This window comes from Hemiscyllium ocellatum, chromosome 19 (assembly GCF_020745735.1).
Source record: "Hemiscyllium ocellatum isolate sHemOce1 chromosome 19, sHemOce1.pat.X.cur, whole genome shotgun sequence".
NCBI classification, from domain to species: Eukaryota; Metazoa; Chordata; class Chondrichthyes; order Orectolobiformes; family Hemiscylliidae; genus Hemiscyllium; species Hemiscyllium ocellatum.
The window spans coordinates 8,499,526-8,643,704 of NC_083419.1; the positions used below are offsets into that span (position 1 = coordinate 8,499,526).

Sequence of the window (144,179 nt, forward strand, 5' to 3'; positions counted from 1 at the left end):
AGACAGCCCCAGCCTGTTCAGCCTCTCCCTGTAGCTCAAATCCTCCAACCCTGGCAACATCCTTGTAAATCTTTTCTGAACCCTTTCGAGTTTCACAACATCTTTCCGATAGGAAGGAGACCAGAATTGCACGCAATATTCCAACAGCGGCCTAACCAATGTCTTTTACAGCCGCAACATGACCTCCCAGCTCTTGTATGGAACAGAAAAATCGACGTTTCGGGCATAAGCCCTTCTTCATTCTTGAAGAAGGGCTTATGCCCGAAACGTCGATTTTCCTGTTCCTTGGATGCTGCCTGTCCTGCTGTGCTTTTCCAGCAACACATTTTCAGCTGATCTCCAGCATCTGCAGTCCTCACTTTCTCCTCCCAGCTCTTGTACTCAATACTCTGACCAATAAAGGAAAGCATACCAAACGCCTTCTTCACTATCCTATCCACCTGCGACTCCACTCTCAAAGAGCTATGAACCTGCACTCCAAGGTCTCTTTGTTCAGCAACACTCTCTAGGACCTTACCATTAGGTGTATAAGTCCTGCTAAGATTTGCTTTCCCAAAATGCAGCACCTCACATTTATCTGAAATCTTGTCCATTGGTTATTTTCTTTTGTTGCTTGAAAGATTCATTTCTTGGAAGTTGTAGCTCGCAAAGGAAACAACGTGGAGGAGAATTAAAAGAGAGAAGCTCTATTTGAAAATGAAATAGTACAGGGCAGATTGTCAAGTCTTTTCATACTGCTACATGTATTTCTCATCACATCAGTTTTCTTTTGTAAATAATGCAATCATATGAAGATTTTACCATCTAACATTAATTTACTAATTTAAAATGTACGTGCACAAACATTCTCGATGAAAATAATTTATTAGCAAGTGCAAAACATGTTCACGATGTATATGTCCATACAGAGTTAGTAATTCAAAAATGTTGTACCAATAGGAGAAAGTAACATGTTAATCAGAACTTTTCTTATGCTTTCCCCAAATATTGTTACTATGAAATTGGTTGTTATTCACTTAAGTCGAAAAGTGTGGTGCTGGAAAAGCACAGCAGGTCAGGCAGCATCCAAGGAGCAGGAGAATCGACGTTTCAGGTATAAGCCCTTCATCAGGAATGTGACAGTCCTCATTTTCTCCTGTTATTCACTTGACTCATAGGAGTCATGGGCCCTAATTTTATTACAACAGCTCAGAAGTTTATGTGGGTATTTTTAATGCTGACAACAAATTACTCCTAAAACAATTTCATAACTTGCCTCAGTGAGGTGGATATTAGTCAAGTAATAAAACTACCTTACCCCTCTACCTGTTGGCTCTCTATCAAGCTTTCTTGCTTTGGAAAACCACTTCTCACCTCCACCTCCATGAAGTGCCAAAGGATCTGGAAGTGCATCCAATATTTAGAGAACAGCTTCCGACCCCTGAGAAAATGTCAATAAAATACTGGGTTGCAGGACTCCACTGATGGGTTAGGAAATATAGATGTTACATTGAGGGATGATACAGTGGCTCAGTGGTTAGCACTGCTGCCTTACAGTACCAGGGACCCAGGTTCAATTCCAGCCTCTGGTGACCGCCTGTGTGGAGTTTGCATGTTCTCCCTGTGTCTGTGTGGCCTTCCTCTGGATGCTCCAGCTTCCTCCCACAGTCCAAAGATATGCAGGCCAGGTGAACTGGTTATGCTAAGCTGCCCATAGTGTCCATGAAATTGTAGGTTAGGTGGATTAGTCATGGTAAACATGATGTGGTGGTGCTGGCATTGGATGGGGGTGGATAAACTTTAAAAATCACACAACACCAGGTTATAGTCAAATAAACTTGTTGGACCATAACCTGGTGTTGGGGGATTTCTAACTAAATTCATGGAAAATGTGGGGTTATGGGACGGGGTGGGTCTGGGTGGGATGTCCTTCAGAGGGTCGGCGTGAACTTGATGGGCTGAATGGCCTGCTTCCACACAGTAGGGATTCAATGCTTAGCTGTACAGATTGAGAAGGTTGGAAGTCCAATACATGGGTTTTTGCTGAGCTATCTGGTTCAGTGGTTGTAGAAGCATATATTAGCCAAAGCACTCTTGACAAGGACAGAGAATAACCACTTTAGAAGGCTCCATTCCATTAACATTGGTTGGGCAAGTGAGCTTCAGTTAAAAAAGAGAAGCTTGTTCAGTCGATTGGATAACCAACACTTCAAAAAATAACCCTTTATGTAAAGAGGGTTGCCAAGAACTGCAGATCTGTATCCAACATGAGTCACCAAATTCAGCAGTAGAGAGAAAACTGGGAGTGGAATGACTGGGATGCAAATTGTGGTTTCATCGTTAAGAGTCCAGTGTTCTGGCTTTGGAAAGCTCAGAATATTTGCTTTAAGAGAACATTTATTTAGGCACCAACCCACTTCCCATATAGACTAATAAGGAAGTCTGCCAGTTGATGGGAATACTTTAGGTTCAAAGTTTTTGAGAAAAACTTTAGGTGTCAATTGCTACTTATTACACATCATTTCCACACAGTGCCATAATCCATTTGTTATTGGATTGCTAGATGCAAGTAATTTTCTTACAGGTAATGTTTCTTGCCATATAGTAAATAAAATGAGGTGCTACAGAACCACGTACTTTAATCTCACCACTTCAAGCTGGCAAAACATCTGCAAGTAGTTCTTAATTAAGAACACAGCTAATTGTAGTTTAAAGGGTAATAGACTGTGAGACAAAACGGGTGCAGGCTACAGTTGAAACGAAGAGAGCTGGGAAATGTAGGGTAAAGGAAAACATGGAGGCAAGAATAATGATTTTGAGTCAAAGCTCTGATTCATTGAAGACTACAAGGATGGGTAAGTAGCATTTTGTTATAGAGTGAATGTGGGAGGAGATTTGATTTGATTTATTGTAGTCACATATACCAAAGTACAATGAAAAGCTTTGTTTTGCGAGCAGTACAGGCAGATTATAGCGGACATGTAGATTATAGAGTGCTTAGACTGAAGTGCATAAAGCAAGATCAACATTAGCAAGATCAATTTTGTTTGAAATTAGAGGGTCCATTCATCAGTCTAATAATAACCAACAGGTTCAAGCTGTTCTTGAACCTGTTGGTGAGTGAGAAATTCTAGTTGAGCACAGATATTATATAAACAGCTGGTATAAGTAGATTTTGAAAGTTTTAATATTATAACTATAATTATAATGTTATGAAAAATAATAAAAGGGCTATGGTATGCATCTTGTGTGGAAGTTGTTTGGTAGCAGATGTAAACCTTGTGCATTATTTACAGTTCCAGCCATTTGGATTATGATATGCTAGGAACACCAGGTTCTAAAGCAAATGCCAGAAGCCATTAGACTGGTCATTAACAGGCTCTGACCTAACACCAGTGCTTTCACTCTTGCCCTGTTCCATCACTCACAACAGCGTGATTGGGTGCCCCTTCTCCCCGGAGAAAATGAGGACTGCAGTTGCTGGAGATCAGAGCTGAAAAATGTGTTGCTGGAAAAGCGCAGCAGGTCAGGCAGCATCAAAGGAACAGGAGAATCGACGTTTCGGCGTAAGCCCTTCTCCTCACCAGCCTCCATATTCAAAGGATCATTCTCCACCATTTCTGACAACTTCAGCAGAATGCCACCACCCAACCCATCTTCTCTCCCCCTCCCCCCCACCTGTCTGCACCTATGACCTATGCTTTAATGCAAGGAATATGCTGAGTAAGGCAGACAAACTTAGGGCATGGATTGGTGCCTGGGAGTATGATGTTATTACAATCACAGCAACTTGGTTGAAGTAAGGACATGATTGGCAACTAAATGTTCCAGGATATATCTATAGATGCTTCAGACAGGACAGGGAAGGAAGTAAAAGTAGGGGAGGAGTTGCATTGCTGGTCAGGGATGATATCACGGCTGTCCTAAAGGAGGACATTATGGAAGTCTTAAGCAGTGTGGCATTATGGGTAGAGCTAAGAAATAAGAAGGGTGCAGTTACACTGTTGGGGCTGTATTGCAGGCCTCCCAGCAGTGAGTGAAGAACAAATAGGTAAACAGATTATGGAATGATACAGAGGCAACAGGGTGGTGATGGCGGGAGATTTTAATTTTCCCAACATTGACTGGGAAATACAGTGTCAGAGGGCTGGATGGAGAGGAAAGTTTTCTAGAGCAGTATATCAGTAGTCCAACCAAGGAAGGGGCCATATTGGACCTGGTGTTAAGGAATGAGCCAGGCCAGGTGGTAGAAGTTGCAGTGGGGGACTTCTTTGGGAATAGTGACCGTTATTCTCTACGTTTTAGTATACACGTAGACAAAGATGAGAGTGGTCCTAAGGGATGAGTATTAAATTGAGCTAAGGTCAATTATATCAAAATTCAGCAGAGCTGGGAAATGTGGATTGGATACAGCTACTTGAAGGGAAGTCCACATTTGAAATGAGAGAGACTTTCAAAGATAGGTTAAAGATAGTGCAGGATAGGCATGTCCCATTGAAGGCAAAGGATAGGACGGGCAATATTCGTGAACCATGGATGACAGGAGAAATTGTACGACTAGCTAAGAGGAAAAGGGAAGCGTACTTAAGGTGCTGGCAGCTAATGGGTCCTGGAGGAATATCGGGAAAGTAGGACCAATCATAAACAAGGAATCAAGCGGGCTAAAAGAGGTAATGAAATAACTTTAGTGAGCAGAATTAAGGACAATTCCCAGGCCTTTTATTCATTTATAAGAGGCAAGAGGGAAACTGAAGAAAGGGTTGATCCACTAAACATCAAGGAAGGTTGGTTGTGTGTTGAATCGGAGAAAATGGGTGAGGTTCTCAATGATTACTTTGCATCAGTGTTCACTGAAGGACATGATGAATGTTGAGATGAGAGATAGGAGTTTGTTTACTCTGGATCACGTTGACAGGAGGGAGGATGTGTTGGGTAGGCTAAAGGATATTAAGATGGACAAATTCCCAGGACTGGATGGGATCTATCCCAGGTTACTGAGGTAGGCAAGAGAGGAAATAGCTGGGGCCCTGAGATATTTTTGTGGCATCCTTAAATCCAGATGAGGTACCAGAGGACTAGAGAGTTGCTAATGTTGTCCCCCTGTACAAGGGTAGTAGGGATATTCTAGGTAACTACAGACCAGTGAGCCTGACATCAGTTGTTAAAGTTGCTGGAGAAGGTACTGATGGATAGAATCTATTTGTATTTGAAAGAGAATGAACTTATCAGTGATAAGCAATATGGTTTTGTGTGAGGGAGATTGTGCTTTACCAACTTAATAGAGTTCTTTGAGGAAGTGACCAAGTTGATCAATGAAGAAAGGGCTGCAGATGTCATGTACATGGACTTTAGGAAGGCATTTAATAAGGTTCCCCATAGTAAACTAATGGAGAAAGTGAAGTCACATGGTGTGCAGGGTGTTCTAGCTATGTGGATAAAGAACTAGTTGACCAACAGAAGACAGAGTAGTAGTTAAAGGGAGTTTCTCAAAATGGAGAAAAGTGACCGGTGGTGTTCCACAGGGATCAGTGCTGGGGCCACTGTTGTTTGTGATATACATAAATAATCTGGAAGAGGACATTTTGTGGCCTGATTAGTAAGTTTGCAGATGACACGAAGATTGGTGGAGTAGCAGAAAGCATTAGGGACCGTCAAATAACACAGGAAAATATAGATAGACTAGAGAGTTGGGTGGAGAAGTGGCAGATGGAGTTCAATCCAGGCAAATGTGAGGTGATGCATTTTGGAAGGTCTAATTCTGGAGCGAACAATACTGTAAATGGAAGAACCTTGGGGAACGTTGATGGGCAGAGAGATCTAGGAGTTCAGGTCCATTGTACCCTGAAGGTGGCTGCACAGGTGGATAAGAGTGGTCAAAGCGGCATATGGTATGCTTGCCTTCATTGGACGGGGTATTGAGTATAAGAGCAGGCAGGTCATATTAAAATTATACAAGACATTGGTTCGGCTGCATTTAGAGTACTGAGTACAGTTCTGGTTGCCACATTACCAAAAGGATGTCAACACTTTGGAGAGGGTGCAAAGAAGGTTTGCCTGGTATGGAAGATGTTAACTATGAAGAGAGGTTGAGTAGGTTAAGATGTTTCCATTAGAAAAAAAAGGAAATTAAGGGGGGACCTGATTGAGCTCTACAAAATCATGAAGGATATAGACAGGATGGATAGAGATAAGCTTTTTCCCAGGGTAAGGGATTCAATAAAGAGAGGTCACACATTCAAGGTGAGAGGAGAAAAGTTTAAGGGGGATACACGCGGAAAGTACTTCACACAGAGTGGTAGGTGCCTGAAACACATTGCCAGCAGAGGTAGTAGAGGCAGGCATGGTAGATTCATTTAAGGTGCATCTGGGCAGATGCATGAGTAGGTGGGGAGCAGAGGAATACAGATGCTTAAGAATTGGGCGTTAGGTTTAGACATTACATTTGGATTGGTACAGGCTTGGAGGGCCGAAGGGCCTGTTCCTGGGCTGTAAATTTTCTTTGCTGTTTGAAGGGATCATTCCCTTCAGGACACCCTAACCTGTTCCACAACCACCAACACCGTTTCCATTCCCCCCCACCCCCCTTTCCCATGATACCTTCTCAGGTAACCACAGAAGGTGTTACACCTGTCCCTTCCCCTCCTCCCTGCTCACTATCCAAGGGCATAAACAGACTTTCCAGGTGAAACTGCATTTCCCCCAATCTTCTAGGAGAAAGTGAGGACTGCAGATGCTGGAGATCAGAGCTGAAAATGTGCTGCTGGAAAAGCGCAGCAGGTCAGGCAGCATCCAAGGAACAGGAGAGCCGGGCTCATGCCCAAAACGTGGACTCTCCTGCTCCTTGGATGCTGCCTGACCTGCTGCGCTTTTCCAGCAACACATTTTCAGTTTTCCCCCAATCTTGTCTATTTTATTCAGTGCACCTAATATGGCCTCCTCTACACTGGTGAAAACATATGCAGACTGGGTTGACTGCTTTATGAAACACCTCTGGTCTGTGCACAAATATGACCCTGACCTTCCCATAGCCCAGTCATTTTAACACAGCGTCCTGTTCACATACACTGCAGCGTGTCGATGACAGACACGAGGGCATCAGTGAATCACAGCGCAAACTGGAGGAACGCCATCTCATCTTCAGGCAGGTCACTTTTAACCTTCTAGGTTTAATATGGAGTTCAATACCTTCAGATTGTGAACCCATTCTCATTTCTTCCCTTTCTTTTAGTTTTTGTTGTTACATTCTCTGTCACCATGTCTGTTCTCTCTCCCCTCCCCCCAAACCAGTGGCACTATTCTTTCCAGTCTGGCAGTCAGACATCGTTCTGCCATTCTCACATTCCGATTAACTATCAACCCTTTCTCCCTCAGCAGTCTACACCCCTCCCCAACTATTGAATAAATGCTGGCCCCACCATGCTTCACTTTAGTTCTGATGAAGCGTCATACAGACTCGAAACATTGACTCTCCATGGATGCTTCCTGATCTGCTGTGCTTTTCCAGCATCACACTCTCGACTCGGACGCTCCAGCATCTGCAGTCCTCACTTTCTCTTCCATAGATGATGCCTGACCCACTGTGATCTCAGCATTTATTATCTTCAGTACAGATTCCAGCATCTGCAGTAATTTTCTCCTTCTCATTATGTGCCAGCAATTTTCCAGTAGGCAAATCAAGGGTAACATGCAAGATTGACAGGAGTAATGGTAAGAGATTTTCCAACTTCTTTCGGTCACTGATATTACACAGGCTGTCCCTGGGGTATGACGGGTTTCTCCCTGGTGTGGTTGCAAATTGATTTGTATCGAATTGAAACACAATGCAAGACAACATAAAGCAACCATTCACAAGAGTAGAATCCCACTGACCCATTCCCTTACTACTCTACATTTATCCTTAACTAATGCACCTAACTTACACATCCCTGAACACTGTGGGCTATCTTAACATGGCCAATTCACCTAACTTGCACATCTTTGTGACTGTGGAAGGAAACCGGAGCACCCGGAGGAAACCCACGCAGACACGGGGAATGGAATCAAACCTGGGTCCCTGACGCTGTGGGGCAGCAGTGCTAACCACAGCCACCATGCTGCCTAGTGAGTACAGAAAATGTTTGTAGGTCTTTAAAAATACACACCGCTACAGGCTCGCATTTGTAAGAATAAGCGTTAAGTCAATGTTTGTAAATTGGGAACCGTCTGTATTGAGAACAGGTGTTTCTTACATGTCCCGATAATAAAATCTATTGAAACTTTCTAATATTGTGGCTTTAACACATAATGGAAACAACTGGATGAAGCAAAAATCCCATTAACAATAAATGTAGACATTCCAATTAAGAGCCTTGCATTTTGTTGGTTTGGCACATTGCATTTCATATGAAAATTTAATTTTGAGACACTTTCGAATACATTTCAGAGCACTATTTTGGTGGTGTTTCAGTATGCATGAGTGGATTTCCTTTGTAACATCTTCTTGATGAAGACGTTAATTTAGAAACTTACCAGTAATCAACTAATGCTTTTGCAAGAACAATTAATCAAACCTTAACTTTCTGTAAATTTGAGCAGATTGTTAATACATCATTGCATATGAATTCAGACTAACATACTTGGTCATTGGAAAATATATCGCAACATTTTTGTCTCAAAAATAATGTTTAAAATCACAATGAAACCTCATATGCAGCCTGATTAATATTTATTTCATACAAGGTAGCCTCTTTGATGTTCAATAATTAATTCCATTCAAGGTAGTCGGCACCACTTTTGCTTTATGTGGTCTGCATTTGCTTTCCATGTTTTGTCCTTGGCTATTGTACTCAGAAAAACCTTGACATTTTTACAGAGCTCTTTTGTTTCATGCAAAGAACAGAGAAAATCAATCAATGGTTCACCCAATACACTCTTTCTTCTCCGTCAATCATTTAACTCCCTTGTAAGGACAGCTGTTAAACAAGACAGTCAACGGATCCGGTATAAGGTCAATAACTAAGTAAGGAACTAAATAACTAAGTAAGGAAGGAAGTATGGACACTGCTTGTCACTGGCCACTTAGGTGTTTCCTTTCTTCCTGATGATGGAAATTGAATAAACATTTGTACACCTGCTGTCTTGCACTGTCTCTTACAGCTGCACACACACATGGGTGCTGGGGAAAATATAAGCACTACCGCAGTTTGGTGGCACTGTGGGGGGTTTCAGAAAAAAAAACTAAGTAAGGAAAGAAGCAAAAAGAAAAATAGATGCCTGCACCTTCCCTGTGTGCCAATCATTTAAGTTTGCTCCATATGCTGGAGAAAGTGAGGACTGCAGATACTGGAGATCAGAGTCAAACAGTGTGGTGCTGGAAAAGCACAGCCAATCAGGCAGCATCAGAGGAGCAGGAGAATTGACATTTCAAGCATTCCTAATCAAGTTATGCTTGAAACGTTGACTCTCCTGCTCCTCAGATGCTGTCTGACCGGCTGTGCTTTTCCAGCACCACACTCTTCATCAATGATATGTCGGTACAGGATTTTACTTTCAATCATCTGTAACATATTCCAAACTTAAAAAGGAAGCAGTCTCCAATCCCTACATGAGATACCACATCTTGCAAGCAGTCGTAAGGTCATAAGACAAGGAAGCGGCAGTAGACTATTCAGCCCATCAAGCTTGTTTCAACACTCAACAAGAGCACAGCTTATCCAATTATGGCCTTAGCTCCACTTACTGCCTGTCTCCTAGAATCATAAAAATTACTGTCAATCAAACATCTGTCCATCAGAGCCTTGAAATATTAATAACCCTCCCTCTACTGCTGAGGAAGAGAATTTCAGAGACTGAACACTCTCAGAAAAGAAATTCCTCCTCATCTCTCTCGAACAGGTGACATCTTATTTTAAAATGGCATCCTTTAATTCTAGACTCTCCAACAAAAGAAGCACCCAGCAGCATTTTATCATGTCCCTTCAGAATCTGAGGTCAGAGAAATCCAACCTCCTGTTTCCCAAAAATAAGCGTCAACAAAAAGAAAAATACTCTCCAGATGATCTTTGTCCTCAATCAACTCAAGGGAGACTCTCATCACCCACGGCATCTCAACAGACTCAAGGGCAGCACCCAATCCCAGTTCAGGGGCTTGGACACGGTCAGTTGGCTGCTTAGGTTGGTTGGGGTTAAGTTGTCTGTATCATTATAGTCAGGAATAGGGCTACAGTTCCAGTGTAACAAGTCTGGGCGCGTGGGCGGGCATGCCGGGGTTGGGGCATGTTAGTGCTAAGTCAGTCAGGGCCCGGTCACTTGATCAGCTGCGGCTGCCCATCCAGATTGGTCAATGGACTAGTCCTGGGGATCTGCTCATAGACAGCCTAGCAAGGTTTATCAGGGACCACTGCTGCAAGGAAGAAGCTGGGCAAGTCAATTGTAGGGATTGGAGGCATCATGCTAGGATGCAGAAGGGACAATTATTGCGAAGGGAGGGGAGTAGGGAAGGTCAGCAATGGTCATTCAATGGTAATAGACTAGAGAAATGTAATAGTAATTGCGATTAGCAGTTAGGGAGAACAGACGCAATTCAAAGTAGCAAAGAGAGTTCAGAACATTCCGTTCCCTGCACAGTACCATTTCCATCCCTCAGCTAATTCTGCATTCACACAACATTCCATGAACTATAACTTTTGAAATTTATTATCTTTTGGAAGTTAGTTCATGTACACTGCATCAGCAGCACACCTTCATCAACCTACTTTGTTACCTCTTCAAAAAGAAATCTCCAAATTTATTAATCTTCTATGAAGAAATCAACACTGGTCATTTCAAATTAACTCTTATCCATGCAACTATTAATACTGCACCAAATTATTTCTAGAAGCTTTCATACCATCAAAACCAAACTAAGCACCTTTAAAATGGCGCGTGCAAGGAATGAGCTGTTAGTGGAACTGATGGAGGTTGGTACAATTACAGCAATTAAAAAGTATCTGAATGGGGACATGAATAGGAATGGTTTAGAGGGATATGGGCCAAGTGCTGGCAAATGAGACTAGATTAGGTTAGATTAGGATATGTTTGGCATGAATGAGTTGGACCAAAGAGTCTGTATCCATGCTGTACATCTTTAAATACTGGAGTTTATCGAACACCTCATTCATTTCAAATTTTCCAGCAACTTTAGTTTCCTCCTCTATCCCTATGGTCACCTGCCTACAGACAGAAGCAAATTATTCATTTAATGCCTCTGCCATGCTTCCATGCATCAACACCATTTCCCACCCTTCCATGATGTGCCTATCAAACACTTTGGGATTTCCCATTGTATTAGCTCAGTCATTTTCCCCCACAATTGCTTTCTCGTTACTCCTGTTTTCTGTAGTCAGCTTGGCTCTCAACTTTATTTTCCAAATGCCTGTCATTTGTTTTTCATTACTTAATTATTGTCTCCTTTGTTTTCCTGAGTTGGTTAGTTCTACCTTTTCCTTCTGAGGCAACATATTTGACTTGTCCCCATTCCACTGGCTCTCTGAACTTGGTCCAATGCAGAGCTAGTCTCTTTCTACCAATGTTTTGTTCCAGCTTGTCTAGTCCTATTGCATTGAAGTGAGCGCTACACCCGTTCATTCTTATTCTAGATTGCTCATTGTTACTTTTCAGCAAAATCCTAAACCTTACAATAAAAAGATCAATGTTCCTCAAATGACTCATAACATCGAGCAGCACCTGTTGCTTGATTCGACTGTAATTCCTAGTTTCTGGATGGATGAGGGAGGGATCGGGGGAGGAGTGAAATGAAGAAAATGGGTCATTGCTTCATTCACTTGTAATGCATGCACAAAGTGCAACTTGGTGATCTGTCTGAGTTCTTTAGCAGCACAATTCAATAGATTTCACATTAGACTAGGTTAAACCTTTCTAGGTCAATATTGGAGATCAAACAATTAAACAATTGTATCTCTAACAACTGAAATTGCTGGAAAAGCTCAGATCTGGCAGCATCTGTTAAGAGAAATCAAAGTTATCGTTTCAGGTCCAGTGACCCTTCTTCACAATGGATGTACCTGCATTTGTCTAGCTATTTAATTCTAGGGGAAGATGGCGACGTAGCGATAATGTCATTTGTCTAGTCATCCAGAAGGACATGTTAATGCTGTAGAGACATGAGTTCAAATCCAGTCAAGGAATTTAAAATTAATTGATAAATTTAGAATTGAAAGCTTGTAATAGTGACGACAGTAACTATCCTCCGTTGTCACTAGCATCCCTTAGGGAATGAAATTTACTCTCCATGTCCGATTTAGCCAACATGTGCCTCCAAACCCACACAAAACATTTCAGAGAAAGGAAATTCAAGTTGAGCAACAAATAATGACATCCCCAGAAATACCTAGATTCCAAGAAAGAACAAAGAAATATAGATTTTGCACACTAACCTCATGTCTGTTTTGAATGCATACAGACCCTTTACAGAAAAAGCTTGAAGTCCCAATAGCTAGACCTGCTATTATACATGTAGTAAATGCAAGATAAGGACCTACATCTACAAATAGCCAAAAATAATGCTACTGATACAATTTAGGCTGTAAAAATGTTATGGTGAAGAGACGCATTTACATTGTAAAATGAAGGAGAATTTTTTTTTTAAAAAAGCAATTGTAATTTACTCCAGACAGTTTTTTACAAAACCTATTGATATGTAGCCTGTCACCAGAGGTGTGAAAGTGTCGGGATTGGGTGGTGGTGGAAGTGGTGGGGAGATAATTATTTTCTTGAAAAAAAATTCAGTGACACAAAACAACAAATTAACTACAGCAGTATTTTCTTCTGTCCATAACTCAAACAATTAAGTAACACAAAAACAGGTCCTTTAAAAATTACAACCTATACTGCTCAGTAGAAGGATCATATTGGAAAATATCTATAAATTAAATTTCAATAAAGTTGATCTGAGCAATTACAACTTCCTGATGTACAACAGGCTTGATCTTCACTGTTCATATTGATCATTACGGTACGCATATTTTTGATAGTTACGATGTGAATCAGAAATATGGGTGCCTAATGTTCTGATGACAAAATGTTTGAGTAGATAAAATAAAATTCATTGAATAAGGAAATATCTATACTGCCATATCTCCCTCACAAGACACAATGCAGTCCAACAATCGTATTTATCTTCATAGGTTCAACTTTTGCCAGTGCAAATCTCCCATGTTATTAAGGTCATTCCATCACTTCTGGCAGCTGCGATTTAGTTTAAAAGCATGATACGGGGTACAAAGATACATAGCAAGTAAATTTAAGTCTGAATATAAATATGTGCTCCTTCAAAAAGTATGGTTCAAAGCAAATGCCATTTTATTGTCAACTTAGATGTGCAAACAAGGCACTACAATTCTGACCCATAGTCAGAATTAGCACCACATAACTAACATGCTGTACCGCCAATAATAAATTCTAGCATACTAATGAAGTTCAATAAAAAAAGTATCCCTATTATACAAACATAGGTAAAATACTGGTTATTTACATAATTTACAGGTGAAAATTCATATCTCAGTAAAAAAGTATAAAATAATAAAAAATATAGCAAATTCGTCATACTTCAGAAGGGTAGTGTTCTCAAAATAAAAGCATACATCACTAACATTTCCTCTTGGTCCATCCATCATCAGTTTATGCCGATTTACAACCTGTTCATGATACAACTATTTCCTAAATGAAAGAATTGTTTTTTTCCCGCAGAACTGCAGCAACACAGCTTTATGAGGTAGTTTGTTCAAGTCTTTCTTTGGTACAATAAATTTCAGTGTAGTAGCTCATGTGTCTACGTATTAACTCTGTAAGGCTGAAATACTGGAGTCCTGCATTTATCAACATTGCGTTCATAAGTACTATTGTGTTGCCCAGTGACAGAAACTGGAGGATTGTCTGATTGTTCTTCAGCCTCAGAATCACTGTGGAGTAAGGCTCGAGGATTGTGATGAAGTGTTAATGATGGAGATACAGCTGGCTGGGTACAATCAGAATAGGGATCTTTGAGTGTTCTCCACAGAGGTTTCCCAAATGTCCCTGGAAACAGATGTAATAGAAGCATTTTAATCTTCCAAGGTAATTTCGCGAATTTTTAATCTGCTTGTCTACACAATAAGAATTTTGAAAGCATCATTTTGAAAAAAGAATCTGCTGTTACTGACGTTGCGATTAAAAACTCAAGCAACAAACATAGGCCACTGCAAAATTATCAGAAGGATAGCACAAAATATCAAGTATGGAGCATGCAAGGTGGAGAATAAAGAGACATGGTAAGTAGGTGGGAAAGTGGTGTTGCAGCCACCACTGTGTTGAAGTGCAGGTTCTAGAGACCAAATAGTCTACTTCTGTTTCTACGTCTTTTGTTCTTTGTACAAACAGAAATACGATGGACAGCAAATTTAAAAACAAATCTATTAACTACGCCATTTGAAAATTTTAGCAAAAGCTTTTGCTGGTCCTGTATTACTCTATTTTTGCTGCAGAGGGTTATATACTTGTAACCTGAAAAATATTGAAGTCATTTGTGTTGTGACATATCTTATTGAAATGTCAAGGGCCACAGTAGATCCAAGTATGCTTGTTTTCCCAAACTAACATGTCAAACATGCAGTTTCTTTTAAATCTACTAAAGGATTTTAAGTTGGTGACATTTTTAGCGTCTGGTGAAAGATAGAGCCACAACAGAAATGTCTTTCCATTCATATCCAGTGGAACAGAAGGTATTTGTAAATGTTCAATCTTGAACATAAGCTGAATTAGGAAAACCCAGAGCCACAAAGGTCATGCACACCTATTTTCACTTTTAAAAACTGGATATAAACTAAGGAAACATGGAAAATAGGTGCAGGTGCAGGCCATTCGACCCTGCACCAGTATTCAATATACTCATGGCTGGTCATGCAATTTCAATATCCCATTCTCGCTTTCTCTCCATACCCCTTGATCCCTTTAGGCCCAAGGGCCATGTCCAGCTCCTGCCTGAACATATCTAATGAAAAGGCCATAAATAGCTTTCTGTGGTAGGGAATTCCATAGTGAAGAAATTCTTCCTTATCTCGGTCCCGAATGGCTTACTCCTTATTCTTAGACTATGACTGTTAGTTCTGGACTTCCTTAACATCGGGAACAGTCTTCCCACATCTAACCTATCCAGTCCCATCAGGATTAGATTAGATTCCCTACAGTGTGGAAACAGGACCTTCGGCCCAACAAGTCCACACTAGCCCTCCGAAGAGTAACCCAGCCAAGACCTATTTCCCTCTGACGAATGCACCTTACACTATGGGCAATTTAGAATGACCAATTCACCCGATCTGAACATTTCTGGACTGTGGGAGGAAATTCACGCAGACATGGGGAGAATGTACAAACTCCACACAGACAGTCACCCAAGGCTGTAATTAAAACCTGGGTTCCTGGCGCTGTGAGGCAGCAGTGCTAACTACTGAGCCACAATGCTGCTCCTATATGTTATATACTTCTATGAAAGATTCCCCTAATTCTTCTAAATTCCAGGAAGCACAAACCCAGTTGATCCAGCCTTTCATCATATGTCAGTCTTGCCATCCTGGGAATCAGTTTGGGACAAAATAACAATGTTGTTATAAAAATGCAAGTGCTTGTGCTTTAATTGCCATAGCAAATAAATACTACTTTAAATGTCACATCACTATTTTAATATCATTTACTCGCAGCTAAATTGACATTTAAAAAGAAATACTGCAACATTAGGATTTGATAACAAGACAGACATACAATCTGGTCTTAATCCTTCCATTACATCACTGAGCGAACAAAATACATACCACCATACATGGTTGCTGGTAATTTTTCTGAATTTCTGCTTGAACCTGGAATGCCAATAGGAGTTCCTTTGTGCAGGGTTTGCACAGAATTGAACAAGTTTGAACTTGGGATCTGTACCATTATCTTTGCGATGGCTTGATCAAAGGGATCTTCTGGAGGCACTTGGGAATATTGACAATATTCCTTTTTCTTTGAATTTATGCTGGAGTCATCATATGCATTGGCACAAGCCACTACCTGGTCAGAGTTTCCATCTGGTTGAAATAACAAATAGTTACAGTGAGATGTTTTAGCATGGCAAATGCCTCTGCATCTGCAGTGTTCTCGTTTTGCATTAAAGCACCTAGTTTGCATTTACCGTGTTGATGGATTCCTTCCAGCCGTTCTGATTCATACACAGTTCCTCCCATGTACACTGAGCCTGCTTGATCTGGGTCATGAAAAACTAGCGGGTCAGCCATGCCTTCTAGATCAGTGTCGCTTCCATTGTCAATATGACAAAGATCTTGAAAGAAATCACATTTTTAAATTAGCTGATCTATACAAAATTGTTCTTAGGTTTTTTTCTAAAAATCTTCAACAAAACCAAAGGAAGTTACTCAAGTGATTTTCAGAGAAACTCTCAAATTCTTTCCTGCTGCTTGTTAGTAAGCCATTTGGGAGGGGCAATAGAAATGTTTTCTCAGCTTCCCTCCATTAGACAGTCAACATAAAAAGGAGACTTAATTCTGCTTTAACTGTTTGTTATTCTCCCTCTCTAGGCTCCATCACTGCCTATCTACTCATTCCCCCTCCCCCCAACAGCTGTTTAAAAAAATCATCACTGGACTTGAAATGTTAACTTTGCTCTATCTCCAGAGATGCTATCAGACCTGCCCAGTGTATCTAGAAATTTCTGTTTCTTAATTGTTTTTTTAGCAGTTTTGCTTGCAAGCTGGACTGGTGAGTATAAGATTTTCAACACATGCCTGAAATGACTTAATGCAAACGAAGGCAGACAGACTATTGTGGAACATTGAGAATTTCTCCATGCCAATTAGCTTGAACGCTTACCATCACTCCCTCTATGCTGAAGTAAATATCCATTCATAGAGGAAGTCATAAGTTGATGGTGACTTCCAGCTTCTGAACGCCCATAGCCTTCCTGATGATCTGATAGGGTTCCCTGGGATGACAAGTAACTTGGGATGTCTGCAGGCAAGTTTGTCTCATCTGTAAAACAAGTATCATCGTTTTAAATGACATGATTTCCCGGTTTAATAATTAAAATAATTTATTTTAAAAAGCTGCAAAGTAAGATTCCTTAAAATCACTTCAGTTCCTTTCAGGATAAAAAATATTTTGGTTCTATGTATACATGTCAAATGTTACTGTCAGTTCTTGAGCACAGCAACAATAGTGCTTAGTATTTTTAGAAGTTATTTCTAACTAACACTACTGATGTTTCATGTACTATGGTCTTATACCCTTGTACATATTTATTGCCATGTAATGTTTTGAATTTGAGATTCACAAGACAGACAGACTACAGTAGCATGCAACTCATCCATTAAGGAAACTGAAGTAGCAGCTAGTGAAGTTCTAGGAATCAGTCCATGAATGCTCAATATGATGCAGCACTCAGCTCTGCAGACCAATATGTCATATTTGCAGCTGTGTTTAGTTAAGCCAATCGCAGACAGCCACGATGGATCCCAAACAACTGGCCTCAAGTTCTCCGCTGGTCAAGCAAGAGTTCTTCTTTCTGCATTCTAGTCCGAGAATCCTGCGAGAGGATGTTAGGGACAGTGGAAGGCAGGATCAGGAACTGTAATTCTCCTTTCGATCGAACAATTTATAAAAGCCTGATCTCAGAACAGAAATAAAGGAGTCCAAGTACTGGCTTTATATCAATCAATCAGGATGGCATCCAGTAATGGTGCAATATTATTTAGATATATATCTTTGCTGATTAAAGGTTATTTAGTTATTTCAGATTGTCAAGATAGTCAAATACAGGCAGTCACTAGGCCACAAACAGGTCCCACTCTGGAGTCTGTTCCCAAGTCAATTTGTTCGCAGGCCAGAACACAATACAGGACAATGTAAACGAGCCATTCAGAAGCATAGGAGTTACTCGTATAACATGTTTTTTAAAAGTTACACCCAACTATGGGATTGCTTTCCTGACTACAAGCATTTGTAAAATTTAGATGTCAATATTGTGAAGTACTCTTTTAACCCAAGTTTTTTCCCACATTGGATTGCTATTAAATACAGAAGCAGATAAATAAAGAGTTTTGTTTTGACCACAGAGCTGTTAGAAGGGAATAAATGCTGAAAATTTGTACCTCCAATGCTTTCAAAATGTTGCAGTATGTCATAACACAAAAATATGAATACAGGTGCAAGTGTTGAGTTAATTACCTTGGGAGCATTCATTACTTTTAAAGAGTGGGTGGGTTGCAGGAACAGGTTAACTAAGAAAAACAACAGAAGGTCTGAGAGGGGGAAAAATCCAACTCCCATGATGGCATTATATATTAACCTATAAATAGCTGAGCTGCACATGTTAGGAACATTTCAGACCCAATTCCCAACACATACTGATATACATGATCTCACTGGCAGCATGAATCAGAATGCTACAACTGTTTCTCCAATGCTTGCATGAGAGGGTAGAAGAAAGAATGAGAACCATCATCAAGGATTCTCTCAGATGGTTAGCCAGAGGCCTGACAAGTATACAGTTCAGTGAAATAAGGACAGGATTGATCGTTACTGTAGTTGAATAGCCTGCCAATATCCACAGATTAAGGTTCAGTCACAAACTACAGCCCCATTCCTTGAGCAATAGGTACTCGGAATTATACCCAGCAAATTGTTAATGCAAATCAATCAATCAATCAGGAAAGTTGAGGAAGAGAGGAGAGAAAGTGAGAAACTTCCATTTACAAATGCACATTTTCTTATTACTAATTCTGTAAAACAACAGGGAAAGAAAAACAGAAGGTAAAACCTCTGTGCTGTTGCTGTTAAATAATCGTGAGCTTACATAGCATGTTCTCACCTGTGTTTGTTACACTGCAGTCCTCACTCTTCCGTCTTGTATGGTAAATAATAATCACCCAGACTAAAGAAGTGCCAACCACACAGCAGACCACTGCAATGATTACAATTCCAATTGTAGACCATCCATCCTCTTCGAACGGTGCAGCACTCTGTGTTGAATCACAGTTTGGTATAGGAATTACATTCAGACGTATGTGGCCTCGCTCAGTGCCAAGAGTATTTGACATTTCACAAGTGTACTTTCCAGCATCTTCCAGGTTGGAGTCAACAATAATCAGAAGCTGATTTCCAGCAGCAAAGAAGTGTCGTTCAGTTACTGTTAACGGGCTGTCATCTTTGGTCCAGTTTAACCTTGGAGGAGGACTTCCAGCAGCTATGCACTGTAGAACTGCAGTCTCACCTTTTGCTACTGTTTTATCAACAAGAGGGCGCACGAAAGAAGGCGTTTCTGGTTTAAAAGAACATACCAGATTTTTATTTCTTATACAGTTGTCATTTAAAAAAGCAAGAATAATGCTGAATATCACAGAAGCTGCAAATGATGAAATATTGACTCAAATGATGCAGATAGCTCTTCTATAACACAATGGTTGCGTTCTTGTGCAACCCCATGTTAAAGAAAAATTACGTTTTAGAAACAGCGCTTGAAGTGTTGGTGATGTAATCGCATCATAGCCAAACATTTTAAAAGTTCTCACTTTAGATACAGTGCTGCCAATTTGGCAATTGCATTATAGTGAATTCACATTAACGTTATAACAGAACGACTTGTATTAAGAAAATTTTCCCTGCTCTATATTCCATTATGAAGGCTACATTTCTGAAGAAGTTTCATATCTGTTGAATGATAAGATTGACTCACCAAGTACAGTAAGTGTTGCATTGGTTGAAATGGCTCCAGCACTATTTTGAGCTGTGCAACTATAGATTCCAATGTCTTCTATCTTCACATCTACAATAAAAAATACATCGTCCTCTGGCATAACATGCATCCTTCTCTCTCGTGCAGCAGGGAAATCAGTGCCACCATCCTTCTGCCAGGCTATCTGTGGTGTTGGGTGACCAATCGCAGCACATTCTAAACGGGCCATTGCTCCTGCCCGAATAGTAAGATCTGTTGGTGATTTTGTAAACGATGGTAGCACTGCAAACCAAAATAAAATAAAAATTATGGAAGATATCGTACATGTATCAAACGGACATCTCAATTCTGAGGACAACTGTGACTTTACTTGCATCTCAACCAGTGAACTAACAGAAAATGTCAGAAATATACCACCTCAGTAGGAGCAAAGCCAAGTGATGCTTCAGGTGTATATGCATTGATGGAACAGATGAAATGTCACTATCAAATCATTCCTCCTTACACATGACCTGTCAGAAATGCACTGCAGGCCAGTCACATTCGAGAAGACGGGTAGTCAAGTTTCATCTGTTGAAAGGTATACAATGTAATGTAACTTACCTCCTAGTTGTTCCCTTTCATTGCTGTGTATTTTCTGAGTTTCAAATTTCACTAGTTCACTTGTAATTAAGATGGGAGCATTACTGATTTTCAGCTGTCACTTTTATATTGTCTGCTTTTATCTCAGAATTCAGCATTTATTTTTGTAAGGGAAAGAATAAAAAGCTCTCACATTTTCTCCATCCTTTCATTCTACTATGTTATGTTAATTGCTGATATTTTTTTCATGAACATGGATTGTAGTTTTTGACATTTAGGTGGTGAGATAATAAGAAATAAACTGAGTAATGCCAGTTTCTCTCTCAGGTTAACAACTGTGTAGAACCCAGCACATGTTGCTATCGTAGATTTAATAAACAAGAAGTTTCATCCATACCATTTTAATGACAGCAAGAGAATATGGAATGGGTAAAACAAATAAAAATCAAAATTAACAGCAGGAAATCACATCAATATAAATTAGGACACAGGATTACATTATGGCTGCAAAGCGATTAGAAGTTGTGAAGTTATGGTATTGCTAGAAGACATGCAAACACAGTAAATACTATTGTTTCCTTACTTTCCATTGTGTTTATGCTTGGGTGTATAATCATAGCTGAACAATGCTTAAAAGACTTAATTAAATAAAGAGCAAAGAAAGGAGAAAAACTGATCGGTGAATGCTGCTCCAACAGCACAACTTTTCAAATCACATACTTTTAAAAAGCACAAGTACAAATGATAGTTACCTCACAGGACGATTGGAAGGGACTGGGAGGAGAATAGATACAAGACAAATATTGCAATATACAAGAATACAAATGAGTGTTTTTAAAACCTCATTGCAGAAAGAGAAGTGGTTCAGCAATGTAATTAATGGCGAGGGCTTTACTTATCTGAGATGACATTTGTAGTATTCTTGTAAACAGACTCTCATTAGAGTCAGATGGCTGTGGATTTGAAGGCCCAGTCCAAGCCTTCAGCACACAATCCCATTCACACCCTAGTTCCACAAACACTATAAGGTCGTAAGTCTTACCAGACCACAGAGCTGTGCTCTCATTAGAAAGACAACTTTTGATGGTTTAACATGAGGGTCACCACACCTCAGGAAAGTGAGAAGTCGAGCAGGAATAGCTTTCATGGTGACTTCAGCCAGTATGGTAATACTCAGTAATTAATGATTAAACGGTAAAGAAAGAAAATGTCTGGTACTTGATCTGTTTGAGAATTCCAAACAAATATAACTGCTTTATCTGTATAAGACAATTCACATACAATTAATTACTCTGAAGCATGAGAAATGCTTCAAGAGCTTAAGAGGTGTCATAAAGAACACTTCCATACTAGCTTTTGGGTGCAATTAAATTCCTGGATGGAAAGCTTTGAATTCAATACATTTAAAATAGTGAATATACCAAATTTAACTTTCAATATTTGGTCAGTGAAAATTGTTGATACATACTGTTCACAGTTAGCTTTGCTTTGTTGGAATATGATGAACCAAAATGGTTGGAAATGACACACTGGTATTTTCCTTCACTACTGAAATTCACATGTCGAAGGCGTAAGATGGTAGTATATTCCATGACTTCGCCTCCTTGTGACCGGAGATGTGCGTAGTTCTCGATCTCGCCGTTATGAAGCACTTCATTATCTTTCTTCCAGGCAAAAGTCATTGGTGAATCACTGCTGCTCGCTGCTGAGCAGATGAAACTGACATTGGAATCTTTTACAGCTGCTTGAGTTTCAGGCTGTTCAATAATCTCAGGTTTGGGGAAGTCATCTGCGAGGAATCATATTTCAATTAAATTTAAACGATACAAAACAGGATATCCACTGTAACTGTCAAAATATCTACATGTGCTAATTCCGATATGGACAGATGCTTTGTGTAAAAATCTGAATTAATAAGATATTTGAGAATTATTCACATTGAACATATGCTTATCAATTTTACTCAAGAGATTTAAAAAACTTAAATTTGCATTTTTAAAATGTGTATCACATACCACATACAAAGTCTTCTGGTTTGGTGGCAAATATACTTTTTCCTTTCAGCCACTGGGGATGAGCACAACTTGCATTAATGAATGGTTGAAATCCATTATCTGTCACCCATTGGTGCAGCCATTTTAGCTGGCAATCACAAAGAAGGCTTGTAGTGTTCAAGTACCTAAGAGAAACAGATGTTAAATGTAACGTAAGTACAGGAAGTTCACAGAAGAAAACAAAATCAGAAGCTATGGCTTGGAACTAAACAACTTGAATAAGACTTTAGATATTACACTGCAATTATATAATTGCTTTGTACTTCATATACCAAAGATTGGTTTAAATTTAGTTGCAGCCCTTCAGATCATGTAACATTTATGTCATGTCACACTTACAATTCGTGAAGCTTCTTCATTTGAGAAAAGGTATTGCTTTGGACAGACATAATTGCATTATTGCTCAGATCACTGCAAAAGAAAGAATAAAGGTAAAATGAAAGATGCATGAATGAAATAATACACTGACTATTAACATTTCTTTTACACAGCCTTCAATATTGCATTCCATTGTACTGATCCAACTTTGTCAAATTTAAAATGTTGAATTAAGGGTGACTGCTCAAAGGACTAGCAAACTTTGATTTGGAGGTGCCCATGTTGGACTGGGGTGTACAACATTAAAAATCACCCAACACCAGGTTATAGTCCAATAGGTTTATTTGGAAGCACCAGCTCACCAGCACTCCAAAAGCTAGTACTTCCAAATAAACCTGCTGGACTATAACCTGGTGTTGTGTGATTTTTAACGTTAAAGATTACAAACTGCCACTTAATAATCAACTTGTGATAATAAAAATCAAATTAAAACCCACAGGTTTGCTTTAGATAATCTTCTCTACATCTATACACTACAATCAATACACACTTAGTATAAAAAGTGATTATTTACCACTTTACCAACAAGTGCACGTTAATGATTTAACTGGTTGCAGCACTGAGTACTATTTGTGCTAGAATTCCAGGATACTTACAGGTATTCAAGTGCATCCAGGCCAGAAAATGCTTTTCTTGTGATTGATCGAATTCGGTTTCCTTGTAGCCCCCTAGAAAACAAGCATTTAATTTTAATTGTAGGAAAACTGAAACATATGAATTTGAACAAAGTCAGCAGTATTAGTAGAGAAGGGAGGTGTTTCGTACAAAGACATGGATCAAGCTTCATTACGCAAAAATTGTATTTCTATTTTTAAATATCTGCAAACAGATCATTTGCAAAATACTCATTGCAACACCATTCTGCTAACTTAATTGAAAATGTTCAATTTTTGAACTAAGATCTCCAGCTACATTGAAATTCACAAACAAGAAAACTCAATTTTAGCTTTGTTTGCTCGGTATCCTGTAATATGCATAAAACAAGTCAAACAGACCTGGCTCAAAATTTATTATCAAACACTAGCTTTTCAAAATGAAGCCTATGGTGCTACAGTTCCAAATACATCCCCAATTGCTTCTCTATCTCTACCTCTAAATTCAGGTCACATGCAAAAACCATTAAACTGACACCATTTCAGTTGCTTAGCAATCACAAACAAGCATAACAAACAAAATAAACACTTACAATTTCTTAAGTTTGCTCAATTCAGAGAAAGCACCATTCATATCCTCAATAGTCCATGAGATTTCATTGTTTCTCAGGTCTCTGGTTGGGTGGATTAAGAAAAGGAATTAAAAAATAGAAAAAACAAACATTTTCTAAAACACAGAACAGATGGGACATCTGATTTGTGAAAGCTAGCTATGCAAAAATTATTTGAGCAAAGATATGTTTCTGTCACTAAGGACTGAACTTCAAAAACAATTACAACTGTACAAAGGGTCTGTTGGCGGAAATTTCTTTGAACCATTTCTATTACCGAATGGACTTTACAAATAAATAAAAACTCTCAATGTTTGCCTTTGAGTAGTAATTTTGTTGACCTGTGCAGTTTCCTAATCGAGGTGAAATCTATTCACAAGCACTCAATAGTTGGAAACAACCAGCTTTCTAAAATGCTGCACGATCTGTTGAATATTTAGAGCATTTTTTGCTTCAATTTACTTCCTAAGAAATGTTTTGCTATGTCTACAAGACAACGGGTCGTGCCTTTTGAGGAACAAATACATTGGAGATGACAAAGTCAATTGGGTTTTACTCCTTGAGCTTCTCGCAGCACTTGCTGCAGATCCAGCATGGTAAATATGCCTTTTGACACAGTAGTGTTACAACTGACCAAACTGATACCCTTGATAGTATATGTTTATAGTTCCCAACTGGATTTCATTCTATGGCCTTACTGCCTGCAATACTTCTTCCAATGGTAGTCAGTAGGTTCCCTTACTGGTCTTTCACCGGATGCCATGAAATGTCATGGGGTCCACAGTCCATGTCAAGGACTCCCACTGCATCGTGCAAAGTCATTTCCTTCGGTGGGTGTATCCAGGATATATCCAGATATGATGACAGAGGAATATGGGACATTAACTACAATGTATGATTTAGTAAATATAACCAGATCAATGCTTAATCCATGCTGAACAGCAGTCTGACAATTTCAATACCAGGGACAGATCCAGAAATAGAACCATGTGTCAGATATGCAAAAGAAAGATGACTGAGGATAAATGTATTGGGACTCCATGCATTATGTTACGTGTGAGAGAAGTGAAGCCATCAAAGTGAACTTTCTGTCGTATCTGGCAAGTTCAGAATTGAACCAGGTGAATGCAGGCCAACTCAGCAGGATGACAGGGGATAATATGGAAGTCAAATGCCTAAAGGGACAGACAGTTTAGGTAGGATGGACAAAGATAGTTTGTCACTGCCATAGTCCACAGGATGTCCTGTGGCATTAACAGCTGTTTCAGCATCATGACAGCATAGAAGCTAGGCCAGAGAACAAACATGAAGAAAACAGACAGGCAAACATAGACTGAAACAAATATTTGTGTTTCAACAAATAAATCACTAGTTTTTCAAAAAATCAGAATCATAAAACTTACAGGTTATGCAAGCTGGAAAGTCCTCCAAAGGCACCATCAGCAATGTAGCTCACTTGATTGTTTCCGATATACAGCTGTCCAAGAAGGCTCAGGCCAACAAAGCTGGAATCTTCTAAACGTGTCAACTCATTGAATGAAACATCTCTGTTAATGGGGGAAAAAATATATTTTACATTGCAAACAATAAAAATACAAGATTCATCCAGGCTACATTTAAATGGCTTCAAATTCAATTTTCCAGTGATTCAACAAATTTACGTAGTGACTGGATGGGCCACACAAACCAGGAACATACCAATTTTAGTTGCCAGCCAGATCCAAATTATGCAAGCTCATACATTGTGGCAGCAATATCAAGACTATGATTAAGATTAGATTACTTAGTGTGGAAACAGGCCCTTCGGCCCAACAAGTCCACACCGACCCTCCGAAGAGCAACCCACCCAGACCCATTCCCTATACCTAACACTACAGCCAATTCACCTAACCTGCACATCTTTCGACTGTGGGAGGAAACTGGAGCACCCGGAAGAAACCCACACAAATACGGGAGAATGTGCAAACTCCACACAGGCAGTTGCCCGAGGTGGGATTTGAACCCGGGTCTCTGGCGCTGTGAGGCAACAGTGCTAACCACTGTGCCACCGTGCCGCCCAATTAAGATTTGGAACCAGAATCTTGCAAAGTCCAAATTGGCTACTGTAGTTTACACATGAACATTTTCTGTCCTGAATAACCTGCTTTAGCCCTGCAACCACCTCTTTAATTTTACCTGAGCTACATGTGTTAAAATTAGAGATTAGCTTTTTCTCACTCAAGCACATATACTTCTGGCCTTTTCTTCAGAATGCATCCAAACCAAAACTGTACAGTTACCAACGTTGGACAGACAATCTCCAACTGTAACACACCCTTTTTTGACTTATTTGACTTCTCAGAACCAGCAAGTCAACAGAATTCCTTCTTTCTTCACACTGAAGGCATAATGATCCAAAAGGGTTTCATCTAAACAGAAATTCTTCTCCTCCCCACCTATTAGCAATACATTTTTCTCAGTCAACATAAAAGGTCATTAAAGTCTCCTAACATTACTGCTCTATTTTTGCTACATGTCTTTGAAACTTGTTGATAAAAGTTTCCTCTCTTACACTATGAAAATAAAACTCCCAAAAATGTAATAACACCCCCTCAGTTCCTCAACTAAGGCTAAACAATGACAAACTGTGGAATGTTCTCAGGAGACGGCTTGGAAAAAACACCAGAGAGAAAAATGGACAAAAATTATTTTAAAAGTTTACGTATACCAGGAGATATCTGGCAGAACCTGATTTAAAGAAATAAGTGTGCTCAATCTTGTTAATATCAGTGCAACCACAATATCCAAGCTGTTTTGCATTGTAATGGTTCATGAGTGAGCCAGAAAGTGAATAGGAGGTTTCAAGGACCAGTATTCTATATTGCTCTAATTCATTCCTGCTTATGAGAAGATGGTGTCTATATCAATCATCTAATTAAGATTCAGCTTCTGATATTATACTGCGAAATCAATATTCCGCAGCACAGCAGCTCTTGGAAATGCTCCTGGAAATGTGCATGGATTTAAAATAACAAATGATGTCTCAGCAGAGGTGACAAGAAATGAACTAAGTATTAACACGGATTAAGATTATTGGAAATGTAGCAAGGGGCTTGATGAGCAAAAGACATATTCTTGAGTGGAACTGCTGCAATGATTTTCACTCAAGAGACACAGTCTCCATTTAAACCAAAGCAACTTATTAGATTATGTACATGGGGCTGGATTTTACATTTCCCAGCACCATGAGGAAGGTAGAACAGAAATTGAGTTGTCATCATGCTACCACTTTTCCTGATCATTGAATCAGTTATTAGTTCGTCAATTCGGGGCCGTCCAGCCAAATAAAGATGAAAAGGAAACTCTGCCCATTTGGGAGTCTTGCCTACTGTGTCAGGCAGCAGAAGGTTTATAGGAAGAAGTTGGTCATGGTTTCAAATTTTACCCCAGCCCCAATCTCAGAATCCATCTTTATTCTGTAATCAAGACTCAAATTTATTTTTAAAAATAATAAACAAACATACAGATGCTGCCAGCCTGAGCAGAATCTATCATTCAGTCATGCTCCCAGTGGCAGAGCTCTTTTACTGCTTGGGTACCCCCTGGTTTAAGCTGCCATAAAACACATGCTTGCTTTCAAGGATAAAAGCCTGGAATATGCAGGGGGAAACAAAAACAAAATTTCAGATGATGGGTCATTAGCAAGCTCAATAGTTTAAGTATTAGCAGTTTCAAAGTGGAAGATAGGGCTCCGATTTCTTTGCTCACATTCTGTAATTTGGGAAACCGTCCTGAGGAAGTTTTATTGCTCACTTTTGAAATCCAGCCCAAACGCACAAGTATGTTGCAACTTAGTAAATTCTCCTCAAACTAAGCTACTATTGGACAAGCAACCCAATATTTGATAGTTAACGGTTCTTGTTGAAATGACTGTTTGAAAGTGACAACTCCAATACAGAGGAACCTCAATTATCGGAATATCTGGCAAGATCACAACGTTCCGATGCTCGACTAAACTATGCTACCTTGCATTCCATAATCCGAATGAAGTAATCCGCGCCAGTGTCCCTCAGATAACTGAGTTTCCTCTGTATTGTAGAAGTGAGCACCATGTCCAATTAGCGCTCAGCACTCTCATTTCTGCAGGTCAGGATGTGGTCAGGATGGCAAAAGGGTTATTTGGGCTGCTGAATCTCATAGGACACTGCCAGTAAGATAGTGAGGATAGCCCCCAGGAATTTAAAGGAATCTCTCTTAAGAGGTTCAAATTACTTGCCAATCAATCATCTTTCATAGTAGCACTTGTTCCCCAAACCTCAATCCCTTTGAACACATCATCCACACTGGAATACAGAGATTACTGTCATGACACGAAACCAAAAAGTATCCATTGTTAAATAATTAATTTTTAAACACTGCAAGTTAACTTAATTTCAAAATAGTTTTCTACATTTCATTATCACACCACTGGGAGACCTCAAAATCAATTCCAAAAGATTCTTCATTTCCCATTTATATGGGTGGCCACTTTTGCTATTTAGATGACTACATTAACCAACTGAACACCAAATTTTGTTTTAAGCAGCACCTTATGAATTGTCAGTCTCAATAAACCAGCAAGAATTATATACCTCAAATTCTGGAAGTTTACTGTATTTTTGCGACATCCACACTGTCAGTCGAGGGTACAAACGAGAAGGCTCTCTGCTGTTAATTTTTATTTAAAGCAAAGTGGCATTCTTGTTTAAGTGATTTATGTTATAAATAAAGTATAACAATGATGTGTATATCCCCTGCATTATGTTTATGTTGCTTAGTGTGCGTTTTTACATCGAGTATGTGAACCTCTTGATCAAATGGTACACTCTTGGTCCCGCAGGTGCCGGTTAATAAAACTTTTGCTGTATGAAAGCGACAATTGATTAATTAATTTGATTTTAATGGTGTTGATCGAGAGCGGAGTGTTGGCCATGAACTCAAAACTCCTGTTTTTTTTATTCTAATAATGCTGCTTGGATCTTTCGTGAGGAGGCAGGACCTCACTAAGTGCAAGACACAATCTATTCCACAATTGGTTTATGTTCTTCAGCAGGATACCTGCTGCTTATTGCGTTTTACAAATTAAAGAACACTAAGTTAGTACAAATCCAATTTGTGTTCATAGCTGTAAAATTAAAAATAGACAAAAAGAGCATTATAAACAAGTCACTTGTGTTTTGAAAATAAATCTTGCATCTTACTTCTCATAAGAAACACTACTTCGGTCATCTTAATTAAAAGAAACTTTATAAAAAATACACTCAAAACATAAAGCTAACATTTTGGCTTGATTTCGGACTGGAACTGGAATGGAATAAAAGCTACTCACAGTTCACTGAGTTTTTGGCAGAACTCCCAGGCATCTGGGTTGATCCTGTTGATGGCATTCTGGCTAAGGTTAAGTTGTTGCAACATGAGTAAGCCATACAACCATCCTTTCGTTACTTCTGTCAGATTGTTAAAATCTAATTGTCTGGGAAAAGAATTAACAAAAAAGCAATCTTGAATTATCCTGAAAAATAGGTTTTATTATTTACGTTATCTGTTTATTACACGGTTAAAAAGCTCGGCAAAGGCAATTTAAAAAGAAAGAGGCCATGTGGCTGGATTCTCTGGAATGAGAGTCAACTGCCAGAGCTGCGAGGCCAGAAAGGTAGAAAGCAGCTCATTTTACAAACAAGTTTTTACATAGTTTGCTGAACCAAGTACTTTGTGTTAAAAAAATTCTAGGTGAAGATCCAAATGAAGTAATTTCATAACATGCAAACATATGAATAAAAAGTCTTTTACAGCATCTAAGAATCGAAATTAATTCTATTTTGGCCTATGAATCATTCATATAAAAACCATACTAAGTAATTAAAAGCAGTTCTCACAAAGTCTCGATGTTACTCAGTCCCCAGAAAGCTCCATCCATGAGTTTACTGATGCCATTTCGTTGTAACTTCAGAGATTTCAAAGCACTAAGTCCTTGAAATGTAAGACCATCCACTTTTTTAATTTTATTGCGGCTAAGTTCCCTGCAACAACATAAAAACACGAGTCTGGAATGGCAAGGCAACAGATTTTTCCACTTTACATATAAATGAATAAGTAGTAAAGTGAACATTTAAACCCGAAATTCAGATAAAACACAACTTAAACTGGCAAGTGCTTTTTCAAATTTTGAAATGAAAAAAATGAACTTACAACTGCTGAAGATGGGACAGCTTAAACTTCTTTGAAGGAATAGCTGAAATTTTGTTCCGGTTTAGCTTTAGGATTTGTAGTGTGTTGGAAAGATTGTCAAAGCAACCAGGATCCAAAGAAGTTATTTTGTTATTGTTGATGTACCTAAACAATAATGCTCACAATTAGGAAATCTTACATAATGCTACACCATTTGCAGAAGTGTCCAGCGAACAAATAAAGTTTAATTTCTCAGCAAGTCAGTAATGTTGCCTCCACCCATGCCCAGAATCTTTAGCAGTACACAAAAGACATAACATTCATGAGATGCTCATCAGGAAAATCTTTGTTTCAATCCCTAGACTATTTTAGATTAAGCAATTACTTCTCTGGTGACAGCCAGGCTACAAGAGCTGACCTCGATGCGTGACCAGCCAGTGGCTTCACCTCAGATTACCTCACATCAAGTGAGCCCTAGGAGAATGAGTAGCTTGAGTTCAGGTGCACCTACCCCAAATCAAATTGCTTGCCAACACTTGACTAACCTTGGACATGAAAAATTAACATTCAGACAAGGAAGCAAGCACTGTGAACTAGCACCTGAAACAAAGCCAGCATAAACTGCCCTCAAAAAAGAAGAGAAAAATTTCAGTCATTTGGTTGTACAGAATTATAGCATTGCTGAGACATTTTGTCCAAGCTTTTCTGTCCATACAAAAAGCTCCTAATTTCTCCTTCATTGGTTTGAAGTCCATTTGTTCTAATTATACTTCTGAAGAAACTGGGGATTTTAATCCATATCAAATGTATAAAATAGATCCAAGAGACCACTGAGCTACTTATAATTGTTATCTCTAGCGCAATACAGAAAGAAACCTTGAGAGAACTCTTCCTAGGAAGATTTACTGCCTTCAGTAGAATTTGCATGGTGAAAGGCAGCCCTGTAAAATAAGATCCTATGTTTTGAACAAGGTTAGATTGAAAAGGCCTGCTTAATATCCAGTTTCCTCTGCTCATTCTGAAGCTCTACCCATCTACTAAAACAATTCTTTTACCACAACTAGCACAAAATGTAAGAAGTTAGGCAACACACTTACAGACAACGAAGTTGCAGAGGTGGAAATGTTTTCAATTTCGAAATGTGATTGTTACTGAGATCCAGTGTTTCCAAAGACCGGAATGGTGTCAGTTGCTCAGGTCTTACCTCAACAATTTTGTTATTAGACCTGTGGCAAAAATGAGATTTGATGAAAAACAACTAAAAGGTGCAAGTTCTTGGATTCAAGTACATAGTTATAAATTTAGCCTTAGTATTAAAAAAAAAGCCAAGTAGAACTTTAGCATCAGTACTCTTACCACCTTTCTGACAAAAGAGTGGTGCAACAAAATAGCACATTATGCTTTTAGACAAGAAATGAAGAAATAATCCAACTGTGTGTTCCAAGAAAACCAATTTCTTCTCAGACATAATATAGCAGCACAAATTCAGAACATCAAAGAGATTGCAGCAGTGAAAATGTTAATAAATTATTTGTGAAATTTTCTTCTTTTCTACCAATTTGCAGTTCTGTATGTTGGAGTAGAGCTAACTTCGGACTCTAAATGGATCATAATTGTTGACTGTACAATTTGATTATTTATGATCCAGTTTCAATAGGTGCTGCAATCAACTAACTTTTATTGCTGCCTTGTTTTAGTAAATGCCCAAATGATAGCGTCATGGATGATCATGAAAGGGGATCATTAGAAAACTCTACAGCTTTCCACAACTTATAATTTACAGTAACACTTTTGAAACATGCATAAACAATTTATGGATGCTTACTTGTAAACTGTGTATTTAAGGGTGTGTTTATTTAATATAAGCAAAGTGCAACAAACTTAACATGTTGCTCACACTCCATACACCCTCGATTACAGCTGAAACTTAACAACCACTTTTAATTCCGTTCCACTGGCATGAATGTTATTTCTATGAAGCAATAGTTCACACAAAGTACATACATAATTTCAGTTAATGATATATTAATCAAAATTCTGACATGCTAATGTGCTAAAACTGTGACTTTAAAGCATTTGTTTTAATTTAACACAAGCAGTCAAGGTCAAGAATATTGACTTCCCATGTTCTAAACAGAATCCATCTACCTACCTCCTCTAATCCACTGATTGCAATTGGGATTGGTTAATTACTTAGTATTTGCACTGAAGGATGAGATACTGATCTTTATACTAAAATAATGCAGGTTACACTAACAGACCAACACACAAGAAAGTTTGGTGGAGGTTTGAGAAGTGACACTGGAGGAGTTAAGTGCAGGAAACAACAATACAATCCAAGAAACAGAGATCCTTCCACTTGATGGCTTCAGGAATTAGAATCATAGAGAGGTTCAGCACAGAAACAGATCCTTCGATCCAACCCGTCCATGCCGACCAGATATCCTAACCTAGTCTAATCCCAATTGCCAGCACTTTCCCATTTCCCACTAAACCCTTCCTATGTACATACCCATCCAAATGCCTTTTACAATGTTGAAATTGTACCAGCCTCCACCACTTCCTCTGGCAACTCATTCCACACATGCACCACCCTCTCTGTGAAAAAGTTGCCCCTCAGGTTTCTTTTATATCTTTCCTCTCCCACCCTAAATGTCTGCCCTCTAGTTCTGGACTCCCCAACCCCAGGAAAAGACTTTGTCTCTTTATCCTATCCATGCACCTCATGATTTTATTAGCCTCTAAGGTCACCTCTCAGCCTCCGATGCTCCAGGGAAAACAGCCACAGCCAATTCAATCTCGCCCTATAGGTCAAACCCTCCAACCCTGGCAACATCCTTGTAAATCTTTTCCGAACCCTTTCGAATTCTCTGATAGGAAGGAGACCAGAATTGCACACAATATTCCAAAAGTGGCTTAACCAATGTCCCGTACAGCCGCAACATGACCTCCCAACTCCAATGCTCTGACCAATAAAGGAGAGCATACCAAATGCCTTCTTTATTATCCTACCTACCTGTGACTCTACTGTCAAGGAGCTATGAACCTGCACTCCAAGGTCTCATTGTTCAGCAACACTCCCTAGGACCTTACCATTAAGTGTATAAGTCCTTCTCTGATATGCTTTTCCAAAACGCAGCACCTCACATTTATCTAAATTAAACTCCATCTGATACTCCTCAGTCCATTGGCCCATCTGATCAAGATCCCCCTGTAATCTGAGGTAACCTTCGTCACCGTCAATGACACCTCCAATTTTGGTGTTATCTACAAGTTTACTAACTACGCCTCTTATGCTCACATCTAAATCATTTATGGACCCAGCACCGATCCTTGTGGCACTCCGCTGGTCACAGGCCTACAATTTGAAAAGCAACTCTCCACCACCACCCTGTCTTCTACCTTTGAGCCAGTTTTGTATCCAAATGGCCGGTTCTCCGTGTATTCCATGAGATCGAACCTTGCTAACCAGTCTCCCATGGGGGAACCTTGTCGAATGCTTACTGAAGTCCATATAGATCACATCCATTGTTCTGCTCTCATCAATCCTCTTTGTTACTTCTTCAGAAAACTCAGTCAAGTTTGAGAGACATGATTTCCCACGCACAAAGCCATGCTGACTATCCCTAATCAGTCCTTGCCTTTCCAAATATGTGTACACCCTTTCCCTCAGGATTCTCTCCGACAACATGCCCACCACTGATGTCAGGTTCACTGGCCTATAGTTCCCTGGCTTGTCCTTACCACCTTTCTTAAATAGTGGCACCACATTAATCAACCTCCAATCTTCTGGCACCTCACCTGTGACTATCAATGACACAAATATCTCAGCAAGAGGCCCAGCAATCACTTCCCTAGCTTCCCACAGAGTTCTAGGGTACCCCTGATCAGGTCCTGAAGATTCATTCAGTCTTATGTGTTTCAAGACATCCAGCACCACCTCCTCTGTAATATGAACATTATGTTCAAGATGCCACCATCTATTTCAGCACATTCTACATCGGAATGTCCTTTCATCACAGTAAACTCTGATGCAAAATACTCATTTAGTATCTTCCCCATCTCCTGTAGCTCCACACATAGACAACCTTGCTGATCTTTGAGGGACCCTATTCTCTCCCTAGTTACGCTTTTGTCCTGAATGGATTTACAAAATCCCTTTGGATTCTCATTAACCCTATTCACCAAAGCTATCTCATGCCTCCTTTTCGCCCTCTTGATTTTCCTCTTAAGTACACTCCAATTGTCTTTCTGATCTTCTAAGGATTCTCTCGATCTCTCCTGACTATATCTGACATATGCTTTCTTCTTTTTCTTAATCAAAACCAAAATTTCTCTCGCCGTCCAGCATTCCCCACATCTACCAACCTTTCCTTTCACCCAAACAGGAATATCCTGTCTCTGGACGCTCGTTATCTAATTGTTGAAGGTTTCCCATTTTCCAGCTGTCCCTTTACTTGTCAACATCTGCCCCAATCAACTTTTGAAAGTTCTTGCCTAATACCTCAAAATTAGCCTCCCTCCAATTTAGAACTTCAACTTTAGATCCTTTTATCCTTTTCCATCACTATATTAAAACTAATAAAATGATGGTCACTGGCCCCCAAAGTGCTCCCCCACTGACACCTCAGTCACCTGCCCTGCCTTATTTCCCAAGAGTAGGTGAAGGTTTGCACCTTCTCTAGTAGGAACACCCACATATGAATCAGAATATTTTCTTGTACACTCTGAACAAATTCCTCTCCGTCTAAACCCTTAACACTATGGCAGTCCCAGTCTATGTTTGGAAAGTTAAAATCCTCAACTAGAACCACCCTAATATTCTTACAGATAATTGAAATCTACTTACAAATTTGTTTATCAATTTTCCACTGACTATTAGGGGGTCCATAATACAATCACAATATGATCATCCCTTTCTTATTTCTCAGTTCCACCAAATAACCTCCCCGAATGTATTCCCAGGAATATCCTCCTGGGATATCCCTTCTCAAAACATGCCACTTTCCCCTTCTCTCTTGTCTCCCTTTCTATCCTTCCGATAGCATATACATCCTGGAACATTAAGCTGCAAGTCCTGTCCATCCCTGAGCCATGTTTTTGTAATTGCTATGATATTACAGTCCCATGTTCCCAACCATGCCCTGAGTTCATCTGCCTTCCCTGTTAGACCTCTTGCACTGAAGTAAATACAGTTCTATTTGCCAGTCCTACCTTGTTCTCTGCTTTGTTCCTTCCTGCCCTGACTGTTTGACTCACTCCCTTTACCAACTGTACCAGTTTCAAATTGATCTCTTTCCTCACTTTTTGCCTGGGTCCTACCTCCCCCCGACCATACAAGTTTAAACCCTCCCAAGCACCCCTAGCAAATCTTCCTGCCAGTATATTAGTTCCCTTCTAATTCATCTGCAATCCATCCTTCTTGTACAGATCACTTTTACCCCAAATGTTAACCTTTCTCCCATACCTCAGCTCCTCAGCTACACATTCATCTGCTCTATCCTCCTATTCCTACCCTCACTAGCTCAAAGCACCAGGAGTAATCCAGATATTACTTACTGCGAGGACTTCCTTTTTAAATTCCTGCACAACTTTCTACATTCTCCCTTCAGAATCTCATCCTTTTCCCTTCCAATGTGTACAATGACCTCCTAGTGGTCCCTCTCTCCTTTGAGAACATTCTGCACCCTCAGAGACATCCTTGATCCTGGTGCCAGGGAGGCAACACACCATTCTGATTTTTCACTGCTGGCTGCAGAAACATCTGTCTGTGCCTTTGACTAGAAAGTCTCCATCACAACCGATCACTTGAAACCAGACATTCCTCTCATTACATTAGAGTCTGTTTCGATACCAGAAACTTAGCTGTTCGTGCTACATTCCCCTGAAAGTTCATCACCACCTACATTTTCCAAAACAGCATAGCTGTTTGAAATGGGGATAGCCACAGAAGAGTCCTGTACTATCTGCCTACCTCTCCGACCTTTCCTGGAGTTAACCCATCTTCCTGACTGTATCTGCAGCTTTTCTCCCTTCCTATAATTGCTATTATCACACCCTATCTCTTGTAAATTCCTCATTGCCTCTATTTGCTGCTCCAACTGATTCATTTGATCTGATAGGATTTGAAACCAAACACACTTCCTGCAAACATAATCCTCAGTAACAACAGAAACTTGCCCTAAACGCCCACATCCAACAAGAGCAAATCACTCTATTAAAGGCCATCTTTGCTACTCGAGTAAAAAGTGAGGTCTGCAGATGCTGGAGATCAGAGCTGAAAATGTGTTGCTGGTTAAAGCGCAGCAGGTCAGGCAGCATCCAAGGAACAGTTCCTTGGATGCTGCCTGACCTGCTGCGCTTTAACCAGCAACACATTTTCAGCATCTTTGCTACTTCACAATCGACTGACCCAGAAAATAGCATCACATGGTGGTGTATGAATGAATATGAACTTGAAAACTTCCAGCCTCAGCAACTGGCCTAATTTGGGTGTGTGAAGTATTGTTCTTGGGCGGGGATGACAGGGGACAAAACATTAGCATTCTTTTCTTGATCACTGGTTCCACTACAAACAGCTATGTGACTAGGTCAGCCTAGCTCTTAATGATCTTCCGAGCTGAACAGATGTAAAACTTGCCCCCCACTCCCCCTTCGCTGTCCAAGGCCCCAGAAGATCTTTTCACCTTTGACAGATTTTGCTGCACATCCATCCATTTCATCTTCTGTGTCTGTTGCTCTCGATTTAGACTCTTCCACACTGGGGAGACAGGATGCCAACTCGCGTTTCAAGGAATATCTCTGGAACACATGCACCAAACAACCCCACAATCCTGTGGCCAACCACTTCAACTCTCCCTCCCACTCCACCAAGGACATGCAAGTCCTGGGCCTCCTCCACCGCCAAGTCCATGCCTGGCAGAAGAATGTTCCATCTTCCACCTCGGGACCCTTCAACAATACGTCATCAACACAGACTTCATTACTTTCCAAATCTCCCCTCCCCTCATCCCAGATCCAACCCTCCACTCGGCACCACCCTCTTGATTTGTTCTACCTGTCCATCTATTGCCATCCCGTTTCCCCCTCTCAGTCGAAACAAAATGCTCAGAGACAGTGCGTCTTTCCTCCTTCATCTGTATTCCGGGCCCTGGAAGGAGACAGAACGATTGCCCATACGCACAGAGACACAAGTTCACAGTCTTCTCTGGAACAACAGTTTCTCAACGAATTATATGGTCATTTTACAGGGAGGAGCATCCAGATAAGGCACATACATATTGATTGGGTGACCATTACAATCAGAGTGTGTCAAAAGCAAAGATTAAGCCATTTGTTGTCTCACAATGAATAACTGGCTTCACTTAATGAATGTGTTTTACCTTGTTAAACTGACCTCACATACTGAATGCTTCCAATATTATTAAATGGTTCTACATAATGACAGCTTTTCCACCTTGTTAACTCACTTCCCTTGCCTCCAGCACACCATTGTTAACTGCAAGTTCTTATCTGATCTGAGTCATGCTCAGCTGAACCTCTTTCATAAAACTCTTTCCTTGCCTGCTTATACCATATACATATTATCACATCTTCCTTCCCACCTATCTCTCCCCACCGACCTATTACAAATCACCCCCCTACCTGCATTTCCCTATTGCTTTCCCAACAATCTTCCCCCAAGCCCCACTCCCATCTTCCTTTTTATCTTTCAGATCCCCCCCTCCCATAGTCCTGATTGAAGTCCTTATGCCCAAAGTGTCGACACTCCTGCTCCTCGAATGCTGCCTGATCTGCTGTGCTTTTCCACGGCAACATACATTTCGACTGACTCTCCAGCATCTGCAGTTCACTTTCTCCTATTTATTGTACATGGTCACTTGTGAACAGCCATTGTTACCATCCACAAAACTGGTATACAAGTTGCAATTTATCAGAGAAGCGGGCAACAAAATCATAGCAGGCCAAGGGCGTTTAAATGACAAATCTACCACTACAAAGGGAAGGAAACTGAATAACATTTCTCTATTTCAGTTTGCTTCAATTGTCCATTCCTACACCCCACGCTACTCATTATACGCTGCAAATTCATAATTTTAAAATATTAGTCTAATTGATTCATAACTGCCACGTCCCCAGATACAGTGAAGTCTTTTCACCGCAGAGAGCGGCGCGAGCTGGGCGGAAGTGAGGTTGGAGCGCAGAGCTGGTCGGGAAGGTAAGTGATTGGTATTTGAGTGGGTGTGTTCTAGACCCCAGGCCCTACTTCGTGGGGCCACCCTCCCATCCTACCCCCCTCTAACCTAACTTTAAAGTCCACAGGTAAGCGACTCAGTGTTATTGACTCAGTGTTCTTGTTTTGGAGACAAAGTGTACAGTCATGGCAGCGCAGGCAGTGGAATGTTCCTCCTGCAGGATGTTTGAGGTAGGGGTGACCACCGATACTCCTGCCGACTTCGTCTGCAGGAAATGCAGTCAGATCCTGCTCCTCACCGAACGAGTTAGGGAACTGGAACTGGAGTTGGATGAACTGAGGATTATTCGAGAGGCTGAGAGGGTGATTGATAGAAGCTACAGGGACATAGTTACGCCGGAGAACAGAGGTAGCTGGGTAACAGTTAGAGGTGGGAAGGGGAAGAAGCAGGCAGTGCAGGGTTCCCCTGTGGTCGTTCCCCTAAACAATAAGTATACAGCTTTGGAAACTGTTGGGGGGACAGCCTTGCAGGTGTAAGCTGCAGTGACGGGGTCTGTGGCGTGAGGTCTGGCTCTGAGACTCAGAAGGGAAAGGGGGAGAGGAGGAGAGCGCTAGTTATAGGAGACTCTCTAGTTAGAGGGATGGACAGGCGGTTCTGTGGACATGGGCGAGACTCTCGGATGGTTTGTTGCCTCCCGGGTGCCAGGGTCCGAGACGTCTCGGACAGTGTCTTCAGAATCCTTAAGGGGGAGGGTGTGCAGCCAGAAGTCGTGGTACACATTGGCACCAACGACATAGGTAGGAAGAGGGGTGGGGAGGTCATTCAAGACCTCAGGGAGTTAGGCTGGAAGCTAAAAGCTAGGACAGACAGAGTCGTCATCTCTGGGTTGTTGCCGGTGCCACGTGACAGTGAGGCAAGGAATAGGGAGAGAGTGCAGTTGAACACGTGGCTGCAAGGATGGTGTAGGAGGGAAGGCTTCAGGCATTTGGACAATTGGACTGCATTCTGGGGAAGGTGGGACCTGTACAAACAGGACGGGTTGCACCTGAACCAGAAGGGCACCAATATCCTGGGGGATAGGTTTGCTAGCACTCTTCGGGGGGGGGGGGGGGGGGGGGGGGGGTTTAGACTAATTTGGCAGGGGGATGGGATCCGGACTTGTAGTCCAGCAAGTAAGCCAACTGTTTGTCAGGATGTCCAAGAATGTAGGGAGGCTGTGGAGAAGGTAGCACTGACAGGGAATACTTGCGGACACAGAGATGGGCTCAAGTGCGTATACTTCAACACAAGGAGTATCAGAAATAAGGTGGGTGAACTTAAGGCGTGGATCGGTACCTAGAACTATGATGTTGTGGCCATCACGGAAACGTGGATAGATGAGGGACAGGAATGGTTGTTGGAGGTTCCTGGTTACAGATGTTTCAGTAAGATTAGGGAGGGTGGTAAAAAAGGAGGGGGGGGGGCATTGCTAATTAGAAATGGTATAACGGCTGCAGAAAGGAAGTTTGAGGGGGATCTGCCTTTGGAGGTAGTATGGGCTGAAGTCAGAAATAGGAAAGGTGCAGTCACCTTGTTGGGTGTTTACTATAGACCCCCCAATAGCAGCAGAGATGTGGAGAAACAGATTGGGAAACAGATTTTGGAAAGGTGCAGAAGCCACAGGGTCGTAGTCATGGGCGACTTCAACTTCCTAAATATTGATTGGAAGCTCTTTAGATCAAGTAGATTGGATGGGGCGGTGTTTGTGCAGTGTGTCCGGGAAGCTTTTCTAACTCAGTATGTAGATTGTCCAACCAGAGGGGAGGCCATATTGGATTTGGTACTCGGTAATGAACCGGGACAAGTGATGGGCTTGTTAGTGGGTGAACATTTTGGTGATGGTGACCACAATTCTGTGACTTTCACCTTGGTTATGGAGAAAGATAGGTGCGCACAACAGGGTAGATTTTACAATTGGGGGAAGGGAAATTACGATGCTGTAAGACAGGATTTGAGGAGCATAAGTTGGGAGCATAGGCTGTCAGGGAAGGATGTGGTGGAAATGTGGAACTTTTTCAAGGAACAGATATGACGTGTCCTTGATATGTATGTACCTATCAGGCAGGAAAGAAATGGACGTGTGAGGGAGCCTTGGTTGACGAGGGAGGTTGAATATCTAGTAAAGAGGAAGAAGGAGGCTTACATAAGGTTGAGGAAACAGGGTTCAGACAGAGCAGTGGAGGGATACAGGATAGCCAGAAGGGACCTGAAGAAAGGGATTAGGAGAGCTAAGAGAGGGCATGAAAAATCCTTGGCGGATAGGATCAAGGATAACCCCAAGGCATTTTAGGCGTATGTGAGAAACATGAGAATGATGAGAACGAGGGTAGGTCCGATCAAGGACAGTAGTGGGAGATTGTGTATCGAGTCGGAAGAGATAGGAAAGGTCTTGAATGAGTACTTTTCTTCAGTATTTACAAATGAGAGGGACCGTATTGTTGAAGAGGAGAGTGTGAAACGGACTGGTAAGCTAGAAGAGATACTTGTTAGGAAGGAAGATGTGTTGGACATTTTGAACAACTTGAGGAGAGACAAGTCCCCCGGGCCTGACGGGATATATCCTAGGATTATGTGGGAAGCAAGAGAGGAAATTGCAGTACCGTTGGCAATGATCTTTTCGTCTTCACTGTCAACGGGGATGGTACCAGGGGACTGGAGAGTAGCGAATGTTGTGCCCCTGTTCAAAAAAGGGTATAGGGATAACCCCGGGAATTACAGGCCAGTTAGTCTTACTTCTGTGGTAGGCAAAGTAATGGAAAGGGTACTGAGGGATAAGATTTGAGTATCTGGAAAGACACTGCTTGATTAGGGACAGCCAGCACGGATTTGTGAAGGGTAGGTCTTGCCTTGCAAGTCTTATTGAATTCTTTGAGGAGGTGACCAAGCATGTGGATGAGGGTAGAGCAGTGGATGTAGTGTACATGGATTTTAGTAAGGCATTTGATAAGGTTCCCCATGGTAGGCTTATGCGGAAAGTCAGAAGGCATGGGATAGAGGGAAATTTGGCCAATTGGATAGAAAACTGGCTAACTGGTCAAAGTCAGAGAGTGGTGGTAGATGGTGAATATTCAGCCTGGAGCCCAGTTACAAGTGGAGTTCCGCAGGGATCAGTTCTGGGTCCTCTGCTGTTTGTAATTTTTATTAATGACTTGGATGAGGGAGTCGAAGGGTGGGTCAGTAAATTTGCAGACGATACGAAGATTGGTGGAGTTGTGGACAGTGAGGAGGGCTGTTGTCGGCTGCAAAGGGACTTAGATATGATGCAGAGCTGGGCTGAGGAGTGGCAGATGGAGTTCAACCCTGCCAAGTGTGAGGTTGTCCATTTTGGAAGAACAAATAAGAATGCGGAATACAGGGTTAACTGTAGGGTTCTTAGTCAGGTGGAGGAACAGAGGGACCTTGGGGTCTATGTACATAGATCTTTGAAAGTTGCCACTCAGGTGGATAGAGCTTGTAAGAAGGCCTATGGTGTATTAGCGTTCATTAGCAGAGGGATTGAATTCAAGAGTCGTGAAGTGATGTTGCAGCTGTACAGGACTTTGGTTAGGCCACATTTGGAGTACTGTGTGCAGTTCTGGTCGCCTCTCACTTTAGGAAATCTGTGGAAGCTTTGGAGAGGGTGCAGAGAAGATTTACCAGAATGTTGCCTGGAATGGAGAATAGGTCGTACGAGGATAGGTTGAGAGTTCTCGGCCTTTTCTCGTTGGAACGGCGAAGGATGAGGGGTGACTTGATAGAGGTTTATAAGATGATCAGAGGAATAGATAGAGTAGACAGTCAGAAACTTTTTCCCCGGGTACAACAGAGTGTTACAAGGGGACATAAATTTAAGGTGAAGGGTGGAAGGTATAGGGGAGATGTCAGGGGTGGGTTCTTTACCCAGAGAGTGGTGGGGGCATGGAATGCGCTGCCCGTGGGAGTGGTAGAGTCAGAATCATTGGCGACCTTTAAGTGGCAATTGGATAGGTACATGGACGGGTGCTTAATCTAGGATAGATGTTCGGCACAACATCGTGGGCCGAAGGGCCTGTTCTGTGCTGTATTGTTCTATGTTCTAAGTGTTCCTTTGTGTGCTGTACGGGCAGATCATATCCTACAAAGAGCATCAGATTAGCAGGACAAAGTGCAAAATATTGTGTTTCAGCTTCCGAGAAAGTGCAGAGAGAGATTTCAGAATTAACATTTGCAAGGTCTGATCAAAAGTCTGATAACAATGGGTAAGAAGCTGTTCTCGAATTTGCACATACACGTATTCAAACATTTGTCTCTTCTGCCCGATAGAAGAGGGTTGAAGAGAGTATAATCAGGGTGGGAGGGGTCTATTATTAAGTCAGATGCTTTCCCAAGGCAGAAGGAAGTAGAGATGGAGTCAATGGATTAGCGTGATGGACTGGGCTGCGTTCACGACTCTGTAGTTTCTTGCAGTATTGAGAAGAGCAGTTGCCATACCACACTGTCGTGCGTCGGGATAGAATGCTTTCTAAGGTGCATCTACAAAAATTGCTAAGTCATTGTGGACATACCCAATTTCCTTAGCCTTCTGGGGGAGCGGATTTGATATTGCCGTGCTTTCTCGCGTCGACGTGGGTGTACTGGGACAGATTGTTGGTGATCATCACTCCCAGGAATTTGATCATCTCAGATTGTATGGCACAATTAGATGTAGCAACAGTGAGCTGTGTCTGTCATTTAAAGCTTCAATTACATCCATTTCTACCACCCTTTCAGGTAATGAATTCTAGATTTTAAGAACCCTTGCAATATTTTAAATCTATGATCTTTGATTAACAGCCCACTTGCCATCAGAAAAGGAGCAAGATAAAAAGAACCGCTCAGAATTTTCTCTCAACTTCCCATTTTTGCTCAGAGAACAATCTTAGTTTCTCCAATCTCTACAAATAATTCCAAGTCCCTACTCCTGATAAATATCCTCTACACATTTGTTAAGACCTTAAGTTTCTTCAAGTGTGGTACCAAGTATGATGCAGAGTACTGCAGTTGAGGCATAAACAGAGACTTTCAAACAGCATAATTTTGTTTTGAGTACAATATACTCATCTACAAAGCCAAGCACTTTAGCTACCTTATTAAAATGTATCCTGCCACTTTCAAAGATTTGTGAATTTACATGCCAGGTCTCTCAACTCTTACATCATCTTCAAGATAATGTAATATAAATTATACTAACTCTCCATGCTGTTCCTCGTAATGTGCATTGTTATCCACATTAAACCACATACTGGCCATTTCACCAGACCGTGCTCATATAGCTGAAGTCTGCTATTAGCATGACCCCTATTTACGTCATCAAGTTTTGCAATGCCTGCAATCTTCAAACCCAAACTCAAGTGCAAGCCATTCACATACAGGAAAACAAAAATCAGTCATGATATTTGGGGATTTCTACATCATCCTTCTCCTCTATGCCTAGACTCTACTGCCTGGATAATTATTGTGAGTTCCTGCACACACTTTTGCAGTTGAATAAATCAGTCATTAGTACTCTTATGTGCCTCTTCAAAGTCCATATATTCAGCATTCACCACATTATTGTAGTGACAACAGTGATAAAGATAATAGAGAATGAAGTTTAGTCAGCCACAAATGCCCATTAATATCTTGCATTAATCCTTGCTTCTTTGATTCTCAGTGCGACTGATAAGAAGAGTCTGCTGACAATAGTGATTTATTTGAATGGACTTATAATAACGATGCCACATCCCAACCGAGCATAATTTTATAAATAACGCAATGCTCCATAATACTGTGACATAACCCCACTGCAAATGCCAAGCAGTCAACATTTCCAAGAACACTTTCTGCTTGAAAGATTCAATGCCTGATTTATGGACGTCAGCACTACCTAGTGAATTTAAAACAGCAGAACACGGTGTGCTATGCCATTCAAGTTAAAAATATAACAGACGATACATCGCAGAAACAATATGCTCAGTTCTCATGCCATAAAGCAAACCTAAACGCACAAATATACAATCTCGAAAGGGACAAGCGTTACTTCTTTCAATAGGTTTGTGATATAGTCTTGCATATTGCATGACATATATTAAAAATAGGTATCTATCTCAACATAACCTGTTTTCTGTATTTAGTATGAGCTCATCCTATTACTATTTTTCATTTCTCGTGATTACCACTCCCTTGCTCCAGGTCATAATGTTACTGCTGGTTTCACACTAAAAACTGAGGTTGATACACAAATGTAACAATCATCAATAATCAAATCTCCAGGGAATGAGACCAACACAAAATAGTGATACGTGACTGAAAAGGTCTACTACGGTCGACGTTATCCAATAAATTAAGGATCATATCATCTCTTATTTCTCTGCAAAAGCTCTATTTTGCCAGTTCCTGAACTTGTCAAGTCACCCCACAGTAAACCCTTCAGAGTCAATTCTATACACACACCAGCTTGTGTGTCAGGTATGGAAATCAAAGTGCTGTTTCACAAGGAGCTTTTAAAAGCCTAGATGAGCTTGAAAAAGGGTAAAGTACCTATTTTAGACAAGACAGCTTATATCCAGAAATAAGGGAGATTCATATTTATGAAACGGAAAAAGATAAACTAATTGAATTCAGGAAATTTTGCATACTGAAGAGTCACAATGACAAAATGGCAATGATGCATCTAAAACTTTAGCACCTAAAGCAAAAGGGTTCTGTTACTAGCCAACAGCTACCTCAATACAATGTAGATTCACGGGTACAGAGCAAGGCAACCATGAATCTACATTGTAGCTAGGTAGCTATTGATTGATCTGATGTGGAGTTTGCTTAAGTTTTAAGTTAAGGTTTAACACAACTTCAGTTTAAAACTTCTTGATAATGAATTTGCGATAGTAATCTGAAGAATTATTTCTCAGAGTATAAAAACGACGCAAGTTGAGAAAAACTAAGAGATTGGATATGACTTTTTAACTAACAATAGGTGTGTTGTGTCCAATGCTCTTGTTTTATTTCAGGCTCCTAAGATCTTTTAGGATTCAATTAAACAACACAAGTATAAAAATTCATTCACGTTGTTCATTACTGATCATTTCAAACAGCTGAAAAACATACCACAAACTGCATTATCAAAACTTCAATGTGAGCATCACATGTTGCAATTCTCTGGTTGTTGGGAATGGAATAATTAAGAGTATTTCACAAATCAAACTGAAGACTTTCCAAGGTTTAATTACTAAACTGCTCATGAGCAACTGTGGAAGTTCTTCTTTCTTCAGTTAAGTCAAAACCATAAAGTCAGAGCTGTGTAGCACAAAAAAACCCTTCGGCTCAACTCCTCAATACCCATCAGATATCCTAAATTAATCTAGTCCCATTTGCCAGCATTTGGTCCATATACCCATCCAGATATCTTGTCTTTTAAATGCTGCAATTCCCCCACTTTCTCTCACAACTCATTCGACACACAAACCACCCTCTGCTTCAAAAGGTTGCCGCTCAGGTGCTTTTTAAAAGCTTTCCTCTCTCATCTTAAACCAATGCCTTCTAGATTTGGATTCTCCCACCCCGAGGAAGACAACCCTGCCTTAACACCCTATCTATGTCCTTCATGAATTTATAAATCTCTACAATGGTCATCTCTCTCTCCCCCCAACCGCCCCGGCATCCCCAAATGCTCCAGGGAAAACAGTCGCAGTCTATTCAGCCGCTCCCTAGAGCTCAAACTGACTTAGCAGTTCCAATACATTTTACTTCACTTTTTAAAAATTTGCAGCAATAAAATGTATCCATACGTAGGTGACAAACCCAGTAAATCTTGCATTTTGGCCGAAGATCAAGCATTATACCAACATGAACAGGAGCAGAGAAAAGGCCATTCTGCCAGTTGATTTGCTGATTTTCTACCATAATACCATTTTCTTGCACCATTCCTGTTTACTGTGATGTTTACAATATGCAAACATATGTCAATCCCGGTCTTGAACATTCTCAATGACTAAGCTCCAGAGTTCCCTGGAGCAGAGAATAAAAAAGATTCACTGAACTCCCCATCTTTTACAAAAAAATTGCACTATTCTGGGTCCTCTACTTTTCGTCATTTACATAAATGATTTGGATGTGAGCATAACAGGTACAGATAGTAAGTTTGCAGATGACACCAAAATTGGAGGTGTAGTGGACAGCAAAGAGGGTTACCTCAGATTATAAAAGGATTTGGGACCAGATGGGCCAATGGGCTGAGAAGTGGCAGATGGGGTTTAATTCAGATACACAGGAGGTGCTGCATTTTGGAAAAGCAAACCTTAGCAGGACTTATACACTTAATGGTAAGGTCCTAGACAGTGTTGTTGAACAAAGAGATCTTGGAGTGCAGGTTCATAGCTCCTTGAAAGTGGAGTTGCAGGTAGAGAGGATAGTGAAGGCGGTGTTTGGTATGCTTTCCTTTATTGGTCAGAATATTGAGTACAGGTGTTGGGAGGTCATGTTGCGGCTGTACAGGACATTGGTTAGGCAACTGTTGGAATATTGCGTGCAATTTTGGTCTCCTTCCTATCGGAAAGATGTTGTGAAACTTGAAAGGGTTCAGAAAAGATTTACAAGGATGTTGCCAGAGTTGGCGGATTTGAGCAATCGGGAGAGGCTGAACAGGCTGGGGCTGTTTTCCCTGGAGCATTGGAGGCTGAGGGGTGACCTTACAGAGGTTTACAAAATTATGAAGGGCATGGATAGGATAAATAGACAAAGTCTTTGCTCTGGGGTTGGTGAGTCCAGAACTAGTGTGAGAGGGGAAAGATATAAAAGAGACCTAAGGGGCAACTTTTTCACACAGAGGGCAGTACGTGTATGGAATGAGCTGCCAGAGGATGTGGTGGAGGCTGGTACATTTGCAACATTTAAGAGGCATTTGGATGGGTATATGAATAGGAAGGGTTTGGAGGGATATGGGCTGGGTGCTGGCAGGTGGGACTTGACTGGGTTGGGATATCTGGTCGGCATGGACGGGTTGGACCGAACGGTCTGTTTCCATGTTATGCATCTCTATGACTCTATTGTTCAAGTAGGTAGTGACAAGTACACTAGTAAACCTCTGCTCAGTTGTTTCTTTTTAAAACGTCTCATGGATTGGTGTGTCATCCTTGCACAGGGGCCATGCCAATCTTCTGTAGTGCGCCAAATTGAGAATACATGCTGCTTAAACCCTTTCCGCGAGGAAACAAAGCCCCATTGCAATGAGCCCTGTTAAGTCTGTGAAGGTCATTCCATAACTAGGAGCCAATCCTCCAAACGTTTCTGCATCTTGGAAATGCCACTCCAAAACAACGCAATCTCACTCCCACTTCATTTCTTCAAAAGCCTTCTAGAAAATGAATGATTAAATGCCTTCAATTTTCCTTTTACATCTTGCTAGCTATCTTTTTATATTATCCCACAAATCCCTCAAGTCCCACTGTACCTAAAAATCCATAGCTCTGTTTTAAATGGAATGACCACCAGGAGTCTACTGTTCCCTCAGCTACCGAATTGCCAAGGTTCTAATGGCCAGGTCAGAGCCTACGAATTATGTGGTCACTCACTCACCTTCCATCTATAAGATATGAGAGAGGTGTGAGGGGGAATGCTTTACACTTGACTGGATCAGTACAGCTCCAATAACATACAAGAAGTTTGACACTGTCCAGGACAAAGCAGTCAGTTTTATCGTTTCCTAATCTTCAAGTTTCAACATTCATTACTTCTACTACTAACAAACAAAGTGTCAGCAGTGAGTACCATCTACAAGATGCATTGCAGCAACTCACCCAGGCTTCTTCAAGAGCCCTTTCCTAATCCACCAGCTGTCTTACCTAAAAGGAAAAGGGCACACATCATCCTGACTTGGAACAATATTGCTATTCCTTCTCTGCTATTGGGTCAGAATCCTTAAGTTCACTTGCTAATGGAACTGTGGAGGCATCCTTAGAAATGCAAAGGTTCAAGTAGGGATGGCACTAAATGCTGGCTCGATAGCAATGCCAAAAAAGCAATAAAATACAGGGTCATAACAGTAATGTGTAAAGAAACTTGTTCCATCGATTCTAAATGGCTGACACCTTATTTTCAGGCGAGACATGAAGTGAAAGGACAATGGTTCACAAAAGGGACTGTACAAGAATCAAAGTGACATATCAGCACTACTGTTACTCACCTACTTAAGCCAGACATGTGTCAACAAAGCACCACATCCAACAAACAACTCTGAGAATACAACATCAAAAGAACTATGGTTGCTGTAAATCAGAAACAAAAATAAAACTTTCTGTAAAAGTTCAGCAGGTCTGGCAGCATCTGTGGAGAGAAATCAGAGTTAATGTTTCGGGTCGAGTGGGGATGTGTTCTGAGAAACAGTCACTTGACATGAAACGTTAACTTGGATTTCTTTCCACAGATGTTGCCAGACCTGCTCAACTTTTCCAGTAATTGCTGTTTTTGTGTCAAGAATGGACCTTTTTACTATTTTATTCCAGTAGTCTTGAAATGGTAATTGGTTAATTATTTTCAGAGAATAGAAACATATAATATAAACTAAAAGTGGACCAGATACTCAAAACAGAACGTTTGCAAAGAACAAAACCCGAAATTCCAATTTGAACTCGGATGAAAACCCAACCATTCAAGCCTCAGCCTGCATGCTAGCACACAGAAGGCTTGGGTTTTAGGACTTTTACATTAGAACTGTAAATGGCCCAAAACTTATTTGATAAAAAGTAGATATTTCTACTTAATTTTAATACGAATGTCTTTTTATGTTGGAATGCTATATATAACCCTGCTGGTGTAGTGTATTTGAAAATACAGGATATGGTAGCGATTATGTTACTGGATTAGTGAGTTATAGAAACGTAGAACTTGGGAGCAGGAGTAAGTTATTCAAGCCTTTCTACTCTGGTCCACTATTCAATAATATCACAGCTGATCTGCTATCGACCCGACTCCACTTTCCCATTTCCCCACCTGCATAAAACCCCACTACCAAATCCATCAAAAATCTATCCAAATCAGCCTTGATTAAGATTTGGAGATGCTGGTGTTGGACTGGGGTGTACAAAGTTAAAAATCACACAACACCAGGTTATAGTCCAACAGGTTTAATTGGAAGCACTAGCTTTTGGAGCACCGCTCTTTCATTAGGTGGACAATGGTGTTGTGTGATTTTTAGCCTAGATTATATTGAATGACCTGACTTCCATCATTTTCCAAAAGGAAAAAGGTCCCATCTTGGTCCTAAAAGCAAGACATCTTACTTTTAAATTGTGCTCCCTAGTTCTAGTATCTTACAAGGGAAAACTTCCTCAGAATCCACCTCAAGTCCCCAAAGCATCTTACTCATTTCAGCAAGTTGACTTCCCATTCTTGTAAATGTCAGTGGGCGAGGTTAAACCTGTCCAAATCTTTATTTTTGGATAAGTTTAGTGCTTCATCCCAAGAATGTAAAACTTCTTTGAACTGCATTGAACAAAATTTTTTTCTTCTTCAAAAGCAAAATAGCTTCAGTAAGACCCTGAACAGCTGCAGTAAGATTTCCCCATCCTGTATTCCATTACCCTTACAGTTCCAAATCTCACCACCATCTCAACAGCCTTGCTAATGATGCCCATACTTTATGAATCAATTGAAAACACACATTGAAAACAAAACTGGATTATGATTTGAGATGCTACATGTTTGAACAATTTTTCAACAACAGCAATGGAGGATCATTATTATCTTGCAGTGAAACATTAGTGAGGAGTCTGTAACTTTAATAAAAGGTCAAGGCTAACAACTTTAAAGGCCAAATATTACTGGGCATGCATCCATTGCACCCAGTGTATCTCCTCTACATCGGGGAGACAGGACGCCTTCTTGAGGATCGTTTCAGAGAACATCTCTGGAACACCCGACCCACCAACCCCATCGCCCCTGTGGCTGAACACTTCAATCCCCCTCCCACTCAGTCAAGGACATGCAGGTCCTGGGCTTCCTCTACCACCAAACCATTACCACTTGACGCCTGGAAGAATCATCCCTCAGGACCCTGCAACTACAGGGGATGAACGTGGATTTCAACAGCTTCCTCATTTCCCCTTCCCCACATTATCCCAATCCCAAGTCTCCAACTCAGCATTTTTACATTAGAATTGTAAATGGCCCAAAACATATTTAATAGAAAGTAGATATTTCTACTTACTTTAATACAATTGTCTTTATATATTGGAATGCTATATATAACCGATCCATCACTCCCCACTCTGGCCTATCACCTTCTTCCTCACTTTCATCCACCTATTGCTTTCTCAGCTGCTTTTCCCCCGACACCACCCCCTCCCATTTACAGCTACATATAATTCCTTGAAAAGGTTATATTTCAGTTACAATTAGAGGAACAAATTTTTAAAACATCGATTATCCTACATTGAAGGTTTCTTTTTAAATTCCTATATCAGAGTTTTCATTTTGGAAGGCGCAAACATTGTGTGCACACACTTACTGGATGTTTTCAATCCAACAGTACTTTGCTGTGCAATCATATGAAATAAGTGAAAGAAAGTGAAAAGGGATGCTGAAGGCATTATAATCACTTGTGCATGAAAGAACTACCTGATACTTGGCTCTTCTTATTAGCTTTATATGACCTTTGTCAAACTCAGAATCCAAAATGGAGAGTACTGTAAAAGTAAGTTCAATAAATAATAGTAATTAGTCAGCAGTCAAAAATGGAAGGAACACCCATCTTTGGGGTGGTGTGATGGTGGCTGGGGATGGAAAGCACAGTGAGGACTGAATGGAGCATAGATTTATCTTGCAAGAGATCTATTTAACACAGTTGGAAAGGAATTCCATGTGCTTTGAATTTCAACAGTGAAAATATACAATATCAGATACAGAATTTCACACATTTTAAGTCTCTAAATGATACCTTGAAGAACACCATTCAAACCTGGGCTAATAAAGGCACCTGGACCACAGTACCATATGTCATCCTGAAAAACTGAACTGTAACAAAAGGGAGGAGGCAGAATATTTAATTCTGCTATATGGTGGCACCATGGATAGCTGGTTCAATTGCAATACTGAGCAACTTTCACAGTATCAACAACTGGCATCGAAAATTAGTCTGAAGCTGTAAATTTCAATTTTCATTTTGAACGCCAATCCTGCTTTCACAGATGAATGATACAACACATGAAAGCAAGAGCCAAACCACAATGCAGGCTTATTAGGATAGGCTGAGCACTTGACTGATTACTCCTTCACGGAACGTGGGTGCTGTTGACTTTTATCACTCATTTCTAACTCCCTTGAAAAGGTGATGACAATAAACTGTCCTCTTAAACCACAGCAGTCCAGGTGATGTGGAGACATCCACAGGAAGATGGGGAAGGAATTTCCAGGACTTTGATTCAGACATGAAGTCTTGATGATGTGTGGTTTGGAAGCAAAATTGTTGGGTTGCTGGTATCCCAATGCATTTCCTGACTCCCTCCCTTCCAGGTGGTCAACATTATGGGTTTGGATGATATTGTCAAAAGGTAACCTGGTGGGGTGCTGCAGTGCATCTTGTATGTTATACACTGCTGTGAATATGCAGCTGTAGAAGGAGTAAATATTTAAGTTAGTAGATGCAAAGGATTTGTTGAACATCTCAAGTCATGTTGGAGGCGTATCTAGACAGGTACAGCCTACTCAATTACATTCCTCAAGTGTACCTTCTGGACAGTGGACAGGCTTTGAGAATCAGGAGTGAGCTACTCACAGACTTTCCAGCCACTGACCTGTTTTTGCAGTGACAGCATTTGAATGGCTGGTCCTCTTCATTTTCTGGGCAATGACATCTATAGAATATTGACAATTGGCGATAAGTAATGGCAACACCACTTAACATTAAGGGGAGATGGGTTGGATTCTCTCTTGTTGGAGATAAACATTGCCTGCATTTTCATGGCACTGAATTTCACTTGTTATTTACAAAGTCCAATTTAGGTTGTCCAGGTCCTGATACACATAGACCATCCCAGTATGCGAGGGGTTAGAAGACTAGGCTGAAGACGGCAATGACAAGCGTACAGCATACTTCTGATCTTATGATGGAAGGAGGATCACTGAAGATGCAGGTGTCATAGGTTGAGCCTATGACACTACCCTGAGGAACTCTTGCTGCAATATCCTGAGGCTAACAAGACTGGCCTCAACTAACACAAAGGGAAAAGCTTGTGATTACTGCTGAGTTCAATTAGTGGAGAACAGGCAGAAGGGCAAACAAAAAGCACTATACATTATGTGTGCGCACATGTAGTAGTGTCAGTTCATTTACCTTCTATACTTGTGGTGGTGAAGTCTTTTGCCACTTGAAACATTTCAAAGCCAAATTTAACAGAATACTTTCTAATTTTGTTTTTACATGATTTTCCTACTACTAGAAATATTCAAACTACTCCATAATTGACCATGAATTTAATCTTATATAGTGCTAAAGTCTCACAGCACAGAAACAGACTATTTGGTCCAACTTGTCCATGCTGACCATGTTTCTTAACGTGAACTAGACCCATGTGCCTGTTTGGCCCGTATCCTTCTAAACCTTTCCTATACATTATATGCACTACCCTCTGCCTAAAACAATTGCCTCTTAGGACCCTTTTAAATCTTTCCCCTCTCACCTTAAACCTATGCCCTTTAGTTTTGGATTCCCCTACCCTCGGGATAAGACCTTGGCTATTCACTTTATCTATGCCCCTCACGATTTTAAACACGTCTATAAAAGTCGCCTTAGCTTCCTCCAATCCAAGGAATAAAGTCCCAGCCTATCCAGCCTCTCCTTATGACTTAGACCCTTTAGTCTCAGTAACATCCTTGTACATCTTTTTTGCACCCTTTCCAGTGTAACAACATCCTTCCTATACCAGGGTAACCAGAATTTATGCAGTACTCCAAGAGTGGCCCCAGTAATATCTTGTTAACAGTCACAACCTGACATCTGGGCTAATGGTAAGATTCTTGGTAGTGTAGATGAGCAGAGAGATCTCGCTGTCCAGGTACACAGATCCTTGAAAGTTGCCACCCAGGTTGACAGGGTTGTTAAGAAGGCACAGTGTTTTAGCTTTTATTAATAGAGGGATCGAGTTCTGGAACCATGGAGGTCATGCTACAGCTGTACAAAACTCTGGTGCGGCCGCACTTGGTGTATTGTGTACAGTTCTGGTCACCACATTATAAGAAGGATGTGGAAGCTTTGGAAAGGGTCAAGAGGAGATTTACTAGGATGTTGCCTAGTATGGAGGGAAGGACTTACGAGGAAAGGCTGAGGGACTTGAGGCTGTTTTCGTCGGAGAGAAGAAGGTTGAGAGGTGACTAAATAGAGACATATAAGATAATCAGAGGGTTAGATAGGGTGAACAGGGAGAGCCTTTTTCCAAGAATGGTGACAGCGATCATGAGGGGGCATAGCTTTAAACTGAGGGGTGATAGATATAGGACAGATGTCAGAGGTAGTTTTTTTACTCAGAGTAGTAAGGGTATGGAATGCTTTGCCAGCTATGGTAGTAGAGTCACCAACTTTAAGTACATTTAAGTCGTCATTGGACAAGCATATGGACGTACAAGGAATAGTGTAGGTTAGATGGGCTTCAGATTGGTATGACAGGTCAGCGCAACATCGAGGGCCGAAGGGCCTGTACTGCACTATAATGTTCTATCTCAACTCTTGTACTCAATGGTCTGACCAATGATAACAAATATACCAAGTGCCTTCAAAATCCTGTCAGTGACACCACTTTCAAGGAACAATGTACCTGTCCCTCTAGAGTTCCCTGTTCGACAACACTCCCTAGGGCCTTATCATTAATTGTATAACCCTGTCTGGTTTGACTTACCAAAATACAACATCAAGCAGTTATCCAAATTAAACTCCATCGGCCAAGAGCAATATTACTTGGAAGGGCTTTCCTACACCCTCAACTTATAGTAGTATTTGTGAAACTGAACTTATTTGAATCATTTTTCATCTAAAATATCAAGTTATTTGTAATGGAAGTGCTACAATGGCTGCTAAAGAGTGTCACCACAGGCTATAGAATAATGAAGATTAAATCTTATTTCCTTCTTGTACCCACATTCAAGTATTTTTCCATTATTATTAACCATAAGCAGACATTTTAAGAATACCTATATTTATGTTCATTTATTGAAAAATGTAAATAGAGAACAATACTGAATAGAAAAGCATGAAGTATAATTTTGGTTTTCCTTCAAAAGTCATAAAAAGCAACTACTTCATAATGATGCTGCTGATTTTAAAGTATTGAGCAACTCTACTTTTTACAAAAACTGCTTTCAGGAGATTTTTCAGCAAAGATTTATTAAAACTACAAAAAAAAGTTTCCTGAAGCTTCAGTCTTGCTTAACCCACAGACAGCATTACACTAGTATCTTAATACTGTCAATCTCAATTTACAAATCTCAGATCAATAAACAGCCTATCTACTGTCAAATTTGGCTTGAATCCAAATTTTCACTTCCTTCCTCAAGGTTTTACAATCTAAAACACCTAATTTTATTATAGCCCAGCATGTGCTTATGCATTTCAAAGTTACGTGCATCCCAAGCTGCAAAATTATGTACAACTACTGTTATTTCCAATTTGAGATGTATTTGTAATTTATGGTTTAAAAAAGCTGCTTCTTACAAAAGACTATCTATTTGTAGCCTTATAGGAGAGACAAAAATAGGGATTAAAAACCTTCAGTGTCAGTTAATTCTGTCCTTTGCTAAATCAAACAAGTATTTAGTTCCCTAAGAATCTCACACTGGGTTTTGCTGGCTCACAATACTCTGTCACTCATAGCTAGCCAACTTGCTAAGCAAAGTAAGAAAAAACAGCAGGTTTTGGTGGTGTTGCCACTCACTGCGCAAAACTCTGCACTCCAGGTTCTGACTGCATCAAAGGCCTTGTGTAGTATAAAAGCAGTCTTTGATATACAACATTCATTGATGATGGCTGTCAATTTAACTTTGAAAGCCAGACTTTGTTTTGATTTAAGAATTCCACCATGGACCATAATTAGATTAACATAAACCATCATGCTTCACCTGACAACTTGCTCAAGAAAAAATTCTTAGGGTTTCAGCTCCTATTCTTAAAGTATTATACTATATAAAGTTTGCATTTTTAATGGCAGATTTCTCAAACACCATCTGGTTTCCCATTCACTGTTGGAAAGCTCTCATTCATATCATGTGTCACTTAACTCTTGTTCAAGCTGTACTGCAGACATGCTGACTGCACCAGCTGACCTGGGCGTAGTAAAAACAAACCCCAATAAATCACCAGATGCAAGTAATTGAACTGTGATCAAATTAATTAATTGAACAGTTTCCTGGGAATTTATTGTGTTATGTAACTCTGAAAACTCATTTTGTAGCAATTATTCAACATGCTAATCACAGGTTTGAAACTGTGGTACGTCAACTTCCATAAAGGATGAAAGTTTGATTGGCTGAATTTAAGAATTTTGCTGAAAATGAACATATGGTGATAGTATAGTTTCTGCATGAATAAGTCTGATTAGCCAGCATCCAAGGTTTATCTGGTAACATTCAATACTAATTCCAAAGTTTAATTTCTTCTAATGAGTCAAAGCCCTTCAAAGTGGAGGATGATTCTGTTTTTCATTAAAGGGACCATGGAATAAAGCATTTCATATTATGGTTTACAAATGTGTGTTTCAACTCCAATAGGAAATGCCACACATGCAGCATGGGTTTGGCCAAAGTTGCAAAGCATGATGTGATTTTGCAGAATATAGTTTCAAAACAGATGCATTTAACCCATCACATTTGCAATAAGAAAAAAATGCTCTTCCCAACTAAACTGAATGCCATAAGGCAGCCAACAACTATTCACTGTTTAGAAATCGCAGAGCTTACTTGGCGGAGGTACCAACGTGAAAATTCAGTCAGGTGCTGAAAGACAGAACATTGGAGCCTAATATTTTTACCCCTTACTTATAAGTTATCTGTAGAGGAGTATTGCATGTTGTGCTCTTCCAATAAATATCGCTCAGTCTGTTCCTGATTACAGTTGAATCCCCAATTAATTATTACCTAAACACCACAACATCAAATGATATACAATTAACAATCAAATACTGTTGACACCATTGGAGCTGCAGCTTAGAAGTAGTAAGAGACTACAGGAAGAAACAGAATTAGAATTTGCCATCCCATAACTAATAATAATCTTAAGTGTGCATTACAATTTGTGCAACAGCCACGAGTATAGGTGATCAACAATAGGATGTAAAAAATTGATTAAAGAACAATTCAGAATGGCTCTGTAAGCTAAAGAACACAAAACTAAGGTTAGGCACGTGACTGACAAACCAATTGGCTCAAGACCAAAAATCGCTGGTTGTGGTGAGTTGCGCATTTTGAGGTGAAACCATCTTCATCCATCATTGACTTAATTCAAGCATTGTGTGCAATAAGGTCTCGCAAACTCACCAGACACCACATTGCTTTTCTTATGGTCATTTTATTCTATAATTCATTTGCAACATGCATCACCATTTAACTTTCACAAACCTAAATGGAGACTTCTGTAAACAGAAGTTGTAGAAACAGAGTAGGCCATTCAGCCTTTGCTTCACTATTATCCCCACTAGTTTCCCTAGCACTTTTTCCACAGAGACAGTTATTGCATTTAGTCCCTTTCCTCCTTTGGCCCCATGACTATTAATTTTGGATTAGTGTCACCTTCTCCTATGGAACAAAAGAACCGTAAGCCAGCTCTCTGGTTGTAGAGAGAGGAGGAGAACTACTTCTTTTGAAGAAGCTCTCTGTTTTGTAACAAGCACACTAAGTAGCCAAGCTGTACAGTTTTATCAGGTCACATAAACGAAAGGCAAAAAATTACAGCTCAGTATCCGCGCTGGATTTTAATTATTTGCGATCTGTGGGAAAGCCAAAGGAAAGAACTGACCCTGGCTCTCGTGCTCTGCCCCAGTCTAATACTCATTGACTAGGTTTAACAAAATGATATTTCTGCACACTACTAGAGGATGTCACTTATTTGGTGGAACTCCAAATGTAAAATGATGCTTTCAGAACAGCACAAGAAGAAAATATTAGACAAAATTTGTAAAATGGCAAGATCACCCATAATTTATTGGATTACATAAAGGTGGACTACATTTCAAAAGTATTTTATTGGCTAAGAACTGCTTTTGAGTTGGAGGTTACAAAAGGAGTTATATACATGGAGGCCCATAATGAAATATTTCATATGGTTTGATCAGTTTTGATTATTATGGTACTGTTCTTGAGCTCAAGCTAGGGTTACAGTTGTGTCATTCGGTTCTCAAATCTACACACACACAAAATATCAGCAAGAAACAATTAGTCAAACTTTCTGAAAAGCTTCAAAGAAAGAAATTCCAGCAAAATACATACAAATGAAAAACCGATCAAAATGTTCAACAAACACAAGCTACTAGTGAGAATGCACCACACAGTTGTCTAATTAACTTTGCTAGACAACAGAGAACTTGGGTTCAATTGCAAGTTCTGCTAAATTAAAGCTCTCAAACTAGCAACAATAAACCAAGTACCATTTCATGGGGCATGTATCCATACAGGCAGGGAAAATTCTGGTTTAGAAACCAATCCCATAACATAGTTGGAATGCTACACTAGGCCCCAATTTCCTTAAATTAGGAGTGGCAAAAGAAAATAACAGATAGGTTTCCCTATTCCCACCAGTATGCATCAAAAGTAAACATGTGAAGACAGGGGAAAAAGGTGAAATAGATTACAGTAACGCTTTGAAGCTAGAATGCATTAGTACAATGAAAATCTTCAAAATTAGGTAGCATCAAAGAAAAGGAAGGTTACCAAGTATGTTATCCTACTGAATTATTTGCTTCAAATCTTCAATGGCAACATACAGTCTAAATTATGGGACAATACAGTGACTTTAATATGCCAGAGTTTCATTTCTAAACTGAAATAATGGCTCAACAGTGCACAGGTGCCATACTCTGTCACTTAACACAAAGGAAGAAGTTCTAACTACATTTTCTTGCACAAATTTGTTATCTGAAGAAATATGCATGTTGATCTATGTTTACTCATGGAGAAAAACACAAGCATAGTTAAACTAAATTGTGCATGAATATCTTCTCCAAAATGATAGCACAATTGGAGGTCTGGGTTCACATGCCATGTCTGCAATCGTGATTTGAAAATACACTTCGACAGCTACAGATGTTTTATTAAGATTTTTCTGCTTTTAACAGCAACTTTGAGATCTTTTTAACCTTCGCTAGCAAAAAATGCAGATGCTGCAAGCAATGACACTGAACACAAGGAATATGGGAGTGAATCAGGAAGTTGGGCAACATTTCTTTAATAGTTAATATTCATATTTAAAACAAAAATCACCTTGGTACTATCAGCTATATTGCACATAAAAAACACTAAACATTCTGGTTGCTTCTCAAGGTTTAAAATGCACAGAATTTTTTTTTATATAATATCACTGGATTCCTTACTTTTCAGACATGTGCTCTTTTTTCACCCAAGGAGATTGTTAGAAACTATAAAACTGGTATCAGACAAATGTATTGGATGGTTAATTTGGCAGAGTCGTGGGTTATCAGCTATAACCAAGATTACCACAAAGAACCTGAGCATCAATGGATGTGCACACCTCTTTCCTTCCTCTAAACCTCATTCTAACTACTTAAAAACATAGTTTATAAGGCATTCAAATTGTAATTCCTCTGTACATCACTTGCCATATCATTTTCATGCTGATGCTGTGTACAGGCAGTGTGAAAATTTCAGTACAGGTTTCTGAATTCAAACTGCAGTCAAACAGTGCAACTAGTTACACATCACCAGCAAACTATCATCGCATGCATTAATGCTGCATTTAAAAGCCAGTCATGTCAAACTTTGTATCCAGCTCAGTTACAATCCTAGTATTTGTAGCTCCCTTACCCTGGTGACAGTCACAACCCCAGCACAAGTTCACAGATGCCGAGCTCTTACACATGAGGTGGCATATCAAAACTTTCCAACAGCAAAATCCCAGTTCAAAAGTTGGAGATATACAGAACCTTACACAATATATTATTTTGAAGTGCAGGGGCACTTTTGAAATGCAGCAATATTGTTTATCAGCCAGTTCCTACAGACTCACGGCAGAATTGCTCGTTCTATTCTGAGCTATAGGAACCAGGTTATCAAAGAACTACTTTTCTACAAATAATGCATATTTATTTTGTCACCTGAACAGAAACTGTGGTTTAAGCCACCTGTCCAGCTCATCCAGTGAACAGCACTTTCAAACAATGCAGCACAATTCAGGAAACATTTTACATCAAAGGTTTAGATTATCATTTTAAACATGATACAGGTACTGTATCCATAATACTCTGACACAGAGACCAGTGTTAACCAGACACATTCCTCGAATAACAGATCAAAGTGTAAATGTGTTGATTGTTTCTTCTCCTGAACTGTCCAGTTTCCATGGATTCCACCGCAATATATGTCTGGGAACACCATAAATTTCAAAAAAGGTAGAAGAAAGTAATATAAAAATTTGATACTCACAGTGAAAGAATGGTAATGTTTGAAGTCATAATTCCAAAGTTCGGCACTTCAGTTAATTCATTGTGGGTTATTTTTCTGAAAGTCAAAAATCAGTTTTTAATAAATATAACTTTAATCATCAAAACTTCAAACTTAAATCATACTTATCTCTTACAGGAAGAGTGCCACTTACACTTCATGTAAATTGTGAAGATTGTTAAATAAGCTGCTGTTGATGGAAGTAATTCGATTGTGGCTCAAATCCCTGTAAAATATAAACACATTACAGATTAATGTGGAACTCTATTTCAACGTGTGTAATTTACAATGAAATAACAGTTAAAACAACAGTGGAGTCATGGGAAAATCAGAAACAAATCTTCACTCAAACTGAATTTTTTAAACGAACTACAATGTATATGTAACACATATGGATTCAAGATGGCGCTGACACAGGACAACACTTCGAGAGTTCTCTACAGCAGATTTTATTTTCACATTTCTTATTTCGCCACTTTTAAACCTCAATCTATTGTTGATCTTGCTTTTTGTGCACTTTCACTGCAGCCGTAACTTTGTATTTCTTGTTCTGTTCGATCATCCTATGATCCCTGTACATGATGATCTGCTTTTACTGCATGCAAAATAAAGCTTTTCACTGTATTTAGATATATGTGACAATAGCAAATCAAATCAAAGTTGAAATAATAAATAAGGAATTTACTGCTAGCATGGTGGTAAACATATGTATGCAGTCGGATGAGTTTGGAATACACAACAAGGAAGTCACAGGTTTCTAAACAAGCCAAAAGTGGAACTACAATTACACTCACTGTTCCCACACTTGGATGAAATGGCCAGGTTTCCTTCTGTGCTTTCTACCAATTCATAGCAGGAATTATTTGTGTAGTGCTTTGATCCAGGAAGTTACCTGGACGTTATAGCTTCTAAACATACAACAAAATGGAAACTGGAATAGAGCGACAAACTTTGGAGCAAAATATTGAGCCAAACTGTGACTATCCAGGTTAAGTTGATAAATGATATGTCAGGTCATATTGTAACAGTACACGACAATCTAAGAGTTATTAGTGCCAAAGTAACTAAGCCCCAGAACGGAAACAGTATTGTCTTCAGAAAATAGGCATTTGGAAACAATACCATCATAATGCTGTAGCTTGATATACTTAAGCATGAAACACAAGATGTTTGTAATGTATTAAATCTCACCAAAAATGTTACCTTTTTCAGCCAATGAGGGACAAGTGTTTAAACTGTTATCATGCTGTTGGGACTATTTCTACTAATAGAAAGCACATAATGCTACACCATGCTGATTGACACACCTCTAAGCATTAGACACATGCTGGAGTGAGGGCTAAGAAAGGAAAATCAAATCAAAACACCATCATTTTTCACAACTGAAGTTTCCCAAACATACAAATAAAGCTTGGATATAATGAACTAGGACACTAAGTTTATAAGTTTCCAATACCACAGGGCATATCTCAGAATTAAAGGCTGAAAACTTTCACTTACTCCTTACGCTGTGCAATGTTTATTTGAAATAATTTGGGTTTCTAACTTAATATTTGGTTTGACAACACTTTAAAGAGACAAAAAAATGATGAATAAAGGGAGCGTTTTCAGTTAGGCAATCTACAACTAGTGGTATGCCACAGTGCTGGGGTCACAATTATTTACAACATATATTAATGACTTGGATAAAGAAAGCAAATGTATTACAGCCAAATTTATGGATGACACAAACGGAAGTGGGAAGGCAAGCTATGAGGACAACATATTCTGCCAAGGGACACAGACAGGTTAAGCAAATGGGCAAAAGCTTGGTATCTGGAATGGAAGTAAGAAAATGTGAGGTCGTGAACTTTGGCAGGAAGAAGAGAGGTGCTTAATGTTATTTAAAGTCAGAAAAAAACTGCGGAAAGCTACAGAGAGATTTGAGAGTCCTTCTACACAAATCACAAAAAGTTAGCACCCAAAGTTCAGCAGGTAATACAGAGGGCAAATGGTATGTTGGTCTTTCTTTCAAAGGGAGTGGAATATAAAATTAGGGAGGATTTGTTAAAATTGCACAAGGCACTAGTCAGACCACAGCTGGAGTACTGTGAACAATTTGGGCTGCTTATCTAAGGAAAGATATACTGGCATTGCAGGCAGTCTAGAGAAGGTTCAACAAGCTGATACCAGACATTGAGGGACTGTCTTAGGAGGAGAGGCTGAGTAAATTGGGCTTGAACTCATTGGAACACAGAAAAATGAGAGTCTAGATTAGAGTGGTGCTGGAAAAGCACAGCAGTTCAGACAGCATCCAAGGAACAGTAAAATCGACGTTTCGGGCAAAAGCCCTTCATCAGGAAACAGGTTTTTACCACAGAAAAATGAGAGGCAACCTTGTTAAAACATACAAGATTCTTAGAGGATTTAACAGGCAGATGCGGAAATGTTGTTTCCCTTGGGGGGGGGGGGGGGGGGCGGATAGCGGAGAGAGACGAAGGGGTCACACATCTTAAGACAAATGAAGAGGATTTTCATCTCAGAAGATAATGAATCTGCAGAATTCTCTACTGCATAGGGCTGTTGAGGTTAGATCATTAGGATATTCAGGACTGAGACAAACAGATGTTTATTCAGTAAGGAGATCAAGGGTTATGGGGAAAAAGTAGTAAAGTGGAATTGAGGGTTATCAGATAAGTTATAATCTTATTGAATGGCAAAGGACATCCTATTTCTGCTCCTAGGTCTCATTCTAAAGTCGGGCAGCACCAATGGAGATAAAATTTTCATGTCCCACGTCAAAACTGATGAAAGGTCACCTCAATTTAAATGTTAACCAATTCTCTCCACGGACTTCAGAGATCTACTGAATACAACCAACTTTTAAAATTTTTATTTAAAGTTTCCAATGTCTACAACATTTTACTTTTACATTATAAAGAAAGTTTATACTAACTGAAATCAATTCTTTTGCATAAACAGCTGTGCACAATCTAGTCATGAACGTGTTTAATGATTTTTTTAAACTGCAATCCATACCAGAGAACTTAAACTGAAACCCTACAAAAAAATATCTGAAGCATGTTTGAAAAGGGACCCACCAGACAGCTACAGACACGAGTAGATCTGTTCAGCTGGAGTTGCAACATGTACTGAGCTGGCAAAGGATTTAAACTACAAAATCCTTCAATTACAAAGACTGCTGTGCAATATCGCCACACTGGAGCCAGACACATTTACTTGGAGTTCAAACTCCAAACCCATCTGCAGTCTATCAGCAACTGCGAAAACAGCATTTAGCCCATTTTTGACTAAAATTTGTCCAACTACCTTTTACAAATAATTACAAAAAGTTGAAAAGACTATAGCGTACATTTAGGACTAAAAGAGTGCAAGATGGTCAATGAATTTGAGAGAAACTCAAATCGGACTCAAGCTCAACTTCAAATAATCTTGTGCCCACACATTTAAGACAGACAGGTTAAACTATTGATCATTTACTTTGGAACCAGTCAATTCAATAAACTTAATATAGTATTCTAAACGCGAGAAAAAATGCAGGTGAACTCTGAACTAACTTTAGTCTCCAAAATGTCAGTCAAAAAAAAAATTAGGACCCAAACTACACTTTTTCCATCTCTGAAATAGCCCTTCATTCACTACTTTTACGCAATGGTTTTTAGAAAATGTAGACACTTCAGTCTGGGAGCACATAGGTGCAAGTCTCTACTAGAAGAACAGCTTGTTTTAGTAAAGGATTATATTCAGCTTAGGAATTTTCTACATATGGCAACTTGCCCTTGCTGGGTCCCACTTCACATATAAATTTCTTTATACAAAAAAATCCCAAGCCAAGAGAATCACCATTTATGGAATAAGATTCTAGACAGTTGTTTTGACCAAAGTAACTAAACCTCTCAATGATTGATTTTTTCACCTTGTTCTGGCAGAATATTAGCTGAACTAGTTTTAGAAATTAACTTTCAACTTATGCTATTATCGCGCTGTTTAAATTAAAAAGGTACCTCACACAGAGGTATGATTAAAACTCTATTTTGACCCACACTGATAATTCTATCATGAGAAATGAAACTCAACAATAAGCTAAATGGTCCCAATTCTAATGGCTTAACTAGAATTGCTCAGTTCTGAGATCCAAGTGATTATCCTCAGTGTTTTACCATCCATGGAATCTTGAAGTCTGCATACAGACTTCGGATCTTACAGATCCTCAACAATGACCCTCTCTTCTCTCCTCCAGAAAAATACAAGGAATGGACACTCAACACCATAATTTGCTGAGAATTGCAACCAGTTTCCATCAATTTTGAGGGGAGTAAAAGAATTGAATGGAAAATATTGTGACTTACTCTTAACAGAAATAAATAAAAATTTGTAAATAGGTTCAAAGAAACAAATACCAATTGTTCCCCGGCACAACACTCAATTGTACAGATTAGCAGATGCAAATTTTGATCTGCAAACTTTACTGGACTATCTGATTTTGCTAAGTGATTGCCTGAGGCTAGAGAAGATAAAGAAAACTGCAAACATAGATTCAAAAATTAAACTTCACCATCCTGCTTTATTTTCCATATAATCTGTACATTTCAATTTTTTTTGTGAAATAGTCATCTCTCTCCAGCTAATCCATGACAAAAGTATGTTATAGTTTTACAACATTATGCATAAAAAAATGTTGTATTTCTTGACGCAGACTCTCCGCGATTTGGCTCACTGAATGTTAGAAATAAATAACAACTTCATTTCATTTCTTTGCAAGCACAGAATTGATGATAAATTGTCATTATCAATTGCAAAGCCATAAAAAAACTCCTTCAGCAGTTTCTAATCCAGTATACTCTACCAATATTCCAACCTTTACTTGTGTAAACACTTTTCTATTTCTAATACTACTATGAAGAACATACTTAATGGTTTCAATGTCCTTTCTATGATGGAGAGTTGAAATTTACTGCATACAGATAGTCTTTTTCTATAACACAATGGTTGCGTTCAAGTACAATCCATGTTGTAGAAAAATTGCACTCTGGAAACAGCACTTAAAGTGCTGGCAATGTGATGTAATTGTGTTTTCACATTTTAGAAACAATGTCCCCAATTTGTCAATCGCGTTATAGCAAATTTGCGCTAACAAAACACGTATTACAGTAGAATGATCTGTACTTAACTATTTTGCATAAATTCATCTTAAAAGCGAGATGGGAAAGTTTTGAAAGGACCTAAGGAGCAACTTTTTCACGCATAAGGAGGCAAGTGTATGGAACGAACTGCCAGAGGGAAGTGGAAGCTGGTAAAATTACAACATTTGAAAGGATGGGTACATGAATAGGAAGGGTTTCGATGGATATGGGCTAAATGCTAGCAAATGGGACTAGATAAATTTCAGAAATCTGGTCAGTATGGACGAGTTGGACCAAAAGGGGCTGTTTCCATACTGTACAACTGTATGGCTCAACAACCCCTACTATTACAACTATTTATAAATCCAAATATAAACAACTTAATGAAAACATATATTATGATGTTATAGACTCAGCAACCTAGTGATCCATAAGGTTCAGACATCCCTAAAATAAAGCATATGCATACGGTTCCCACTAATCTCACAAAGAACGAACAGCAGTTTGGGTGAGGAACTTAATAATGAGCTAACAACATGAGAGTGTGCATCAGTCACTTTGGCACTTCACAAATATGTAGGATCAAATAGTAATCTGTAAAGCAGATAAGAAATGGGCTCAAATTTATGCAGTTCCTTCTCAAATCACTTTCATGAATTCCGTACTAATATTTACTCATTTAGTTTGCAAGTAGATTCCTATGCACACCATATAGTTTTTGATTAATCATAATCACAAACAAAATATCAACATTATTGTTGTATTTTGTTAAAGTAAGGTATCCAGTGCATTACGCAGTACTCCAGATGTAATCTCACCAGTGTGCTGTATAACTAAAGTATAAATTCCTCACACTGGTATTTGAGTCTGGTAATAAACAATATCATTCTGATCATTTTCCTATTTATTTGCTATTCCTGCATTCTAATTTTTGAGATTTGTGCATGAGGACACAGAGTTCCCTCTGCAATCTCAATTTGGATAAATGCTAATGACGGTTAAGTCACAAAGACAACAAATAAACATGATCCTGATGCTGACATATTTAACAAATGAAAGGTCAGACATGAAAACCCTGATCAAACTCACTGAACTGTATGACTTTATTGGAGAAGATTAACTAGTCAGTTAGTTACTAATGCAAACCCAAATAAAAATAAAATTCAGAAACAATTGTTTGCTGATTACAGAATAATCCAACAGCAATCTGGTATTTTTAAACGCTACTTAAAAAAAGTAAACATTCTTCATTATAAAGTTCTCTGCTCTGGAACCAGCTTCAGATATTGTGGAAAATACAAATGCTGCTGATTGCAGATAGGTAAATCCCCCATCTGCAAAGCTCCATGGCATACAACAAAACCACTGGGTTAAGGTTAGCTCTGCAATAAACATAGGAAGCAAAGTTGTGTATGCATTTACTGTGTTTCCATATGAACAACAGATTCGAAATTCTCTCTCTCAAACCAGAATGAAGTGGAAAGAAGTACTGCAAAACTTAATAGTGAGCTCAAATCACCCAAAAAAAGAATCCAAAAAACCACAGCTTCGGTTTGAGAGGATTGTCACAAAATGCACTTTCAGGTATATTCATGATTACATAACAAAAAAAGTATGTGGTGCACTGAAGAACAAGGAATAGTTAAGCAAAAAGTCAACAGTTTGTTATTTCCCCACCTCACTAACTAAGCCAATGTTTTTCCAATTTTTCTCAAATATCCTATTTCTAATGCTTGCTTGAAAAGGTGTTAACAAAGGAAGTAAGGAAATAGCCTTAAACCATAGAGAACAGCCATCACTTGGAAGAAATTAATACCTCTACATATTCTTCCTGCAGGGAAGTAAGGCCACATTGTGACACAGTAAACAGTGTGCACCTGGGGTAAATGCTTGAGGCCAAAAGACTGTAAAAGGGGCTAATACTACAAGGTTAAGAGAATCACCAACTATGTGTGTTAGAGGTTAGCAGGCATTTTCCATTTAGTCATTGGTATCTAGAGCCCGTTCTATTTTGCAAAGTAGTTTAATATCGTGGTTTAAACATCTGCATAAGTAAATCGAAATAGATTTTAATCAATGCCATAATGTGGGCAGATCTGCTAATTCAGCAAAATAAAAATGCTGGGAAGGGAGAGCAAAGCTTTAACCACTTTAAGACACCAATACTGAGTAACACATAAATCAGCCTGGTATGTTAAAAGTTTCTGGTCTGGATTGTACAGAAAAGCAGCTGTGGAGAACAGCTCATTGCCATGTGTTTTCCTTGCTGCCATGACAATAAAATCAAGTATTTTTAAAAATTGGATCTTGGGAGTTATCGCTCGAATTTCAAGAAAAAAATGACTTTTTACTGAAACACTTCTGTTGACATGCTATTCTTACTCTTGCACCAGAAAACAACTCAGCAATCCAAGTTGGATTTTTGTTTGACTATGGGCAAAGACATAGAATAAATTAACATTAATTATAAATGCAAGTTAAACAACTGTTGCTTTGTAAATTAGCCCACACACCACAGTAATTCCACTTATAATCATGAATCTTATTTCCTGATTCTGATGTAGCAATCTCAATTATACAATTATACAAGTAAAAAGCCACTAGCTTTCTCTGAACTTTCTCAAATTGTTTCTTTTCTTTTAAATCAATATGTCCAGGGATGTTATGACAATTCTAGAGCAGAGGGCACTCAAGCCTGGGCCTCTTAGCTCAGAGGTGGGGACACCACCACTGCACCACATGTGTCCTCATAGCAAACACTCCAGTACTGTCAGAGATACTGTCTTTCAGATGAGATATTAGGTATTTTATAAACAAATTATTCAGAGATGTCACTACACACTGTTGGAGCAAATGTACTTGAACATGGGCCTCCTGTCTCAAAGGCAGAGATACTACCATGACACCACAAAAACTTTACTCTTCAGGTGTACATAAATTTTAATTACTAATGCAAATTGATTTCAGGCTATTTTCTAATCTTAGGAATTCATCACCAGCTTGAGCTTTGCCCTTAAATTTTGTAATCACTAATTGAAGTATTGCCTGAGTAAGTTCCAGATAACCACTGTAAAACATGTGTGGTCTGAGAAGTGATCATTTTCCTGCTGCAATGAATTACTTTGTCTTAGTCCTTGGCCACACTTCTATTACTTGTTCCTTCAGCCTTGCCCTCAGGGAAGGCAGATAGTCTGGAACATCAAAAGGGCATAGACAAATTGGTAAAATGGGCAGACGGGTGGCAAATGAAGGTCAGATGGGTAGTAATTTATTTTGCTTAGAAGAACAAAGGAACAGAATGAACATTACAGTTCTCAAGAAGGTGCAAATAGGTTAAATAAGCAGTGAATAAAGCACCTAGTACTGGTTCCAGTTTTGGGGCCACACTTTAAGGAGGGTGAGAAAACATGGTTCAGTGTGCACAAAAAACAACACAATGGTTCCAGAGGCAATGAACTTAAATTGTGAAGATTTATTTGAATTAGAACAGTCTTCCATACACAAGAGAACACTGAAATCAGAACCAACAGAGGTATATAAAATCATGAGAGATTTGAACAGAGTACAGAGGAACCTTGATTATTCAAAGGACATAGGTTTTAATTGAATTCCGGATAATCGAGACTCCTCTTTAGATAGGAAGAAACTGTTCCCGCTCTCAAAAGGATCAAGCATAAGAGGGAACAGATTTGTGGTAATTGCCAAAGAAGGAACAGTGGTGAGATAAAACATTATCGTTTAGAATGCACGGCCTGCATGTAGTGTAAACAGTTAATATTTGGCAAATAAAGAGTCAATGGAGTGTTATTTGACAAGGAACAAAGAATAGAGAGAAGGGAGGAGAACTGATGCAGACAAGAGAGTGAAATAATTTCGATTGAATTTATTGTCACACGTACCGAGGCACAGTGAAAAACTTTGTCTTGCGAGCAATACAGGCAGATCATAGTTAACTAACATAGATAAATAAATAATGGATAAACAGTGGCAAAACAAAAGTACAGATACAGACAAATGCTATGAGCTTGACAGTGCATTCAGTATTCTAACAACATAAGACATAGGAGTGGAAGTAAGGCCATTCAGCCCATCGAGTCCACTCCGCCATTCAATCATGGCTGATGGGCATTTCAACTCCACTTACCCGCATTCTCCCTGTAGCCCTTTATTCCTCGAGACATCAAGAATCTATCAATCTCTGCCTTGAAGACATTTAGCGTCCCAGCCTCCACTGCACTCTGCGGCAATGAATTCCACAGGCCCACTACTCTCTGGCTGAAGAAATGTCTCCGCATTTCTGTTCTGAATTGACCCCCTCTAATTTTAAGGCTGTGTCCACGGGTGCCAGTCTCCTCGCCTAACGGAAAAAATTTCCTAGCGTCCGCCCTTTCCAAGCCATGTATTGTCTTGTAAGTTTCTATTAGATCTCCCCTTAATCTTCTAAAGTCCAATGAATACAATCCCAGGATCCTCAGCCATTCCTCGTATGTTAGACTAACCATTCCAGGGATCATCCGTGTGAATCTCAGCTGGACATGTTCCAGTGCCAGTATGTCCTTCATGAGGTTTTAGGACCAAAACTGGACAAAGTACTCCAAATGGGGCCTAACCACTTTATAAAGTCTCAGTAGCACAACGGTGCTTTTATATTCCAACCCTCTTGAGATAAGTGACAACAGTGCATTCGCTTTCTTAATCACAGACTCAACCTGCATGTTTACCTTTAGAGAATCCGAGTAAACATAGAACATAGAAAGATACAGCGCAGTACAGGCCCTTCGGCCCTCGATGTTGCGCCGACCGAATCCTACCGAACCTACACGAGCCCAATAACTTCCAAATGCCTATCCAATGCCCGCTTAAATGACCATAAAGAAGGAGAGTTCACCACTGCTACTGGCAGGGCATTCCATGAACTCTCAACCCGCTGTGTAAAGAATCTACCCCTAACATCTGTCCTATACCTACCACCCCTTAATTTAAAGCTGTGTCCCCTAGTAACACCTGACTCCATTAGCGGTAAAAGGTTCTCAGTGTCGACCCTATCTAAACCCCTAATCATCTTATACACCTCTATCAAATCTCCCCTAAACCTTCTCTTCTCCAATGAGAACAGCCCCAAGTGCCTCAGCCTTTCCTCATAAGATTTTCCTACCATTCCAGGCAACATCCTGGTAAACCTCCTCTGCACTCGTTCCAATGCCTCCACATCCTTCCTATAGTATGGCGACCAAAACTGCACACAATACTCCAGATGAGGCCACACCAGAGTCTTATACAGTTGCAACATGACCTCAGGACTCCGGAACTCAATTCCTCTACCAATAAAGCCCAGTACACCATATGCCTTACTCACAGCACTATTTACCTGGGTGGCAACTTTCAGAGATCTGTGTACATGGACACCAAGATCCCTCTGTTCATCCACACTACCAAGTAGCCTACCATTAGCCCAGTAATCCATCATCTTGTTACTCCTACCAAAGTGAATGACTTCACACTTAGCTACATTGAATTCCATTTGCCACCTTTCTGCCCAGCTCTGCAACTTATCTATGTCCCGCTGTAACCTACCACTTCCTTCCTCACTATCCACAACTCCACCGACTTTTGTGTCATCCGCAAACTTGCTTACCCAGCTTTCAAGCCCTTCCTCTAGATCATTTATAAAGATAACAAAAAGCAATGGTCCCAAAACAGATCCTTGTGGTACACCGCTAGTAACTGCACTCCAAGATGAACTTAGTCCATCAACTACTACCCTCTGTCTCCTTCCAGCCAGCCAATTCCTAATCCAAACCTCTAATGTATCCTCAATGCCATACCTCCGTAGTTTTAGCATTAGCCTACCATGGGGAACCTTATCGAACGCCTTACTAAAATCCACATACACAACATCTACTGCTTTACCCTCGCCCACTTCCTTAGTCACCTTCTCAAAGAACTCAATAAGGTTTGTGAGGCACGACCTGCCCTTCACAAAACCATGCTGGCTATCCTTGATCACGTTATTCCTATCCAGATGTTCATAAATCTTATCCCTTACCATTCTCTCTAAGACTTTGCCCACCACTGAAGTCAGACTCACTGGCCTATAGTTACTAGGGCTATCCCTACTCCCTTTCTTGAACAAGGGGACCACATTCGCTATCCTCCAGTCCTCTGGTACTATTCCCGTTGACAATGACGACATAAAAATCCAGGCCAATGGCTCTGCTATCTCCTCCCTAGCTTCCCATAGGATCCTAGGGTAAATGCCATCAGGCCCAGGAGACTTATCTATTTTCATCCTCTCCAATATTCCCAGAACCTCTTCCCTGCATATTTCCAGGCCATCCATTCTAATCATTTGTGACTCCATATTCACGTATAAAATGTGAGGCCTGCAGATTCTGGAGATCAGAGCTGAAAATGTGTTGCTGGTTAAAGTGCAGCAGGTCAGGCAGCATCCAAGGAACAGGAAATTCGACGTTACGGGCATAAGCCCTTCATCAGGAATGAGGAAAGTGTGTCCAGCAGCCTGCTGGACACACTTTCCTCAATCCTGATGAAGGGTTTATGCCCGAAACGTCAAATTTACTGTTCCTTGGATGCTGCCTGACCTGCTGCGCTTTAACCAGCGACACATTTTCAGTTTAGAGAATCCTCAACTAGCACTCCTAGATTCCTTTGTACTTTGGCTTTATGAATTTTCTCACCGTTTAGAAAGTAGTCTACGCTTTTATTCTTTTTCCAAAGTGCAAGACCTCGCATTTGCTCATGTTGAATTCCATCAGCCATTTCCTGGACCACTCTCCCAAACTGTCTAGATCCTTCTGCAGCCTCCCCACTGCCTCAGTACTACCTGCCTATCCACCTAACTTTGTATCATCGGCAAACTTCGCTAGAATGTCCCCAGTCCCTTCATCCAGATCATTAATATATAACGTGAACAGCTGCGGCCCCAACACTGAACCCTGCGGGACACTGCTCGTCACCGGCTGCCATTCTGAAAAAGAACCTTTTATCCCAACTCTCTGCCTTCTGTCAGACAGCCAATCCTCAATCCATACCAGTAGCTCACCTCGAACACCATGGGCCTCCCGTGTGGCACCTTGTCAAAGGCCTTTTGGAAGTCTAGATAGACCACATCCACTGGGTTTCCCTGGTCTAACCTACTTGTCACCTCTTCAAAGAATTCCAACAGGTTTGTCAGGCATGACCTCCCCTTACTAAATCCATGTTGACTTGTTCTAATCAGACTCTGCTCTTCCAAGAATTTAGAAACCTCATCCTTAATGATGGATTCTAGAATTTTACCAACAACCGAGGTTAGGCTAATTGGCCTATAATTTTCCATCTTTTGTCTTGATCCTTTCTTGAACAAGGAGGTTACAACAGCGATCTTCCAATCATCCGGGACTTTCCCTGACTCCAGTGACTCTTGAAAGATCTCAACCAATGCCTCCGCTATTTCCTCAGCCACCTCTCTCAGAACTCTAGGATGTATCCCATCGGGGCCAGGAGATTTATCAATTTTATGACTTTTTAGCTTTTCTAGCACTTTCTCTTTTGTAACTGCAACCATACTCAACTCAGCCCACTGACTCCCTTTAATTGTTGGGATATTACTCGTGTCTTCCACTGTGAAAACTGACGCAAAGTTCTTGTTAAGTTCTCCTGCTATTTCCTTATCTCCCATCACTAGGCTTCACAGAAGAGTAGAAACTGTTTTGAAACCGGCTGGTGCACGTGTTCAGGCTTCTGTCCCTTCTCCCCGATGGTAGAGGCTGTAGAAAAGCATTACCAGGGTGCGACTGCACCCTGCATTACAACAATTCTTCTTTTGCCATGGATGTGAGTATTTGTGGCATTTCACCTTTTGTTGACCATCCCTTAATTGCCGTAGAACTAAGTGGTTTATAGATATCATTTCAGACAGCAGGTAACAGTGAACCACATTGTTGTGGATCTGGAATCACATACAGTTCAAACTGGTAAGAATGGCAGAGTTACTACCCCAAAGGTCATTAGATTAGATTAGATTCTGTGCAGTGTGGAAACAGGCTCTTTGGCCCAACAAGTCCACAGTGACCCTCCGAAAGTGAACCTGATCAGTTTTAAAATTACAGATTAATGATAATATAGTTACCATTACTGAGATCAGTTTCATATTGCAGATTTTTAAATTGAATTCAAGATTTCCCCAGTTGCATTCATACCCAATCTTCACATAAGTAGCCTGGACCTCTGCATCATTGACATCCTTCAGGCATTACCTCTACACAACCACTGTCAGAGCGCATCTAGTGTGAAGCTGCTTTAATGCTGGCCTATGTGTTTCGCACAGGCATTGGTCCTTGACATGGGTCAACTGCTAACACTGGTTATCCCAAAGTAAATTCAGTAGATGATTGCCAAGGCCTTTGTAAAAGCAAGTTCCAAACAAGACCATTCGTCAAACTGGCAGTTTCCCATTTATTGCCCAAAAGGGTAATTTTTTTTAAAACTGGGACATGGATTAAGCATAAATAAACCATCAGAAAACAAATGGTGTGAGGCATTACAACTTCTTGTATTTTCTAGTTGCTTATTCACTAGGATTTAATAACCTTGTACGGTACAGATTCTTATATATGAAAGCCAAAAAACAATCAGCTTGTAACAGTCAACAGTCCAAAGAACTACTATGCAGCCATCCATAGCCATTTATGGCCTACTTCTTTTGCCTAAACAAACGTTGAAAGGTCAGCTAACAAGTTTGTTAATTTATCAATTATCAATTAACCCTAGTTTAAGTCATGATTGTAGTTTTCATTTGGAAGTACTTCTCTGAGCAGAAGTTAATATTCTCCAACATTTGTATTTACACTGCAATTGACAGGTGTTGAAGTATTTAAAGCAATTATGGCTGTGACCACAGCTTCAAAGAACAAATAAACCAGTCAAACAGCAATCCACTGACTACAAAGAGCTAATTCAATTCGCAGAAAGTTACCCAAATGCCAACACAAGTTGAACAGCTCAGTCCTAAGAGTATACTCTGAAAAAATCTATTTAGGACAGAGTGCATATTTTGGCTCCCAATTTTCTCTCATCTTCCCTTACAGTTTTCTTTCCTGAAGGCAGCAATTCATGCTGAACTAGTTCTTCTCCACATTGGGGTGACCGAACGTAAACTTTGGGAACGATTCACCAAGCATCGCAGCTGGGCCCACAAGGGCTGACCAGACATCCCAGTCACTGTCCATTTCAATTCCTCTAACCACTCCCTCTCTGACATGACCATCCTTGGCCTCCTACATTGCCACAATGAACCACACTGCAAATTGGAGGAACACCTCATCTTCCGTCTGGGCAACCGACAGCCCGGAGGACTCAATATTGAGTTCCCCGATTTTAAAATAACCTCCCTTTCCATACCCCGATTCCGTTCCCAGCCCCTCCCCATCCCTTCCACTCCTCGCTGACACCAACCGGATTCATTCCTCCCACTGACCAACCAGGTCATACCCTCTACCTGTCTTCACCTATACCCACTTCACCACCCTGCCCCTGCTATCCCATTTGTCTGCAGCTCTCCCTACACCCACCCCCAGTCTTGACGGGTTACACCCGAAATGTCGACTTCTCCGCCTCCTGGCTTGCTGTGTTCTTCCAGCCTCCTGCCTGTCTATTCTAGTTCTATGGCTGGCACAGCATGTTCTGAGAACCATTTAACAAATAAACAAATCACAGAAAATCAGGTCTTACTCTCATCTGCATTGGCATATGAAGACTGAATAAATACCAATAAAAGGAATTAAATTTCCTTTTCTCTAAAGTAGGTAAATTAAGCCAAAAGCAGAGCATCATTTTCAGATTGTGCTGAATCTGTCCAGTAATTTGAAATTCCTTCCCCTAAAATAGTCTCACCACTTCCTTCAGGAATGTGGCAAAAATTAAATTGACAAAATTGTCCTAGACTGATAAGAAGCTATGTATCTAAAATGGCTTACATACATAAGAAAGCATACATGTTCAGGAGATTCAAAACTAAGCTTTCATTCAAATAAGCTTTACTTTTAAAGTCTGATGCTCAGGAGGTTCATCTACTGATTGTTACTAAGGGAAAAAGCTATGTCACCTGTTCTTAGGACAATCATTTTGTGAACGAGTTGAAATTGGTCTAGAATGATTACTTTTTTTTGCATTATGTAGGGAAAAAATAAACTTGCTCCATCTTTGCACGAGGGTTTGGGAAAGGGTGGAAATGTGTGATCAGGACTTGCTGACTTGTCGTTCTACTACATTGCAAAGAAGCATTTGGTATGAACCAGGTTTAATAGCTGCCCGAGTCATTTGCATGTGCAAAATTATTAAACCAGTAACTATGAAAACTATCCAACCTTCCTCATTCTAGTTGCGTTGATTAGAGGCCAAGAGAATTTTACAGTGTTGAATACATTTTCCATTGCTGGGAAAAAAAGTACTGGCAAGTGAGTCACTGCACAACACTATTTAAACACCTCTCCCATGCTTCTTTCCTCTTGGACTTCAATTTTTTAATAGTCCACTAAAAGCCTTATTTCTTAGAATGACTCTGCTAACTCTTCCATTGCAGTATTTGTCTCTTCTGTAAAATACCTGAGTGCTTCATAAAAGGAGCTACATAAAGTGTAAATTTCTATTTAAATTATAGCATTGTATTTCTTTGAGACACTTATTAAGCTACCTAGGGAAGCACGATGTGAATAAAATAACAACCAGTTAACAAATAACAACATGGATAAAATGCTAATTGTATGCTGGCCCCAATATATTTTGCCAATAGAAATTTTACTTTTTCAATTGTACATTTGTGCTTATAAACTTGATACTTACTGAGGATTTAACTGACAAAGTTTGGTGCCACAACGTCCAATGCTACAAGGTTCTAACAATAGCAAGTTTTGAAAACTTTCGGAGCTCAAGTTGAGGCTTTGTATATATGTTTGCTCGCTGAGCTGTGAAGTTCATTTCCAAATGTTTCGTCACCATACTAGGTAATGTTTTCAGTGAGCCTCCGATAAAGCACTGGCGTTAGTGACCTGCTTTCTATTTATGTTCAGGTTTCCTTCGGTTGGTGATGTCATTTCCTATGGTGATGTCAGTTCCTGTTCTTCTCCTCAGAGCATGGTAAATGGGGTCCAAGTCAACAACAAGCAAAACTAATGTCTTTTACAAAGTACCTTGCAAGAACTGTAACAAACACTACATTGGACAAACAGGCAAATAAAAACTAGCCACTAGCACACATGAACATCAACTAGCCACAAAAAGGTATGACCCATTCTCACTAATATCTTTACATACAGGCGAAGGAGGACACCACTTCGATTGGGACAACAGATCTATCCTAGGGCAAGCAAAACAGAGACACGCACAAGAACTCCTATATGCATGGCATTCTAACCGGAACTCTACCAACAAACACAGTTCGAGTTGGATCCCATTTACCGCCCTCTGAGAAAAAGAACAAGAAATGACATCACCACAGGAACTGACATCACTAAACCAAGGAAACTGAAATACATAAATAGAAAGAGGGACACTAACACCAGTGCTTCAAAGCGGTTCACTAATAATGTTACCTACTATGGAGACAAAACGTCTGAAAAAGAACTTTCCAGCTCAGCAAACAAACTTACATACAGGTTCTCACAACGAATTCAGGAATCTTGGAGGTCAATCAATTTCCATAAGGCTTCCACAACTACAGAACAGCTAGCAGCAGAGGAGATTATCAAAGCATCGGCAGATGACATCAAACGTGGTGCAACAGTCTGTTATGTAAACCAATGGGGTATCAGTTCAAAGACAGAATAGGCTAAGTAGAGTGCAAATTAGTTACAAGTGTAAATCTTATTTCAGTTAAAAGACTGAATTGTTGAAGTATTAGAGATGGTGAATAGGGAAAAAAATTGATACACAAACAAATGTTAATTCATTCATATTGAGGAGAGTGCAATTAAAAGCATTGAACATGAAAAACTTCAATATGGCCACAGCAAAGGAAATCTTGAATACTGAGAATTCGTTTTAGTTTCAGTATTCATAATACAAGGAATATAACCCAAATGCAAGTGCCCAAGCAAGTCCCTGAATTTTCATTTAATGTTAAGATGACCTACTTCAAGGCATCACTCCCTTGCAAGTCAAAACAGAAAATCTCGGGACAGGTCTGTTTAGATCTGGTTAGGAAATTGAGGGGAGAAGCATTAAAGAAATGATCCCCTAAATCAACTGAACAATTAGTTTGGATCAGGGCAACATAAACACTAATAGCAATGTTCAAAGAGAGAAAAGAAAGAGGTGGAGCTTTGTTTCCGTGATCTAGATGATGCTTATTTAGTGCTTAGTGCATTTGATTTTAAAAGGACTTAGCCGTGTACAAACTGGCTGCTGTGTTTATCTATTGTCTCTCAGAAGTAACTAATTAGCTGTGAAGTGCTTCAAGATGTTCTGAAGACATGAAAAGATTTATCTAAATTTAAATCCTTCCTGGTATTGTTAGTAATCAGTTTCCAAACTTCCAAAAACAATTCTAGCATAACAGAATGAACTGGAAGAGTTTTATCTTTTTGGAAGAGATGGGTCAATTTTGCCTGAATAGTTGCCCTGTACACACATGACTAGCTGCACTAGGATGTAAATTGTATAGAAAGGTTTCCTCAATTTAATGTATTGTTTTTCGTCAGGAAATATTAGATTGATAGTGAATATGTTTAATAAGCATTTACACACTGATAACATTAACACATGGTTTGGTATAAACAGCAGTAATGCTCACTGATATTTAAAAAACTGGCAGAATTCTCCAAAGGGTGATCACACTATGTGCACCAAAAGCAATGTCAGTAATTGTTTACACAACTGGAAACTATTCACAGCTGCTCTTCTCATCAACACTTCTGTACTAAACAAGAGGAATGCACGGATACAAGTCCACATCTCTAAAATGACTAAAATAATGGAACAATTCAAACATCACTATCCAGCTGCCGCATTAACTTCATTGTTAGCTCATATTTTGTACAATAAAAAGCTATTAGTTTTCAGAAAACATGGTGAAGTAATTTCCGCATCCACCATGTTGCTTTGAATAAAATGTGCTTTATTCAATTGTGGATCAGATATTATCAAAAAGAGAAATCTTAACCATATATAAATTAGAATTTGAGCTGTTCCATGATGTTTAACAAAACTAAAACTTAGAAAAAATTATTTCATGCTTGGAAGAAATGGTATTTCATGGCAACTAAAATTCAAAGCATAATAAAATGCCTTAAAAACAAAGAACTGCAGACACTGGAGACCTGAAACAAATGAAAACAGAAAACGCTGGAAAACTCATCAGGTCTGACAGTAGCTGTGGAGAGAAAACAGAGTTAATGTTTTCGTTTTGCTCACCACAGATGCAAATGCTACTACAATAAAATGCCTTATTGAATTTCCTTAATAGAAGTAAACTTGCCTGGTTATAAGTCAAGTTTAATACAACTAAATCTGGCTCTCAGTAAAAGAATAGTACAATGTTCGAATTTACTTCCAATATGACAGATTAAACAAAAATCTATTTAATATGTAACCTTTATAAAAAGTATAGAAATTTTACTTTAACAAAGGACATGACTTTGAAAATCCATTGCCTTTTTGACAATCCTAGGGATTATCAGTGTGTAAATGTTTATTAAACATATTCACTATCAATCTAATATTTCCTGAGGAAAAACAATCCATTAAATTGAGGAAATCTTCCATACAATACACATCCTAGTGCAGCTCGTCGTGTGTGTACAGGACATGGGATAGCAACTCTTCAGGCAAAATTGACCCCTCTCTTCCGAAAGGTAAAACTCTTCTAGTTTGTGCTGGTATGCTAGAATTGTTTTTGGAAGTTTGGGGACTGATTGTTAGTTATCCCTAGTTAATCCTTCAAAGTTGTTCACTCCACTGGCACTGAAATGCTTAGAAAATGCATTAAAAGAGCTATTCAAGTATTGTGAACAGGGCAGCATGGATTCCAGATGAGGTAATTTGAAGGAATTAGCCACAACTAATTGCAAGTCTCTCTACTTTGTTCAACATTTAGACCCTTTTCAGTACACATTCAGGTACAGTGGGGGAGTTGCAAAACGTTTGATCGTCAATCCTATGACTTCCTTAATAAGACAGTAGTTTATCAATATTACATGAAACTTCAATTATCTTCTCCCCATCTTTCCTATTGGTTTTACTTCTATATTCTTTCTGCCAATAATCTTTACATAATTAGGATGTGTAATATTACTACGCAGTCACTTCACCAAAAGGGCCTTGTTCATTCCTGAAGGGCTTATGCCCGAAACGTCGATTCTCCTGCTCCTTTGATGCTGCCTGACCTAATGCGCTTTTCCAGCAACACAGTTTTCAGCTCGTATAGTGTCTGTATGGCAAACTATTCCACGACAGAAAACATCACAAACCAAGTGCAATTCTCTCCTCAACCAGCAAACAGGAAAATCCAGAATAACAGTTGTAGCCAAATAGAGATCAGATGTGTGAACTCTGGTGGACTTTATTCTACCAAATCTGGGTCACTGAAAACTAGCATCCTCCTCCCCAAAGATCAGATAGTAGCAGGAACACAATGGAGCTATTTTGGTGCAGGCCTGATATTACTTAATTTTGTCAACTGTTCAACAGATGAACCCACCATGAAGAACTTTCCATACAAAACCGTCAGAACAGAATTTAATTGGTACATTGATTTGTTCCAATAAAATTTCAGATCATGTTCCTACATTCAGAATATAAACAGTGACAGGAATCCAATAAAAACATAATTTAAAGACCATTACTGAACGTGGTTAATGCAACTATCTTGCATTACCAAGCTTCTGCACCTGGAAAGCAATCAGAAAATGTATTTCTAGGTTCAAAGGCAGATCCAGCAAGTCTTCTGGCACAACCACTCCGTTTTCCGGACGTTAATTTATCTGCACGTTCAGCAAATCTATTTCGAGTCCTCCTCCACCCACCTGCAAACCCACCAGTTTGTCTGTTTTATGCAAAAGATGTGGACTGAACGTGGGATGCTCCGTGCGCAGTACAAGAAGTCTGCTGTGAAGAATCATCCTATTGGACTCAAAATATTTACTCAGTTCTTCTCTCCGCATTCACAGAGTATTAAAGTTTTCACAGCATGGAAAGATGCCCTATGCCCACTGTACCTTCTCTGGCTATCAAGCATCAATCAGGTCTTACTGTACTTTCTGCATCTGTCCTGCACCTTTGTATGGTATCCATGATGTGGAGGTGCTGGTGTTGGACTGGGTTGGACAAAGTTTAAATATCGCAACATCAGATTATAGTCCAACAGGCTTATTTGGATGCACTAGCTTTCAGAGTGCCGCTCCTTCATCAGCCAAGTGATGAAGGAGCAGCGCTCTGAAAGCTAGTGCTTCCAAATAAACCTGTTGGATTATAACCTGGTGTTGTGATTTTTAACTTTGCATGGTATGGCATTTCAATGGTTCATCCAAATATGTAACTTCCTTACCTCTAACACTATTTTAGGCAGCGGATTTCAGGTGTCACCACTGTCTGGGGTGAAAGAAAAACTCTCCTCCAAACGCTGCTAAACCTCTTGATCCTTACCTAAAGGGAACATCCCTTTTGGTTATGGACCCTTTTCCTGGAGGGGAAGTGCTTCCCCTGTCTACACCCCTAAGAACTCCGTACACCTCAATCAGGTAACCTCCTCAATGCTAAAGGACAACAGTAGAGAAAGTGCCAGACAAATCAGCCGAGTTTCTCCAGCATGTTTAAAAAAAAATCAGGTATTCCGCATCCCTCGTACTTTGTGAAAGAAGTCTGATCCTATACAAAACGGCGGCAGAAACGAAACAGAAAAAAATTCCTCCGAACTTTGGAGGACAACACGAGAAGTTATGCACTGAGATTTTTCGACTGCAATTACGTGCCACCTCCCCCCACCCCCCAATTCGTTGACTTGTATCTCCTTGAAGACTGTGTATTCGACGTTTTACACCTATATAGAGAATACACAAATTCATGGCTTGCAACACTCAGACTGACGGTCCATGTCTCTTGCAGATCGAATTTTGGAGGGCTAACATGATAGGGGGTATGGGAGGCAAGCACTTAAATGTTTCGACTGCATTTATCCTTCACCTCCTCGTTTCCTTATTTGCTCAGTGCATAACTGACTTCATACTTTATGCAAAGCTTAAATCTGGATGTATAACACTCGGGCGGACGGTCCAGATGAGCAACTTGCGGCTCCAGGTTTGTGGAGGAGGTAACACGAAAAGATGGAGGCATTCTTACATAGATATATGTCTATTGCAATTGTACCCCACATCCCCAAAAACTCTTCTTCTGCTGTACTATATGCTCCGTGCATAGTCAATGTTGCGCAGTGCATACCTGTGGATTCAGAAACAAACTGAACGCAACTCAGTAGGTCTAGCAGCATCGGCGGAGAGAAAAAAAGTTAACTTTTGCAAAAAGGGTCACTGGACTCGAACGTTAACGCTGCTCTCTCCAGCGAAGCCTTTTTTTTCTTTTCTGTGTGTGTTTCAGATCTTCAGCATTGGGTGTTCTTTGTTTTATTTTTAATTATAAAATGCAAAATTGGGGGTGATTTAACCATGCAACGAGGGAAGGGTGGAGGAAAGAGGAGTTCGCTCGCATTGTTGATGCAGGCGCTCGAACGCAATGCAGCCTTACAATAACAAAAAAAAACTGAGTTAATCACGCTCTGGAGGGAGGAGAGAATAGAGTTTGCATTGTATATCATGCAGTGAGGGGAAGGCGGGTGAATGGAAAGGGAGAAGAGTTTGCACTGTCTCGATTGCACGCACCCTAACACAATGTACTGACTCTCAGCTTCCAGAAATTAAAAAAAAAACTGGTCTGAATCGTGCAACGAGAGAGATGGAGTTCTACGAGTCACCGACTCTGATCTCGCAGCAACAAGAAAAATAATACTACTTCAATCACACGAGAGGAAGGGTAGAAAGAGAAAAAAAGTTTGCATTGTATACAATGCACGCATCCCAACGGGATGCACCAAAACAACTTTGCAACAACAGCGGTTTAATGAGGCACCCAGACGGATGGAAGGGTCGCAAGAGAACAGAGTTTGCACTGCACCCCAACGGGATGCACCAACTTTCACAACAACAATGAAAGTGTTGGTTTAACGAGGCATCGGGACGGGTTGCGGGGGGTAAGAGTGTAGGAAAAGAAAGTTTGCATTGCACACGATGCACCAACTTTCACAACAATAGAAGTAGTGGCTTAACGAGGCATGGGGACGTGTTGGTGGTTGGGGGGGGGGCGAAGAGGAAAGAGTGTAGGAAGAGAAGAAACTTTGCATTGCACACGATGCACCAACTTTCACAACAACAATAGAAGTAGTGGCTTAACGGGGCATCGGGACGTGTTGGTGGTGGGGGGGGGGGGGGGGAGAGGAAAGAGCGTAGGAAGAGAAGAAAGTTTGCATTGCACACGATGCACCAACTTTCACAACAACAGAAGTAGTGGCTTAACGGGGCATCGGGACATGTTTGGGGGTGGGGAGAGAGAGGAAAGAGTGTAGGAAGAGAAGAAAGTTTGCATTGCACACCATGCACCAACGCGGTGCACCAACTCTCGCCTTGCACGTAACAACAATAGAAGTGAGTACTCACAGGCGGACGGTCCAGGCGGGCAGTGGCGCCGGTACCCGGCTCAGTTTCCTCCGGCTGCAGTCCAGCAGGCGGGCAGCGCACGAGCAGCGGGCCGGGCAGGCGCGAGGCGGCTCGCGGTCACCCAGCAGCGCGAGCGCCCCGCTCGCCCACAGCACGAGCGCCGCCATCCACAGGCGCCTGGCCGTCGCCGACATGCCTCCCTTGCTCGCTCTATCCCGCTCGGCGGCGACTTCACTCCCCTCCCCTCAACGAACTTCCTTCGAAATCCACCTTTCGGATCGGACCGTGGGTTGTTTTCGCCCCCACCTCTCCTTTTTCACTCGTCGATTTCGGTTTCGCTTCACGGCTCCGGGGAAGAAGGTCCCGTCCGACTCCAGACAAACAAAAACTTTTCTTCGACAACTTTCTCGTTCGCGTGAGGGAGAATCTGTATTGGAGATGTAGATGCGTGTGTAAATGTATGTATATATATATATACTGAAACGTTTTTGTTTGAAAGCCAGCTAATTGTTTTGTTTTCTTGAGTAAATCCCGGTCTGTATTCCGTTCGGTGCGGCACAGGTACGAACACAACCTCCGTCCCTCTCGGTCTGTTGTGTTCGAGCCAGCCTTCTCCCTCCTCTCTCCCCACCGCCGCCCTCATTGGTCAGCGCGCCCTCGCCCACGTGATCCAAACCGCCGCGGTGGCCTCTGGTCATTGTAGTCTTTTCTCAGCGCCGGGAGGGCGCTCTCTTCTTTACCTGCCCGGATCGGACTACAACTCCCGGCCTGCCCCGCGCTCCCTTGCCCGACGCTGTTGTGTTGCCAGCCCAGGGCACGTGTCTGAGCTTGCACAAGGGGTGCGGGTGCCCGTGGGATAAATGTTGACTGAAAGTTTATTTTAATCAGCTGCACCGCGCCGATGAGCAAGAGAAGACTGCAGGACAGAAGAGGGCACCGTTCAGAGGAAGGGTGTGGAGGAGCCGGTGTTAGACTGGACAAAGTTAAAAGTCAGCAGGTCAGGCAGCATCCGAGGAGCAGGAGAATTGACCTTTCAGGCAAGAGCCCTTCATTCCTGGTGAAGACCTTATACTCGCAACGTCGATTCTCCTGCTCCTCGGGTGCTGCCTGACCTGCTGTGCTTTTCCAGCAGCCTACTCTCGACTCTGGTGTCCAGCATCTGCACTCTTCACTTTCTCCAAAGTTAAAAATCACACAACACCAGGTTACAGTCCCAACAGGTTTATTTGGAATTGCCAGCTTTTGGAGCGCTGCACCTTCATCAGGTAGCGATGGAGCAGGATCATGAAACACAGAATCTATAGCTAGACTGGAGATGTAGCTCTCTCTCTGGATTAGTGGTTCTGGAAGAGCACAGCAGTTCAGGCAGCATCCAAAGTGCAGCGAAATCGACGTTTCGGGCAAAAGAAACGTCAATTTCGCTGAACTTTGGATGCTGCCTGAACTGCTGTGCTCTTCCAACACCATTAATCCAGAATCTGGTTTCCAGCATCTGCAGTCATTGTTTTTACCGTGGAGATGTAGCTCTGCTTGTCTTCTTGCCAGGTGCTGCGAGACCAGCTGAGTTTCTCCAACACTTTTTGATTTTTGTTACTTAAGATTAAAGGTCTTTTGACCCATCACTCTGGCCAGAACCAACCATCTAACCCTGAGAGTTCACGAGGAGATTCACCAGGGTGTTCCTTGCCATGATAAATCTCAGTTATGAAGAGAGGCAGTTCTTTGGAAGGGTCACTCGACCCAAAACGTTAAAACAGGGTAGATTGTGAGAATTCTTTTCCCCATGGTAGATGTGTGTAACATCAGAGGTATAAATTTAAGGTAAGGAGTAAGCAGTTTAGAGGGCATCTGAGGAAAAGGTTTTTGGATGGTGGAAATATAGAATGCCCTGCCTGAGACAGTAGTAGGGACAGATATTTTCACAACATTTAAGAAGCATTTGGATGAACACTTAAAATGCCACAGATCAGCCATGATATCATTAATTGGCAGAACACGCTTGAGGGGCTGAATGGCCTTCTCCAGTTTCTATATATCTATGTGATCTAGATCTATTTCCATTTTCCACTATTTGGCCCATTGTCTTGTATGCCTTGGCATCGCAAATGCAAATCTAAATATTTTTTAATTGTTATGAGAGTTTCTGCCTACTACTCTTACAGCCAGTTATTTCCAGATTTCCACCATTCGCTGGGTGAAAAAAAACTCACATCCCTCTCAACTTCCTACCCATTACTTTAAATGCAGGCTCCCCAGCCATTGATCCCTCCATCAAAGAAAAAAGTTTTTTCTTGTATACATTGACAATGTCCCTTATAATTTTGTACATCACATCACAATGATGTGCCCTCTCAGTTTTCTCTACTCTAAGAAAAACAACCTTGGTCTATTAAAGTTCTCTTCACAACTAAAACTCTCCAGCCCAGGAAACATCCCAATAAATTTCCTTTGCAATCTCTCCAAAGCAATTACATCCCTCCTATAATAAAGTTCCTTGAAATTGTCAAAGGTTGTGATTTGTGACATTGATCCAATAGAGCATTATGATGGATTGATTTTCAATTCCAGGAGACCCCTGGCCAATCCTGGGCAATTGGCAATCCTAGGCCAGGAGAAATGTTAACTTCATACCACCCACTTACACCACCCACTTATAGAGTCGTAGAGTCATACAGCACGGAAACAGACCCAACTCATCTGTGCCAACCAGACATCGCAGTCTGACCTTGTCTCATTTTCCAGCATTTTGTCCAAATCTCTCTCGCCCCTTCTTATTCATATACCCATTCAGATGAGAGTCTTTGATTGTATGGTTTGCGTTGGTAGCTTGTTTGGTTATTTGCAAAATCTGAGGTTTTGGTTTTAAATACTGTCATTTATAGGGGATTGTCCTCCTTCTGTTATGAAAACAATATACTGCAGATGCTCAAATACTAACAATAAGTGCTGAAAATACTCAGCAAGGATGTAAAAACTATCTCCAGAATTTTCTGTTTTCATCCCTCTTTTCTCTTAATTGCACTGTCAGGTAAGCAGTGGTTTATAGAAATCTTACCAAGAGTTCGCACCTTCACAAAGGTGTGGTGGAAAAGGGAAATGAGCCAATCAATACAAATGAATGAGAATTGTGAGTAGGAAACAGTTTGCACCTATTTGCTTAAGGCTACAGACATGAGATACAAAGCTAACACTAGAATATATATTTTTGCCTGTTCCTGTGCAAATTGACCAGCACACCTTTTATTATGACACACTGGGGTTGTTGTCAATTTGTCCTGATGAAGGGCTCTGGCCCGAAACGTCGAATTTCCTGTTCTTTGGATGCTGCCTGACCTGCTGTGCTTTAACCAGCAACACATTTTCAGCTCTGATCGCCAGCATCTGCAGACCTCACTTTTTACTTGTTGTCAATTTAACCTAGTTCCATGTGTGATAAATCCAAGGAGTCAGGTTACAGTCACCAGTTGTGATTAAATATATTCCAGGAGGTATCATCACATGACTTACTGCAACGCTGCAAAAATTACTCACATCCATCCTTGAGCTGCATTGCCTTCATATGTCAGTGGAGAGTAAAATGACTCATTACCCAATAAGTAATTGATGCTTGACTGTCAAATTCCTCATCCCTTCTCAATCACTACATTGTCAACTTTTTCAGATCCCTTCAAAGAACATTACAAAAAAAGACAAAAAAACAAAAAACTGTGGATACTGGAAATAAGAAACAAAATCAGAAATTACTGGAAAAACTTAGCAGGTCTGGCGGCATGAGTGGAGAGAAAACAGAGTTAACATTTCAAATCCAGTTACCCTTCTTCAGATAATAAGAAGACTTTTATTTATATCTATGTGATTTTTTTTCATCAGCATTGTCCACAACAGTGCCCTGAAGATTGACTAGGCCAGTCTCGGAGGGTTGGCAATCCTCAGTTTGGAGGAATGTTGATTTCACACCATTCAAAATCTTATCTATTAACTTCAATAGAAAATAAAATCAGTGGGCATCTAAATCAGTTGGTTCTGTGACTGGTAAGGTATGATAAAATTATTTTCATTGAATGGGATATAAATTCACTGATTCCAAAAAAGAATTATTGGACTTGAGATGTTTCTCCCTGCACAGGTGCTGCTTGACTTGCTGAGATTATTTTTCGAGCACTTTCTGTTTTTATTTCAGATCTCCAGAATATGCAATATTTTGCTTTTTTTAAATGTTCAGTTAATTTCCACACATCTTCTGGGAGTGTCTTTCTCAAAGAAGTTCTGCTGTCCTGTCTGACAGGATTTCTATTTGTCTCTTTCACCTTATTTCCCTTCATTGCTTTCAATTTCTATCCCGGTGTTTCACAAAATATTTCACAAAACTCTATTTCACAGCCAAATCTTCTTCCTCAATGACATTCTCCAGTTTCAATTTACTGCATGTGGTTTCTAACTATAGTTCTGTCATTCATGTTTAAAAGCCACAATGAATTGAAACGTCTCCCAAGACAAACAACATGTCTCAGACAAAAACAAATTAGTGAAGAAACTCAGCGGGTGTGGCAATTTCTGTGGAGAGAAAGCAGTGACTCTTCAAAATATTTCTCAGATTGCTTTTCTCGTCATTTCCTAATATCTGTACTTCACTACTATGCATCACCACATGTATATACTCAGCTACTCACCAACAATGTCAGTACACCTTATCTCAAAAAGAAACTGAAAAACCAATGGATATTGGAAATCAGAAATACAAATAAATTGCTGAAAAAACTCAACAGATCTGGCAGCATCTGTGGAGAGAAATCTCCAAAGCGCGGCACGGTGGCACAGTGGTTAGCACTGCTGCCTCACAGCGCCTGTAGACCCGGGTTCAATTCCCGACTCAGGCTACTGACTGTGTGGAGTTTGCACCTTCTCCCCGTGTCTGCGTGGGTTTCCTCCGGGTGCTCCGGTTTCCTCCCACAGTCCAAAGATGTGCGGGTCAGGTGAATTGGCCAAGCTAAAATTGCCCGTAGTGTTAGGTAAGGGGTAAATGTAGGGGTATGGGTGGGTTGCGCTTCGGCGGGTCGGTGTGGACTTGTTGGGCCGAAGGGCCTGTTTCCACACTGTAAGTCTAATCTAATCTAATCTATCTGAAAGCTATTTTGGTACCCAGTTTCATTTCATTCTTCATCTCTTCTGATGTCTTGACAAAATAAAAACCTCTCAATTTCAGGCATTAAGAAACATACAGCTCTAACAATCTATGGATATCAATGCCTTTCTTCCCTCTGACTCCACCCCTTCTTCTTATACCACCAGTATGTCCTCAGACTTTCCCTTCTCTGATGCCAGAAGATCTGTAATTGGCAAAGAGTTTTGTGTTATCCTCTTGAAGCCCACATATACGAATTTCTGACTTGACATGGTGTTTTCTTTCAGTGCTTCTTCATCCATGCTCACTTGCTTGGGCAGAAGTCCTCCCCTGACCAGAAGACACTTTTCCCCACCACCAGTGTTCTCCTTCTAACTGGACCCATCCCTCTGGCTTCTTATGCAGTCTTGATCTTTTCATTGAGAAGTTTTGATTTGGCATTGGCCATCTTCATTTCTCTACTTCTCTCACTCATTCTAATCTGCCTCCCTCTAAATTTGCTTGTCTTATTGGACACATCACATTAACTCTGTTTTCCTCTTCACTGATGCTACCAGATCTGCTAAGTTTTTTTTCCTGCAATTTATGTTTTTATGTAAAATCAATGGACTGAATCTTCCCAGAGTGGTGTTGAGAGGCAAGTGGTGAAACCAGGGGACCAGAAAAATAGGGATGAGGTGGACCAAGACAGCTCTCCAACATGTGTCCGTGAAAGAAGCCGGGTAGACAGATAGCCCCTTGGTGACAGGCAGGCAAATAAATAGTTAAAGCCCAAGGTAGCAGTGATTATTTTGCAGAACAGCTGATATTTTGTCAGTGATAGAGTAGGAGTAACACCCACAATACCTGACTACCACAATGAAGACAGTTCAGTTTTGCAACTCCATACAACACTAACCTGTAAGAGTGGCATTATCTATGGCCAAGATAAAGCAACTAGAGAAGCTTCCTTTCCATTCCTGCTTGACTGCCAATTCCATGAATCCCTGCCTTCCCCTCCACCAAATATTCAACTTTTTTACATCCTAAGAACATTACAAAGAAATCAAAAAAAAACTCAAAGAACTGCGGATGCTGGAAATCATAAACAAAATCAGAAATTGTTGGAAAAACTCAGCAGATCTGATAGCATCTGTGCAGAGAAAGCAGAGTTAATATTTCAGATCCAGTGACCCTTCAGTACATAAGGAGACAAAAAAGACATGGGGTCTGGTGCCTACTGCCCTCCAAAATAGTTAATACCATTTATACATGCTAGACGTGCTACATTTTGAAAAGCTGTCATTTTCTTAGACCTACCTGTGTGACACCCACCTCTCCCTATGGAACTGCTGATGCTCCAAAGCTGCCAGAAGTCTCATTGGGCCTGCAGCAACAAGAGCCCACCAGCTGTGCTGAGTGGTGCAGTAAAAGCAGAAGGGGCCAATTTGGAGGCTGTCAATTAGGAGAGCGCCTCCAGAAAAATAGCACATCCTTCTGACTGACAGAGAAAAATACTGCACAGCATTCCACATGATTGTGATCATTTTCCTGTGGATCAGTTAAGCTTACCCCTGTACTGTATTTGGACATGATCCCTATTCTAGACCTATATTGAAATGTATTACTGTAGATTAACACCCTGTTTCAAATGATGAATTATTGAGGAAAAGTCATTGAAACAGGCCTTTTGGCCCACCATGTCTATCCTGACCAACAAACACCAACTATACTAATACCTACACATGGTTTATAGCCTGCTATGCCATGGCATTTTAAGTGCTCATCCAGATGCTTCCTAAATGTTGTGAGTGAACTTGCCTTCATCACTCTCAGATAGCACAGTCCAGATTTCGATTACCTGTGGGTGAAAAAATGTTTCTCAGATCTCCTCTAAACTGCTTACTCCCCACTTTCAACTTATGCGTTCTGGCCTTAGATACAAATGCCATTGGGAAAAGATTCTCATACCATGTCTATGCCTCTCATAATTTTGCATACATCAATCACATCCCCCTGCAGCCTCCTTTGCTTCAAGGGAAACAAACCCAGCTTATCCAGTTTCTCCTTGTTACTGAGACTTTCCATCGCAGGCAACACTCTAGTGATTCTCATCTGCAGTCTCTCCAGTGCAATCACATTCTTCCAATAGTGTGGTGACCAGAACTGCACACAGTATTCCATATGTCATCAAACCAATGTTTTATAAAGTTGTAACAAGCTTTTCTTGTTCCTATATTCTTTGCCCTGCTGCCTTCAGCACCCTGTCTGCCTGTGCTGACACATTCAGGGATCTGTGGACTTATATATCTAGGTCCCTGTGTTCCTTAATACTCTCTCAGGGCCTCCTGTTCATTGTGTATCTCCTTCCCTTATTAAACCTTCCAAAATACATTACCTCGTTTGGCTGAATAAGTTTATAAAAATTACAAGGATGAAGGAAAAAGTTAGGACAGTGACATCATTTCCTCAGGGACCAGTTGCTGTGCTGTGATCATTCTCTGATTTTAAGAGTTCTTCCTGCCACTTATGAACTCGATATTTTCTTATAAATTGGTGTTTAATGGGAAGTGAATATTGTTGGCAAGGCTCCTTAATTACTTCATGAGCTGAGTGCCTTGCTGGCCCATGTAACAGGGCTGTTAAGAGTCAACCACATTGCTGTGATTCTGGTGTGAGATCTAGGCCAGACCAGGTAAGGATAGCAGGCCAACTTCACTAAGGTCATTAGTGAATGAATTGGGTTTTTAGAGCAATCAGTGATCTTTTACACAACCATTATTACTGTGACCAGCTTTCTGCTCTGAATTTTATGAATTTAGTTGAAATTTCACTGGCTACCATTGTAAGATTTAAGCCCTTGTCCTCAAAACATCAATCTAAACCTCTGGACAACTAGTTTAGTAATATTGCTACTAAGTCATTATCTTCTCTTAGACCTTTAAGAGTTTCATCATGTTTTTCTTAGACATAGGGATAAAGCATTTATAACAGTTAGAAATACTGTCTCACACACTTCCTGATGGCTTAGTTAAAATCAAAATATGTTACTGCGATCGGGGTGAAACTTGTTGAGGTGGCAGTAGTATTATCAGCTAGCTGGACTGTTGGTGAGAGACCCACACTGTCTTTTTCAGGAAAGGCCTCCTGAACAATATACAAATCAGGCAGCGGCGAGGCCACAGGCAATATCACAGAGACAGAGGTCCTGCCCCACATGACTGCCTGGCCAGAAACTCTTGCACTCAGTTGTGCCACAGAGGAAGCTGTTGCTGGTGACAGAAAAGCAACCCTGAAATTCCAGGATCATGAAAGACCCAAGACAAAGTTATGCGAGGTGTTAGGGTCGGTGATTTTTGTTTGGGATCGAGGTGATGACATAGGGGATTCAGAAGCAAGAGTAAATGGTTGATTCCCATCAGCCATTCCCTCCAGCATGCCACCTCCAAGACAGAAGAGTTTTGCTTATAGAAATCAATGTGTCTAACTTAATCTTAGTATAGGTACACTCATTAGATTTAGAGTTTAAGCAATAGAAATCTTTCCACTATTAAAGATTCTTCTGGGCGTTGTGTACATGCAGACAGCAATTGAGGTTTGGTTTAGGCTGGGTCGTGGTATCTTTCACATACTATCTACCTCTACATATGACCACCCCCATACAAGCAAATCTATCATCAATCCATCCTCTTCGTCATATAACACAGTAATACCCACTATCTTGGTTCACATTTGAAGAGTTGCCTCTTTTAGAATTCTCCAAGACTGCCAGTGCCACAGTCAATATGTCAAGATGAAGTATGAGTAAGGGACTCCAGTTATTTATGTAGATAAACTGGGAGAGGTGGGTTGACTAGGATTTAATTGAGACGTTCAAAATCTTGAAGAGTTTACAAAATAAATAAAGGGAAACAGTTTTAAATGGCTGGAAAGGTAATTGGTGAAAAGCCAGAGGGGAAGTGAGGAGAAATGTTTCGACTCAGAGAAATGGTCTGATCTGGAATGCACTGCTGGAAATGTTAGTGGAAGCAGATTCAACAGTAACTTTTAAAAAGGCTTTGGATATATACCTGAGAAGGATTATGCATGATTATGATCATAGAGTGAGGGAGAGTGGCAGAGATTCATTGATTGATCCACTCCAGAGACTTGAGCACAGATTCTAAGTTAACACTTTAGTGTATTACCAAACAGGTGCTAAAATATCACTTTTGAATGTGTTGTTAATTGAAAGACTTAAATGTCCCTCAGTTGGATGTAAACAATCCCGTAGCATGATTTGGAGGTGCTGGGGTGTACAAAGTTAAAAATCACACAACGCCAGGTTATAGTCCAGCAGGTTTATTTGGAAGTACAGCTTTCAGAGCGGTGCTTGTTCATCAGGTGGTTATGGAATACTATTCAATCCATGACACTATTTGAAAAAGAGCAGAGGTGTTCGCTCACTAGTCTGCTTACCATTGATTAAAATCTAAGATAAGCATGTAGTTGCAGCAGGCGATAAACAAGCCATATGGTATGTGGGCCTTCATTGTGAGAGGTTTTGAGTATAGGAGCTGTTATGAAGATGTGGGTGTATTGTACATTTAAGATAGTAAAAGCTAGCAGTGACAGCACCAAGTGTTCTCAATAAGATACACTGTAACATGTGGTCCAGCTACTGGGGGAGCTAGGGTAGCTGGTTGCCTGGAAACGACAAAACACTTTTGATTTAATCGAAACATTTAAAATTATACTATAAAAAATACCAAACTCCAATCCAGTTTGAATTTAGTATATTGACAATCTTAAAAGCCATTAACATAATCTGATGCTTTGGGGCGGTATAAGACTAAAGAAAATTGAATAGTTGAGAGGAGAACTGCCAATTGTAAGGACTGCCTGAAAAATAACTCTCTTAAAGATACCTTTATTAATTAGTAACCTGTGAAGTAGAATCCCCAAGAAGAAGAAAAGAAGAAAACTGAAAGCTGCATAGTTTTGAAATAAGAAGTTTTGTTTTGCAGGAGCAGAAATGTGTTGTTGCAGTTATATTTGGTGAAGCCAAACCTAGAATAGTGTGTGCCCTTCTCTGAAAAAGAATGCTATTGCTCTTGAAGAAGTGCAGTGAAGGTTTACCAGGCTGATTCTGGGCTGGGCTGATGTGTTAGGAGAGTTGACTGGTTGGATTGTTTTTGCTGGAGTTCAGACAAATTAGGGTGGATCTCACAGAGACTTATAAACTTCTAGCAGGACTACGTAAGATAGATGCAGGGAGGATGTTTCCAATGGTGGGTATGTCCAGAACATGGAGTCACAGTTTGAGGATTTGGGGTAGACCATTTAGATAGAGATGAGGAGGCATTTGTCTAATCAAAGAGCGGTGATCCTTTGGAAGTAGTTGATGCCAAAACATTGAATATATTCAAGAAGCAGCTAGATATAGCACTTTGGGCAAATGGGATCAAAGGTTATGGGAAGAAAGCAGGATTAGGATATTGGGTTGGACAATCAGCCATGATCATGATGAATGGTGGAGCGGGCTCGAAGGGCCAAATAGCCTCCCCCTTCTCCTATCATCTTTATTTCTATTAGTTTTCCGAAATGGCCAGCACATGCATGATGGACCAAATGGCCTTTCCTGTGCTGTCAGAGGCTATAATCATGAAAGATAGACATGGTAAAATGTGACAACACAAAACCTTGAATTGTAAGAAGCAGTTTGACAATACTGAAATAATTGTTATTAATTCTACATTTTTTAATTTGTAGGATAATTTCTTCAGCAGCTGAATCAACACTAAAATACTGGGGAAGGACTAATAATGACCAAATTCTGAAAATTTTAGATTTATGTTTTGGCTAAAACTAAAATCATCACACTTGATACCTTCATTCTGTATACAGTATTTATCTGTTTATATACATCTCCACATATCCAGTCTTTACTCTTTTATGGTGTCAGCACTAAAAATTCAGTTCCCAAACACCTGTTGTGATCTACTTTATTAACATTTTCATTTGTGCATCAATATGTTCTGGGTTGGAGTTTCACTCCAGAGACTTGAGCACAGAATCTAAGTTAACACTTTAGTGCTGTACCAAGCTAATGCTAAAATATCAAGCTTCCCTCTTTTGAATGAGTCATTAAATGAAGTACTTAGATGCCCCTCAGATAGATGTAAACAATCCAATAGTACTATTCCAAAAAGAGTCAAAATATTTTCTCACTGCTCTGCCTACCATTGATTAACATCTACAATAAAGGTGAATAATCTTATTATCTCTGAGATCTTTTGTGCAAACTTTCTTCTGCAGCTACCTACATTTGAGCAGTAATTACTCTAAAATAGTAGCTCATTAGCTATTAAAATGTGTAAGATGCTATTTCATATAAAGAATAAGTTTCTTTCCACATGAATAATATAACAGCTGCAAAAGTTTTAGAACAAAAGTTTTGGACACATGTTGTGCGGCTAATTATTATTAATATATTGAAATCATAATGAATTTTGTCTGCAATATATATTGTGTCTCTCGGTAATATAAAACTATTTGAATGAATATTTCTCTTTGGTTTGTAAAATATTATCTTTTCCAACAACTATAGTCGTTTCTCCAAACATGGATGTTGAACTGCATTACCATGCACTATCTAGTATTAAATATTTTAAGTTACCATGTTTTATTGTCTCATTCTTTTTATTCCTTAAAGCATAAAGTAGCCACATTTTTGTCATGAATTTAAAAATAAGGTTAATGCTTTGAGATTATATATACAGATCTTGACTCAGGAACACATTTACAAGTTTTGATTCAATGTTCTCCCTAAATGTTTAGTCCTTTTTTCCTTTTAGATGCTGATTTGCCTTGCAACTCTAGAATTTTCTGTTGTTATTTCATAATTTTTAATGATTTCAGTCACATGGATAAGTGATACATCTCTTATTAACATAGGAAAAAGTAGGATTGCAGACTCATTAAAGGAAGGGTGCAGATGCTTTAAAGAGTGTGCAGAGAAGATTTACCAGGATGCTGCCTGGATTGGAGGGCTTGTCTTGTGAAGAAAGGTTGAGTGAGCTCAGGCCTTTCACACTAGAGAGAAGGACTTGATAGAGGTGTACAAGATAATGAGAGGCATAGATAGAGTAGGTAGCCAGAGACTTTTCTCCAGGGCAGAAATGGCTGTCACGAGAGGTCATAATTTTAAGGTGATTGAAGGAAGGTACAGGGGAGATGTCAGAGGTAGTTTCCTTACGCAAAGAGTGGTGGGTGTGTGGAGTGCCAGTGGTGGTAGTAGAACCAGTGGCATTAGGGGCATGTAAGTGACTGCTGGACAAGCACATGGATGGCAGTAAATTGAGAGGAGTGTAGGTTAGGTTAATCCTAGATTAAGGTAAATGCTTGGCATGACATAGTGGACTGTGCTGTACCATTCTATGTTCTATGCTGGAGAGTCAGTTACAAACTGTGGCACTGAAAAAGCACAGCAGGTCAGGCAGATTTACTATTTTTATTTACACATTATTAGATTTACCACTTTTATTTTAAATATTATTAATTTCTCAAGGACAATTAGGGATGGGCAGCAAATGTTGGCATTTCAAATGATGCTCCCATTCTATGTAAGCTTCCTGATGAAAGGCTTATGCCCATAATGTTGACTCTCTTGCTCCTCGGATGCTGCCTGACCGGCAATTCTTTTCCAGCTTCACATTTTTCGACTCACATTCTGAACAAATTCAGCTTCCCTTCAATAGTTTATGGTTTCATAGTTGCTATTATTTAAAAAAAAGTCTGACATAGAATGGCAGCATCATTTGAGATGCCAACATTTGCTGCCCATTCCCAATTGTCCTTGATAAATTAATAATACTTAAAATAAAAATGGTAAACCTAATAACATTGAAATAAAAGTAGTAAAGCTAATAGTAGTTTGAAACAGGCTCAGATAATGTGGAGCCTGTGTCTATCAACCAGGCTGGGCTGGATTGAGTTGCCACCAGCTCCGAGCTTCAAAAGTAACAATCACACTGACATTTTTCAGTTATTTGGATAAGAGTTAAATGCTCATTACAGTCCCCAGAACACAGCATATTATCCTGATACATTTAAATATCCAGTTCCATTTTTGATTAACCTTTCTATTTTTGAACAAAATGTGATAAAGGTTGAGAATTTCAGGACTCTACTCCAGAAGTGCCATCCAAGCTACAATCAGGTATGATATAGATCTGTACAGTTCAGTCACTGCAAATACACTTTACATTCTGCATAGAGTGACGATCCTTCTGTTCATGAGTTGGAAGTAATGCTAAATCTTTAAACTATTTGGGGTCAAAGACACTGGGAGCTTGAAATTCAAATTGGGAAAAATAAAATGTAATGGTGGGAACAGGAAGTTTCTGGGACTGAGGGACTTGTAAAAAGTTGATTCAATCACTGCAGCTGCTGGCGTCAATCGCCTGTGGAAAATATTTTTCATAGTTATTGCCTACACCTGTGGCATAAAAGCTGCTATGCTATTTAGTGGCTTTGAATCATGAGAACAATACAATGGAAAACATAAGGGCAAACTGAAAAATACACTCATGAAATCGCATGAAGAAATTAAATTTTAGGGATGCCCTAATTACGTTGCGATAACATCCAAAAAGTAACTGAGGCATATCAATATTTAGCTAATAAAACAAAACTGCAGATGGTGAATATCTACTATCAATTCTAAAGTGGGGTCACTGGACTGAAAACGTTAACTCTGCTTTGTCTCCACCGACACTGCAAATCTGCTGAATTTCTCCAGCAATTTTTATCATTTAGGTGTCAGGTTTGATTCCAGGTCTGCACTGAGCCAACTAATCATAACAAGGATAGTCATAAGTCTATTACAGTTGATGTCTGGGGTTTAGGATGGGAAAATCAGTCTGAGTTTCTTCTTCTCATCACTGTCCAGTGAGGTCTATTGGAAGTGTACATTTGTAGATGCTCGTTGATGATAGAATTGGGGTTCTTCTCTCCCCCCACCCCCAATTAAATAATGTTGGTGTTTACAACTGTATGGGGTCACTAGGGCGATGGAGCTGGGTGGTCTCAGAGATGGGGGTCACCATTTGCCACTTTATTTTCTGTCTCTACAAAGAATGTCTGCAAAAACATGGTCAGGCTAGAGCAAGGAATCCAGGGTTTGCCAAGTGCAAATCTTCAAGAGCTAGTGCATTCCCTTTCCACATATGACCTGGAAAGGATTGAAGAGGTTGCGGCAAACAAAGACATTTCAACTCAAGTTGTTTGGCTGCAGCTTTGGAAGGATGTAATTGGAACAATCCTAAAGTAGATCAAGTGTGAATAAATGATGCTACAGCAAAGAATCAACTATAACACATGAAGCCATACCCCAGATCAGTGAAAAACATTAAATTTGTGAAGTTGAAGAAAGATTTATATTTGAGGAACAATCAGATCACCATTTCCTAGTTTCCTTGAACAGATAATTGTAATCTTTCATCATTCTGCTAATTAGAGTGTGGTGACTTCAAATGATTGTACCAATCCTTAAGTAACAAAAACAGTTAGAAATTATATCTTTTAATAAGGCAAATAGAGCAATTTAGATTCACAGCATTTAAGAAGAATAAAGAAAGAAATTGACAAACAAAATGATTTATCAAGGAGTTGAATGGTATAAATATGGATTTGAAACTTGAACAGCTTATCAATGTAAGGTGAACCTTCTAATAACAACTTTCATTTATAAAACACCTTGAATGTAATAAAACATTCCAAGGCACTTCACACGAGCATTGTAAATAAAAATCTGATACAAATAACAGACATCAGGACAAATGACTAAAAGCTTGGTCAAAAATTTTATGGAGTGTCTTAAAGAAAGAGAGCAGAGAGTCAGAGAGGTATAGGAAGGAATTTAAGAGATTGGGTCTGAGGCAACTGAGGGCATGGCCACCAATAATTGGTGGCACAACCAAAATGAGGAATGCTGAAGATTCTGGAATTAAAGGAAAGCAGATATCCCAAAGGATTCATAAGCTGAAAATGATTACAGAGACATTGGACAGTGAAGCCATGGAGGGCTCTAAGCCGAAGATAAGAATTTAAAAACAAGGTACTGTTAAACTGGGAGCCAGTGAAAGTCATTAAGTACAGGATGTTGGGGATTGGTGCAAGTTAGAATATGAGCAGCAAAGTTTAGATTATCTCAAGTTTATGCTGGGCAGAAGCTAGTCAGGGATACTCAATAAATAATGGAGTAATTTAACCTAAATATTTGTGTTTTATTCCAATTTTCCCCTCACCTGGTGGTCAATCTTATCAAAGTCAGCTCCATAGTGCCTTACTCAAATGCTAATTAATGCAACTATAAAACCAGATTATGAATGCTGGCAATTATCCAACTGCACAAGACATTATAGCTAAATCCAATCCTATCTTCCATAACCCTACTTATCAAATACTTTCACACATATTACTGATCACTATTTAGCGATTAGGAAGGAGAATTATGATCTTGTTTCTCTCAAACTCAAGTAACTACAGACAATTTTACTGCTTCTTCTTTTTGACCCTGCAAACTCATCACATACAAGGGTCAATAAACTTTGTGTTCACCTCTAAAACATTGAATTACCGGATCCTTCCCCATTGTCAAAGACCTATAAAGGCAGACCCCTGGAATAATAATATTTCAGACAATGGTGTAAGTTGATAAACTTTGAAAAAACAATTACTTTTCCCTTTTGTTGGAGAGAAGAATGTGGCAGAGATCAAATAGCTCAAACGTTAACCACTTACAAGGAGAGCAGATGGTGTAGTGGTAATATCGGGGTAATAATCCAGAACTCTTGTGTAGGTTTAACTCCCACCATGACAGATGATAAAAAATATGGACTGGGAAAAAAAATTAGTCTCATGCCAACAGTGGTTTTCCAAAAAAAAGTGTCTTGTTTGATAATGCTGTTGAAGGAAGGAAATTTCGCATCCTTATCTGATGTGATTCTGGATCCACAGTAATAGGGATGGGCCAGTGCTGCCCAAATAAATGATTAAAAACAAAGTTTACATTACTTTTAATAAGTTGAGGAATCTTGTAGTGATTGGAACCAGGTGGATCTTGTTGATGACAAAATCCTTGATTGGGGATGTTAACCTGGCCTCCCCCCTTACTTCCCTCCAAGGCCCCAAGGGATCCTTCCATATCCGCCACAAATTCACCTGCACCTCCACACACATCATTTACTGCATCCGCTGCACCCGATGTGGCCTCCTCTATATTGGGGAGACAGGCCGCCTACTTGCGGAACGCTTCAGAGAACACCTCTGGGACACCCGGACCAACCACCCCAACCACCCTGTGGCTCAACACTTTAACTCCCCCTTCTACTCCACCAAGGACGTGCAGGTCCTTGGACTCCTCCATTGCCAGACCATAGCAACACGACGGCTGGAGGAAGAGCGCCTCATCTTCCGCCTAGGAACCCTCCAACCACAAGGGATGAACTCAAATTTCTCCAGTTTCCTCATTCCCCTCCACCTACCTTGTCTCAGTCAAATCCCTCAAACTCAGCACCACCTTCCTAACCTGCAATCTTCTTCCTGACCTCTCCGCCCCCACCCCACTCCGGCCTATCACCCTCACCTTGACCTCCTTCCACCTATCGCATTTCCAATGCCCCTCCCCCAAGTCCCTCCTCCCTACCTTTTATCTTAGCCTGCTGGACAAACTTTCCTCATTCCTGAAGAAGGGCTCATGCCCGAAACATTGATTCTCCTGCTCCTTGGATGCTGCCTGACCTACAGCGCTTTTCCAGCAACACATTTTCAGCATTAAGCATATAAGTCCTGCTAGGATTTGCTTTCCCAAAATGCAGCACCTTGCATTTATCTGAATTAAACTCCATCTGCCACATCTCAGCACATTGGCGCATCTGGTCCAGATCCTGTTGTAATCTGAGGTAACCTTCTTTGCTGTCCACTACACCTCCAATTTTGGTGTCATATGCAAACTTACTAACTGTACCTCTTATGCTCGCATCCAAATCATTTATGTAAATGACAAAAAGTAGAGGACCCAGCACCGATCCTTGTGGCACTCCACTGGTCACAGGCCTCCAATCTGAAAAACAACCCTCCACCACCACCCTCTGTCTTCTACCTTTGAGCCAGTTCTGTATCCAAATGGTTAGTTCTCTCTGTATTCCATGAGATCTAACCTTGCTAATCAGTCTCCCATGGGGAACCTTGTAAACCGCCTTACTGAAGTCGATATAGATCACATCTACTGCTCTGCCCTCATCAATCTTCTTTGTTACTTCAAAAAACTCAATCAAGTTTGTGAGACATGACTTCCCACGCACAAAGCCATGTTGACTATCCCAAATCAGTCCTTGCCTTTCCAAATACATGTACATCCTGTCCCTCAGGGTTCCCTCCAACAACTTGCCTACCACCAAGGTCAGACTCACCATTCTATTGTTCCCTGGCTTGTCTTTACTGCCCTTCTTAAACAGTGGCACCATGTTTGCCAACCTCCAATCTTCCAGCACCTCACCTGTGACTATCGATGATACAAATATCTCAGCAAGAGGCCCAACAATCACTTCTCTAGCTTCCCATAGAGTTCTCGGGTACACCTGATCGGGTCCTGGGGATTTATCCACCTTTAACCGTTTCAAGACATCCAGCACTTCCTCCTCTGTAATCTGGACATTTTGCAAGATGTCACCATCTATTTCCCTACAGTCTATCTCTTCCATATCCTTTTTCACAGTAAATACTGATGCAAAATATTCATTTAGTATCTCCCCCATTTTCTGTGGCTCCACACAAAGACCGCCTTGCTGATCTTTGAGGGGCCCCATTCTCTCCCTAGTTACCCTTTTGTACTTAATATATTTGTGAAAACCCTTTGGATTCTCCTTAATTCTGTTTGCCAAAGCTATCTCATGTCCCCGTTTTGCCGTCTTAATTTCCCTCTTAAGTATACTCCTACTACCTTTATACTCTTCTAAGGATTCACTTGATCTATCCTGTCTATACCTGACATATGCTTCCTTCATTTTCTTAACCAAACCCTCAATTTCTTTAGTCATCCAGCATTCCCTACACCTACTAGCCTTCCCTTTCACCCTGAAAGGAATATACTTTCTCTGGATTCTTGTTATCTCATTTCTGAAGGCTTCCCATTTTCCAGCCATCCCTTTACCTGCGAACATCTGTCTCCAATCAGCTTTCGAAAGTTCTTGCCTGATACCATCAAAATTGGCCTTTCTCCAATTTAGAACTTCAACGTTTAGATCTGGTCTATCCTTTTCCATCACTATTTTAAAATGAATAGAATTATGGTCGCTGGCCCCAAAGTGCTCTCCCACGGACACCTCAATCACCTGCCCTGCCTTATTTCCCAAGAGTAGATCAAGTTTTGCACCTTCTCTAGTCAGTACATCCACACACTGAATCAGAAAATTGTCTTGTACACACTTAAGAAATTCGTCTCCATATAAACCTTTAACTCTATGGCAGTCCCAGTCAATGTTTGGAAAGTTAAAATCCCCTACCAGAATTACCCTATTATTCTTACAGATAGCTGAGATCTCCTTACAAGTTTGTCTCTCAATTTCCCCCTGACTATTGGGAGGTCTATAATACAATCTCAATAAGGTGTTCACCCATTTCTTATTTCTCAGTTCTACCCAAATAACTTCCCTGGATGTATTTCCGGGAATATCCTCCCTCAGCATAGCTGTAAGGCTATCCCTTATCAAAAATGCCACTCCCCCTCCTCTCTTGCCTCCCTTTCTATCCTTCCTGTAGCATTTGTATCCTGGAACTTAAGCTGCCAGTCCTGCCCATCCCTGAGCCATGTTTCCATAATTGCTGTGATATCCCAATCCCATGTTCCTAACCATGCCCTGAGTTCATGTGCTTTCCCTGTTAGGCCCCTTGCATTGAAATAAATGCTGTTTAATTTGTTAGTCCTCCCTTGTCCCTGTCTGCCCTGACTGTTTGACTCACTTCTGTTCTCAGCTGTACCCGTCTCAGATTGTCCTCTTTCCTCACTATTTCCCTGGGTCCCACCCCTCCACCTTACTAGTTTAAATCCTCCCAAGCAGTTCTAGCAAAATTCCCTGCCAGTATATTAGTCCCATTCCAATTTAGGTGCGATCCGTCCTTCTTGGACAGGTCACTTCTATCCTAAAAGAGATTCCAGTGATCCAAAAATGTGAATCCCTCTCCCATACACCAGCTCCTCAGCCATGCATTCATCTGCTCTACCCTCCTATTTCTGCCCTCACTAGCTCGTTGCACCAGGAGTAATCCAAATATTACTACCCTTGAGGACTTCCTTTTTAAATTTCTGCCTATTCTCTGTAATCTCCCTTCAGAGTCACAACCTTTTCCCTTCCAATGTCATTGGTTCCAATGTGGACAATGACCCCCTGCTGGCCCCTCTCTCCCGTGAGAACATTCTGCACCCTCTCTGAGACATTCTTGTTCCTGGCACCAGGGGAAACAACACACCATTCTGCTTTTTCTCTGCTGGCCACAGAAACATCTGTCTGTACCTCTGACTACAGAATCCCCTAACACAATTGATCTCTTGGAAGCTGACGTACCCCTCGTTGCATTAGAGCCAGTCTCAATACCAGAAACTTGGCTGTTCGTACTACGTTCCCCTGAGAATCCATCATCCCCTACATTTTCCAAAACAGCATACCTGTTTGAAATGGGCATATCCACAAAAGACTCCTGCACTACGTAGCCCCTCCACCCCCGCCCAAGAAAAGCAGAAAGTAACAACAGCAGTAACACACTGACTATGACCAAGCCAGCACAGAGTCAGTCCCTTAAATTGAGGAGATTCTAAATCTCCTGGTTAATTTTTTTTCTTTTTTTCCTCAAAGGAAGGTCTTTTTTTACACTGACTGTGACCCAGCCAGCACAGAATCAGTCCCCTTAATGGAAGAGACGCTGAATCTCCTGGTTATAGACTTTGTTTATATTCTTTCTTTTTCTCTTGTGTGTTTGCAGGTGTGAGACACAGTGGAAGACAACAGATGTACAAATCTTTATTCGATTTCCACCACCAGGAAGAAAGGAAACAGCAAGCTGGCCAGTGACAAGCAGTGCCCTTCTCATCAAAGGGCAATGCTGCATGATCAAAAAAGTGAAGGGGAGGGTAGGGATTAAACCAAAATAGAGTTAGAGTGGGAAATAAAGCCCTCCACTCCCTGCAGTGCCCACCTATCCCTGAACAGCTCAAGGGAGTTGGTAGACACCACATGCTCCTTCTCCAGGAATACCCGAGCTTACTCATAGCCGTGGAAGAGGGGCAGGCAATCGGCCCAAACAATCCCCTCCACGGCCCGCTGCCTGGACCTGTTTATGGCCAGTTTGGACAGGCTCAGGAGCAGACCCACGAGGAGATCCTCTGACCTACCCTCTCACCGCCGCATACGGTGTCCAAAGATCAGGAGAGTGGGTCTGAATTGCAACCAAAAACAGAGGAGAAGGTTCTCTGAAAACTAAAAAGAGTGTGCAGCACCCACATCCCATATATACCTGGTCCATGGACTCCACAGCACCACAGAACAAGCAGTTGGGCTGGGAGTCTGTGAACCACCGCAATCTGTGGTTGCAGGGGAATGCCGCGAGCAGCACCCTCCACCCCAGATCCCTGAGAGAAAGGGGAAGGACTCACATTTAGAGAACCCTCCACTGGGGATCGCCACCACCCGGTGCGCTATTGCTGCGCTTTTCCAGCAACACATTTTCAGCTCTGATCTCCAGCATCTGCAGTCCTCACTTTCTCCTTGAAGATTATATGCTTAATGGTAAGGTCCTAGGGAGTGTTGCTGAACAAAGAGACCTTGGAGTGCAGGTTCATAGGTCCTTGAAAGTGGAGTCACAGGTAGATAGGATAGTGAGGAAAGCGTTTGGTATGCTTTCCTTTATTGGTCAGAGTATTGAGTACAGGAGTTGGGAGGTCATGTTGCGGCTGTACAGGACATTGGTTGGCCACTGTTGGAATATTGCATGCAATTCTGGTCTCCTTCCTATCGGAAAGATGTTGTGAAACTTGAAAGGGTTCAGAAAAGATTTACAAGGATGTTGCCAGGGTTGGAGGATTTGAGTTACAGGGAGAGGCTGAACAGGCTGGGGCTGTTTTTTCCTGGAGTGTCAAAAGCTGAGGGGTGACCTTACAGAGGTTTACAAAATTATGAAGGGCATGGATAGGATAAATAGACAAAGCCTTTGCCCTGTGGTCGGGGAGTCCAGAACTAAAGGGCATAAGTTTAGGGTGAGAGGGGAAAGATATAAAAGTGACCTAAGGGCCAACTTTTTCACTCAGAGTATGGTACGTATATGGAATGAGCTGCCAGAGGAAGTGGTGGAGGCTGGTACAATTGCAACATTTAAGAGGCATTTGGATGGATATATGAATAGGAAGGGTTTGGAGCGATATGGGCCGGATGCTCGCAGGTGGGACTAGATTGGGGTGGGATGTCTGGTCGGCATGGACGGGTTGGACCGAAGGGTCTGTTTCCATGCTGTACATCTCTCTGACTCTATGACCTGATTCCTGAACTGGCTGAATTATTTACCCCATTTGTTAACTCATATTCCTTTTTTATTGAGGATTGATTTTTTAAACAAAAAAGAAAAATATGAATCGGAGATATCCCATCTGCACTTACCCCTGCCCTGATGGAATTTTACATTGGCCCCAAGGTCTCGTATGGGGTGTGGGCGTTTGCACTCCCTTTTTATTTTTCTGGAAAACCTTCTCCACTGCTTTTGGTTGCACTTTGGTCCCACACTCCTGATCTTTGGGCACCCAGTGCAGAGAGGCGAGGGGAGGTCAGTGGATCTCCTCGTGGGTCTGCTCCTGGACTTGGCCAAACTGGCCATAGACAGGTTCAGGCAGTGGGCTGTGGAGGGAGTCATTATGCCCCAGCCCCTCTTCTGTAGTTATGTTCGAGCCTTGGTGTCCCTGGAAAAGGAGCACGCGGTGTCTACAAACATGTTTGAGCTGTCCGGGGAGAGGTAGGCTCCCCAGGGAGCAGAGTGTTTTATTTGCCCCTCCAACTCTATTTTGATTTAATCCCTGCCCTCCCCTTCACTTTTATTTTGATCGCACAGCATTGCCCTTTGGCGAGAAGGGCATTGTTTGTCACTGCTCACTTGGGTGTTTCCTTTCTTCCTGGTTCTGGAACCTGAATACAGATTTGTACACCTGTTGTATTTCACTGTGTCTCACACTTGCACACACATATCATGGTGGGGGGGGGGGGGGGGGGAATATAAGCAGTACTGCAATTAGGTGGTAGTGTTGGGGGTAAAAAAAGTTAAAAATATAAACAGGAAATTTAAAATCTCCTCAGTTCACGGGACTGACTTAGAACTGGCTGGCCACAGGCAGTGTTCTGTGCACATGTAACTAAAGGGTGACTTGGTGAGGGAATGCCAGCCTCTGTGCAGTTATTTCAAATCCCAATGCGATGGTCTTACATAGACAATAGCTGTTCTACAGTAAACCTGATGGATTCACTACAGTTGAACTATTCAAAACTGGATTTTTGTTTGGATCGGTTTCCAGGATATTGGTAGTCTTGAACTTTCTCCTATTGCTGACAATATGATACAACTTGGCCCCCTTATGACATTGATCATAAAAGATCGTGAAATTTTGGAATTCCATTGAAACAAGGGACTTCTAATGCCTTCTATTAATTAAGTGCTTGGAATGCTTTTTGAAAGACTTGAGCAAGAAGCATTTAGATTTTCAGCATAATGTCAATATTTGCGTCTACTTCTCACCATCATTGGATAATTTCCACTGACATTTCTGTCAATGCCATCATTTTTGCAATAACAGTAAACAAATGTACATTTAATATTAGAACATTACATTTTCAGATTAAATGCTGTGAGCCTCTGCTTATGCAAGAAGACCTCAAGAGGCATTAATATCCTGACAACATTGTTTGACAATGAGGTGTACTTTAGATTTCTATTTATGGTTGAATATATTTGGTGCTGTTTTACCAAAAGTGAGCAGGTACATGAGATTCCTTGTTTTATTCCCAGATACTATCAAAGACATAGTGGGCAGCACAGTGGCAGAGTGGTTAGCACTGCTGCCTCACAGCGCCAGAGACCCGGGTTCAATTCCTGACTCAGGTGACTGACTGTGTAGAGTTTGCACATTCTCCCCGTGTCTGCTCCGGTTTCCTCCCACAGTCCAAAGATATGCAGGTTAGGTGAATTGGTCATGCTAAATTGCCCATAGTATTAGATAAAGGGATAAATGTAGGGGAATGGGTGGGTTGCAGTTAGGTGAATTGGTCATGCTAAATTGCCCGTAGTGTTAGGTAAAAGGGTAAATGTAGGGGAATGGGTGGGTTGCGCTTCGGTGGGTCGGTGTGGACTTGTTGGGCCTGTTTCCACACTGTAAGTAATCTAATCTAAAAACAAAAACCTTATGGGAATATACCTCTGGAAATTTATTGACAAAAGACCAATTAACTGGATATTTTCAAATATACCATGTCATTATAGTAAATTATTTCACCTTAAAATATCCCTAAACCTGATCTCATTTACAGAAGTTCCTCTTATCATTCATTATGCTTATACGTGCCTTTGAAGGAAACAGTAGGGTGTACTTAAGTAATTTCCTACTAATTCTGGTTCCTTTTTGGTGTGTTACAAACACATGCTCAATGTCCCAAGGTACACTAGAGGTCCTCTCATTGGCAACAATTATGCTCGACTTTGTGTGATCCCAGACTGAGCTATGGCAACTAAATTATGCATAATTTGAATGCTGTGATTGCAAACAGCAGAACCACATGAACTTTCAGTGCACGTCCTGCCTAGGGCAAAGAATGTTTAAGTTCTGTTGATTTAAGTCAGAATGTAGAAGAGTGTATTTTGAAAAAAAAAGAACTGGACATCCTAAGGAATTTCTAGTTTAAAAACATATCTAAGAGATAGATGCTCTCACAGTGAAAAGTCGAGTACTTGAGGAGAGAAGTAATTACAGAATCAACATCCATCAAGCCTCGGCTGTGAAGATAAACTTATTTACAACAGCAAAGGAATTGCTTGAATGGATGTGGTCAATAAAAATGGTGGTTTTAATTATCTTCATGCTATGGTATGCATTCAATGGATCTGTGATGGTAGTGTGCATGGACAGTGACAACTGTGCTTTAATACGGAGAGGATGAATAGCAAAGTCTTTATTCAAATTTTACATCAAAAAGATACAGCAATATTGCATCCCTTGATATCACTAGACTATTTGATGTAGCTTTGCACAATGATGAGCAGTGCACTTCGCCCGCCCCCCGCATCATCCTTAAGGGGAGGGTGTGCAGCCAGAAGTCGTGGTGCACATTGGCACCAACGACATAGGTAGGTAGGAAGAGGGGTGGGGAGGTCATTCAGGAGCTCAGGGAGTTAGGCTGGAAGCTAAAAGCTAGGACGGACAGAGTCATCATCTCTGGGTTGTTGCCGGTGCCACGTGACAGTGAGGCAAGGAATAGGGAGAGAGTGCAGTTGAACATGTGGCTGCAAGGATGGTATAGGAGGGAGGGCTTCAGGTATTTGGACAGTTGGACTGCATTCTGAGGAAGGTGGGACCTGTACAAGCAGGATGGGTTGCACCTGAACCAGAAGGGCACCAATATCCTGGGAGGTGGGTTTGCTAGCACTCTTCGGGGGGGTTTAAATTAATTTGGCAGCGGGATAGGATTCGGACTTGTAGTCCAGCAAGTAAGCTAGCTGTTTGTCAGGATGTCCAAGAATGTAGGGAGGCTGTGGAGAAGGTAATACTGACAGGGAATACTTGCAGACACAGAGATGGGCTCAAGTGTGTATACTTCAATGCAAGGAGTATCAGAAATAAGGTGGGTGAACTTAAGGTGTGGATTGGTACTTGGGACTACGATGTTGTGGCCATTATGGAAACGTGGATAGAAGAGGAACAGGAATGGTTGTTGGAGGTTACTGGTTACAGATGTTTCAGTAAGATTAGGGAGGGTGGTAAAACAGGAGGGGGTGTGGCATTGCTAATTTGAAATGGTATAATGGCTACAGAAAGGCAGTTCGAGGGGGATCTGCCTTTGGAGGTAGTGTGGGCTGAAGTCAGAAATAGGAAAGATGCAGTCACCTTGTTGGGTGTTTACTATAGGCCCCCCAATAGCAGAAGATATGTGGAGAAACGGATTGGAAAACAGATTGTGGAAAGGTGCAGAAGCCACAGGGTCATAGTCATGGGCGATTTTAACTTCCCAAATATTGATTGGAAGCTCTTTAGATCAAGTAGATTGGACGGAGCGGTGTGTCCAGGAAGCTTTTCTAACTCAGTATGTAGATTGTCCGACCAGAGGGGAGGCCATATTGGATTTGGTACTCGGTCACAAACCAGGACAAGTGATGGGCTTGTTAGTGGGTGAGCCTTTTGGTGATGGTGACCACAATTCTGTGACTTTCACCTTGGTTATGGAGAGAGATAGGTGCGTGCAACAGGGTAGGTTTTACAATTGGGGGAAGGGAAATTACGATGCTGCAAGACAGGATCTGAGGAGCATAAGTTGGGAGCATAGGCTGTCAGAGAAGGATGTCATTGAAATGTGGAACTTTTTCAAGGAACAGATACGACGTGTCCTTGATATGTATGTACCTGTCAGGCAGGAAAGAAATGGTCGTGTGAGGGAACCTTGGTTGACGAGGGAGGTTAAATGTCTAGTAAAGAGGAAGAACGAGGCTTACATAAGGTTGAGGAAACAAGGTTCAGACAGAGCGTTGGAGGGATACACAATAGCCAGGAGGGAGCTGAAGAAAAGGATTAGGAGAGCTAAGAGAGGGCATGAAAAATCTTTGGTGGGTAGGATCAAGGATAGTCCCAAGGCCTTTTATGCGTATGTGAGAAACATGAGAATGATGAGAACGAGGGTAGGTCCGATCAAGGACAGTAGTGGAAAACTGTGTATTGAGTCAGAAGAGATAGGGGAGGTCTTGAATGAGTACTTTTCTTCAGTATTTACAAATGAGAGGGACCGTATTGTTGAAGAGGAGAGTATGAAACGGACTGGTAAGCTAGAGGAGATACTTGTTAGGAAGGAAGAAGTGTTGGGCATTTTGAAAAACTTGAGGATAGACAAGTCCCCCGGGCCTGACGGGATATATCCTAGGATTATGTGGGAAGCAAGAGAGGAAATTGCAGAGCCGTTGGCAATGATCTTTTTGTCTTTACTGTCAACAGAGGTGGTACCAGGGAACTGGAGAGTGGCGAATGTTGTGCCCCTGTTCAAAAAAGTGAATAGGGATAACCCCGGGAATTACAGGCCAGTTAGTTTTACTTTGGTGGTAGGCAAAGTAATGGAAAGGGTACTGTGGGATAGGATTTATGAGTATCTGGAAAGACACTGCTTGATTAGGAATAGCCAGCACAGATTTGTGAGGGGTAGGTCTTGCCTTATGAGTCTTATTGAATTCTTTGAGGAGGTGACCAAGCACGTGGATGAGGGTAGAGCAGTAGATGTAGTGTATGTGAATTTTAGTAAGGCATTTGATAAGGTTCCCCATGGAAGGCTTATGCGGAAATTCAGGAGGCATGGGATAATGGGAAATTTGGCCAGTTGGATAGAGAACTGGCTAACCGGTTGAAGTCAGAGAGTGGTGGTAGATGGTAAATATTCAGCCTGGAGCCCAGTTACAAGTGGAGTTCCGCAGGGATCAGTTCTGGGTCCTCTGCTGTTTGTAATTTTTGTTAATGACTTGGAAGAGGGAGTCGAAGGGTGGGTCAGTAAATTTGCAGACGATACGAAGATAGGTGGAATTGTGGATAGTGAGGAGGGGTGTTATCAGGTGCAAAGGGACTTAGGTATGATGCAGAGCTGGGCTGAGGAGTGGCAGATGGAATTCAACCCTGTCAAGTGTGAGGTCCATTTTGGAAGAACAAATAAGAATGCGGAATGCAGGGTTAACGGTAGGGTTCTTAGTAAGGTGGAGGAGCAGAGGGATCTTGGAGTCTATGTTCATAGCTCTTTGAAAGTTGCCACTCAGGTGGATAGAGCTTGTAAGAAGGTCTATGGTGTATTAGCATTCATTAGCAGAGGGATTGAATTCAAGAGTCGTGAGGTGATGTTGCAGCTGTACAGGACCTTGGTAAGGCCACATTTGGAGTACTGTGTGCAGTTCTGGTCGCCTCACTTTAGGAAAGATGTGGAAGCTTTGGAGAGGGTGCAGAGGAGATTTACCAGGCTGTTGCCTGGAATGGAGAATAGGTCATACGAGGATAGGTTGAGAGTGCTAGGCCTTTTCTCATTGGAACGCTGAAGGATGAGGGGTGACCTGATAGAGGTTTTTAAGATGATCAGGGGAATAGATAGAGTAGACAGTCAGAGACTTTTTCCCCGGGTACAACAGTGTTACAAGGTGGAAGGGTGGAAGATATAGAGGAGATGTCAAGGGTAGGTTCTGTACCCAGAGAGTGGTGGGGGCATGGAATGTGCTGCCTGTGGGAGTGGCAGAGTCAGAATCATCGGTGACCTTTAAGCGGCAATTAGATAGGTACATGGATAGGTGCTTAAGCTAGGACAAATGTTCGGCACAACATCGTGGGCCGAAGGGCCTGTTCTGTGCTGTATTGGTCTATGTTCTATGTTCTATCATACCCACATCTGATTTCAGGCTATAGTCATTCAAAAGGATACAAATATGAATTATATTTGTGGCTGCAAACCTTGAATATTGGTATGGTCCGAGGAAAATCTATCTGTAGATAGAAACTGAACCATGTCTGCTTTTATTTTTTCGTCTAGTTTTGATGAGGGCAAGACAAAAGCTTCAACTTCTTGTCTCCTCTTAAAAGGAACTGAACCATTGGCCTGTACATGTGGAGAAAATCTGTTATGGAAAAATGATAGTCAAAGGCAAGACCCAGTGGCTACATAGGTTTCTCCAGTATCATAAAGAGAACATCAAAAATTCACATGCTGATTTAGGGAGTTGTGGTTGCACTCGAGGACAATATTAATATTTGAAGAATGTCCTCACACAGAGTCTCTGGGCGGAATCTCAAAGACATCTAAATGATGTGGGCTATGGCAAGAAATCTGGAAAATCATATGAGAAGTCAAACAGGCCTTTCTCAACATTATCAATCCAGTCATTATAGGAGCAGAAGTAAGTGATTCAGCCCATCAAATCCTCTTCATCATTCGATGAGACGTGGACGTTCTGGTGATCCTCAGCTCCACTTTCCTGCTTTACCTTCACAACTGTTAATTCCCTTAATGATTAGAAACCTGTCTACCACAGTCTTGAATGTACCACCCAACCTCTAGAGCTCTTTGTGGTCAAGTATTTCACTGATTCACCTGAAAGAAATCTTTCACCTGAGGGAAAAACAAACCTCTTCAGCTCTGTCTTAACAGCGTGACTCCTTATTCTGAGTTTTTGCCCTCTTGTCTTAGATCCTGCCAGAAGGACACATAACCTGTGTACATTTACCCTGTGAAGCCCCATAGGAATCTTTTATGTTTCAAAAAGATCTCCTCCCATTTTTCTAAACCCTAAACCCAAGCTACTCAATGCCTCCACATAAGAAAATCCCTCCATTTTAGTGAACATTCTCTGGACTACTGCCAATGCTAGTATATCTTTCCTTTGATAATGAGACCAAAATTATTCACAGCATTACAGGTGCAGTCTGACTCGTGCCTTGCATAGTTTTAGCAAGACCTTCCTTTTCTTTCTGCTCCATTCTATTTGAATAATCGCAATCTTGGGAGCAAACTAAGAATTTTTCTAAGACTTCCAGAAATTGAGGTGAGATCCTTGCTGGGGAGTAGTGAGCAACCATATTCTGATGTTTATAAGTTCTGATAACCATTTTCAGACACGCTATCAAATGGTAAGTCCATAAAGTAATTATCATGTTTGGGCGCTGGAAGCAGAGTGTGCCAAGTGGGTTGGGGGATTTTGTATGCCAGGTGAATAGGATGCCAGCTAGATGGGGTGCTATCTGATTTGGTGCAGAATGTCAGATAAGGAGGGGATAAGTGCCAGGTAAGTAGGGTGTGAAGTGTGTAGGGTGCCAGGTGGTGAGTAGGTGAGGTGCCAGGTGTAGGATACCAGCTGGGTAGGGGTAAGTAGGACTCTAACTGGGAAGAGGGGTTAAAATGTATAAGGTGCAAGATTGCAAAGAGTCAACCAGGATACCCTGGAGGGAATGGTCTCTGAGGAGTGCTGGCAAGGATGTGGAAGGAAGTATGTGTCTGGTGGTGGCATCTCACTGGAGGTGGCGGATGTGATAGCTTATGATCCTTTGGATGTGGAGGCTGGTGGGGTGCAAAGTGACATTAAGGGTAACCCTATTGCTGTTGGGAGAGAGAAGGTATGAGGTGAGGGTAGAAGGACATAACTGAAGACCCTGCCAACCATGGTAACAAGTAATTCTTAACTGAGAAAAAATATGGACATAACTAAGGCCTCCCTGCAGAAGGTGGTATCATCAGACAGACACAGCAGAAATGGAGAACTGGGAGGATCTTCACCTATAAAAAAAGAAAAAGATGGATTGAGGAAGATGAACCTGGGTGACATGGCTGTTTGTAGATGCAGGTATGTGAAGAGTAGTGAGGTGCTCTGGGTTATGAGGCAGTCCAGAGGCCTCACAGAGTTAGTGATCTGAGAAGTTGGGGGTGTCGTTTGCGAGAGTGAGTAAGGGAAGATGATAGAGGCAAAAGTGAGAATGGGCCTTGGCATGAGGTTGGTGCAGGAGCACTGGTTGAGCATGTATGAGAAACCAGTGACACTTGCCTTGAAAACTGGAGAAGATCACTGGCATTCTTGTGGCACTATTGACAGTCCCTTCAGACCATGGAGACTGACCTGGACGGTGATCGTGGATAGAGTCATAGAACAGGATGGAAAAAACAGACGCCTGGAGGAAGAACGCCTCATCTTCCGCCTTGGAACACTTCAACCCCAGGGCATCAATAAGTTTCCTCACTTCCCCTTCCCGCACCTCACCCTAGTTCCAAACTTCCAGCTCAGCACTGTCCCCATGACGTGTCCGGACTTGTCCTACCTGCCTAGTTCCTTTTCCACTTATCTAGTCCACCCTCTCCTCCCTGACCTATCACCTTCATCCCCTCCCCCACTCACCCATTGTCCTCTATGCTACTTTCTCCCCACCCCCACCCTCCTCTAGCTTATCTCTCCACGCTTCAGGCTCACTGCCTTTATTCCTGATGAAGGGCTTTTGCCCAAAACGTTGATTTCGCTGCACTTTGGATGCTGCCTGAACTGCTGTGCTCTTCCAGCACCACTGATCCAGAATCTGGTTTCCAGCATCTGCAGTCATTGTTTTTACTTCATCTAACCAGTCCATGCCAAACATAATCCCAAATTAAATTAGTCCCACTTGGCTGCTCCTGGCCCATATCCCTCCAAACCTTTCCTACTCATTGTAATTGTACCCACATCCATCACTTCCTCACAAAGTTCATTCCACATGTGAACCACCCTCTATGTAAAAAATTGCCCCCATGTCTTTTTTAAATCTTCATCTCTTTTGCCAATCCTCCAGGGATCTATTCCCCTTGTCTGAACCATCCCATTCACTAGGACCGCCAGATCCTTGTCAGAGATTTGCCATGCCATTTTCCCTTTCACCAAGCAGGGCAACTTTGGAATGCCAATGGTCTTTTAAATAAGTCACGGGTGCCATACATGATGCTCTACCAGTGGATAGCCAGTAAGTGGAAAGTTCAACTGGGAACATAATGTGGCAAAATGGAGCATGGAGATGGGATTGGTATTTAATGATGTAATATACTGTGAGAAAAGTCACTTGGCCTCACTGCAAAAATCTTTCTGAATAATGGTTGAAAGTGACACTTAGCCAAAAAAAAATGCAAAATTGATATGACAAGATGGTGGAGGTGTTCAGGCTCCCAGCCCGTCTGCTCCCGCATCCCCCTTTTGTTATAGATTTTATTTGCTTCATTTAACGTTTGAATCAAATTCATCTTCTTTCTGCAGCTGCAGTGGTGGAGAGAGGTTGCAGGGAGTTGTTGAGCAGTGGATCCGATCCACTCCTCGTGGCCTCAGTGATTGTGGCCCAAACAACTGTTCAAACGTCGATGAATTGGGGTCAGTTATTTTCCTCTGATGTTTTGGTGGTGTCTGCAATGGTGGCACAGTGAATGGAATCTTGGTCCGAGGGAGTTAATTTGTTCTGTCAATCAGTTCTTGGAAGTTGAGATGAAATCAGTCAAGAGTTGGGGACAGACTCCTGGCTATAGCGGTGGCTGGAATATCAGCAGAGATGAGGTAGCTTTGGCAGAGGTGACATTCTGGGTCTGGTCAGTGGCAGTGGGGTGGCATGCCTCCTCCTTGATGTTGTGGTCTCAGGAACAGCTTTGGCAGCTGTAGAGTGTGGCAGCATCCTATAGCTACATAGGAAATGAAGAAGCTGTAGATGGAATAAGAAATGAAGTTGTCCTAACTTTGTATGATTTATTTCCTTTTATAACTGATGTAATTAAAATGGCCCTGGCTTATGACAACTTATACACATTTTACTGTATTTTCATCAACACATTTTAACAATAAATTACTATAACTATTACTAAGATTCACCCTTTTGTTTCAATGCCCTTTTTATATATTTGTGATGAAGGACAATTTTCTAATAAAATATTTTATATTATATATATATATTATATATTGTTGATGATATTTGATTCTGGGTCCAGTAGCATAGTGAATTGTAAAATGAAGTTCTGACTCAATTGCAGATTATGAACATTTGTGCAACTATTTTCCACCTTTGGTACTGCTTTCCATTAGAGGATTCAGCAAGATTGGGAATTTTCCTTATTGAGGTGTCAGAGTAGTGAACATTCAGGGCATCACAAAGAATAAGATTTATTAGTTCATCAGCTTTCTGTGTCACCAGGCTTCTGTGGTATGCATTCTGAAGTTTATATTTATTATTTGAAAAGAATTCATGAAAATATATTATTAAAACACCAAATTAATTATAGAACAGCAGAGAAAAGAAGGAAGCAAAATTGAACAATAATAATGTAGATTCTCTGAAACATCCAGATGTGATTTCTGGATGCATTCATTATTTTCTTTTTGGCAGCATTTTAACATTTCTAGTTTGTTGTGACTTAATTTTGGTAACCACAAGCAAGCATTGCATTGTATCATGCCAAATCTGTGAGTAACATGATGCCACAGTACTCATAACTTCCTGTTATGACAAGACTGACCAAAGAAGTCCACTTTGATCAATGAAATCAAAGGATCTGAAATGATCTCAGTTTGCTTGACATGAGAGTCCTCTTTTACATGGGGCTACAAACATGAACTCTGTATTTAACACTGTATTTTAGAGGCACAATCAGAGTGCACAACATTTTTTACAACTGTAGCATCTTCTTTTGTTCATTTCTTCCATTTGTTCATTGGATATGTATGTCACTGGAAAAAATCAGCATTTTTTGCTTCTCTGTAACTTTCCTGAAGAAAGTGGTTCTGAGCAGATTTCTTGAATCATGAAAACAAAATGCTGTACACCTATAGTGCTGTAAAAGATGGTGTTCTAGGATTTTGACTCAGCAATATTGAAGGAAAGGCAATAGTGTTCAAAGTTAAAATGATGCGAACCTTGGAGGAAAATTTCCATCTGGTGTATGTGGCCACAGATCTTATCATTTTAAGTGATGGAAGTTGCAGGTTTGGAAAGTATCATTGAAGGAGTCTTGGCAATTTGCTGCAGTGCATCACTGCTAACACACTAATGCTGTAAGGAGTATAGTTAAGGTGGTGGATGGGTTGCAAACAAAAGTAGCTACTACATCCTTGATAGCACTGAGTGTCTTGAGAGTTTTTGAAGCAGCTGTCATACAGCTATGTGAAAAGCATTAAATCACACTCCAGACATATGCCTGATTCAAAAACACATCATTGGCTATAAAGTACTTTGGACCATCCAAAGTTTCTGAAAAGCATACTCCTGACTGGTGTCTTGTAAGTGGCCTACAGGCTTTGGGGAGACAGGAGTTGTTTCTATACAAGACTGTATATATATGGTCAGTTAAGTGAGCAGTAACCATGATGATGATGATTGAGTTTCAGTGATGGTAGTATTGTTGAATGTTGAGGGGAAGTACTGTAGGCCTCCCATGAACATGTGGGAGAAAGAAGAACAAGTGTATACGGAGATCATGGATAGATGTTAGAACAACAGGGTTGTTGTAGTGTGTGATTTTAACTGCCCCAAATTTGACTGGGACTTTCTTAATGCCAGGGGCTTAAAAGGGGCAGAATTTGTTAAATGCTTCCACTTGAAACAATGTGTAGACTATCCAACAAAGGAACAGGCTGCAATACACCTTGTATTAGAGAGTGAGCCCACCAGGTGATCAAAGTTTCAGCAGAGGTACATTTTGGGAACAGTGATCATAATTCCATAAATTTAAAGATAGTGTTAAATTGTAGAAAGCTAATTACGACAATGGTAGACATGAATTGGAGAATTAGATTGAGGGCAGTAGTTTCAGGATAGATCCACATGTGACATCCACATTAGTTCTGAGGAAGAGTGACTCAACCCAAAACTTAACTATGCTTTCTCTCCACAGATGCTGCCAGATCTGCTGAGCTTTTCCATCAATTTCCATTTTTATCTCTGACATGTGGGAGTCTTTTAAAGGCCAGTTGATTAAAGGTAAGGGCCATCATGTTCCTTGAAAGGTAAGATTGAAAGACAAGAATGGCAAAATTCAGGACCTCTGGATGACAAGAGGCATTTAAAGTTTAGTCAAAAAGGAAAAGGAAGTATATGTGAGGTTTATGAAGCTGAAATCAGGCAAGGCCTGTGGGGAACATAAAGGAAGCAGGAAAAAAACTTAAACAAGGAATTAGGGTCAAAAGGGTCCATGAAATCTCCTTGGCAAGTAGAATTAAGGGAAATACCAATGAATTTTGCACATATATTAGAAACAGGAGAGTGGCTGGGGAAATGCACAGAACCAGAGGAAGTGGGTGAGGTTCTTAATGAATACTTCACATCAGTATTCACCAAGAAGAGGACATAGGTAATTATAAGGTGAGGGAGGGATATGTTGATATTCTAGGCCATGTCAATATTAAGAAAGAAAAACATGAAGTTGGTAAGTCCCTTGATGGGATGAATCCAAGGATTCCTGAGTAAGCCAAGGGAAGAGATTACTGGGACTTTGATAGAGATCTATTAATCCTCTCAAGCCATACGTGATGTCCCAAAAGACTGGAGAATAGAAATATTGTTGCTTTGTTTAAAAAGGGTGACAGGCATAATCCAGGAAATTATTGGCCAACAAACCTTACATTAGTGGTTGGGAAATTATTGGAGAAGATTCTTAGGAAAAGGATTTACAAACAAATAGGCTTTTCAGGATAGTCAGCATGGATTTGTGTGGAGGAGGTCTTGTCTCACAAATTTGATTGAGCTTTTCAGAGAATCAACAAAGCCAGTTGATGAGGGTAGGGCAGTAGATGTTGTCTACATGGACTTTATGAAAGCATTTGATAAGGTCCCTCATGGCCCACAAGATTAATTCACATGAGATTCATGGTGAATTGGTAAATTGGATACAAAATTGGGTTGGTCATAGAAGACAGAAGGTAATTGTGGATGAGTGATTTACTGACTGCAGACCCATGACCAGCAATGTTTCACAAAGGTCAGTGTGAGAACCTATGTTGTTTGTAATAGAAATGTAAATGTTTTGGATGAAAATGTTTGAGGTCTATTCAGTAAGTTTACAGACAACATGAAAATTGATGCATTATGGAGTGTGAGGAAGGTTGTCAAATGATACATCAGTATATAAATCAATTAGATAGTTGGGTGGAAAAATAACAGATGGAGTTTAATCTGGACAAGCATGAGGTGATGCATTTTTGGGAGGTCAAATGAAAGAGGAATGTATGCAGTAAATGACATGACGCTTAGAAGAATCGAGGTACAGAAGGATTTTGCAGTGCATGACCATAGGTCCCTGAAAAAAGCAAAGCAAGTTGTTATGGTGGTAAAGTAAGGTACGACATGCTTGCCTTTATTGCTTGGGGTATTGGGTATAAAAGTTGGCAAATCATGTTGCAGCTGCATAAAACCTTAGGCACATTTGGAGTATTCTGGTTGCCACGCTATGGGAAGGATGTTGAGCCTTTGGATGGGATGGCAGGATGTTACCTGGAGTGCATTAGCTACAAGGAGAACTTGGACAAACTTGGATTGTTTTTGCTAGAGCATTGGAGGCTGAGAGGCAACCTGATAGAAGTCGAAAAAAATATGATCGGCATGCGTAGGGTGGATAGTCAAAGTCTTTTTCCTCGAGTGGAACTGTCAAATTCTAGGGGGAATAGGAATAAGATGAGAGTGGGAAAGTTTAAAGGAGATGTGCGAGCCAAGATGGTCAATGCCTGAACTATACAGCCAGGGAAGGTGTAGAAGCAGTACAATAGCAACTTTTAAGATCCATTAAGAGACACATGAACAGGTAGGAAATATAGCAATATGGAGCATGTGCAGAAAGATGGGATTAGTTTAGAATGGCATCATGGTTGGCATAGACATGATAGGACGAAGGGCCTATTCCTGTGCTGTACTGTTGTAGTTTCTAAACTTCCTAGTTTTGTGTCTGTGCTAAATGGTAAGAGTCATAGAGATGTACAGCATGGAAACGGACCCTTCGGTCCAATTTGTCCATGGTGACCAGAAATCCCAATCCAATCTAATCCCACCTGCCAGCATCTGGCCCATATCCCTCCAAACCCTTCCTATTCATATACCCATCCAGATGCCTCTTAAATGTTACAATCGTATGAGCCTCCTCCACTTCCTCTGGCAGCTGATTCCATACACGTACCACCCTCTGTTTGAAAATGTTGCCCCTTAGATGTCTTTTATATCTTTCCCCTCTCACCCTAAACCTATGCCCTCTAGTTCTGACTCCCCCACCCCAGGGAAGAGACTTTGACTATTTATCCTATCCATGCCCTTCATGATTTTATAAATCTCTATAAGATTAGATTACTTACAATGTGGAAACAGGCCCTTCGGCCCATCAAGTCCACACCGATCCGCCGAAGCGCAACCCACCCATACCCCTACATTTACCCCTTACCTAACACTACGGGCAATTTAGCATGGCCAATTCACCTGACCCGCACATCTTTGGACTGTGGGAGGAAACCGGAGCACCCGGAGGAAACCCACGCAGACACGGGGAGAACGTGCAAACTCCACACAGTCAGTCGCCTGAGTCGGGAATTGAACCCGGGTCTCAGGCGCTGTGAGGCAGCAGTGCTAACCATCGTGCCACCGTGCCGCCCATAAGGTCACCCCTCAGCCTCTGATGCTCCAGGGAAAACAGCCCCAGACTATTCAACATCTCCTTATCGCTCAAATCCTTCAACCCTGGCAACAGCCTTGTAAATCTTTTCTGAACCCTTTCAAGTTTCACAACATCGTTCCTATAAGAAGGAGACCAGATGTGCATGCAATATTCCAATGTCTCGTACAACTGCAACATGACCTCCCAACTCCTGTACTCAATACTCTGGCCAGTAATACGAGCCTGGTAGTTGGGAAAAGGGTAGGAATTACACAAATATGAAATAAACAATGAGCATCTGTGTAATCTGTAGGTGAGTGAGCCAACAAGTATTCCTGAGATACAGCCTGGTACAATTGTGAGCTGGGTACCTGTCACGGTGCCAAATTATCCTCGTAGCTGCATTTCAATGTTAGTTCCTGGTGTGTGCCAAAATGCATCAGTGAAGTACAGGACCATTTTTAATGTGAATCAGAAATGTGCCATGAGGGTCCTGAGAGGCTGGAAGTTGGTGTATGTCAGTGTCCATTGCTTTGGGAGGGATGGGAGTTGAGGCAGTGGCAGTAGTAAGTGCATCTGATGGCCTGGATTGTTGCAGGGTGTCTCAGATGGCGGTCCCAAAGAGCAAGCAGTGAGCTAGAGTCACAGCTTTGACTCTTATGTCAGGAATTCTCAGCATCTTGATCCCTCGCAACAAGTGAAAGAACAGGAGGCTTCACACTCATGAGGTGCGATGTACAATTAATGAGGCAGACAATGAGCAAAATCCCTTTTGAAGACATCACAACCCCACTGTCTAGCTAGAATCTTTCCTTGATGTACAGCATTTAGATGGAAAACGAGGCTTGTTGCTCCAGATGTCAAAAAAGGTCTCAACGGACCTCTCATGGTATTGCAATATTCTGATATGTAGCTGAAAAAGATTAGATTCTCTACGGTGTGGAAACAGGCCCTTCGGCCCAACAAGTCCACACCGACCCTCCGAAGAGTAACCGACCCAGACCCATTTCCTTCTAACTAATGCATCTAACACAATGGGCAATTTAGCATGGTCAATTCACCTGACCGGCACATCTTTGGACTGTGGGAGGAGACCCACGCAGAATGTGCAAACTCCACACAGATGCTTGCCCAAGGCTAGACTCAAACCTGGGTTCCTGGTGCTGTGAGGCAGCAGTGCTAACCACGGAGCCACCATGCTGCCCCTGGTATACCATCATTCTGTGACACTATTTCAAGAAGATTACTGGAATTTCCCTCCACAAAAGTAGCCAAAAAACATCACTGTTCATCTACCTCCTGAGTGTTTGTGGGTTTTTATTTTGTGTAAAATTGGTTGGTTCCCTGGAAGCAGTGGTTGTACATCAAATATAAATCAAAACTGGCAGTAAAATACTTTGGAATGTTTTTTTTCTTGGTAATTCACACTATGAGAGCATCACAGGCTACATCAGCAGTTTTTGCTCATCCCTAATTGCCCAGGTGGCAGTTACAAATCAACCACATAGCTGTGGGTCGAGAATCATATGTCAGCCAGCTCAGATAAGGATGACAGTTTCCTTCGTTTAGGGTATTTTTTCCTGACAATTAACAATGGTTTCATGGTCGTCATTAGACTTTTTCCAGATTTTTATTGAATTCAATTTCCACCTGCAGTGGTAGGATTTGAATGCAGGTTCCTGGAACATCACCTGGGTCTCTAGATTAACATACCACTAGGCCATCATTTTCCCACCCACTAGAATGTACTGGGACAGTGAAAGCTGATTCATAAATGTAATTTGGGTTTGTGTTCTGTGATTGGTGATGAAGCACTATTTTCACTTGGCCATCAAATGTATTGTTACTGGTCTCAATTTCAGCTTTTAATATGGTCATAAAGATTAACTCTGCCTTGAATGAAGAGGCACACAAATCTCAGCTCTTTGCTTCTGAGAGAGACTACGTAAAGATCGCCAGAAATTGAACCTCTGATGTCATCTTAACATTTTTTGCAAGTTCCGGTCAAAATTCCAAATGCAACTTGACATTTTGGTCAAAGTAATTCCAGATGCTGAAAATATGAAATCAAAAACCGAAATTGCTGGAGAATCTCAGCAGGTCTGGCAGAATCTGTGGAGAGAAATCAGAATTTGTATTTTGGGTTCTGAAGAAGAGATAGTGGGCCCAAAATGTTAACTTAGATTTCTCTTCATAGTCACTGCCACACCTGAGATTTTCCAACAATTTCTGTATTTGTTCGAAATTTTGGTGCTCCTTTGATTGTGGGTCAGCTGCCACCCTGAAGTAACTCATTGTGAGAAGTGTTTCAAGGAATAGAAAAGGGTAAAATTCAGGCTAACGGTGATCTGCAATAGTAATAACTAGCCAAGGGCACCAGTGTTCCTTTCAGCTCTATGTTAAGTACATGCACCTATTCAGCAGTGACTTCCAGTCATTCCTCAGTGCTGCTTAGTCCATTATGGACCAATTAATCAATGCCTGCCTTTGTCCTGATTAGTCTCTACAATGGGCCTTAAAACAAATATGAGCCCCTTATTAACTGTTGTAAGAGGTTTAATATGGTTCTAGATTACCACCAGAAATGCTAGAGAAAGTGTGTCTTTCAGGTGTGTTTGGAGTATGGAACATAATGCTGAGAAACTACTTTTGTTTGCATCTCAATATTGTATAATTACTGCATCTTGATGTGCCTGCCAAACAAGATCTCAGTGCTATTGAGGTTAACTTGTATCAGTTTTTAATTTTGTATGGGTTAGAATGTACCTTGTGCAATACTGTGGCATCAAAGGAATACACCCTACTGAAATTACTTATTGTTTCAGCATATAAAATGATGAACCTGACTAACTGCTTTCATTGTTGCATTTCTTCATTCTTACCTGCTTCACACATGACATTTAATCTTTGGATGGAATCAATTTCTTGCCAATTAGTTGCAGATCTATCCATTGAACTAAGGTGTTATGGAACAGTGGGTAACATGGATGTAGGTATGCTCGCTGAGCTGGAACATCATGAGCTCACTGATGATGTTACCTCGTAGTGTGATGAAACGTCTGAATATGAACTTTCCAGCTTAGCGAGCAAACCTACACCTACAACCTCAACCTGTGCTACAAATCTTCTCAAAACACACTAATGGGTAACATCCCTGCTTCAAAGGCAGTTGTCGTTAAGCTCAATAATTGGATTCCCTCTTGTTGAAGATGGACATTCCCTGGGAAGAGTATACTTAAGAGGGAAATCAGGAGGGCAAAAAGGGGGCATTAGGTAGCTTTGGCAAATAGAGTTAAGGAGGCTCCAAAGGGTTTTTACAAATATATTAAGGACAAAAGGGTAACTAGGGACAGAATAGGGCCCCTCAAAGATCACAAGGTGGCCTTTATATAACAAGGTGGCAGAGATGGGGAGACACTAAACGAGTATTTTGCATCAGTGTTTCTATGGAAAAGGACATAGAAGATATAGAATGTAGGGAAATAGATGGTAACATCGTGAAAAATGTCCATATTACAGAGGAGGAAGTGCTGGATGTCTTGAAATACATAAAAGTGGATAAATCGCCAGGACCTGATCAAGTATACCCTAGACCTTTGTGGGAAGTTAGAGAAGTAATGGCTGGGACTTGTGCTGAGATATTTGTATCATCGACAGTCACAGGTGAGGTGTCAGAAGGTTGGAGGTTGGCTAACACGGTGCCACTGTTTAAGAAAGGTGGTAAGAACAAGCCAGGGAACTATAGACCAGTGAGCCTGACATCAGTGTGGGCAAGTTGTTGGAAAAAAATCCTGAGGGACAAGATGTACATGTATTTCGAAAGGCATGGACTGATTAGGGATCGTCAACATGGCTTTGTGCATGGGAAATCATGTCTCACAAACTTGATTGAGTTTTTTTGAAGAAATAACAAAGAGGATTGATGAGGGCAGAGCAGTGGACGTGATCTATGTGGACTTCAGTAAGGCATTCAACAAGGTTCCCCATGGGAGACTGGTTGGCAAGGTTAGTTAAGGAGGATCCAAATGAGAACTCACCATTTGGATACAGACCTGGCTCAAAGGTAGAAAACAGAAGGTGGTGGAGGGTTGCTTTTCAGACTGGAGACCTGTGACCAGTTGAGTGCTACAAGGATCGGTGCTGGGTCCACTATGTTTTGTCATTTATATTAATGATTTAGATGTGAGCTTAGGAGGTACAGTTAGTAAGTTTGCAGATGACACCAAAATTGGAGGTGTGGTGTACAGCAGAGATGGTTACCTAAGATTACAAAGTGATCTTGATCAGATGGGCCAATGGGCTGAGTAGTGGCAGATGGAGTTTAATTGAGATAAATGTGCTGCATTTTGGGAAAGCAAATCTTAGCATGACCTATTCATTTAATAGTAAGGTCTTATGGAGTACTGCTGAACAAAGAGATCTTGGAATGCAGGTTCATAGCTTCTTGAAAGTGGTGTCGCAGGTAGATAGGATAGTGAAGAAGGTGTTTGGTATGCTTTCCTTTATTGGTCAGAGTATTGAGTACAGGAGTTGGGAGGTCATGTTGCGGCTGTGCAGGACATTGGTTAGGTCACTTTTGGAATATTGTGTGTAGTTCTGGTCTCCCTTCTATCAGAAGGATGCTGTGAAACATGAGAGGTTTCAGAAATGATTTACAAGGATGTTGCCAGGATTGGACAGTTTGAGCTATGGAAAGAGGCTGAGTAGGGTGGGGCTGTTTTCCCTGGAGCATTGGAGGCTGAGGGATGACCTTATAGAGGTTTATAAAATCATGAGGGGCATGGATAGGATAAATAGACAAGGTCTATTCTCCGGGGTAGTGTAGTCCAGAAATAGAGGGCATAGGTTTAGGATGAGAGGAGCAAAAGGAAGGGGCAACTTTTTCACACAGAAAGTGGTGCATGTATGGAATAAGCTGCTGGAGGAAGTGGTGAAGGCTGGTAGAATTACAGCATTTAAAAGTATCTGGATGTGTCCATAAATAGGAAGGGTTCAGAGAGATATTGGGCCAAGTGCTGGCAAATGGGACTAGATTAGTTTAGGATATCTGGTAGCCATGGATGAGTTGGACCAAAGAGTCTGGTTTTGTGCTGAATATCTGTATAACTCTATGACTTTATGACAAGGGTTAGGGGTTGGTAAAGTAGTTAGTGATAAGTGAAGACAGAGCCCGGAGGTTAAAAAGTCACCCCTCCTCTTCAATGCCCTGTTTTCACCATACATAGTTCTGAAAAAGAGTCAGTGGAGGCAAAGCATTAACTCTGCTTTCTGTCTACAGATGCTGCCAGATCTGCTGAATTTCTCCAGCACCTGCAGTTTTTTGTGTTATTTTAGAGTTTGACGTTGGATACTATCCTGAGAAGTGCTGCAATACAGGCTGAGGCAGAGAATATTGGCCTCCAACTACCCTTTATCCTTTGAACTATATTCAGTTCTACCTGTATCTTCTTGCCATTCTGGGGTTTCTTGATGCCTCACTAAGCCAAATGCTGCTTTGATTTCAACAGCATTCACTCATACCACAGAAATTTGCAAGGTTGAGTGGAATTAGCACTCCGTGACTCCCAAACAGGAATGAGCACTTTGTTCTGATGGAATATCATTCAGATATGTACTTTCACATGTTTGTACCAGAAGATGTTGTCATTGGTTAGAAGGGATTTTTTTTCAATATTGTCCCACAATCAATCTTTTTGTATATTCAATGTCAGCAATATAGTGTAACTAGAAACCGTGGTATCAGGAACTGGTATCTCATAACAATGTTTCTGATAGCTACAATGTTTCTGAGAGAGGAACATGAAAAAAAAACCTTGTTCTTTATTTTTATGAACTATCCAGGAACATATTTATGACTTAATACATATTCAAATAACATTGATCAGCATTTTGACTGCTGCATATAAGGAGCAGAGTATCAGTGAGTAACAGAGTCTGGAATAATTCCACAGACTGGAATAAGATGATATATAAACCTTACTTCTGGTATTTAGTATAGAAGTTTTGGATTCATATACACTTAAGATCTCCAGCTGCAGCAGCTTTTGTGTGCCAGGTGTAAGCATTGATGTTTAACTTGAACATGCATGTGTGTGGTTTCTGGGAATGATCTTGTAGAATGAGCCTGATTAGAGTATCTATATGATGGAATCAGCACAGGGGAGGCATTCTCATCCAGTTATCAGCCTGAGCAAATTTGAACTAGCTTTAAAAACATTCAAATTGTCAATAGTTCAACCTTTTGGGCTGTTGTCCAGAATGGGCAATGCCTCTCATAAAGTCTCAGTGGGAAATGTTGGATATCAATTTGCCATGGATGATACCGAGGCAGCCAACTTCAATTCTGTTTCCCTTCTGATGTCCACAGACTTTATAATAGGAGCTACTGGAAACGTGACTAATTCTTGTTTCCTTCCCAGTGCAAGGATGATGACATCCCGTTTAATGCCCAACCTTCTACCTGAATTTATTTTTATTCACTCGTGGGATGTGGGTATTGCTGGCTGGCTAGCATTTATTGCCCATCCCTAGTTGTCATTGAGAAGGTGGTGGTGAGCTGCTTTCTTGAACCAACACAGTCTACATGCTATAAGTTGACCCACAATGCCCTTCGAGAGAGAATTGCTGGAATTTGGACTCAGTGACAGTGAAGGAAAAATGATATATTTCCAAGTCAGGATGGTGAGCGGCTTGGAGGGCAGCTTGCGAATGGTGGTACTCCCATTTATCTGCTGCCTTTGTCCTTCAAGATAGAAGTGGTCATGGATTTGGAAGGAGCTGTCTAAGGTTCTTCGGTAAATTTCTGCAGTGCATCTTTTAGATAGTACACACTGCACTGAGCTTCGCTGGAGGAGGGAATGAATGCTTGTGAATATGGTGTCAATCAACTGTCTGCTCTGTCCTGGATAGTGTTGAGCCTCTTGAGTGTTGCTGGAGTTGTATCCATCCAGGCAAGTGGGGAGTATTCCTCTTGACTTGTGCTTTGTAAATGGTGGATAGGTCTGGGGAGTCAGTGACTTACACACTGCAGTATTTCTAGCCTTTGACCTGCCCTTTTGACCACCCTGTTTATGTGGCGAGTCTAGCTGAGTTTCTGGTTAATGGTAACTGCAAGGATGATGGTGAGAGTTTCATTGATGGTAACCCGATTGAATGCAAAGTGATGGTGGTTAGATTGCCTCTTATTGGAGTTGATTATTGCCTGGTATTTTTGTGGTGTGAATGTTACTTGCCACTTGTCAGCGCAAGCCTTGCTATCGACTAGCTCTTGCTGCTGAGAATGAGATTTGGAATTGAGCCCTGAATTAACACTGTACAGGATGTGAATTAAAGCTGGAAGTTTCTGAAAGCACAGAATCATACCAATGCTGCAACAAGTCTTTTCAATGATACAAACATTATCAGGCACAGGTTGGTACAGGCATCGTGAAGACTTGCCACAACTCTATTAAAGATCTTTCACTCAAGCCAACTGGATAAATCTCATTTGGCAAGATTTTTATTACTCTTAGATTAGGCTTGGCTAAATTTAGATTCTGGATTAGTGGTGCTGGAAGAGCACAGCAGTTCAGGCAGCATCCAACGAGCAGCGAAATCGACGTTTCGGGCAAAAGCAGTTCATCAGGAATAAAGGCACAGAACCTGAAGTGTGGAGAGATAAGCTAGAGGAGGGTGGGGGTGGGGAAAGAGTAGCATAGAGTACAATAGGTGAGTGGGGGAGGGTATGAAGGTGATAGGTCAGGGAGGAGAGAGTGGAATGGATAGGTGGAAAAGGAGATAGGCAGGTAGGACAAGTCCGGACAAGTCATGGGGACAGTGCTGAGCTGGAAGTTTGGAACTAGGGTGAGGTGGGGGAAGGGGAAATGAGGAAACTGTTGAAGTCCATATTGATGCCTGGGGTTGAAGTGTTCTGAGGCTGAAGATGAGGTATTCTTCCTCCAGGCGTCTGGTGGTGAGTGAGCAGCGGTGAAGGAGGCCCAGGACCTCCATGTCCTCAGCAGAGTGGGAGGGGGGGTTGAAATGTTGGGCCACAGGGCGGTGTGGTTGATTGGTGTGGATGTCCCGGAGATGTTCCCGAAAGCGCTCTGCTATGATGCGTCCAGTCTTCCCCAATGTAGAGGAGACTGCATCGGGAGCAATGAATACAATAAATGATATTAGTGGATGTGCAGGTAAAACTTTGATGGATGTGGAAGGCTCCTTTAGGGCCTTGGATAGAGGTGAGGGAGGAGCTGTGGGCACAGGTTTTACAGTTCCTGCGGTGTCAGCGGAAGGTGCCAGGATGGGAGGGTGGATTGTAGGGGGGCGTGGACCTGACCAGGTAGTCATGGAGGGAACGGTCTTTGCGGAAGGTGGAAAGGGGTGGGGAGGGAAATATATCTCTGGTGGTGGGGTCTTTTTGGAGGTGGCGGAAATGTCGGCGGATGATTTTGGAGGTGGCGGAAATGTCGGCATTTTGGAGGTGGCGGAAATGTTGGCATTTTGGAGGTGGCAAAAATGTGATTATTGGCAAATAGACATTGTTTCTCAACTATCTTGGCATTTTGGCGAGTCCAAAACTGTAGGGCTGACAATATCTTGTTGTGATACTGATATATGTAATAGCCACAGGCCTATCTTCTCTGTTGTAACATTTGATTGTAGAGATTCATTTGGCATAGGTAACATATTTTTGCATTTTATCATAGACTGGTTTTAATAAAGGCAAAGTTTCCATAGTTCCAGAAGAGTATAGGGTTGCTATCTCATTAGAGAGAGAGAAACAACTGGTGGTGGTTTAATCTGAGGGTCACCACACCTCAGGCAAGGGGAAAGGTTGAGGAGAATCCCTAAAGGTAACTTCATCCATAGTGGGAATTGAACCTGTGTGTTGGCATCACTCTGCAAACCAGCTGTTTATCCTACTGACATTATGCCCTCCGGTCCTAGGTTCTCCCAGAAGGGGAAACAGCCTTTCTGCATCTACCCTATCAAGTCTCCAAGAATCTTGGATGCTTCAATAAGGTTGCCCCTCATTCTTCTAAATTCCAATGAGTACAGGCCTATTCTACTCAACCTCTCATAAGACTATCCTTCCATACCTGAATAAGCCAAGAGAATCTTCTCTGGACTGCCTCCAATATCAATACATCTTTCCTTTGATAAGAGGCCCAAAACTCTTGTCAGTATTCCAGTTGTATAATTTCAGTTCTAGCAAAGCCTTCCTCCTTTTATATTCCATTCCCTTTGGCATAAAGGAAACATTTAATTTGCCTCCCCTTTTACATGCTGAACTTGGGGTATGCTAGCTTTTTGTAATTCATGGATGAGGATGCTCAAATCTCTCTGTTCTGTAGCTTTGTGAACAAATTTGTGAACAAATATAATGAATACTGTTAAATATGTATATAAATATCACATAACTTGAATAGAAGTAATTATTTGCTTCAATTTTCATTCTTGCAATTTCATGCTCAAGTTAAATGTTCATGCTTCAATGTATTTTCTAACTCATGCATATGTTTTTCATAGTAAAAGAGTTATAATTGCATGTATTTTAAGAAAGTTGAGCCCTGCTTTTGAAATCTCTGTATACCTAGAAATTGTAATACCAAAGTAGCTGTTTTGATTTTGTGCATTGAAATAGCCTTTCCTCACCTATTAAATGATAAAATTAAAACTTGGCTTAGGATAAGAACAACTTGCATTTATATAACAACTTTAAAACATTAAACTTTCTTAAAGTTATGGAGCTGTACTGATATTGTTTCTCTTTATTGATTCCCTTTAAGTGAAGCACATATTTTAAATGTTTAATCATATCACTGTACTAATCCAGAGGAAAGGCAGCCTCAATAACTTAATATGAAGATTGATGGTCAATCATGAATTGCTTCAATTCCAATGATGGGCTAAAAAAATGTCTTTTATTTCGTAAAAGCATCTCAACGAATTGTTGTTGAGATACTTTTACAAAATAAAGGACAACATTTTTTAAGCCCATCATTGGAATTGAAACAATTCATTATTGGCCATCAGTCTTCACGTTAAGTTGTTGAGGCTGCCTTTCCTCTGGATTATACCTTTAGTATAAGGATTTGTTTCAAAATGCTTCATAGAAGTTTTATGGAACAAAAGTAAAGACCAAGCCACCTAAAGGCATAAAGTCTTAGGCCAGGTTAAGAACTTTAAACAGTGGCTAAAAGGAGGAGGGAGAGGACCACAGAGGAAAAATATTGGGGGGGAATGTCAAAACTTAGATGCTAGAAAGTTGAAGGCATGGCAGCTAATGATGTAGCAATTAAAATTAAGAAGCATAAATAGGTTAGAATTTGTAGTGTTTGCAGACATTTAGGGTTCTTATTGCTGAAGGAAATTACTGATATAAGGATGGGCAGTTTAAAAGCAAGGATGAAAATTTTAAAATTGAAGCATTGCCTATTTGGGAACCAACATAGTAACACATTGGTGGGCAGGAGCTAGTATGAGTTTGGATGTGGGTATCAGAGTTTGGAGTAAACTCAATTTTGTGGAGGGTAGAAAAGTGAGACTTGACCCAAGTACATTAGAACAACAAAATCTAGAGTTAACAAAGACATGGTCGAGTACTTCAACAGCACATAAACTGAGGGAAGGATAGTAAGGCGATGCTATAAAGATGGAAATAGAATGCCTTAAATATGGAGATTGTGTGACAAGAAGCTTATCTGAGGATCATATATAGCACTATAGTTATGAATAGTCTGGTTCAATCTTTAGAATAGAACAAAGAAGTGGAGATGCTGGAAATCTGAAACAAAAGCAGAAATTGCTGAAGAAACTCAGCAGATCTGGCAGAAATTGTGGAGAGAAAGCAGAGTTAACATTTCAGATACTGTGACTCTCTTTCAGGGTCTAATTTTTTACCAGGGTTAGGGATAGTGTTGGTGGCTAGGGGATGGAACTCACGATTGAGGCCAAGAAATAACTTCTGTCTTTTCAGAATTTAATTGAGAGGAAATGTCTCCTCATTTAGTACTGAATGTTTGTTGAGTTAGAACACTGGAAGAGAGATGGAACTGGATATTGTCAACACGCATATGGAAAATGATTCCACAATTTTAGATGATTTTGCTTGGATGTAGAACACCAAGAAAAAGAAAAAGAGTAAAGATAAATCTTTGGAAAACACCAAATATAACAGTGTGGAAGTGAGAAGAGACATATTACATGTGATTATGTGCCTACAGCAAGATAAGTATCAACGAAGCCAGGCAGTTACAGAAGTTAATTGGAGTGATTCAAACAGGAAGTTGGGATGGCACAGTGGCTCAGTGGTTCACATTGCTGCCTCACAGCTCCAGGGAACCCAGTCCGATTCAAGTCTCTGGTGACTGTGTGGAGTTTGCACATTCTCCCCGTGTCTGCGTGGGTTTCCTCTGGGTGCTCCAGTTTCCTCCCACAGTCCAAAGATGTGCAGGTTAAATGGATTGGCCAAGCTAAATTGGTCATAATGTCCAGGGATATGTAGCTTAGGTGGATAGACTATGGTAAATATGGGGTTGTAGGGTAGGTGGAGTGGGTCTGTGTGGAATGCTCTTTGGACAGTTGCTGATGGGCTGAATGGCCTGCTTTTACACTGTAGGGATTCTGTATGCAGATCTAAGGAAAGAATGGTTTGGGAAATGAAAATGCATTCACAGACTTTGGAGGGGAAAGGGAGGTTTGAGATGGATGAGTAGTTTGTAAGGAGAGGGGCTAAAGGTTTGTTTTTGAGAAGAGTGATGATGGTTGCAGTTTTAAAGTAGATGGTGAAAGATTTATATGAGAGGAAGTCGTTAGTAATCTCAGTTAATATAGGAGCCAGAGGGAAATTGAGTGGTTAATAATTTAGTATGAGTAAGATCTGGAGAGCAAGATGTGGGTCTCATTGAGGTAAGGGAGGGAATGATACCAAATTAAAGAAAGATGTCCATTCCAGGTTATGAAAGGATTGTATTCTTGGTAAGTAGCACAGATGAAGTTATGTGAATTTTGTTTACTTGAAGTTTTCATACACGTCAAGTTAACAGCACCAATGGCAACTTACAATTACAGATAACTATGAATGCATCTTCCTTATAGTCTGCCTTTGCTCAACTGCAAAGGAGGTTTGTCATGTGGTTATTTATTGGTCCTTGGCTCATTAGTATATCGCGTTCTTAATGCAATATAGGTATTTAAAAAATAGCACAGCAAAATTATTAGAGGAAGTTGGGCTTGATGGGCTCAGGAAAGAGATGGAAGCAACAGAGACTGCAGGTCAGATGATCTTGATCTTTGTAACAATAAAGTCCATAAGCTCAGAACATGTTTGTTGGAGTTTTGAGTGGAGGAGAAGCTGACTTAAGAAAATAATTAACAGGGATGGAGAAACCAGGTGTTACCTTTGCCTTTGTGGATGATCTTTGATTAGAAGATAAACATCTCACATTAATAGCAAAAATTTGCAAATGGGATCATATTACATGTTGCTGGCTTGGTAGTTCTTTATAGGGTTTTCCTGTCCAAGATGACAACTGTAGCAGAATCAAGAAAGCATGACTGCCATTTATGACATTCAGAGACACAGAATTCCCACTATTTCTGAAATTCTACAATCAATATCATTCAAGCACTTTAAAAATATTGGCATTAGTAGAAAAAAATACTGTCTGTATAAATCACTCCCCCTCACAAACAAAGATCACAAACCTTGTTCAGTGTAATTAGGCCAAGAAAAGACTTCCTTTGATTTCAGTTTGAAAGGATTTAGATTTAATTTTAATTGTTTCAAATGAGGTGGAAACACAGGAAAGAAGCTTAAATTAGCAGAGAGATGGAGGAGGGAATTGAACACAAATCAGGTCAAGCCAGTTAATCTAAGCCAGCCAAGAAAGGATTGCATTGAGCTTCTAATGTGGACTGTTTATTCAACCCAAAAACAGTAATAACAATTTATTGTATATACTTTTAGCCAAGGGTGATTGCTACAATGTTTACTTTCATTCTTTGAATTTATTGAAAATCCTTTCAAGTGTTCAGAATTATCCTTTTCATTATCTAACAGCTGCAGAAATATTTTTGGTTGGATTGATGCTTAGGACGAGGAGATGGAACATTACAGCGCAGTACAGGCCCTTTAGCCCCAACTGAAATCTAAAGCAGCAGATAAATAAAGTGAAAAATAAAGGAAATGAATTTAAAAAGCAATGTACTGACCATAAAATATTTGTTGATTTTTTTGTATTATCTGAATGTGTGATATTACATTTTTTACTTTTTTTATTGTGTAGAAACATAACTTCAGTCTTCAAAGAATGAAGACAATTGTTTTGACAAGATACAGGTACATTAGTTTACATGCTTTCCAATAAATCCAATCTTCAACGATCCATCATCTTGGACTCTCTATAAAATTGTTAAAAGCCCAACATATATTAGTGTTTAGTTTCAGAGCTACTGCTGTTTCCTAGGGGAAAACCTGAAGAAAATACATTTACACATATGTCCTATAAGTATTGCATTACAGGTGTACATTCACAAATCTATTTGTAAAGCCATTTTGCAATTAAATGCATCTTCCCATAAATATTTCATGAGAATCTTGTACAGTTGGATATACACTTACATATATTCTTTATGAATTTGTGCAATCCCATATATATTTCATAAAATCATCGCACCCTCCTAACTTCACTGAGCCTATGAGATGAATACATCAATACATCCAAGCTTTTTGACATGAATGTGTTAGCACAAGTGATCAACACAGCTTGAGGGTCTGTTGCCTCAGGTAGCTTTTTCAATCTTGGATTTTGGGGCTTTCAATTTGGAGATTAGAATGATTTAAACTGAAACTAAGGATGATGCAAACACAAGAGTGTATGGAGTCACTTATGTTATACCTCACTGGGTTAGCATGTTGGAATTCAAGTCTCTCTATTCCCAGAAAAATCCAATACTTAAAGTGTCCAAAGAAAAGCAGAGATTCACCCAATTTGCCTGATTTTTAAACTCCTGTTAACAGTAAACATGGAAAAGGTTTCTGTGCTTGAGAAGAATTACTTTTTATTGCAAATAATCAGACTCTAGTTACAAATAAACAGTTATGAGCTGTTGGCTTATGACTATCAATTAAAACTTTAATAACCTTAAAAAGTCCCCTTTACACACGTACACAGGGAAACCGTGTTTACTGTTTATAAGGTTTGCTGAGACGATTTTTATGATTCTTGTACTGATCAGAATGATGTTTCAGAGTCAACCTTCTCCAGTGGCTTGCAAGAGGCACAGGGTGGTTTCTTCATTTATAAAAGATCTCTGACTAATTAACTAAAATCACAACTTACAGCAACTGCTGAACGTTGGATGAGTTGGTTTTCTTCAGGCTTAACGTGATTTTCTTTCTGCAGCAAACAGAGATAGCTCCTGGTAAAAAATGAGGTCTGCAGATGCTGGAGATCACAGCTGAAAATGTGTTGCTGGTTAAAGCACAGCAGGTTAGGCAGCATCCAAGGAACAGGAAATTCATCCCTTCATCGCTTATGCCCGAAACGTCGGATTTCCTGTTCCTTGGATGCTGCCTAACCTGCTGTGCTTTAACCAGCAACACATTTTCAGCAGAGATAGCTCCTGGACTGGTGGAGACCTGACAGCTTCTCCATATCTTGTTCACAGTCCCAGTTACCTAAGAACCAATCATTCAATTATTGACAGCGAGAAGATTGTTGTCACTGGTTTGTGGACAAGTGAGCTGTTATCAGTCAGCTTCTTGTGGCCAACTAAAACTCAATTTGTATAAAATTCCTCAGCTCCTGTACATCTGGAGGAGGAGGAGGAGACAATAGTCTAGTGGTACTATCACTTGACTATTAATCTAAAATCCAGGTAATATTCTGGGAATATATAGCACCATAGCAGATGGTGAAATTTGAAATCAATAAAACAAATCTGGAATTAACTCATAAACATGAAACAGTTACTGATTGTTGGGAAAAACTCCACCTCATTCACTGATATTCTTCAGAGAGGGAAACTTCTAGCCCACGTGTGACTCCAGACCCATAGCAACTGGGTGATTAGGGATAGACAACAAATGCTGGCCCATCCACTGATGTCCACAAACCCATGGATGAATAAAAAAAATGTGCAAACACTATGTTCTCAATGAGGATCATGTTATTTTCTTTCAAACCATGCTGTAATCCTGATTTTTAAAACCGTTTTCTTTCCCCAAGTAAAAAAAACATAAAAATAAAAAGGCATGGTCTTTCCACTTGCTATAATTGCAAATGGATATGATTCAAATCATATTATTTTGATGATTTGTCACTGAGAAATATTAAAATGAACTAACCCACTTAAATAAAGGCAAGGGGTTTAGAGGGATATAGACCAAATGCTGGCAATTGGAACTAGCTGAGAGGGCACCGTGGTCAGCATGGACCAGTTTGGGCTGAAAAGCCTGTTTCCATGCTGTATTACTCTATCTACAGTTCTACCATAGGGACTGGAGATCAGAAATAAAACAGAAAGTGCTGGCGAGCCTCAGTAGTTGTAGCAGCATCTGTGGAGAGAGGAACAGAGTTAATATTTTGAGTCTAATATGACTCTTCTATGAAAATGATGCTCCCAAATCTACTCAATTGTCTGAATCTAAATTGTTTTTAAGAAAAGTTCAAGTGAAAGATAACACTGTGAGAACAACTTATGTTTTGTTGAATGACTTTAATGTAATGAATGCTCGAGTGGACTTCACAAAGTCTACATAGCAATAAGCAGTAAGGGTAAAACTCATGTGTTATGGACATTGCTAGTTAGGCCAGCATTGATTGCTCCTTTCTGGTTGACTTTGGACAACTTGGAACAATGAAATATCATTCAAGAAATGGATTTTGAGAAGATATTAATAGGTGAAAATAGAAATTATAGGCAGAATGCCTTAGGGAAAGATCTCAGAAACAAGCTTCTGTTACAAATTGAGAAATGACAAGAGAAGCAATGCACAAGAAACCAGTGTTGAACAACTATCAAGTATAACTTAGGTGCAGAATGGAAAAGTTGTATTATAAGCTCGGATGAGGCGATGCAGTGGATAAACAAGTAATTTGGACACAATCGATTGTAAGATTGAACAAGGGTGAACAAAAATAGTGGTGACAGAAGGGACTTAAGGCTAGATTTTGCCAGAGTTTGCTTAACTCTGGACACCTCAACAAATGATGGGTGGGGCTCAGATGTTGACAAATGCTCTTGAAGGATGGATTAGATTAGATTTACAGTGTGGAAACAGGCCCTTCGGCCCAACAAGTCCACACCGACCCGCCGAAGCGCAACCCACCCATACCCCTACATATACCCCTTACCTAACACTACGGGCAATTTAGCATGGCCAATTCACCTGACCCACACATCTTTGGACGGTGGGAGGAAACCGGAGCACCCGGAGGAAACCCACGCAGACACGGGGAGAACGTGCAAACTCCACACAGTCAGTCGCCTGAGGCGGGAATTGAACCCAGGTCCCTGGTGCTGTGAGGCAGCAGTGCTAACCACTGTGCCACCGTGCCGCCCTTAACCACTGTGCCACCGTGCCGCCCTTAACCACTGTGCCACCGTGCCGCCCTTAAATATGTCTAAATATCATAAAACAGCAAACATAGAAACATACGGGCCAAGGTAGGCTATTTAGCCCTTCAACACAACTCCTCCAATTAATAGGGTCATGGCTGCTCTGTTTGCGAATACAAATGTCCTCTGTCCCCATTAACCTTTTGATTATTTTGCCTCACAAGACTCTATCTAATTTCATTCAAGGTGACTTGGAGGTGGCATATGGTAGGATATAGTGGCTTGGAGATATAATATAAGTATTTGTTGACACAGAGATGGCATAGGAGAATTTGTTTTCACAGAGAGGTCATAAGTTGACCTAAAGGTATAATGGAACTGGGATGAGAGATGTAGGAGATGAGATCCTAATACTTCTAAACAGCTGGTGTATCCCCATGATAATGTTTCAGACTTTGTGGGACCCAAGAGAAACAATTTGGGGATAAAAAGTCACTGAACAAGATACAGGGGTGTGAGTGGTGGGGAAACAAATTGAGCATGGGACTTGTTGATAGAAAGGCAGGGTTTCTCCAAGAATAAATATACACCTACTTACAGGCTATTTTGCAGCAGCAGCACATTGGGTTTCACTAAACAGTCCATTGTGCCATCAAAACAAATTTACAGATTTTAAAGAACTGTTGGAGCTGTCAGAAATCAGGACAAACTCACAGCTGCAAATGCTGGCTCCAAGGTTGTCACTGCTAAATCCCATGGCACAACCTCACTGTGGACCATGAACTAAAGTTGGGGCATACTACTTTTGACCAAGTGGTTAAAGATACCCTCCAACGCATCTCATCCACATCCTGCACCTCCGCCCTCAGACCCCACCCCTCCAACCATAAGAAGGACAGAATGCCCGTGGTGCTCACCTTCCACCCTATCAACCTTTGCATAAACCAAAACATTTCCGCCACCTCCAAACAGACCCCTCCACCAGGGATATATTTCCCTCTCCATCCCTTTCTGCCTTCCGCAAAGACCGTTCCCTCCGTGACTACCTGGTCAGGTCCACGCCCCCCTACAACCCACCCTCCCATCCTGGCAGCTTCCCCTGCCACCACAGGAATTGCAAAACCTGCGCCCACACCTCCTCCCTCACCTCCATCCAAAGCCTTAAAGGAGCCTTCCACATCCATCAAAGTTTTACCTGCACATCCACCAATATCATTTATTGTATTCGTTGCTCCCGATGCAGTCTCCTCTACATTGGGGAGACTGGGCGCCTCCATTAGGGAACATCTCCGTACACCTGCACCAATCAACCACACTGCCCCGTGGTCTAACATTTCAACTCCCCCTCCCACTCTGCCGAGGACATGGAGGTCCTGGGCCTCCTTCACCGCCACTCCCTCACCACCAGACGCCTGGAGGAAGAACGCCTCATCTTCCGTCTTGGAACACTTCAACCCCAGGGCATCAATGTGGACTTCAATAGTTTCCTCATTTCCCTTTCCCCCACCTCACCCCAGTTCCAAACTTCCAGCTCAGCACTGTCCCCATGACTTGTCCGGACTTGTCCTATCTGCCTATCTTCTTTTCCACCTATCCACTCCACCCTCCCCTCCCCCGGCCTATCACCTTCATACCCTCCCCCACTGACCTATTGTACTCTATGCTACTTCCTCCCCACCGCTACCCTCCCCTCACTTATCTCTCCACTCTTCAGGCTCTCTGCCTGTATTCCTGACGAAGGGCTTTTGCCTGAAACGTCAATTTTCCTGCTCCTCGGATGCTGCCTGAACTGCTGTGCTTTTCTAGCCCCACTAATCCAGAAGCTGGTTTCCAGCATCTGCAGTCATTGTTTTTATCTACTTTTGACCAAGGCAGATTGCATTTTTCCCAACTCTGTTTTAGTAGCAAAAATCTGAACCTTAGTATCAGACAGCATGCTCAGTATGGGGCTTTGGATGAATTGAAGTTTGTGTGGTGTGTGGCTCGAGAGGATAGTTAGGAAAGCACTGAAGAAGTTGAATTTGGAGGCAATAATAGTGCTGCTTAGAGTTTTGAGTGGAGTGATCAGATAGCATATAAACAATGTTGTTGAAAAGCAGAAACTTAGTATTTGCATAGAGCACATGATTTTTATAACATCTAAAATGTTAGATTCACTCTCAATTATTACCAGGACTTTACAGGACAGTTTTTACTTCACTCTTCAAGCAATCAGGGTTACCCTTGTTCTTAATGCACAAGAAAAGGTTAATAACCTATATCAAAAGTTTGAATTTATATTGCCTGGTTAGTTGCCTTGGCTCAGTGCTGTGAGGCAGTAACTTTAGGATTCGACCCTTACTCCAACAATGTGAGTGCATAAGCCAGGTTATCACTTCTGTGCAATACGGAGGTGCTGTTTTTCAGATGAGACATCAAACCATTGTCAATCTTCTCAGGTTGAGGTGAAAGATCCCATGACACTACTCAAAGAATAATTATCCACCAACCAATAGCATTGAAACAAACTGTCCAGTCTTTTATATCAGATCTGTTTCTGGGACATACAATCTGTAATTTGGCAATTTCCCTAAATGTGTCTGCATTTTAAAAATAATTAATTAGCTTGGAAGAATTCTGGGGCCCATAAAAGGCAAGGTTTTTCTTTCTTTCACAGACAGATTCCATTATCGGTCATTTTACCAACTGCATTAACCTGTTTATTTTCAATGAGTTAATACTTTTGTTTAAATAGTTGAGAGTGCTTCATCCATCTACATTAATACATCTGTTTCTCATTTGACACAGTGAGATCTCACGCTAGAGTATTATTGATTTGTGTCTGCATTTCTATTCAAACAACATATTCAAAACTTTGTTAATGTTTTAAATTTGTAAATTATATACATTACTTGTGGTTTAATGCAGCCTCACATTTTCTAATTTATTTTTAATTCTATAAGATTCAACATGTCATTGCCCCTTTCCCTATAATTTTGATGAAATGCATGGGATTTCTTACATTGTGTCCAATTAATACAGAATCACTGACAGATTTGGGGGGTGGTCTGCATGTGCTACATGATGCAAGACATTCCATCATATTTCTAATTTGTTCCATAATTATCAACACTACTTTTAAAATACCTTTGGACTTCAGGAAGCATCAATGCCTTATTTCAAGACCAGTTGCAAAGCGATGAACAAACAAATTGGATCAAACTTGCAGGGCTTCCAGAAAATTAATTTTTGAATAATTGACTGCCACACAGCAGGCACTACTTTGAGGTGCCCCAGGAAGCTATTTTGCTTATTCTGGAATTCTCACCTTTGGTTCTTGATTACCTGCAACTATAATGCCGGAAAAGAGGTTATCGTGGTATTTGAATGAGCTGTATGAAATGAATTTGGGCTGAGCAGTTGCTTTTATGCAAAATTACTTGAGCCCAAGGTTATTTCCCAATTAATTCAGAATAGTTCCATCATGACTGATGCTTTTCTGTCATTTTATCTACATGCTAGGTGCAACTCCAAATTAAAATCTGATTCCTTTTGCCATTGGGGTGCTGGAACCATTCATTTCTGAAACCTGAATCTTCGAGATCATCTGGAAGACTGTGAACAGTTTTGGTCCCCTTATTTAAGCAAATGTATCATTTCATTGGAGTTAGTTTGGAGAAGGTTCACTAGATTGATCTCTAGTATGGAGGGAATGTCTTATGAGTAAATGCTAAACAGATTGGGACTGTACTCAGTTTAGAAGGAGAGGTGCGTTCATTGAAACATATGGGATTCTTGACAGGTTAAATTGTGAGAACACTGCTGCCTCACAGCACTGGGATTTGGGTTTGATTCCAGGCTCGATAACTGTCTTTATGGAGTTCTCCTTGTATCTGTGTGGGTTTCTGCCAGGTGTTTGGTTTCCTCCCACAGTCCAAAGATGTGCAGGTTAGATGAATGTGGGGTTATGGGATAGGTTGGGGGTCTGAGTGCGATGCTCTTCAGAAGGTTGGTGCCATCTTGATGGGCCAATGGCCTTTTTGTTTTGTCCTTTGTCCCTCCGCTGGAGATAATAGGGTCATATTACTGTTGCCCTGCAATGTCACTTAGTGCTGACATAACGCCAAGAGGTTTGCCATGGTTATCAGTAGGTTTCATTCTTTCAAGGGAGAAAGGCCATTCTCAGGGGCTCCTGCACAATAAGTCTAAATAGCCTCCGATGCCAATTTAGTTCCTGATTAAGTAGTCAGAGTCAGAATCCTCTCTTCATAAATGGGGAAGAACTGAATGTTGGGCAGCCCACCACCCACTAGAGTTTCCCTGTCCTGTTGCTGACTGTTCTTTTTACATAGAATGAGAGAGAAGCAGGTATTATGGGAAATAAACATGGTAGCACACCTTTTACTATTGGAGCAGATGAGGTAGTGCCCCAAGCTCTGTAACAGAGAGGGTATACTGGGTTAATGGTGTCAGGAATTTGGTTGGGTGACAGTAGTTGAGTGAAAGTGCTACAGGCAGTAGTGAGAATGGTAAAATTTGATCCTTGATGAGATGTGGGCGCTGTTTCCGTGCTGGACATCTCTATGCCTCTTTGACTCTATGGGGGTGGAGCAACAGAGACAGGATGGGTGAGAGGTATCAATCAGTCATTTGGATACAGAACTGGTTCAAAGGTAGAAGACAGAGGGTAGTGGTGGAGGGTTGCTTTTCAGACTGGAGGCCTGTGACCAGTGGAGTGCTACAAGGATCGGTGTGGGGTCCACTATTTTTCATCATTTATATAAATGATTTGGATGTGAAATAGGAGGTATAGTTAGTAAGTTGGCAGATGACACCAAAGTTGAAGATGTAGTCGAGTGAAGAAGGTTACCTCAGAGTACAATGAGATCTTGATCAGATGGGCCAGTGGGCTGAGGAGTGGCAGATGGAGTTTAATTTAGATAAATGCAAAGTGCTGCATTTTTGGAAAGCAAATCAGTTAATGGAGAAAGTGAAGACTGCAGATGCTGGAGATCAGAGCTGAAAATGTGTTGCTGGAAAAGCGCAGCAGGTCAGGCAGCATCCAAGGAGCAGGAGAATCGACATTTCGGGCATGAGCCCTTCTTCAGGAGGGATTCCTGAAGAAGGGCTCATGCCTGAAACGTCGATTCTCCTGCTCCTTGGATGCTGCCTGACCTGCTGCGCTTTTCCAGCAACACATTTTAAGCTTATATACTTAATGGTAAGAACCTGGGGAGTGTTCCTGAACAAAGAGACCTTGGAGGGCTGGTTCATGGCTACTTGAAAGTAGTCACAGGTAGATAGGATATTGAAGAAAGCATTTCGTATGCTTTCCTTTATTGGTCAGAGCATTGAGTATAAGAGTTGGGAGGGCATGTTGCGGCTGTACAAAACTTTGGTTAAGTCACTTGTGGAATATTGTGTGCAGTTCAGGTTTCCTTCCTATCGGAAGGATGTTGTGATACTTGAAAAGATTCAGAAAAGATTTTCAAGGATGTTGCTAGGGTTGGAGGATTTGAACTATAGGGAGAGGCTGAACAAGGTAGGGCTGTTTTCCCTGGAGCGTCGGAGGCTGAGGGGTGACCTTATTGAGGTTTAAAACATCATGAGGGACAGGGAAGGGATAAGTAGACAAGGTCTTTTCCTTGGGATGGGGAGTCCAGAACTAGAAGGCATAGGTTTAGGGTGAGAGAGGAAAGATATAAATGAGACCAAAGGGGCAACTTTTTCACACAGAGGGTGGTGTGTGTATCGAATGAGCCGTCAGAGGAAGTGGTGGAGGCTGGTACAATTACAAAGCATCTGGATGGGTATATGAATAGGAAGGGTTCAGAGGGATATGGGCCAATTGCTGGCAATTGCAACTAGATTAGGTTAGGATATCTGGTCGTTATGGATGGGTTGAACTGAAGGGTCTGTCTCTGTGCTATACACCTCTATGACTCTATGACTCAAAGATTGTGTTGTATACCCTGGCAGCGTGGAGAAGGACATTAGCCTTCTGCTTGCAGAGCTGGGCATTCCTCCAGATGTATGAATCTGCTTCAGTCCGAGTGGCAAATTCGGACCAGATTGGCACGGACTGTGTTTCATGATCTCCACTGCCATCCTAAGGGTAGGAGGAAGTCCCATGTTGGCACAACCTTATTTAGCAGGACCTTTTGGACCCTGCCGGCAAAGTGGACTGCTGATTTCCCTCTGTCTGCTCTGAATGAAACACAAGTCAGGGCCGTTTCAGACTGGAGATGCTTGTGTGGGTGCATAACCGGCTTTTAAAATAGTGTCAATGCAAAGAATGCTGGTGAACTCCCGGATATCTGCTGAATGGTGAGTTGTTTTGAGAACAAAATATAGTAAGCTGGGGTGGAAATCAGATGTCACACATGTTGTGAATTAATGAGATGCGTTTGGTAAGAGAAGGAAAGAGAACATGGTGTGCCTGTTCTTCAGAAAAACTCAATTCACTTTGGACCACTGTTCCACAACAGCCCTCAGATGTGGCATTAATTTTTATTTTTTACTACCACCAAATCACTCGTATTTCTGATTTAAAAAAATAATTTACAAGTGCAGTCCATGAGAGGCAGTACAAATGACAACAAAAGTGAGGCAAAGATCAGGAGAGAGGCAAGAGAATAAGTTAAAATGTTTTTTTAGGGAAAGAAAAGGCACTCCAGATCAATCGTATCCACATCTCTCTAAAAGTGACAAGTGTGCTAGTGGGCACTCTGAGGGCATCCATACTCGATCAAAATAAATGCTCTTTCTTTCCTTTAATGATTTTGCACTGGAGGAAGGTATGTACATATATTTCCTAATCAACCTGTTCATAGATTTTATTACAAGATCTGGAGTAGGTGGGACTGGAACCCATGGCTCCTTAAAAGGCGGGGAAACTACCCCTGTACCATTGGGGGTAGTATGCTTTTTATAGATCCATAGATACTCTTACACACAACTGAGCACTCTGTTCTCCCCATCACCAAATCACCTGTGGTGTTTCTACATTTATTAACCACACGTGTTTCCAACTGATTAATTTACATTCCGAAGTAAGATCAACCATGATCATATCAAAAGGGGCTAAATTGCCTACTCCTGCTCCTAGTTCTTAAGTTCTTATGTTCAAACCCATTAAGGGAAATGCAGACCACCAAAGGTGAGGACAATGTAGGGAGAGAGTGAGGGGGATCAGATGCTACATTCAATTGAGGCCCTGTTATTCTTTTCAGATGAATGTAATAATGGAATATCATTATCTGATTGCTTTTTGTTGAATATTGTGTCCTCAAATTGGCTATGGTGTTTCCTACATTATAATAGTCACTTCAAAAATACAGGTAGTTCTTCTATCATGAGATGGTTGTTTCCTTTGTGCAATCCCACATTATAGAAAAATTGTGTGTCAGAAACAGCTCTTAAAGTGTTGGTGATGTAATCGCGTTACAGCCAACACACGTTTTAAAAGTTTATGCTTTAGAAACAGCATCCCTGACTTGTCAATCATGTTACAGTGAATTTGCATTAACAAAACACACTTTATAGTAGAATTACTTATAGCTCAGGTTGAGGTTCTGAATGTGGATTTGCATACTGAGTTGGGAGGTTCATTTTTAGACGTTTCGTCACCCTACTAGGTAACATCTTCAATGGACCTCAGGCGAAGCAGTGTACATGATTCCTGCTTTCTATTTATATGTTTATATAAATAGTAGGGTGACAAAACGATTGGTAATGAACCTCCCAGCTCAGCGAGCAAATCTATATCCAGTAGAATTACATGCACTTTATTCAGAGTAAAGCACTTTGGAACATCCTAAGGTTATAGAAGCTGCTATATAAATGTAAAGCTTCATTCTTTTCACCTTCCAATATTAAACCTTGAACTTCTGAATAGCTCTGTAATTAGCAAAGGAAATTCTAGAAAGCGAAGCTATGTAAGTGCATTACAGCAGAATATATACCATGCCATCTTGAAATAGAGACAAATTGCCTCTTGAAATAGTGTCAGACATTATGTGCTAATCCCCTGTAGGAATGTTACAACATTGAAAGCACTATGTGAATGAAAAAAATGTTGTTGTTGCTTCTACATTGATGAAGATAATTGCATCATATTATTTACCTATAATGTTAATCCTCATGAAGTGAGCATTCTGGAAATCAAGCCATGCTATTTCCAGAGTCATCACAAAAGTTAAAAATTATATCAAAGTACACAAATTTCCCCAATTTAGTCTGTCTTTTGGACTCAGGTTGACAGAAAGCATGGACCAGCTTTTGTGCTTAACAAGGATTCCTATTTATTACAAATAAATAGACCCAAAAATCCAGATATGCTACTGGA

The 144,179-nt window shown here is 40.8% G+C and overlaps 1 protein-coding gene and 1 non-coding gene across 2 annotated transcripts; both read right to left on the minus strand.

Annotated features, from left to right (window-relative positions):
• Positions 1-13,294: 13,294 nt before the first annotated feature.
• LOC132824851 (leucine-rich repeats and immunoglobulin-like domains protein 3) lies at positions 13,295-83,404 on the minus strand. Its single transcript, XM_060839636.1, has 19 exons — positions 82,796-83,404; positions 60,128-60,199; positions 59,956-60,030; positions 31,216-31,344; positions 30,140-30,283; positions 29,827-29,970; positions 29,280-29,423; positions 25,336-25,479; positions 23,915-23,995; positions 23,325-23,396; positions 22,690-22,761; positions 22,312-22,475; positions 21,765-22,085; positions 19,715-19,996; positions 18,851-19,300; positions 16,855-17,013; positions 16,160-16,306; positions 15,801-16,055; positions 13,295-14,031 (listed from the first exon to the last, which is right to left on the minus strand). Exons 1-19 carry the CDS (start codon positions 82,987-82,989, stop codon positions 13,787-13,789), a joined length of 3,294 nt encoding a protein of 1,097 aa, XP_060695619.1. The 5' UTR covers positions 82,990-83,404; the 3' UTR covers positions 13,295-13,786.
• Positions 47,420-47,521, minus strand: LOC132825080 (U6 spliceosomal RNA). Its single transcript, XR_009645745.1, has one exon. It is a non-coding gene; the product is annotated as a U6 spliceosomal RNA (small nuclear RNA).
• Positions 83,405-144,179: the final 60,775 nt, after the last annotated feature.

Bases quoted from the DNA above. Each gene is read 5' to 3' on its own strand.
- LOC132824851 (XM_060839636.1), bottom strand. From the start codon at position 82,989: ATGTCGGCGACGGCCAGGCGCCTGTGGATGGCGGCGCTCGTGCTGTGG. The intron at 29,424-29,826 runs GTGAGAACTGCT...TTCTTTTCCCAG, and splicing joins CTGAGTAACATCGAGACTTT to ACAATTAGATTTTAACAATC. The intron at 19,301-19,714 runs GTGAGTCAATCT...CTTTTAAACCAG, and splicing joins TGCAACACTTACTGTACTTG to AAACGCCTTCTTTCGTGCGC.